Source organism: Chiroxiphia lanceolata, chromosome 1 (genome assembly GCF_009829145.1).
Source record: "Chiroxiphia lanceolata isolate bChiLan1 chromosome 1, bChiLan1.pri, whole genome shotgun sequence".
NCBI lineage: Eukaryota > Metazoa > Chordata > Aves > Passeriformes > Pipridae > Chiroxiphia > Chiroxiphia lanceolata.
Window position 1 is genome coordinate 87,992,159 of NC_045637.1, and position 144,179 is coordinate 88,136,337.

General features: G+C 41.4%; 1 protein-coding gene across 1 annotated transcript; it reads right to left on the minus strand.

Annotated features, from left to right (window-relative positions):
• Window positions 1-3,938: 3,938 nt before the first annotated feature.
• Window positions 3,939-64,801, minus strand: F13A1 (coagulation factor XIII A chain). The gene is made up of 15 exons (XM_032685634.1): window positions 64,755-64,801; window positions 63,662-63,810; window positions 57,780-57,968; window positions 46,320-46,571; window positions 39,726-39,844; window positions 33,999-34,106; window positions 31,329-31,503; window positions 26,335-26,473; window positions 19,880-19,983; window positions 18,988-19,076; window positions 17,990-18,143; window positions 17,129-17,416; window positions 12,970-13,130; window positions 9,843-9,979; window positions 3,939-5,906 (listed from the first exon to the last, which is right to left on the minus strand). The coding sequence occupies exons 2-15, from the start codon at window positions 63,807-63,809 to the stop codon at window positions 5,762-5,764; spliced, it is 2,208 nt and encodes a 735-aa protein (XP_032541525.1). The 5' UTR covers window position 63,810; window positions 64,755-64,801; the 3' UTR covers window positions 3,939-5,761.
• Window positions 64,802-144,179: the final 79,378 nt, after the last annotated feature.

Genomic DNA, 144,179 nt, shown 5'->3' on the forward strand with positions numbered 1-144,179 from the left:
CTCTCAGTCACTGTCTTGCGTTACAGGTACTACTTAAATATACATTTCTCTAACATGCATATCTCGTCCTTACTCATTATCAGCTATTGAAACAGAGCAAGGCCTGAAAAGTTAATGCAGTGTAGCAAAACGAGGCCTGAAGAGTTAACTCTGAATGCATACCCTGAGTGAAGAAATGAAGAACTAAAACTCAAGGACTAACAGAAAATAACACATACATAAATATGACACACTGACATAAAGAGAACATAAAGTAAGGAAATAACAGAACATTAAAAATGCTAACATACACATAAATAGATATATGGAAAGAACACAGGAAGATAAGAGGAAAAAGGAGGGCCAGGGTCCAGAAACTCTTGCCAAATATCAAGAAATCCCTGCCAAATACAGGTTGGAATCAGCCAAATTAGAGGAAGTTCAAAAGTTTACTGAGGGAGAGGAGTAAGAAAGCGACCACCTGAGGCGGAAGTAACCACTGAGATTCTCCCCAAAATGAAGACCGTGCCCCTGACTCCGCCCTAACTCCACCTGTTATGAATATTATAACTACATGTTGCAATACTATGAATATTCATGTAAAATGATGCAATCTCTCACAAGAATTGTATAAATAGTCCAGCTGTTCACTGCCTGCTTTGGAACTCTTTGTCCAGCGCGAGCTGGGAGTTCCCCAACGTTGCTTGAATAAATACCTCGCTGCTTAAACACTAAAACTTTGTCTCTGAGCAGTTCCTCTGCGCCTTTTTTGGGGCACAAATTCGGCATCACTATCGTGCCAACTCCAATGTACAAGACAATCCCTCTACTTCCATCAACACTCACAGTATACTTTTGACTTTCCCCTTTCATAACAGGGCTATTAATTTTGGTTTGAACAAGCTCTGATAGCATTCCCACACCCTCTGATCTGGTCATCTTCGTCTATTGTGCCATCACTCAAGTTCAGAGGGTAGCACCAGCAGCCACAGCCTCCTCCTGGGGAAAAACAAGGGCAAACATGAAAGCAATATGCTGAGGAAAGGGTATAGCAGGAAATCAAGTCCCTAGCAGCAGAAAACTGCAAGGGGCCAGGCGTGTCACCCGTTTGGCAGAGCGTTTATTGATTAGTTTCAGTTCAAACCAATTATCACTGGTAGTACCAGTCACTAGAAAAGCCAATGCTCACTCACATTCTCTTACTTTGGTCCACAAATCAGATGCTGCTGTTGCTTGTGAAAGGTCACAGCTTGATGATAAGCTACCATCACAGACACTGGGACTTGTTAGGCTTTTTAGCTGTAAGAGCAATTATCTAATGACCTGGTATCTACTACCGACTTTGTTTTAATTTTTACATTGCTTTATCCAATTGCACGGTGAAATGTTTGTTGTTGTATGTACTTTTTGTAACTAGTAGATGGTAATAGCAAGTAGTTATTCTGTGTAGAATGAACTATTTACAACTGCAAAATAAAATGCAACATGAAAGTTCACTAGGATGGTGTGATAACAGGGGCCCTGACAGTGTAGGTGTTGGATGCTGCTGGAGGCTGCAGACTACAAATAGCTCACCAGTGGTTAATTACTGGTCGTCAAAGGGTACAGCATTAGCACGTAGGTAGGACAAATCCTAGGTGTAAGAAAGGAGAACAAACAACGTATACCCAACACATGCAAATTGTTGGGTGGAGAACAATTGCTTGGTGGAGAACCTGGGACACTGGTGACTTGCTGTTACACAGGCCCCCACCCAGACTGAAGACATCATATGGGCAGTATAGTGGTGCAGAAAAAGGTAGAGAAAGAGGAGTATGCTAGAAAGTTTATGTGTACCAGTTTTACTTGACATAATTTCAACTGTACGTGTTGGTATCATTGTAATAAAAATATAAGAATATAATTCTATCCTAATTATTTCACCTAATAATAATTCTCTGAGTAGACTATTTTTAGCAAGGGTAAAAATATATTCTTCCTAGGTGTGCCTGTAAGGTGTGCTTTCTTTTGATCATAACAAGATTTCGAATGTCAGAAACTGATGGGTACTGAAGCAACCTGCCTTGCAGCTTGGATGCAACAAGTTGGTAACAAATGAAGTGTGCTTTCAGGAATTCACACAGACTTTTTTTTTATTTGGCTTCTCTGACCTGCTGGACTGTGGGATCTGTGGAGGAAAGGGGGTTGGTTTTGGACTGTATCCTCCCCAGTGCATCTCTGAGATGTGATGGTTGTACTGAGGACACAAGTTCAGCCAACTCAAAAAAGACCCTCAGCTGAAGAGTTTGAAATCAGAAACTTTTTCATGTTTGAAGTTCCTCCAGATCTGAAGTTGCCAATCTGACATTATTATTGATTGATTATGTCCTACGTGTACATAAAGTGCAATCACAGCACTGTATTAGAGAGGGTTCAAGACATACTGAATCTTGAAACCATGACACCGTTAAAAGCTTAACAAAAACCAATATTTATTACCAAGAGGTGGCCAACAAAATGAACAAACCCAAAAGGGAGGAAGGAGGAGATAAATAAGCCCCCAGCACAACCTCCCCAGTTACCCAGCTGTTGCCCATAAAGTTATCTTACTGACCTAGCATGCCTATAATTACTCATAGCAGAAGCTGCATCCTTGGAGAGTCAGTGAGTTCACAAACTGGCAGGCATCTCTGCCAAATGGCAACGTTGTCCTTGAAGTAAAGCTAGCCCCTGCCAAGAAAGCACTATCTGTTTTTATACAATTAACTGAGTGACCACAACCTCCCAGGTGTGGCCAGCACCGCCCAGCCAGAGGTCCTCAGTCCCACCTCCTCGTTACGTAAGTGCATCTCTTCTGCGCACGCATGAGAACTTCGGAAATCCCCTAACGCACGCGCAGTATGTTTTGGGGGTTTTTCTTAATTGAGTCTGGGGGCGCTACTTCATCCTCCTCCTCCTCAAATTCTCCTTCACGTGACCTTGGAGGACAATTAGCCAATCACAGAACAACAATTAAAACAGTTTATACAAGAAGCTCTCTTCAAGGAGAACTTTCCTGTTTATCAGTGCTTGTTTTCCCATAACTTGGCAGGGAAAGAGTAAAACTTTCACAGGTGGCGGGGCCAAACACAGACCAAAAGTATCAGCATAATTAACCTGATACAAGCACTCACTGATTCTTCGGTCACGTTTTGCTCATGATTCATGTGACAGTCCATGCACAGGCTGACGAGAGGCTGAAATCTTAGAGGCTATCCTTATTTTGTCCTTAGGTTTTTGTGAGCTACTCTATACAGAGTGAAAAGGCTGGTGATGGCAAGGTCTGTTGACATCCCTGGTCTCTATTCCCAGCCATCACTTCTTTTTGTTTTAATATACCCCTCTATAAACGATAAATAAAAATACTTCCCGTTTCTTGGCAAATGTCACTTTAAAATTGGGATGTAGGTAAGGTTTCATTAGGGGCAAACTAGCCTCTTAATGGGCTCTGACCTGCTAAAGCAATTTCCAGAGAAATCTAGGGATTCTCTTTGATGGCACTAGTGATGTGCTCTGGAAACTATCACCTTCTCCAATGCATTAGGTAGTCAGTTGTTGAAATGGAAGGAAAACCAAATGAAAATAGTTAAACTGAGCCTGTAATTTTTTTTTACATTTAAATAAATGTGGGGTTTTCTCATTAGCAGCAAAGAAAGCACTTTTATTAGCACGGCTCAGAAGTGAATTTTCTAATTTTTACAATTAAAATGCAGCAGCTGGTATCTATAGTGCTACTAGGTAGAAGAAGTATTTGATCAAAATACAGGACACAAGACACAAGTGCAAACAGACACACTTTATTTTAAATTCTTATTACACTGTATTTATAAAATGCTTGGAATGGAAAGCAGGTTTATATGCAAGAGCAAATGGATAATTTTATTAGAAGATATAGACCCTGGTAAAACTGCTTAATTACTTAATACAGATTGTCACAAGTTTCTAATGCGGTCACATAAGCTGTATAAAATGAGTGTGCCCAGGCCTGACATGAAAGCCCCAAAAAGTCTGATTTTCCTGGATCCAGGGGTACTCCCTGAGTATACGAGGTGTTTTTGCTTTGTTCCACACACTTTAGTAAAATAACAGCCTGCAGTTCTCCCCTCTCCAGGACTTGTTTATTTTTAACAGCTGGTCACAGGTTTTGCAGGAGGCAATGTGGGCAATGTGTGGCAACAAGGGAGCTTTTCACCGAGACCATCAAATGCCATGGCCATACATGGTACAATACCCCCCCCCCCCGACGTTTAAAGAGCAAGAGGTTCCTTTTGACTTCTTTAGAAATTCAGTTAGCTCACCCGTGCTGTTAGTACAGGATATGCTCTTACACACTGTGCCCAGTGGAGAGTAGTTGCACCTTTGTCTCATGGGAAAAAGACCCCAAGAAGTATTTTAGGGAAGATGAGAAATGAACACCCAGCCCCACCCCTGGTGCCCTAGCACAGTGGGGTACATGGCTTAGTATGGAGCAGTACTCTGAATGGAAAACTACTGGAAATGACAGATTCAGAGCAGCTTCTGGGCAAGAAGGTCCTCAAGGGAGGAGTGATGCCTTAGGAGGCCCCACTGCACCTCACAGAGAAACACGCCATGAGAAAGGCAGGAAGCAGATCCAGCTTGTGGAATTTCTGACTCTCAGGATACATCTTTTTTCCTTTTCCAGCTGACCTATGTATTTCTGGGGTTACTCTTGTAACAGGACTTCACTTTGAAGTAGCCATGATTCCTGGGAACTTTCAGGCACTTTTTAATCTAAACTCATCTCCAGATTTTTAGTCTAAACTCACCCCCAGCTCCAGTGCAGGATATTTGTTAGGGTTGTGGGACTGGCAGGAGAAGACTCTCAGGCTCCCCCCTCCACTCCTCTCTTCTTCACCTCATTTACCAGTCTGAACTGCTCTGGGGTGATGAACACCCCCAATACATGCTCATGAGGGGAAATGGGTTTACAGGGTGGGTTCAGGGGAGGAAAAAAGACAAAAGGGTGAAGAAGGGAGAACACATCATACACAAGAGATGTGATACACCAGGAAATGCAAGTTTGGTGTGATGAATTCTGAGCAGGGATTTTCACCAAGCAAAGAAGAGGAACAGCATATCAACAGCACACGGGGTGGGATGAGGGTATGGAATACAGAAGTGAGTATGTGTGGGTGGCTGCACACATGAAAGAGTAGGAGAAAAAGCATAGGGAAGCTGCAAGAGGAAACAAGAGGCTGAGAATATTCTGGAGATAACACATCCTGAGATACTTTCAGCAAAGCCAGTTCTCTATGAACCTGAACATTATTACATTGTAAGATAAAGCAGACCCTTTAGCTAGAAATACCTGTTTCTATTGCAGCCTGAATGATCTACCATAATGTTGTGTAATTCAGTCTAAGAATTTATAATACTGGGTTCTTTTTTTTTTTATTCCCTTTTCAGTGAAATATCAGGCCTTAATTAAAACCTGAATGGAGCTGAATGGAGCTTTTCAAATTCTCTTGAAGCAGTAATGCAAAAGACCATAAATACAGGTGAACTATAGGAATAATATGACCTAGAATTGCCTTTAATTACATGTATCTAATTTTAAATCATTCACTATCCAGGTGCTTTTTCATGCTCTCCCCAGCCTTGCCAATTAGTTTTCTATATAATTTTTTTTCAATGCAAGGATGATCAAAATAACACCAAGCAAATTTACACCTCTACCTCTGCCACGCCCCTACCGTGATATTTTGAAATACAGCTAAATGGGAGAAGAAGGTAGCACCTTGGTTCATGGTTTCTGAATCTGGACATTCAGCTCACCATACACATGCCTCAAAGCATCACAATTCAGGCTTGCAATCAGCTTTCGTAACCCTGGTCGCATTGGGATGCATTTTACTTCCCAGGTCAATGTAGAATTCATTGGAATACTCCTACAGAAAAAAAGAAAAGTTACAATATTGTGATCAGTTGGCCAGTGCTCTCAACGTGCCACACAACAGAGAAACTGAAGGTGGGTAGTATAACACGTCCCAAATTTTTTATGTTTCACTCAATCTCATAAATGTCCACTAAATTACTCCCTCTGTCTTCTCTTCCTCTAATAACTGACTCTGTCAAAGCCTTTTCTAGCCTTTCCTCCAGGCTAATTTTAAATTTCCAAAATTAATTCATTTTCTTCCGCCTCCTGTCACTTCTGTCTCTTCATCATCTTCAGTATGACCTCCTTTACATCCAACATATATTTTTCTACTTTATAATTCCATTATTCCTGTTTCTTATAGCCTATAACCTGTTGCTGATTCCTTAAATGGTTAAACAAATTCTTCTTATGAAGTGTTCAGGGCATTCCCATGCAAGCCTAATACAGCACTGATGAGATGTTGAACCCCTCTGCCAGCTCCTGCTCTGAACCACCCTGCACCAGTTGTAATATCAACAGATCTCCTCACTGGCCACTTCAGATGACTCCTTCAAGTCCATACAAGTAAGTAAAAGTGTTCTTGGGACCCCTGCTGTTAACAGTTACTCTTGCATTTTACATTTTACGTTATGTATGACTCTTGATAACTCATACTATAAAGCAACTGTATTCTGCACTGCTTTTGATTTTCTATTTTTTGCTATGATTAAGATGCATGGAGAGCCTCAGGTACTGGGGTTTTGTATGTTCTCAGTACCTTCACTAAGTTCTGTGCAAGGATTTTGAAGGCTGATATTGATTGATTGTGTTTGGGAGGTGTCAGGATACAACTGCTCCAAAGGAACCAGTGCAGAAGGTAGTGTTGTAGGGAGCTCTTTATTAAAATGAATGTTCTTTTCCTCATCATTAAATAAGAGGATTATAAATTTAGGCAGTGTTCTCATCTCATACAACTATTGTATTATGCAAATAACTGAACAAAGTGAGAGCAAAGTAAGCCTATACTTCAGTCACTGTTTAAAATTCTCATCTGATAGGATTTGGTTCTCAGGTTCCATATCCTATGCCAGGGTCAGGACAGAAATGACTGCCCAGTCTTAGCACAAACTGCCACAAGACAAGAAACCTTAATTAGCTCTAAATGAGCTAGCCTGGAATCCTCCCACCTGAATATTTGTCTCAGTGCAAGTCTGCCCCTGGTAAAACAAGAGGTATTCTAGCTCCTTGGAGGTTAGCTTAGCATGGCACTGCACTGCATTTTACATATATGCTCATAGGTACCTTGGGGCATGTACCCAGTTTTAGGAAAAAAAAGCAAAGGAAGATCATATTTTTGGTAAGAGCATGTGCAGAGTGCTTCCAGAAGGTGTTTATCCTCTCTTTATCTTTGTTATTAATGAGAGGTATTCTGTTCCCCTTGGCTGGCCTGCCTGCATCCACCAGATGCCCAGTAAAACAGTAGCATGAAAATGCAGTGACTTCAATTGCTGCAGAAGGTTAAATATATTTTAATATGCAGATTTTATGGGATTTATCTGCAAGGGATTATCTGTATGGAAAGTGAAGAAGATATTACACAAGTCTGCTGTGCAGACTACACTTCTTGAGCAGTTGCGGGGGGCCAGATTCTCTAGGGATGAAGGGTTTTGGGCTGCATCTTTACAGTGTTTCAGTGAGAGAGGGTGGCACTTCTATCCTTGTTTTATGGTGCTATCCTCTCTGTGTATATATATACTTATATATATATATGTGTGTGTGTGTGCATGTGTGCGGGAAGACAACAGCTGTGCCGGGAAACCAAACCCACCTTTTCCTGTCTCTCTACTGTCCTATTTCTAAAAAAACTTGCTTCTCTCTACAAATGCTAATACTAGCTGAGCTTTGATGTGTAGAAACACCCAATGTGACTTACCTGCTAGTGTGAAAGCATGCTTGGCTATAATCCTTTTAACACCATCCATCATGGCCTGGTTAGTTCTCATTTGTCATGCAAAGACTATGCCCCGTGTAGGGATTGCTGCTGCCGAAGGCTTTTTCATGTCATGCTCCTCATTTGTCTGAGGCTAATAGCTAAATATTAATACCTATATCTATACATAGATTTTATGAATGGTCAAAATTGAAGCCCCCAGGCCACTACATTCCCAGAACAATGTGGTATCTGCTGGATCACACGCAACATGTTTTGTGGAGTCACACAAGTGATACAGAAAAGCTACCTTAAAAATACAGAGGTCAAAAGCCTTATCCCCACAAAGAACTGGAATAAGCTACATTCCATATATGACAGTCCCTGATAAACAGGGAAGTGATGGAAGCATGGGGAAAACCTAGAATGTGTTTAATTCTCCTTGCAAATGGAGTAAAGCCACTCTGATCTGATTTTTCCTGGGAGAGAACTCAGTGATGAATGGTTCTGCATAATATGCTGAGCCATCACCACACCAGAACCATTTATCACTTCGAATGCACGGAGATAAATGTGATTATTATTTAAATAAACTACAACTGCCCCCTGCTCTGTCCTCTGCGTGTATCACCTGCATCCTACATTCATCTGAGAGAAGTTAAATCTTAAAATGACTAAGCTGATCCATTTCCATTTTAAATGATGCCAAGGGCATTACTGAAAAGAGGAAAACATGGTGACAAAGGAAAATGACGTCTGTTCCATGAGTCATTTTTCTTCCTAACTCCTGTGCCTTTGATGCACCTGATAATTTTTGAATCCTTGAAGATGAGAGCAGCCCACATCAGGTTTTGGATTGAGAAGGATGCAGAACAACAGGGGGGGTTGGAATGGCTGGGCAGCAGTGAAGGCTATTGCTTCAACTTGTGTAACTCCTGTGGACCGTGCTGAGTCATGTTCAGCAGAGCCTGTGACATACCACGTGCACAAAGCAAGCACAGTATGATGCCCTTTCACAGTAATTTTTCTATCAGCTCCACTCTGGAGACTGGTTTTGATCTTTTTATTCCTGTCCCATGTGCAGTCAGGCCCAGACCTCCCCTACCAGCTGCAGAGGATGTTGACAATTTATGCAGCTCCTGAACACAGGCAATTTTTCAAACTCATTTTGCACACACCTGGGGACCATCAGCTCAGGTAATGATAGATAACACTGCTTTGGCTGCCCAAGACTAAGCAATGGCCGCAAAATTTTCCAAGGATCTCCATTATATACCCTGGAATTAGCTAATGCTAAGCTTATAGCACTCAATTCAAATGGGGAGAGGACTTAGGAAACAACTTGCTTAGTATACAGGTACCATGGTGTCAGCATGTACCATGAGAAAAATGAATGTGGTTTTCCTTTTCCTCAGGCCTGGGAGCACCCCGTGCTGGGAATGCTCCTCTGTGCCAGGGCAGCCCTGTGCAGTGGTGCTACTCAGGCGGAGCTGTGTGCTCACATACACACCACAGCTATGCCAGCAGGCTTTGCATCCAGCGCACATTTTGTGTCTTGACATAAGCTTGAAAAGATCATCTGAGGTACCTGAACATCTTGTATAATCATGATTAACATGAGCAGAGAAAAGCCCTTTTTGAAAAACAGCACAGGACTTGATTTGCACATACTGAGCGAGTGGCAGTAAACACTTCATGTGTAGGATAGTGGCTGTGATAGCGGCTTGTAGGTGCTATTGTCAAGTGCTAAAAATAATGTAATACAGTGAAAAAGTAAACTTCAGCTGCACTAGCAACTACCCACAATCACTACCTTTCCTCCAACCCTGGTACTGAACAGAAGAAATGCTGTTTTTCTGGACAACCTGATCTCTTTCAACTATTGAGGCCTATAGCTCCCCTGTGCATTGAATTTTAAAGTACAGAGAGAGTGTTTGAATTAAATAACTCAGCACAGCATTAGTTAGACGTCTCATGAACTTCCTCCCGTGAGTAAGCAGGGGATGAATTCCCAGCTAGTTCTGCTTTCTTCCCTACCTGAACTCCTTTTTTATCGTTCTCAGAACACCAGGTCCCTCGAGGCGGAGTGTGACGTTCTCCAAGGTTTGTTTCAGAGGATTGGTGAATTCCACAATCACGGACATTTCTTTACCAGCTACCAGCTCACCTTTGGTCTGCAAGACAAGGAAATGACAACTCTCCACAAACTGATAGTAACAAAATGTCCCATAGTGAAATCTGCAGGGTTAAATACGCAGTACTTGCAAGGCAGAAGAGGAAAGGCAATGGAGCACCCAGCAAAACAGCATGAGGCAAAAAAGACTAGTCAGAAGAAAATTGTTGCATGAGCTCACAGGTACCATTGCACATTTTTCTACCCACTGCAATTTTCCCTAAAGCTCCATGGCAGTCAGGAGGCAGGCCCTCATTTCCATAGAAAATCAGAAGTCTACATGTTGACAGTTCTGGAGCTGAGGTCCAACAGAGGGTGAGTCCAGCTAAGGGGGTCTCTCTCCCAGACTCTGCCCCACTCTTCAGGCTCCCCGTTGAAGTGAAGAGACCTGAAGCACTGAAGTTCATGCTCTGCTCAGGCTCCCCACCAGCACTGAAGAGCACGATCTGCTCAGGACATAAGCTGCAGAGAAGGGTAGGTCTTACTATCCTAAATTAGAAACACCAGGCTACATTGCCTGCACCTCTCAAAAGTGTTGTGCCCATCTTCCCCTTGCTTTGCAACCTCTTCTCATGCTCTGAAGGGTTTCTAACTCTGCACGTGTTCTCTACAGAGACATGAGGGCCATTTTTCCTCCAAATGCCTATGGAAGCAAAAAAGCAACACATTTTGCACTGGAAAATATTAAACTGTGAGACTAATGAACAGTGATCAAATTGACTTCCTTGTATATTACAGTACATAGCTGAAGGGATCTGTCTGTCCCTTTGGATCAGTGCCGGTAGTACAGCTGTCTGGAAAACATCTCCAAATGAATGTGGTTTTAAACAAAGGCTCCATGTGTAGGGATTTGGGGTTTTTTCCCCATGGAAATACAGCACTTCTCACAGAATATGTGTACTTGTTTTGCTCAGGCATGGGTTTTCAGCTGGTGGCTGGCTGATCTGTCAGCCCAGTTCATGGTCCATGAACTGATTTGAAGGGCCTTGAGAAAGGCAACTAAGAAGAACAAGTATCTTGTCAATAAATTTAAATTGCTCTTTTATAGGAGTATGACAGTTGCAAAAAGCTGCAAAGACTGTGGTCTAAGGGATTGCTGTGCACCAAATACTAATACATTGACTGGAGTAAAGGAGGGGATACAGCTAAGCTCTCAACAGCATTTGGGCACCTGAACTTGCAAATGACATCAGTGGCATCAGTCCTAGTCCAATTAGAGATCTTACATCCTCCTTGTTTCAACTGACTATTTAGAGCACTGTTACTTGGAGGGGATTCAAAATCATCTTGAAGTCCCACATATGCAACTGAGACCATGGTATCTATTTGCTGAGCTGATTTTTGTAATCTGCTCTCAAACTATATTAGAATGTGGTATAATTTCTTCAGCTATTAAGTCTGACAATCTCCTTAGACCAACAGAGAAAGCTCAAAGGTGTATTCAAAGATGTGAGGGGAAATACGTTTTTTCATTCTTCCCTCTCACCCTCACATTAAGAAATCTAGTCTGTCAGTCACATTCAGTGAAGAAATCTGACAAGAAAACTTGGGAGATAAACTTTCTCAGATTTCTTTAAAAAGCAATAAAGCTAAGTTTCCTCTATCAATACATAGATATATACACATGCACACACACAATTAAAAAAATGCAGCTATTAAAATTTCAGCATATTTTCACACATCACAAAGAAAGAGTGAAGAGACAAACTCACTTTTACTAGAAAAAATGGTTATTGGACAACAGCCTATCCTATATACTAAACATCCTTCCTTCATATCAGCAGGGAGGATAAACTATTTGGAAGCTGAAATTTGAAATGCTGTATAAGATGTTCTGTTTAAGTATTGAATTGAATATTTAAATTTAAAATATGGCTATTGAAGACAGCTATTTGAAGTAGCTTTTGTCTGTCTTGTTTAACTCCTCTCTAGAATGCTCAGTAGACCAAAAATATTTTGTTTGAAAATAAAATTATCTGATCAGAACACTGTGACATTTCTGAAGACCACGAAATGGAATGGATTTTTTTGCAAACTTCACTGTAATTTTGATCTACATTTTTAAAAGCCTTTTTCTGCAGGAGGCTGCAGTTCCTACATACATTATTGCATGGAAACCTGAACATTGGTTCAAATAAATATGTAGAGGGGAAAAAGTACATAAACTTGGATTTCTCTGAAGGTCACTCATTCGTGCTTCCTGAATAGGTATTTTAATTTCTTTTTAGTATTTGAAAAAAGCAGATCCAGTTTACAACACTCAAAGCAGATGAAGGCTTGGTGCTTTTGAAAATGAGACAATTTGTTTGCATGCTCACTTATACATGGAGAAGTCTAAGTCTCAACCCTGTCTTTGCTGTGCAACATAGGCTCCTTATCCTATCACAATCACTACACTTCTACATTTTCATAGGTACCATGTAGAAATGCTTCAGCTTTCAGGGAACACCACTGACATTCACAGAGTGGCAGCAAAGCACTGAAATCCAAAAAACATTGTCCCTAATCAATGCTGCCCATCCAAGTTTGGAGAAACTTTCCACTTTCCTGCAGAAGCTCTCCAAGCAAAATCACTTTAACTGCAGTGTTCTTCATTCTTCAGCAAGAGGCCTCTGTTCTATGTGCTTTAAATATAATAGACTTTTAAAGACTCGAGTGACTTGAGTGAGTTCTCTCTCTTAGAGTTTCTCCAGCTTTTTCAGATCTTTTCCCCTCCTTCCTCCACTGAGATCATTTCAGCTCTTTACTGCCAGTGCTGCTGTCAGCCTCTGTCTTCAATGTAGGGATACTCAATACAATATATAACATACCTATAAACCCTCATATACTCCAGGCAGACGCTGTTTTATAAGGTCCACGTTAGACTGACAGTCTAATGTGCACACACACACACATACACTCCCCCATCCCAGAAGTCAATGTGACAGCCTTGTAGGGAATAGCCTGTGTGCAACATGGTGGTCATTCACTTCCACCACAACCTTGAGCTACCTTGATCCGCAGGGTGGGAATTTCCAGGATGGTCGCCTTCTGCATGGCCAGAATCTTCCCCGTTTCATTGATCCGTGCAGTCACAAAGAAATGAAAGGAGGCTTGCTCCAGCAGATCACTCATGTACTCACTGGATTTGATCACAACATCGAAAGAGCTAGCTGAGGGGAGAAACAGGAAAGAAAAAAGGCATCTGAAGCAGTCTAATCACTAATTGCTCCTCCCCATCCTGGCCAGTGCTAGTTATATAAATGCCTTGGAAAAAAGGTTTATACAGGGTTTATACACAGCCTCTACCCAGTACCCTCAGTATGGGCCCAGGTCACTGTTGAAAGTTTCTAGGCACTACTACAAAATAAGTGAGAAGGAAGACTGGCAATACATATCTACTGGGCATAAAAGTCCAAACCAGCTTTTAAATGTAACTCCTGTAAATGTTTGCTTTTTCACTTTATTCCTGTGCTTCTTTTGCCTCTATTCCTGGAACAGGGATGCCACCAGAGCAGCAACTGTGGGTTGTGAGCCCATGCAGGCTAGATGAGAGACCACTTGCTCTCCAGGGCATCTCTGGATATCTGCCTTTGTTCTACACTGGACTTGTCTGCAAAATTTAGCAAGAGGATCTTCCTGTCACTAGCGTGCCCTCCAGAGAGCTTTCACGTGTTCCCTGACAAAAATTATTGGAAGGAACAAGTCCCCATAGGCTAGACAGTTGATATGCAGGGAATCATTAATTTTAACTATATTGAACTGCAATTCCCAGGCCAACAATGGTGTGAGAATGTGATGCAGAGAAGCAGATCTGCTAACAAAGTGACCAGGCAGAATATATAGACGTGAGGCTCTTGTCTCCATAAACATTCATTATAACCCTAGTAAACACATTGAGATCTCCCATCTGTTACCTACGATGATTACTGTTGTCTGTTATTTGTATTGTATTTGTGACATACACTGTAAACACTGAGATAATTGAACTCAGTTGGGTAAATGACATTCACCCCTTTTTACTCTTTTGATCTGCTCACATCAAAACCAGTTCCTTGATTTGGTTTCAAAGCTATTCCCTTGATGACCACCTGACCTGGATTTACTAGGCCAGCCTTAAATTTACTTGATGTGCTCCTGCTCCCTCCCTCTCGCTCTGCATCTTGTGCAAAAGAATTTCCCATAATGCCCTTAACTGTAAATTATAAGTCAGGCAAGGTATTTCTCTTCTGAGAAGTAAATAAGTAAACAAGTTAGTTACAATCTAAGAGATATTTACTTTACAGTGGAAGAAAAGACAAACTTTTCTGTTTAAATTTAATCACAACAGGAAAAAAAGAATAGACTTCCATTTCGTTAGCACTGGTTGTGCTGGTAAGTTGCCAGTACCACTTACTGCACCTGGGAAACCCAAGGAAAACACAACATTGAGCCTTACAGCCTTTCAAAAAAAACCAGAGAAAACTAAATATAACTGAGTAAATGCAAGAGCACCTTTGAAGGCAGTGGAAGGTTTAAGCTATTCAAATCCTCAAAGAGATTTTCAACCCACACGATTCTTTTAATCATTATTCTGAAAATCATTTATTCGTTTCCTGTTTGAAAACTTAGTTTCCTTCATACTTTCAGCAGCATGTGCTGGAAGAATGCCTTTGACACATCTTTATTGTATTGTAATATTTTTGTTACATATATATATCTGTATATATAAAGCATACATATATATATACACACACGCTTCTTGCCATGAACAAAGCCTACAAATCCTGATTGAGTGCCTCAGAAGGTATTCTCCCATTACACCCCTGACAGAATGTTCTCATACACTTGGAAATAACCATGCTGCATCCCTTCACACTGCCCATCTGGTCAGCCATTATTCCTGATTGCACATGTACTCCTTTCTGAGGCAAAAGAGAAAGAATTTATGCTTGAGTTTCATGTATCACCTTCAGAGATGGTGTAATTTGTGAGGGGTTTTTGTCCTGTTGCAGGACAAAGTGCCCCACAAGTCAATGACTGTAGCTCAGGTATAAGCTAATTTCCACCTTGAAAGGTGGGAATACCTTTAAAAATGTCTCATTGGCCAGAAGCAGTGATGGGGACATGCTCTTGGTACATATGCATGAAAATCCATGTTCCGTTCTCTCAGGTGCCTCTTTCCAGTCTGCGTTCACTCGCCATAATTCAATTCAGAGTTTCCAGCATGATTTCAAGAAGCTTTTTACAAACCATTTACTTAACTTAGAAAAAATGAATTATGGGGCTAAGAAACATCTATTCATTTAATTTCTTGCAAAGAGGAGATAGGCGAGCCTCAAAGCACTGCAGAAGCTGTAATTTAGATAATAATACCTTACAGAGACTTTTGATGCAAGAGCAGACATAAATAAGTCCTGGAACTAAGTACAAATCACAGCCAGAAAGTGTAGATATTTGCACCTCTCCTACAAGATGACTGAATTTTTCCTCATCAAAGAAGTGGTACAGCATTTATCCAAGACCATTGAAAATTATTTTTTTACTGTACCTGGCCAAGTCTCTCAAAGTCTTGAAGTATTTCAGATCAAATATTTACTAACTGATGTAAGCCACTATAAACCACTATAAGGCACTGTGTTTTGATAGGCTGTGTTGGAACAACCCAGTGATCATTTCCAGAACCCCTACAAATGATCCAGGGAGTTAAGAAGAACCAGTGAGCAGCTGTCAGGGTTTTGTTACAGACCAGAGGTAGGTGTTTTATTAACCTTCACCTGTAGATCCCTATCAAGTGGACTTCTACTTTATGGAGATTAATTGGCTCCAAATAAAACATGCAGTTTTAGATTATGTTCAAAGCGAGGAAGAAAGAGGATATTTTTTTCATGGCATGACAGGAACTGTGGTCCCATGGAGGCTTCTCACTGAGACAAAACTCCGAGGAAAACTGAGGAAAGAGGGCTCACAGTGTCCCTTGGGCTGGGATGAGGTCAACAAGACAGATGAGAAAGGTCAGAGGTCAGCTAGGGTTGCTGTGATCCAGCAGCAGACCCAGATCAGGAGGCCCATCCTTCGGGCTCCCAAAGTCCCGCCACTCCTGTTGTGCTCAGAAAGATTGCTTTTGCCCAGTAGCAGCGTCAAGAAGGAAAAATCATTGCTCCTGACAGTCTCAGCAGCAAACTCAAGTGGAGGATCCTCTGACTCAGCCTCATAAGAGGACATTTTCATCACTTCTGCTGACCTGAAGGCACTGACCAAGGACACTAGCCTGTCAGGAGAACAAGTGATTGGCAGTCACTTTTTACTAGAGAAACCAAGGATCTACAGCCAGCCTGCTTGATAGGACTTCAGAGTACAGCATGTCCCTCAATCCTTGCTGTTTTCTTACTGGAACTGTGACAGCTGACAGGAAATAGGTTAGTTATGTGCAAATTAAAAAAGGAGAATGTCCTGCTCCCCTACTTTGAGGAGTGCAAAATACTGCCTTCAGCTTCCTGAGCTAGCCTGCCAGGAACCACTTTTCTCATGAGAAGGGGGAGGTAGGCTGTCCCTACTGCAGTTCAGAGGGCACCTTTACAGGAAAAGTAAATGCTGTCTCTGTAAAGATAACTCACCTTTGGTGTTCTTCCTCCCCAGCTGACAGATGTCCCTCCTCTATAATGACACATTTTAGTTACATATAAACTTTATAGATCACTGTAAATACAAAATCCTGAACCACCCAGTCCTCCAAAGCCAGATATACACTTGAATGTACTCAGAGCTTGTCAGCTTCTACCAGGTAAGATGAAGTATTCACTTTTTTGTCTCTGTATATGATACCCTGTAGAACCAGACCTTCTCCTTCGCATGCTAAGATGCTGTTAGGAGAATGAAAAACAACAACTTGCAGCTTAATATCTGTGCTCCTTTGCTTTCTTTTGTACTAAATAAGAAAAATAAACAATTCCCAGACATGAGGCTTGGTGTAAGAGAGCATTATGCAGGGAGCAACAACCCAAAGAAAACAGCCTCAGCTCTAAATGACCACAATATATGGGCCATAGCTAGGAGTGGGACCTTCTGATACTAAATACAATATCCTACCTCTAGCTACTAGAATTGCCTCTACCATGGGTAAAAGCATTGGTGACAGTCAATAAGACAGAAAAAAAGCTAGCAGTTTTGAAAACAACTATGCAAGTCTTACATGAAGACGGTTCCAGTTTTGCACTGAAAGAGTGTCTCTTGAATTCACTTTTTGGGACTCCTGTATAAAACACTATGTTGCCTGAAAGGTAGGTAGTAGCAGTGTAGGAGTTGCGACTTCTGTTCCTGAAAGTTATAGTGACTTTAAAGTCATTGCCAAGGACTGCCTTTTGCACTTGGAAGTCCATGTCAATATCGGTTTGCGGCTGATACGTGGTATCTCGGGTAGTTTGCTTTTTAACTCCATACATCACAGCAGTCTCAAGAGCCAGTCTCTCTTCATCTGAGCCTAGAAATAAATGAAAATCAGATTTAGAAAAGAAACAGGAATACTGCATTAGCCCACCTACTGTTCAGAAGGGTGCATTTTCCATAGTTTGTAGTAGCTGAAATGACTGAATGAGGACAGTGAACTTTCCTAGGGTAATGTTATTATTAAGAGAACTTCACAGCTTCCAAGTGAGTTGGTATTTAAGCCCTGTTGGACAAATTGGTGTAGCTGAATTCCTATCAATATGGCCACATTGATTTACTCTTTGCAAATATCTGGCCTGAGTAAGAAGTGTCTAAACAGCTGTACAGAAAAGAAAACCTTGAATTGTTTTGAATGCTTTGAGTTGCTCCATGACTACAGTTTACTCAGTACAAAGCATTTCTGAGTGGCAAAATTTGTGCTCTCTTTGTGCCTTGTGATCAAGGTGTCTACGGTGTTTCTGGGATGGACTTACAAATAAAGAGTTCCAGAGGGCACTTTTGCACCTTCTCATGAAGATCCCTTGGTGCCAGACATTTGCAAATCCATCATGCAAGATCTGACCAAGGTACATGTACCCTGGTATGGTCCCACCCCATTTCAGGTTACCTTCTCGGAACTTGTACTCCTCAGTAATCTCCACCATTCCATCACCTCCAACTTCCTTGGTCACAATCAACTGCCCAATATGGGTTGTGTCAATTTTTTCTATCACTTGGGTTCCGTTTTTCTCCATTCTTGAGAAAATAATGTCACTATTCACCTATGAAATTAAATGAAAAAAGATTGAGATACATGTAAGTAGAGAGAGGTACAGAAGCTAGCCTATCTCACCTCAAAACAATGACACGTTGACTTGACAGTCCATTGGTTACCCACATTGAAGTTTCACATTTAAAAGTAGTCCTATGCTAAGATGCATTTTACTATCCACAGTTTCAGAAGAACAGAGAGTGTAAACTTGAGTAGGTTAGAGAGAGATAAATTTGGGGAACATGATTACACATTTCTTGCACCAAGAAGCTTTAGAAATAAAGAGGGGAATGCTTAACAGATAAAATAACTTTATTCTTTTCTGTCCTAAACTATATACAATTCAATTAGAGAGAAACATGTCCTGTAGCTGCTGTAATTCTAGGCACACCACCTCTGGTGATGCAAGAGGTTAAAACTCCAGACCAGGCCCTCTAGCTCCTTATTGAGATATTTCCCTCTCAGATCTGAGTCAAATCACCCATGTGAACTCTCCATTACCCATAACAGCCAAACGGAATGTGGTGAACAAAGATGAGCAGCTAGAGCTAGTAACCCATTTGCCAGCATAGCTGAATCTTGGAAGGAAAAATGACCATAGCCTGAAGTTCCAATTGTGTCAGAGTAGCTTTTTCTGCTTATTACATTGGTGAGCAGAGATCAGAGAAATCTCTGTCATTCATTAGAGCCATATCACACCTGCTGGCCTGCATGTCAAAATATGAGATTGTTCTGTCATATGAAGCATATGTGAAATAACTTCTCAATCCATAAATGGTGGTGGAGCCCTATCTTCTGTCTCACTTCGGTCTCACTGATATCATTCATTGCAATAAAAATTTTCATGTATATACCTCAGCATAGACAAAAGGAGCATCAAATTGGAAGCAAACATGACCATGTTTAATGGCTTGAACTGAGGCTGGACCACACCTGTACATACCTATGGGGAGAAGAGAGATAATATCAGAGACTAAATTAATTAAAAACATGTCAGAATGCTATATTTTCTCAAAGAAAAGGAATTCTTGGGGTTTAGCTTACTCTTTTAATAGTTTCCAGGAACTATGATCAAGAAACAAGAAGCTTAATTTCTGTTACCAGCCCTCTGGACAGCACAGACTCAAGTCCGGAACAACCTGATGGTTCAGTACCTTTAATGGCACCATAAAGCCCACTGTAAGTCTCAAGTGCTTGAAACACACTTATAGCTGATTTTGGTTAAAGCAGATACTTTTGGGAGGACTCAGTTACACCACACGTTGAGACAGATCTCACTGCAAATTTGTGAAGCATGTATTTTAAGGACTGGAAAATTAAGGACTGGGAAGAAATAGCAGTGGCTTTTCACTTTTTCTCTCCTGACTACTGTCTGTTCAGGAAGTTTAGCTAGAGTTGCGTAAAATGAAGGAGAACTAATTTGATCAGGATCTTGTATAGATGCTCTAAAATTTCTGAAGCCATCTTTGGCAACATGATAATCTCTCTTCTGTACCAAGCAGGACCTTTGTCATGCAGGATTTTATGCCCATGCATCATGATCAGTGTTATAATAAGGACAGATTTCTTTTAGAGCTCAAAACATATCAGGATAAGGCTCTGAGCACAGGTGACTTTGGTTTATCTGGTTCAAGATGTTGTCACTGGCCATATGGTGCCACTGGCTCAGCTTTCATCAGCTCATTGTTTGCCACAAAGAACCCAAACATTAGAAAGTGAGCTAAGGAGGACTTCAAGCAATATTACCATCACTGGTTTCTTGAGGTGTCCCATCAACAACCTGCCATCCTCCAAAACCAACAGGAAGATCAGGTCTGGTCATCCAAGCTTCATTCCAGCAATGATAATTCCTTAGACAAAAGATGGGACCAAAATATTAAATTATTGGAAAGAAGCATACAGACCAAACAAACCTGTGTATTTATGCCCTGCCATTTTTTCAATAACAAAGTTTGCCAATTCAAGGACAAAATAGTTGACTCTTGTAAAAGAACAGGTTTTTAGGTTTAAAAGATTGATACCTATTTGTAAAAATCTGAAATTCACAATCCTTCATTGTAGTTTCTTCACTGCAAGTTGAAGAAGCTTTTTTACATCTTCTGATGTGTTCTGAATGTGAATGTCTCAGAAAATATGCTAGTGTTTGAGACTGTTGGGGTAGATGTAGAGCTACACAAACCAGAATCCCTTTCCAGTCAGACACCTCCACTTCAATCTGCCTGCAAACTTCGAATCTTCAAGCCAATGAAGCACAGTCTGCTTTATAATTATTAAGACCCAAGCTTGGGCATCTCTTACTCCATGACGTGCAGTGTGCAGTTTTCATGGCTCAAAAAAACCATGCTTAGCTTTCCCATGTTGGTTGAGAAAAAGACCATGCATAGCCTTTCTAAGACTATTCTCACTGTGTGTTCCTTATAAGGTTTTCCCAGTGTGTCTTGCCAATGAGGGCATTGTCCTGGAACACACAGTTTTTCATAAAACCCACCTAGAACCACTGTGGGCCAAGTCTTGCCTTTAGGGCCCAGGACAGTATGCTGAAAGGTGAAATTCTGAAAGTAGTTCATCTAGGTGCTCAGGCTTGAAATGCTCCCACCTGGCTGGGTGTTCAGGAAAAGAAAAAAGCACTACAGGACCATCACAGTCTACCCAGGATGTTTCAAAGATGAGTAGAAAAGAAAGACAGATCTTGTAACTTTCTGCAATGATACTGGCACTCAAGGGAGAACACAAGCAAGAAGATCTAGGAAAAGGGTCTTGTAGTAAAGCCAGCAAAGGGTTTGAATTTTACTACTGCAAAAAAATAAAAGAAGGAAGGAATAGAGAAAGGCACAATTTTGCTTGCAAATTATATATATCCTACAGCAGTTCTGAATAAAATTACATCTGTATAGCTGCTGATATAGCCCCTAGTACACGCAATGATATTAGCAACCAAAATGTGGATTGTTAAACTCTGACCATGTCATTAATAATACGTGAAAACCAGCCATGGAGTCAGAAGGATATGAGGCTTGTCTAACAAGGCATTTCAAAGTGGAAATGAAAGCTTGGATCAGGGTAAAACTTGTCAGTTAGGAGAGTTAATGAAGCAGCACTACAGAAAAAGGAATTATTCAAGGAAAATGACACACACACAGAGAATTTTTGATGCTGCTGAGAGCAGGCAGTGCTGAATCATGCTCACAGAGCTTTGCTGAGGGCTACCAGAGGATGGGATGGCACTTCACGGTAGGTGAGTATTTGAATACTGCTATGCCAACACGTGAGAAAGCCAATCCCTGCCGCAAAGCCTTTACTGGTTCACTTTGAATCAGTCAGATGTGTCTTTGGCTTTGTGTTCTGCAAAAGAAGAACCTGAAGAGCAGAAGGGAAGGATGATAAAAGCAAGGGGTTGGGTTGAACAGCATGGAAAATGGCAGATCTACTTCAATTCTGTAATTAGGCAATGCAGCTTTTTCTATATTTTTTTCCGTATTCATCTTAGGGACAGGACCTTTCTTTCTGGTTTCTGTTGGTGTAGTGCTGGACACAACAGGATGGCAATTTCTTTAGGTCTGCTGCCATGCAACAAGCAACAAGCAAGGGTAGTGCCTTCTCAAATCTTTGTTCGTGAAGCCTAGCCATGATGCTGCCATGCAAATAACAAATAAACTTTAGGATATCGAATGTGAATGGACAGAAAGACATTGCTTGTAAAACAGTGAACATTAAGGAAAGTAGGGATGAGGGGAACATTTGCTTCTCCAAAATGTAGCAGAAACTTCTTTAGTAGAAGTGAGCATAGCTGAAGAGGTGGTTCTGCAACCATAATTTGTTAAACTGACCCTGTAATTCTTGTATTCTACAGCAAGCCTGAGACATTAAAAAAAGCAAGAATGGCAATACAGATCAATGTAGTGACCATTAAATATTTACAGAGATAATTACAAATAGACTAAACAAAGCAATGGGGAAATTAATAAAAGATGACCAGGTGGGTTTTATGCCTGGAAGACAGTTCAAGAAGGGCAGTTCGTACTGTTTATGGGACAGGCACATGATGGAAAAAGCTGCTGTCCTTTTACTAGCTAACAGGTTCAGGCATTGAGGTCAAGAGGGGCACTGATAACATTGTTAAGAAATTAGAGCAAAGGTATCTGGAAGTGAATGGGAAAGCAGAGGTCTCAGAAAGGCTTTCTACACAGGCCTGGGCATGGGTGGGGTGACATCAAGCAAGTTTCTGTTGAGGTACTGATGTCGATCTGCTTGGACCTCACAGTAGGAGTGAGTCTTGATTCCCATCCAAAAGAAATATTCTATAAGTGTCTTTATATCATCATTAAGAAAGACAAGGAGAACAAAGTAAGGGGACAGAGACAGTACTGATGGACCCAAATCCGGCCAGCTTTATAAAAATAACTTTTTGCAAAGTCTGTGTAATTTTGTATATGTGTTTTGTTGGTGGTGTTGTTGTTTCCTATCCTGAGGGAGAAAATGATTTTTAATAAAAATAAATAAACATCAAATAACATTCAGAGGGAGCCCCACACTGAGATTGATTGGACTAAAAATTCTGGCTCCAAATATCCCTGAAGTCTGAGAGTATTTAAAACCTGAAGATAGATCAGCTTCAGCAGTACAAGGCTGGAGTACAAGTACAATAGAAATGATATATTAATAGAGAAAAAGAGCTTTGCTTCCAGTTTTCAGGAGATTATAAATAAAATTGAGAAATGCATTTAAAAAAACCCATTATAAATACCTTGAGCTTGTCCTCTTAAAAAAAAGAAATAAAATAGACATTAAAAATAAAATCAAGGTAAAGACACAAGCCAATAAAAGTCGGCACGTGGGCTACCATGGAGTGTTACAGAGTAATGAAAAGAAAGGACACAGAGGAGAAATGAAAAGAGGTATATATATTAAGTTGTGCCCAAAGGGTTATGTGCACCATGTACTAATAAATGCACCAGGTGGATAAAAGGATGAACAAGGTGGTTCAAAAAGTATTCAAGCCAAAGAAAAGCAAATGTGGGATGAGAGGATGAAATGCCAGTGTAAAGGTCCGTATGGATTTCAGTGGAGCTAGGATGATTGTGGATGATCTGACCCTGTCCCAAAAGAATGGAAAAAACCAGGATGGAATTAAGAAGTCTTGGGAAACAACTGGGAAAAAGAGATGTAGGGAAGTAAAAAGAAATGTCAAAAGTGAGTGAGAGGTGTTATATACACCAGGTTAGGAGAAGGAGAGAAGAAGAGATGAGACAGTGAAAAGTCTGAAGCATAGCAATGATTCATTACTGGGTGTGTATGGACTGAGCAGTGAAGCAGCCAGTCACTAAGTCTTGTTTCACATCATTTATAGGCAGAGGAGGTTTCAGCTCTCTGAGCCATAGAAGGACTAGCCCCATGAGACCTACTTAGGTCCTGCTGTCTCATAGACCAGATGTAAAGGATCCTAAGAGGAGGAAACAAGGCAAATAGCAGGACCACAGCTCTGTATTTCAGGAGAATAGGCTAAGACCTGTTTAAGGTCTTGCTTGGAAGAATCCCATGGGAGGTAGTTCTGGGTAGAAGATGGATCCAGGAGAGCTGGTTGTTTTTCAAGGGTCATCTCCTCCAAGCTTAGGAATCATCCATCCTTGTGTGCAGGAAATCAACCAAAAGTGGCACAAGTCCACAAGGTGGTCCCAGTTAAACTCAAACATTTAAAAAAAAGGTGCTAAGAAAGAGGGAGAAGTGACCAGAAGGAATACAGAGTCACTGTTTGAGCATGCAGGGACAGGTTTAGGAAAGCCAAAATACAGATCAAACAGAGTATGTCAAGAAACGTGAACAGCAGTAAGAAAGACAAGTACATCAGCATCAAAAGGAAGACTACAGAAAATGCGGGGCTGCTGCTGAACAGGGCAGGCGACCTGCTGACAAAGCATTAAGAGAAGACCAAAATATTCAATGTCTTCTTTATCTTGGTTTTTACTGCTAAGGTTTGCCTTCAGCAATCACAGCCCCTACAACCAATGTGAAAGTTTGGAGTAATGAAAACTTACCATCTGTAGATGAGTAACAAGTTAGAACTAGTTAAACACACTGGATACACACAAGTCCAATGCATCTGATGGAATGAACCCAAAAATGCTGAGGGAGCTGGCCAATGTTACTGTAAGACAATTCATATCTATCTTTGAAAGATCATTGCAATTGGAGGAGGTTCCTGAGGACTGGAATGAAACGAATATCACTCCATTCTTCAAGAAAAGGAAGAAGTATCCAGGGAGCTACAGACTTGTGAGCCTCACCTTGAGCCCTGGCAAGGTTATAGAGCAAGTTCTGGAAAACATTTCCAAACATATTAAGGACTAGGTAATTGGCAGTAGTCAGCATGGATTTACAGGCAGCCAGGTTTGTCAGCTGTGCCTGACAAAGCTGATAGCTTTCACTGATGAAGTGAATGATTGAAAGGACAAGGGGAGAAGAATGCATGGAGATTGACCCTTTTGACTTTAGCACCATCTTCTAGAACATTCTCATAGACCAACCCTTGAACTATAGACTAGACAAATGGACAGTAAAATACATTGAAAACTGGCTGAACTGCTGGGATCAGAAGGTTGTGATTAGTGGTGTGAACTCCAGCCAGAGCCTAGTCATTAGCTGTGTACTCCAGAGGTCAATACAGGGTCCAGTACTATTTAACAGCTTCATTAATGACTTGGATTACAAGACCCACTGCACCCTCAGCAAGTTTGCTGATATAGAAAACTAGAAGCAGTAGATGATACAACAGAGACTGCACACAAGGAGAAGGTAAAGCAGCTGGGACTGTTCAGCCTGGAGATGAGAGGGCTCAATAGGACCTTATCCATGCGCATAAATGCTGGATTACGGAGTTGAGGGAAAGAAGACAGAGCCAGACTCTTCTCAGCAGCCCAGTGACAGGACAAGAAGCAACAGGCACATATTGAAACACAGAAAATTTTATCTGAAGATCACGAAACACTTTTTTACTGTGAGAATGGTTGAGCCCTGGTATGAGTTTCCCAGAGAAATTGCGGAGTATCCATCCTTGGAGATACTCAAAGCCCAACTAGATATGGCCCTGAGCAACCAGCTCTAGTTAACCCTGCTGTGAGGAGGAGGATTGGATGACTTCCATGGGTTCCTTCCAGTCTCAACTACTCTATGATGCTGTGATACAAGCTTCAGATGTAAATGAACTTAATTGTTTTCCTTAGATTTCCTCTTGATTATGGAAATCACATAAAAGAGGTTACAACAACAGGTTCAGTCATTTCCTCCACCACATAATGGGTTTATTACAGTTTTAATATAAAGACTTCCATAGATTAATGAAGCATGCTGATAAGCAGCTATGCTAATGATTGAAGATATCATTGACATAAATCAAGTATATTAACATTGAATAGGATGAGTATCTCCTGAATATAGGAATATAGAGGTCATATTCACTGCTTCACTCTGAGGAGGAGGGGCTTGAGGGCCAATAACCCACACAGAGCATATAATCGATAAATGCTACACTTCTCCTGTCAGACAACAGACAGTAAGAATTTGAAAAGCCAGTTAGAGGATTGCCTTCTGCAAAAGAATGTGTAAACTCTATTTATGGGTCCTAGGGAGTTTTCTTCTTATAAATCTGGTGATAGAATTTCAGTATCTTGTATGATACCTTAACTTGTTTCACTTTTTCAGCTGAACTGGATTTATTTTGGAAGGTACCTATGCAACAATGATTGCATGTACACAACATAAAACCAGTCTATAAATATGGAAACTGGGAACAGGCAAAACAAGAAGAATATTTTTCCATATAGATTGAGGTACACCTTTGAGCCTGGCTCCAGAAGGATGGAAGTGCCCATCGTACCCCTTTCCATTTTTAGAAATAGCTTGGCCCGAAGGAGCACCAGCCTATTCCAGCTCTCCTCTGGTGTGCTTAAATGTACACTGCATGGTAATAGTACTAGCAGTACTAGCAGTACTAGTAGTACTAGCAGTACTACTAGGATCCCCCAGGGTTTGCTTACTCAACAAGCACTTCATATTAGTCAGCCCACTAACAATCCATTCATTCTGTTTTACATAAGCTAGCAGTGTTCTTCAATGCACAGAGAAATAAATAAAACATAGGCATTGCCATCATGTTTTTTACTACTTATATCATTGACACATTAAAGGCATTTTCCAGGAAGACTCACCAGACAGAGTCTTTTGTAAGTTTGGTGTCCACTTTTCCCTCCTCATCCAGAAAGAAGTCCAGCCGTAAATTGGCATTGTTATCATGGGCAGAAGAGTAGTTGGTGATGAGTCTTGCAGGTATCCCCAAGCATCTCAGGACTGTGGCAAAGACAAAAGTGTGATGAGGAGGACAAATAGGAAGGCTGTGTTCATGGATGACAGGATGAGAGGACAGAAACTATTAACAACTAGAATAAAATGGGAAAACACAGTCAAAACAACCCAAATAATTCCTATCTGTCTTTATATAGCACTTGGTAAATATTTTATTTGGTCCCAAAATGATGAGCATTCAGGGTATGTGGTGGTACAGTGGTTATAACCTAAGCAGCTAATTACCAATAGTTTTAAAGCAGCCTTCCATAGCAACCACACTGCAGCCTTTCAGGACAAAGCTGGTGCAGTGGGTCAACTGCATGACCAAATGTGGTACAAAGAAAAATAAGTTTGAACTTGCAAGAAATGCAAAATATGTCAGGTCTCTTAGTATGAGTAACTCAGGAGAATCATGAGATTATACTAAAAAGAAAATTAACAGAAAGTATCTCCTTTTGATTGATTTGGAGCTTTCCTGTTTCACATCTGCTGACAGGAGGGATCAGGAGAACACAAAGAATAAAGCAGAAAATTACTGCTAGCAATGCTGAAAAGCTGCATTGTTTGCAACTGAAATGATAGAGCTTGAGAGTCTGAATAAAATGCATTACATAATTCATAATTAATATCAAATACTAAGTATAGTATTTGAGAGCTAACAGTCCCTTCCCATAAAGGATCTTAAAAGGAGGACCAAAGAAAAAAGCCCCTGGTCCTAAATCTCAGACCATCACAATGTAACACTGGTGACTCTTCTCACCATTTGACAAGTGGTAGATTTGGGAAATGTGGAAATGCTGCAGCTATGTCTGTAGTCTGCAGTAGTGCATCACTAGGTTTCTGTGTTTGTGTGCACCCTGCCTGATAAATAGGCATGGAGCACAGCCCTGAGAGGGGAGTAGGGTTGCAGGGTGGCACATCATCTCAGCTTCTCCAGATGACATATTTTGTTTCTCAGCCAAAAAAAGTTCCTTTTTTTCCAATTTAGGAGCCAACATGGTTCTGCAGAAAACTGAGGGTGTTTGTTGTTTTTTTTTCCCCTCTTCTTTTTTTTTTTTTAAGGGGAAAGATTTTTATTGAAAATCCCATTTAAAAATAGTTCCAATGCTGCAAAGTTGAACAGCTCTTCCTGCTACTGCTGGGTTTTGTATATTCATTAGTGTCACTACTGTGACTCCCAATAAAGTGTAACACTGCACATTCATTTCAAGTTCCTGGATGACAAATTACCTGGATGCATCCAATACCATATGTACCTATTGATTAAACTTAATTCAAGTGCCCTCCAAGGCTTCCAGTGCATGAGCCATCAGGGCTCATTGAAAATAATCTGTCTGACAATTTCAAGATTAATGACCATTTCTCGACTGTTTTAGCATTTTTAATGGATGAATATCCAGAGCGTACATTATAGTAACCTTGGAAAGCTGGACTGGTCACAGTGATAAAACATTGGCAGCTGAGAGAGACTCAAAATCACCTCAAAACAACCCTGTTAGTTGCATATGACTGTTCAGACCTTTGCTGTCCTCTCTGTAGTGATCAGCAGTTGGATGTATCAGTGGCTATCATCAGATTAGCCACTGGACATTTCCATTTCATAATTCTCAACAAACTTTGTACTTCAGCAATCCTTGCAGCGTACAAAGTGCCAAGTCTCTGACTTGACTAACTTAGTCAGCAAACCAAGTCTAGTTTTACCCCAGATAAATACGCCTCTCCATTTAACACAGCAGGCTCCAGGCCTCTGCTGCATTGCCCCAGTTTCACAGTGGCCTGCAGGCAAAATATTGCATAGTGGTGATTCAGGGCCATTGCAGGGGGAAGGTGGGAGAACTGGTGTATGTGTCTGTCTGTGATCTATAGAAATCCAGATAAGGCAACAGGCAGAGAAGACAAAGTGGGCCATGGAAGCCACTGCGAGGAATTCCTCCATGGGAAACATTTGCATGAGCCTTTTTAAACCCATTATGTTGTGCAGAGGCTGACGAGCATCAAGTACAGACCACGTAGCCTCAGACAGTGAAGGAAGTAGATATCTCTCAGGTTCTTTGGATGTGGGTGATTGCTCGTTATCCCACTGCTCCAGGAATAAAATTAAGCATTTCATGTGTGAAGGACACAGTACCTGCCAGCACCTTCCCAAATCAAAACAGGAGCCTCTTCAAATACATGAAAGAATCTGGACTTGCACAAAACAGCTGACATTGTCCCATGCAACATCCTTGTCTCTGAATTGGAGAAATACGGATTTAATGGATGGACCAATTGGTGGATAAAGAATTGATGGGATGATTGCACTCAAGAAGTCGCTGTCAATGGTTCAATGTCCAAGTGGAGATCGGTAACAAGTGGCATTCCTCAGGTGTTGGTGCCATTTAACGTCTTTGTCAGTGACAGAGACAGTGGGATTGAGTGCACTGTCGGCAAGTTTGCTGATGACCCCAAGTTGTGTAGTGCAGTTGACACACTGGAGGGAAGGGATGGCATCCAGAGGGATCTTGAGAGGCTTTAGAGGTGGGCCTGTGTGAACCTCATGAAGTTCTACAACGCCAAGTGTAAAGTCCTGCACATGGATCAAGGCAATCCCAAGCAAAAATATGGCCTGGGGAGAAGTGACTGAGAGCGGCCCTGAGGAGAAGGACTTGGGGGTGCTGGTTGACAAGAAGCTCAACACAACCAGGCAATGTGTGCCTGCAGTCCAGAAAGCCAACTGCATCCTGGGCTACATCAAAAGCAATGTGGCCAAGAGGTTGAGGGTGGTGATTCTGCCCCTCTACTCTGCTCTCATGAGACCCCCCCTGTAGTGCTGCATCCAGCCCTGAGGTACCCAACATAAGAAGTTCAACGGACCTGTTGAAGCAAGTCCAGAGCAGGACCACGAAGATGATCAGAGGGTTGGAGTACCTATCCTATGAAGACAAAACTGAGAGAGTTGGGCTCTTCTGCCTGGAGAAGAGAAGGTTCTGTGGAGACCTTATAGCACCTTGTAGCACATAAAGGGGGCCTGTAAGAGAGCTGGAGACGAACTTTTTACAAGGTCATGTAGTGATAGGACAAGGGGGAATGGCTTTAAACTGAGAGAGGTGGGGTTTAGATTGGATATTAGAAAGAAACTCTTCACTATGAGAGTGGTGAGGCACTGGAACGGGTTGCCCAGGGAAGTTGTGGATGCTTCATCCCTGGAAGTGTTCAAGTCCAGGCTGGTTGGGGCTTTGAGTAACCTGGTCTAGTGGAAGGTGTTCCTGCTAACAGCAGGAAAGTTGGGACTAGATGATCTTTAAGGTCCCTCCCAACCCGGATCGTTCTATGATTCTGTGCAAAGCAGAGAAATCTGAAACTCCATCCCCCACTGCAGCTGTGAGAAGTGTGTGCCAGCAGAAGGCTAGGTGGTCAGAAGACAGCTTTATTTCTGAGGTCCTTACTCCTTTGAATAGTTTTTGAACCACCTCAGGTAACCAGAATGAGTTATGAAATTTAGTTATCCAGACAGGAGGAAAACTATGTACAAAATGAAAAACATACAGAACAGGCAAAAATAAAGTGAAAACACAGAGATGCCCAAAGCTGCCTGGGGGTGAAGAACCACTCTTTCAACTTATCATTCATTATTCAATTTTCACATTTCCTGTGGAAGATGGGTGATTAATTGCCCTCATTTTTTATAAAAGTATAATGCGAAGAGAAGTATAATGTGATTCCTTGAGAAAGCAACATATGACAGTATTAAGGTACATAAAAAAGGGAAAGGTTTCACAGAGAAATTTTCTGTAATTTCCTTTTCACATCTTAAATCTTGGCTTCAGCTGTGGCTGAAAAGTACTTGATGCAATGTAGGCTCCAAGCCTTCAGAAATGCACATTGTGTCTCCCTGCAACACGCTGATCTGGTCTTCCCCACAGTCTGATGCTTAAATGCATACATTGTAAGTGCTTCTCAGGATGATCATCTCAGCTTAAGACACTTACTTTTAGTCTCTGTTCAGCTTCTTCTATTGCCCAATACCATAGGCATAGGAACGCTTTAACTGGCTTTATATTGATGCTTGACATAAGCATTGCTTCTAATGTCTGGTCCCTATTATCTGTATAAAGCACATTTGCTACATTCTGAGAGTCTTTCCTGACTGCTAATACGCTGCAGTGTGTTCCTGTGTATTAGCAGATGATGTTGTTAGAAAGTGCTAGATAGTAAAAAAATGGGACCAATTCAATGCCGCTTTCCTCACTGGGTTTTATGACCCGCAACACTCTGCAGCAACACTAGAACTCTAGTTTGACCAACTGTGTTTAGACTTAACCTTGTAGTGCTAGACAATTAATAAACTAGGCCAGTATTTTCTTCATTCTTCTGGCTCATAAACTCTGTAGAAAATGTTAACAGTGCTCAGTAGACAGGTGTAGGGACAGTTCATCTCAATTTTTCTAGGAACAATCCTCAGTAGGTGAGATTTGGCTTTTCTGCAGCAGAAACACGATCGCATATCCCATATTGGATAGTAATTTAATGTTTTAGGTCTAGATGACAAGCACCCTGTTCATCTAAGATTTCCTGACAGAAATGTGGACCATGCCAAAAGACTTAACTTTCTCTCTCACAAACTTACCCTTGTGAGTCACTGAATACATTTTACTAAACCCAGAAATAGTTAACAGATTTGTGTGGAAGAGCAGCTGAACCGAAGTACACACCAAAGTTTTATTTGAAGACCATCTATTTTAGCCATGTATTTTTAAGCCTCTGTGCTATTTATTCCTGAACAACACAGAGTCAGGAAACATTTTAGTTCGTTTTACCTAAGAACTCTGTTAAGTAAGAATTGCATGGCAGCATGGAGATTTTTCTCACTGATACCTACATGTGTTGAAGACACCAGCAAAGACCCAGCACTGGCCGTATCGCACAGGTTGCTTAGAACTGTAATACTCCAAGAGAATGTCCACACTTCCTGTCCAGGCCGAAGGTGCAACACCATAATCATATGAATTGTTCCAGGATCCGGCAATCACACCATTATCATCCCTGGAGTTGATCTAAAGTCAAAGAAAACGAGTGTTAGGGATGTCAGAGACTGAATAATAAAAAGCTCCTTAACTCATCAGACAGATAAGATAGGAGAGACTGAACATAGCCAGTTTATGCTAGAAGTAAGATAAAAATATTTCATTATGAAGGTAGGGGATAAATAGAACAATCTTGCTAAGGACCTTGGATTCTCCATCACTGAACAATTTTGAATGAAGGTCAGACACTTAAAAATAACGCTGAAATTAAATCACCACACTGAGTTTTCATGTTGCCTGTTTAGTAAGTTTTATTAACATTAAACATGCTTACTGATATGTATTTTAAATAAACACAATCAGTTATACACTGACAAGCAAGCCTCAGAAATATTAAGCTGTATTCTTTCCTAACATCATTTGGTTTTCTGTCCATATCAGTCCATATTTTAATAAAATCACTCCTGATTTACAGCGGATTGAGAGGAAAACCAGTTCACTGTTATTTTTAGAGCAGAAACTAACTCTTTTGGTCCAGCACATATGAAAACAAGAAGGAATTTGCTGTGTAAGTTTTCCTCTGGTAAGATTATACAAAGCAGAGAGTTTTGCTGACTAATGGCTATACTGATAGGCATTAACGAGCAATACATCTCCTAGCTGCAATTTGAACCAAACCAGTTGAGGCTGTGCAAAAAGCTCATTCGCTCTGTACCTTTTAATTATGCAAATGTGGAACAGCTACACACCAACCAAATAAATCACAATTCTCATTTGAAAGCTTTTGGCTGCATTAACTACTGTTTTATAATTAGAAAATCGACTTCCTGTGAACTCTAGGACTGAATAAAGATAAGTATTCAGAGTCATAACCAAAGGATTAAGAGGTTGTGCCCATCTCACTGGTGTGGGAAACATGCCAAGAAAAGAACTCTTGAAGGACAGGGCAACATGTTGATCTTCTGGCTCTCCTATGGCTGTAAAGGATGGAAGAAGAGAAGGACTCTACCTGCTTTGCAACACAAGGAAGCCTCAGAAGGAATCCAGCATGGGAGAATGTCCTCAGACTAGCTCAGCTCTACCACATTTCAACTTGAGCAAGAATGAGGGTAGGGAACACAGGCTGAACTTTAGCACCTCTTGACCACTTCTTACTCAGGTTCAGATTTCAGATGACCACACCCCCAACCCAGCTATGGCCTAATTCTGCAGTATAGGCCTAAAGTACATAGGTTCCTGGATTTCCAATGGTGAGCTTCTCTACCTCTCTAAAATGATTGAGTGGCTCAAAACTTAACTAATATCCAAGCCCTCTTTGGGTTCTTAAACTTTGTGCTATTCTGTCTTGAGGGCCTCCATGGTCCCTACATGAGGGACCTTTTATATCTACTAGCCCAGAGATGAGGGAACCACATTCAATTCTTGCCTCTATCTGGAGGTCTGAAACCATATTTCTAGTGTCTGGAGTGAAACAACTAACTAAAATGTTAAAAGAGAAAGAGAAGTGGAGGTGTTCTCAATACTTCTTGCTGAAGCTATTGTATGTAACGTGATGCTATGCAAGATTGAGGGGCTGGAGATCCCCCTTCAATGTCATCTAAGACAAAGAGCTCATTTTCTTAAAGCCTGGGCAAATGCTATAACAAACGGGTTAAAGGATCATCCATCTCCAGCAGCCACGTTCTGTGGACAGTCTATTTTAGTGGCTGGCTCGAGAGAACATCTAATTAACTAGCTCAATGACTAGAGTATTATTCTGGGAAGCAGAAAGCATCAGTTCAGACCTCGAATAAGACAAAGGAGAGGACTCAGCCTTTGTCTTCCACATTCTGGATGAGCCTAGCATATTGAATATTAGGGATGGGACTGCTCTTGCACCCACAGCGTGATTTCTGATGACTAGCAACTGGAAAGAAAGGAGGTCTGGAAAGTCTTCTGTCTTCTCCTTGATTATTTTAGGTACTTTTGTTCTGAATGTGGCATGTTTTGTGGACCCCATGTTTGAGGACAGTTCTCACAGTGTTTTCTTCTGGGGCCAAAGTAGCACACATATATGTTTGTTCTCAGTCTGATTAGGTCATTTGGGGCTTAAATCAGACACCCACCATTGCAGACTCCACTGAGGTTAGCACTGGAGTCTACATAAACTCTCTCAGTTCCCCATCCAAAATTCCACCCATCAGGCCACCTTATTGTCCATAGCAGAATTAGCTTTCTCAATTATATCAGCTACTGGAAAATGAGCATAGTGTTACAAGAAATACTTATGTTTGGAGTGCAAGGTCTAAAAGTGCCTTTCCCACACTGAGGCACCATTTTCAGGGAAAGGGCATGAGCCAACATAAGTTGCTTCAGCTTTACTGGAGCAAAATAAGATGCCAGACCCCAGAATGGACAATTGTCAGAATGGACAATTGATCTGTTGTATGTTGGAGTGAGCACATCAGGGCATGAGGGCCAGTTAAATCGGCCCGGCTTTGATTTATGAGTCACTTCTGACATATATTATTGTATCCATTACATACCACAGCGGAGGCAACACGACAGATTTTGATTGGGTTTCCACGCCCAGAGAGCTCCAGTTCTGCCTTATCCATCAGGAACAGGCAAGCATCCAGAATGTTTTCTTCAAACTAGATAAAAGAAAATAAAATGGGAAACAGAGGTAAAATTCTGGAAAGCACAGGCAAAGTTATTTTCTCCTGTTGTTGTAATAGCTAATCAGCTTCAAAATTAGCTGGTCAAGTCAAATTTCTATGTTTCACAATACAAGTTTTCTTCTGGAATAATCACCCATGTGTGGAAAAAAAAAACATGAGAGGCTGTAAGGGAACACAGTGTAATTTTCAATTCAACCTCAGTCCAGTTTCCAGAAGGTTGAAATGACAACACAGCCTTTCTGACAGGGCATAAAATTTTAAGTGCTAACAAGTATATAATAGGAGGATATTATAATAATAACTACAAGAAGCTGGTCTACTTGTGAAGGACTTCATGTCCTTCACAGATTCCAAACCTGTTAATTTCAGGACTTCTCTGACACAGCCAGTGTCATTGCTGAGAAGTTGAACAATAAGTGGTTTGCCAGTGTTAGTTTAAAGACACTTACCTTTTAAAGTTATTTTTTAAGTCTGTTTAAAATTGACAAGACAAAAGCTGATTATATAGATTAATCCTGATCTACAAAACTTAGATGTCAAAAACACCAAGTGACCTAAGTAGTCTTCTTCAAAAATAGAGCGAAAAGGTACGGGTTTTTTCAATCCAGCATGAACAAGCACAAGAACGAATTGAGGGCAGAGGTGCCTAAATAGACCAGAAACCATTTGTCACAGGACTTGCCCTGCAATGTATTTCATTTTCCTTGGGAGAAACTGCATACCAAAGGAAAATACCTCTGTCCCCTGGTAAATGGTAGGAGGCAGGGAAATGCATATTAATAAAACAACTATCTCCTAGATACACAAACTTATATTAACATTCAAGGCTGTGATAGGAACTCCATGAAGCTTGTCCTCTTGTCATGTTAGATTTTACGTTCTATGCTTGCATCCTGAAAGATATCATTCATACTAATATGATTTTTGCTCTCATGATATTACTAGAGCTGATAGATTTTGTAACTGTCTCCTGCCTGGCTTAGGACTCCTTGGCAGATGAGGCTGACCTGAGTTTTGCCTCCCGAAGAAAGTGCACAAGAGCCCAGACCAAGCTGCTAATTTGGCAACCTGGGGAAAGGCAGAAGAGAATGAAGAGCGAGGTCAGAGAGATGAAAAGGAAGCTCCAAGGAATAAAGATTGCTGCTGATACTGCAAGGAAGATGGGAGGGATAGTGGTGACATTCCAGGCAGCAGCTGAACTCTGGCATAAGCCAAGAAAGAGGAAGCACCATTATGTTCCACCACCTTCAGCCATTTCCTGGCCAAAGGAAGTCCTTTTCTTTGCCTCTGCCTTGAGCCTACAGGGGTCTTATTGCTCAAGGTACCACTGCTGTATGGATCATTTTCAGCAAATGTCCCCCAAGGCAGCATATCTCTCTCATCATCACCCACATTAGCATTGAAGCAGGCATTTTTCTCTGAAGCAGGCATTCACTAGTGAGTAATGCCTTATAGTCTAAGCCAAACTGAATTCATGGTGTTTGGGAATAGGGAAAGAGGGATTAGTGTTTCTCAGAGATCTACCCCTAATCATTCCTGGGAAACTCCATAATTGCATGATAGACTTTCCAGTCCACTCCACTGAATGTGATGTAAATAATATTGGTTGAATGACTGTGTTTTGGAGACCCTCCTTCCCAAGGGAAAAACAGATTAGGTAAACTCTGGACCCTCATAACCATTTTTCCTGCTTCAAGCTCACTTTTCTTCAGGTCTGGCCCAATGATTTATCACTTTCGCCAGGATCAAAATCTGCTTTCTGCAATTCAACTCATCTGACTAGAGTTAAATCAATAAGAAGTTTACCCTGCAAATTAAACCTTTCTCATGTACAGTTTATGAGACACTGTCAATCTTGCCAGCATACACAGAAAGAATAAAGAGGAAATAAATTGCTGTCAGGGTTGCTGCCTTCCACCTTAGCATTTACAAAACAACATGAATACTTGTGAAATAACTGGATTAACAGAAGAAAGAGGACAAGCTGCAAAGTCTAGCTGCCTTACACTGTTGCAGTAGCTTAGGATGCAGAGTAGCCTTAACACTAAAGCCAGTTTTTCCCTTTTTGACTATTCAGGGATTTAAAAACATTAAATCAAACTAAATCAGTTTCCTGCTCTCACTCTTGGCATGAAAGTACTATCTAGAGAGGACTGGAATAGAAACATAGCAGTTGTAAGGCTAAACACCTCTGAAATGTCAGAGGAACTAGAGTAGCAGCAGGAAGACAAGACAGGGGAGTGAACCTGGACCAGGCATGGGCACTACTTGCTGCATACAAAATAAATCAATGTCAGGACCAAAGAACTTTAGCAGAGCCACTTGGGAAAAACTGCAGATGGACAATAAGGCATGAGAAATCACACAAGCAAAGGGATTTTGTCTTCACACAGGAGTGCCTTGTGTTACACTTAGTCATGCTGGACTCCTTCATGCTAATCTGTTTCTAATAGATGACCTTCCATTTAAATCAAAGTAAGAGGGGCTGTATCACCTTTTGCACTGGCTGAGTTAGGGCTATGTTTCTCATAGGCAGTTGCAGGCAGATGTGATCTCATTGCCTGTGGTCTGACCTGGACAAATGCATGTGCCATAAAATTACATTGGCACAGTGCGTTTCAAAGCTAAAGCAGATCAATGTGTGAACATGAGAGAAGTCACAATGGAAACAAAACTTTGTGCCCACCTGCTTTATGTTATTCTTCTCACAAAAAAAAAAAAAAATCAACGTTAAATGATCAGTATAGCAATCCAACTTCTGAAGTTTTTCAGTTAGAGAATTCTTATGTGTCTAGATTTCTTCCAAAGCCATATTTTCCCTGAATCCTCTGCGGAATTTTTTTAATGATTGGCTATTTACAGTTTCTTAGAAGGGATCACAATCATGTTACAAGGAACACCTCCATCCTCATTCATTATAGCCATGTTTCAACTGTTGTGTTGTTTTTTCTTCCTCGGTCCATTTTTCTTGCCTTTCCTCCTTTCATGTTGACGCTGCTCATTGCAGAAAGCAGCTGTGAGAATCATCTCCCACTAGTAACCCAGTTTTGAACTGTATGTTCCTTTTTAATTTACAAGTTGAGTTAAAGCTTCCAGCTGTCACTGTTCAAAGCAATTTTTTAGTCTAAGACCATTACCATGCACAAGTCTATCTGTATTTTTATATATGACCATATACTTTTCACCTTAATGTGGCCTTATGCATTTTACTTACATGTAAAGGGCTATATATCACAAATATAAAAAGCATACTTGTATGATATATCCATAATACAGGCCTTGCTGCTAGTACTTTTACTCACTCACAGCAATGCTCTTATTCTTAACATCTAGGATTGCCAAAAATGAGAGAGATATGTGTTTTTAATGGTTGGAAATGGGTAGGGTAAGATCGGGAACATCATGATCTTCATTTCACTGAAAGTAAGGTGACCAGAAGAATATTTCCCAGTTGCTTTGCAGATTGATGTCTATTACACCCATACAAAATGATCTAATTGAAGCTCTTGGCTTGGGCTTGCTGAGATGCATCTGCCACACTCAGCTTTCACAAGGGCAAGCAATAGCAAAAGGTGCACCACAGCACACAGTGGAAATCAGGTCCTCTAATTTCAGCCAACACAGGAATGAAAGTACATGGCAAAGGACTATGGAAGAGTCCTAACCTCCCAGACAGAACTACCTCCTAGCAAAACCAAACAAATAATGCAGTTTCTCAAGACAGGCCACTGTTTGTGTCAGGAAGGTGCCAGATTTGCAGAATATAAGCACTTTGGGCCAAGCCACCATAGGCCATAAACTTAGCATCTTAGGACATAAATCCAGCCTGTGGTTTAAGCAGCACTTTCCTCCTCCAGCCACTCATTCCCCTCTCTCCCTCCCCCTTACATCTGTCAAGGAGTGAATCCCAAATCTAGGAACAAAAAGAGCCCAAGAAATAACCCAGGGAAAAAAAAAATCAAACAGATGCTTATTCAGCTAGATCAGCTATCCAGTCTGAGTCACTGCACTGCTGCACAAGTGCTTGCAGGGGGAAGGAAGGGCCAGGAGGGGGCATTTTTGGTCAACTTAAATGCATGCCCAGCTTTGGCCTCAGGATCTGGTTCTATCAGCTTATGGAACTTCTTCCCACTCCTTATTTAAGGGCTGTTTCTATCTCAGTCAGGAAGACAGACTCTGTAAACAACAGCACTGACAAAACTAAAGATTGGTGCAAAGGCAGGAACTCCCTGGGGCTGTGCTGCCGCGGGAAAAAAGATGAAATTGTACCCTTAAATAGGGAAACAAGAGAGATGTAAGTTCAAAGAGCTCTCCAGGGCAAGCACACTGGCAATCCATCCAGCTCAAGCTTTGAGATTGCATTTAGCTGAGGGAAAGAAAGCAAGGAGTAATGCCCCTTGTGCAAGGCTGTGCTAAGGAGGTGCCACAAAAACTCAATGAATCTATCACAACAGTATTAAGGAATATTAATGTCAATATTTTCTTAATTGTGCCGTTGGGAAAGTCCAGGAAGTGAGATGAGCAGAGTTTACCACGTCCAATATCGGTCCACTGGAGCCCCTCTGAGTGACAGTTAGGGTTATCTTTGCTCTCGTTTTGATCCTGCTTGATAATGCCTTTTTCCCATTCTCACACAAAAACTTAATTCTTTCATCCCGTAGCGATTTTCAGGCTGGTTATTTCTTACAAGAAAGTTGAGGTAAAATAGATAAGTCTGAGAAAAGGAGTAGTTGTTTCTGAAGTAAAAGAGGGATGATTTACATTAGATATATAAGGAAACAATTTCTAATAACGAGGGTGGTAAAATGCTGGAACAAGTTGCCCCAGAGAAGCTGTGGATGACGCATCCCTGGAAGTGTTCCAGGCCAGGTAGGACAGGACACTGAGCACCTGATCTACTGGAAGGTGTCCCTGTCTGTGGCAGGACGGTGGAACTAGATGACCTTTAAAATCCCCTCCAACCCAAACTGTTCTACGATTCTATGCTATTGAAGGCACACCAATACCCCATACCAGCCTAGTAGGGGGTGTTTCCCCCAGACTGCAAGAGGCCATTGCAAATTGATGTTGTCCAGTCCAGGCAGCAAAGGGAGAGGTTCCTAGTTTGTCGTAGGAATCCTGTAACTAGTTGACCTCTGAGAAGATCAGAATTATTTCCACCAAGCTGCTAAAACTAAAACAAAAAGTCAAAAAGCAATACAACCTATTGTTGAAAAATAAAAAGAAAAACGTCAAACCCAAACAACTCTACTTTTCACAAATCTATTTGATCCTGAAGCAGCAATAATGCAGCAGCAGAAATACTGCTGTACTGTGGAAACCTCAGCTAACGACTATAACTTTCAACAGGCAGCCTCTTAGTATCTGAAATAGGCCCCTAAAACAAGGTTTTTAAATATCAGCAATAATAACATTGTTTTTCTGGATTAGGCATATACACACTTCATACAATTTTAAAATTATAACCCTTATCCTTCTGAAGCAGAGACCAATAATGCACTCCAGAGCCCACAGTCTCAACCACTGTCTGGTGTCAATTAAACTCACTTGATATCCTACTGGGAGCAGCCAGAGAAGGTCTAAATAGCTTACCTGACCATAACTCCAGCTTCTTGATTTTACATCTTCAACGTTTCCATGGAAAACAATACCAACATCATTCAGGACATATTCTTCCCTTTCTTTCTCATCATCCAGATACACAGCATCCTCTGCATAAGTTTACCAAAAATAAATGTTAGCACAGGTGCTTAATTTTCACATAGGACAGATAAAACATCTTAGCATATCATATAGTCATCTCTGATAAAAAGTACCCCTGTTCCATCAAACAAAGCGTTACTTGCTTCAAGAGAGTACAAGAATAAGGAGATAGTGACCCTAGTTAGGAATATGATACACAACTTAAAAGCATGCAAGATGGAAAAATGCCGACAACTCCTGCCTGTTTTCTAAGGATCTGTGAAGTATGGTTAAAATGTCACATCTTATCAAGAATGTTATGATTATTGTATGCAACTAATTTAAGAGCTGGAGCACCATGACGCAATTCTGCATCTGTACAAACGGATCAAAGAACAATTTCAAACTTATTAATGTTAATGGAAAACAGCTCAAGTCAAGAGTTCTAAAGAAAAATCTGTAGTGCACAAAAAAAAAAAAACCAAACAAACCAGAATAAGTTTTTTATATCATATTAACAGAAGGGTTTGGTTGCTTTTTCTGTACATTAGTTATTGACTGGAGTATCCCTCCCCCACGTAGCTTGACTGACCAGCTAATATGAGAAGAAATTCAAGTGTCCAAATGAAAACTGGAAGTAATTGGAAGAGATCTTTATCAACACATATACGAAGGGTATATTCTAGATTGGACTTATATCAAAAGTCAAGAGCATATGCATGGATCTTCAACCTGCAAACACGATTCAAACACACAAATGACTCATTATTAACATTCATAGTGAACCCTGAATGATGTGAAACTATTCAGACATTCACAGGTAAGTATCACACAGGTCATGATTCTGTGATGCTAGAATACTTGAAGATTTCTTTCCTGTGCCAATGCTTGTATTTTGAGACTAAGAGATACAGCTTAACATTTAATAGCATGGGAATTAATTAATTTGAGGAAATCAGTAATGTGGTACCAGACAGCAAATTAAAGGGAAGCAACAACTTCTGACAGTTTGATATGAGCAAGTACAAAACTACCACTCACTACTGCTATAGTAGATTTCTTCGGCATCGCACTACAAATTACTAGAGGATCATTTAACTTTTAAAAGCCTATTGATTTGTTGTATTTTGTTGAAATGCAAATCAGACTTGTACTTCCTCGTAAACATCATTCCCAAAAGCGTCTTCATTTACCCACAAAACTGCAATTTGGCTGAAAATAAGCTAAAATCTAAGCCCTCCAAAAAAATTAAAGGCAAAACTCGCATAGGCTTGAGCTAGGTGAAGGGCTTTGCCAATCTACACACCTGACCCTGCTGGAAGTTTTTTTTTCTCTGAAGATATATTTATATTTCTATGTCTATACATACATAAAGAAGTATGCATAGATATGTAACATAAAGATCTCTTCACCGATGAGCAAAGAGCAATAGAGAAGCAGGTATTAAATACAAGAAGCCTTTAGTGCGTTTGAGGAGATCACAGCTTTCTTTATGCTTTTGACAGTTGCTGTACAGGCTCTGACTGACTTCGAGCAAGCAGAGGAATAGCAGGTTTTATGGAGCTTTACCTGAGGCAGGCGGATCTGAGACCCACTCTTATATTTGGCAGGGTGGTGGCATTCACCTGGTTTCTAAAGGCTAGGTCGTTAAGAAGTTTCTTTATGGGTTTGTCACTACCTATGACCTAGTCAACCTGCACCCAGGTACCCAGTGGATGATCAAGGGTATATTATATTCAGAGTCTAGGAGGTGAAAGAGAGTGTTAAAACTTGACAACTGCAGTCATTTATGCAAGCATGGCCTTTTTTGTGGTCCAATAAGTTCTGCATAGGATCCCACTAAAAAATATTGCAGATGTTACAGATCATTTAGGTTCTGTTTCATTAGGGTGGATCTGCCTGATTTGTTCATTGAATGATTATTTGCATTCTCTCACTGAGCTTTGGATTTTATTAAAACTTGTCCACACAAATAGCACAGAGAATGCATTTAAAGAACTAGAGCTAACACCTTCTTCTGTGCAGTTACACATTCAGTGGAGTGTGTGCATATGCCTTCTTGACAGCTGTTGTTTTCTTTAGGGGATTAAAAATATCAACATTGATCTCGTTGGTATCAATTGAGATGCTTATGTTATTTTGAGACTGCATGATCTTTGCTAAATCAGATGAAAATTGATTAACTTCTCTGTCGATTATTTTAAATATTTGTGTTTTTGATAAGGTAAAAAGGTCTTCTGTGTTTCACAGAGATGCCAGCTGCTTTGATTTTTGACAGCTTTCACTACCCCTGAGACTGTTTAGAAGAAAATATGAGGCATTTGTGACTACTTTGATGCTAAGTATGCTCTACATAGTACAACTCCTAATTATTTTGTGCAAGTGGAGGTTCATATCTGACAAACAGAGGAATTCCATGGAAATGTGCTAGGTTTGTTTGTTCTTTATCAGTTTAAGAGGTTTTTTACTCACTTCTTTTATCCTGGGAATTTACTAAGACACTAGCAATGCTACAAAGAAGCAAATTAGCTTCTATGCTTCTCTATTTGAACTTGGATAAGGTGAAAATACACTTCACACGAAGACAGCACTGCAGGCGAGGATTCCTACTGAATGCTGCCTCTCTGTAAAAGATATGAGGAGTGCAGAGCAGTCCTTTCAATTTGGGAAGGTGAATGAACACGAGAGGACTCAACCCAGTATGGGAGGACACCAATCCCAGAACGGCAACCCTCTGGAGTTGGAAAAGCCATTTCTTCATGCAGACAGCGACAGTTGAGCACAGCAGCACCAGCAGACGGGTAGAGGTGGAAGCAGCAGCCTTGCCCTGGGCTCCCAGCCTCCCTTCAACATGCTCCCATAGGAATCCAGCCATGCAAGGCTGGGCCTCACTGGAAACACAAATCTGCCAGGGATCATGCTGGGAAGAGGATAGTGCTGTGGCAAACCCAGAGCTGCAAGAGCTAAACACAGTTATCTACAAAAAACACTCTACCCAGGATCAAGATTATTTTGCTGCCTTAGATAGTGCTTGCCTAGGTTAATGTAGTAAAAGGATGAAGCTCTGTGTGAATTTCGCCCATGTGGAATCTATGACACAAGAGATCAAATTTAAGATTTAGCTATAAATGCAAGAAAATATTATTAGGCCAAATTTGGATGACCAGTAACATGAGAAGAGTCCAAAAGTCAACCACATGTTACTAATCCTTAAACAATATTAGGACATTTAAGCACAAGAAATGTGCAACTGACTCAATAAAGTTGCAATATATTTAATTGCTTAAATACAATACACTTTGCATGAGACTTGGGTGAGGGACCCACAGAGTTTGCAACTTACTCAGCTACACTATACATCTCCACCTGTGAGAGAGCCACAGAAGTCAACATAAGGTCTTTTCCTGATAAGCACTAAATGTTCCCCAGCAGAAAGTTGCTGGGACTCAGTATCTCCTTGGAAAGAGCTTGCAGTATCCAGATCAAAGGAGTTCTTCTCTGCTTTCATGTAGTCTGATATTGCCAAGAGTTTAGTTAAACTCGAAGAAGATATTCTTAACTACTTGCCATTTGTATCTTCTGTTCCTCAGCTGAAGAGGGCTCTGCATGCCCAAAAGCACATTTGTTTTATCCAACTATGTCAGCTGGCTGAAGAAAGAATGCTGCCTTTCCTCTCAGACTTTTTGTCGCTTATTAAGTAATGAAAATTTCACTGAGGTTTGGGGCCAGTGTATTTAATTTTTCAGGATCAAGCCCTGCATCTTTAAGGTATTCTTGGTGATCAACCTTAAATGTAGCTAAGGGGATTAAAATATATAAAAGCATCTCATGATTTTGGAAGCAAAGTACTCTGTAGCTTGACTTGGTATTCAAACTTATTCTGAAACAGCAGAAAAAAACCCAACATCCCTGTCTGGGAAGATATGTCAAAACTGAACTACAGTGAGAAAAGAAGTAATAAGAAAGGGCACAAATGCTTCTGTCTTAAAGAAAAGCTCATAACGACATATTGATGTTTCTCCAAAATGATGAGTTGGAAAGCTGCACTAGGCAGTTGAGCCTGTACTCTGCTCCCTGCTATAACAATCCCCATTCATTTCTGGCATCAGTCTTCTCTCTTTTTAATGAGGCTTTTCCCTCAGACTTTTCTGCTTGGCTATTAACCCAGCAAACTAGTCTAGAAGATTTTCAAACTATTGTTTTCTGTGCACTTTAACTGCCTGAATTTTTTTACCCTTTTGTCATTACACTGAAAAATCTTTTCCAGCCAGAGGATAAAGTGCGGAGAAACAGTCCTTGATTTTTTAACACAAGGCAAGGGGAAAAAGACAGATGCAGGAGCTAATTAGCCCAAACTACCTAGGAGTAAAAGTAGGAACAAGAAATGAGAATAAATCCAAATCGAAATGAAACATGCAGGAAATAAAAACTACAATAGTCAGCAAGGGATAGCAACTGAAGCCATTGAGACACACCTTAAAATGTAAGCTGCAGATGAAAATGTGGTCCCTGACTTGCCTCCCCTGGATCTGGGGTCACACAGCAGTCCTTGCTGCCCAGAGACTCTGTTTTGCTTTCCTAAAGCAGGGTTTTTCCACTGGCCTTGGCAACGCCTGCTGCTGGAGGCAACTGCTGCACATCTTGCTCCCTTTGGGTTTGCTCCCTTGTTTTAACCTTGCTGGCTTTCGACCCCATTCAGCTCAGGTGAAGGAGGGAGGGCATAGGAGAGCGAAGTGCCTGTGTGCCATGCACAGAGGCGGATCACTCAGCACACAGAGCTGGTGGGGAAGGAGATGTGAAGTAGGGATTGATTTTCCCTTTTTTTCTGTCTGACTAACACCTCAAATCAGCCTGTGTGGTCTCAGTCACACCACAGTGGGGTAGCCAACCCCCACACACCACATTTTTTCTCCATATAAGGCTGCATGCAGCCCAAGCTGGTTGTCTGCTAATCATGAGGCAAACTGGGGCAATTCAAGAAGCCTTATCTTTGGCGTTTATCCCTTTCCAAAGAGGTGCTGAACCACTGCAGAATCACCATACAGGCTAACAAACTGACTGTTACAACATCCAGGACTACAACCAAGTGATGTTCTACATTGAGGTGGAAAATTGCACCTCCCTGGCTGAAGCTGTGAGAGGCTGATGATGCCAACACAAACCTTGAGCAGTTTTGTCTCCTCACAGTGGATCGTAATTTGGCAGTGATTCCTCTCTTTCTGTTGCACACTCTCCCTCCTCTCCCAGAACAAACTGTTAGCATGCTGCTCTAAGGTATCTTACCTCTACACTGCTTTCAGGAATATCTTACAGTGTCATGGCACACCGGGCCCTGCCCTTCCCTCCTGTTCCCACTTAACTAACTCCTCTTTATTCAGCATTAACATATATGTTCTTAAATAATGCATAAGCTAATTATTGCTTCTATTCCCTTGGACTAGGGGCAAGTAATGAATGCAGCACAAATCATTCCATGTAATGGACTCTATTTATAATGCTAAACTTACTTGTCACTTGGTAGGATGGCCCTTGTTTGGTATGGGATTATTTGATGCAAATATTCTGGTAAAAAATTGAAAGATGAAGGAAAGGTGGCAGAAGAATATTAAAGTTAGCTGGTGACCTAAATATATTGCAATACATATGACTTGGAGCCTTACAAGTGTCAGAAGCTGAGACACAGTGCTACAGCCTGTAAGAAGGCTGAATCAAACCTCTCTGGTCTTTCTTGCCCTCTCCTTAAAGCCACACATGGAGTTCATTGGGTAAAATACAATCTTGTCAGCATAAGGCCTGATGTTTTCCCCATGATCCCGGAAGATTTCAAAAAATTAATTGTTCTTCAACCCACTGTACTATAAAAAATGGCTCATTTGCAAAATGTTCTGTTCCTCACAGAGGCCATGGTTGCTAATTAGTCACCAATAAAGGGCAAATGTCATGTAGCAGTAGGAAGGTACTATCAGTGATGCCACAACAAGCTGACTCCACCCAGCCTGTGCAGAAGGAGCAGCTCCCATTGAATTCCTGCAATTTGGCTGCAGATGTTCAGTCCTAAGTGTGGCAATCTATGATGTAAGTCAACAAAGTATGGGAGGCTGCCACATCTTGCCCTACACCAAATCCTCAAAAAAGACATGCCCATATTGACTTGTCAGTTTAAAGCACACACAGGCAGACAGGAGGCTCATGCTGTTGCCTATTCAAGTCAGAGTGAAGCCTTGGGGTATGTTTACTATAATAAATGGAGCCCAAACTGGTAAACACAGGCTTGGCCTCATAAAACTGCAGAGTGCAGATACAGCACAGCCTGGAGCCCTGCTCACACAGGGCTATTCTCCAGCCTTAAACTCTTGACTCTTGGCAGAGTTTATGTAAAATTTCCAGACCCAAACTGTCATGTCTCCAAACTCCTTAGTACCAAGCTGTCCTTCCTGGACCACCCCCTCCCAAAACCTGATGAGCTCAGCAGCAGAAAGTGTGAACCCTTGGTAAGGTACTTACGCTGGCACCAGGGATTGAACAGGATGTACGTGTCGGTTGCAGGGTTTCTGCGTGTCCGAAGGATGGCAAAGGGAGTCCAGACAGCAACATACAGGCGGAACTTCCCAATGATGCAGGTGGCAGAGGACATGATGGACAGGCGAATGGAGTTGTTCTCCCTGTGAATAATCTTGGCTCCCCACTCACCCGGTTTCAGCACATTACCTACTATGATTGGGATGTAGGTGCCTTTGTTTTGCTGTGGATAGCGACCTGGAGAGAGAAGTGAAGAGGTTCACCTCGTTTTAACAGTTTTTCTAAACTCCCTAGCAGTCCTTTGTCCCTTTGTCTTTATTTTCAGTGGAGTTGGCAAATTTGTGTGGGCAGAAATCACCTACCTCCCTCATTGCCTAACACAGCACTTGGTCACTTGGCAGTACAGCCACACCTCCCCCCAGGCAGCCTGTGCAGACACACCCACCCATCTCACTCCAGCAAGCTTCAGTCTTGCTGGTTCAAACACTGTCAGACGTGTAGCCCTGGCACCATGAGCCGGGGCTATCCAAGACTTTTCTTGCTCACCATTGTTTATACTAGTGTAGCAAACTGCCCTCCAGCAGCTTGGTGTCAGCTAGACTGTTAGGTTTAGGAGTTTAGGTAAGAGCCCCTTCCCCAGTTCAGATGCACCCACCACCGTTGTTACTAGCATGCAAGTGCCCTCTGGGGCACAGACATCCACTTTGGGGCTCTTCAGCAGAGCAGAACCTTGTTCTTCTCACTGCACTGCTGTGCTGACAAGCAGAGACCAAACACTCTTTCACGAAGTCCACACAAACAGAGGAAACATAAGTGAGTCCACCTGCAGACACCTAGCACTCAGTTCCCCCCAGCAACCCACTCCTCATGGACATAGTGGGAATCAACTCTAGATGACCAGAATATAAATCACTGTATCCGTGCTGAATTGCCAAACTTTCTCTGCTAGAAATGGGTCCCAAAGTATGACAGACTTTCAAAGTAACACACATGATAGTCTACCTCACAGTAAGACAACACACCCCCCAGAGAAGCCTATTTTACTCTGCCAACTACATGCAAACGTACACTGCCAGGATTCAAAGTTGTGTGAGGCTCCACCCTTTGAGGCTGAGGTAGAGCCAAACTGTATCTGGAAGCCAACCAACACCACAGACAGAAGAGACACTTGTGAGAAGGCTGAGTTCCCTATCTCATTCTCAAATCTATTTTTCATTTCATATTTTAGGCTGAAAGTAAGACTCTCTCATTCAAAAAATAGGGTAATGAAAAGCAACGATGGCAGACAGAGGGACAGACTTCTATATTTTTCATTCCTACTATTTAAGAACTTCAAAATTAAACTTACAAGGGCGTTGATTTTCTTGCTTGCTTATTTTTATACTGCTGATGTAGAGATAATCCCAGATCTGAACACTGGTAAAGGACAACTCCAGCTTTGAATCTGAAGCTCGCAAGCTGCCACTAGATTTGTGTTTCTGAGAAATCTGGGGCTACTGTGCTTCATCCAAGAGATTATTCAGAGCACATGTATTTCCATTTTGCACATAAATAGCCCTGCTGGCCAGGGATGCTGTAACACATGGAACTCATTCAGATCAGTGAGGGACGCAATGGAAGGAAAAGACCCACAGGAGAATAAAGGACTAGAACAAGAGAGCAAAATCAATAGAAAATACGAGAAGACAGAGTGTTGGACACTTCAAATATAAGCCATCAAAGGAAAACCAGTCTAGAGAGAAGAGCCTACAGAGGTAACAGAGATGCGAATCCTGTTCCTGCTAACAATTGCAATCTGAGAGCTGAACACATTCTCGTTCTTTGTAGTGCAACTGGGTATGACCCATCGTACCTCTACAGTTAATATTTTGCTTCTAGTTTTGACATAATCTTTTTCTAAAAAAAACAGTCCAGGTAAACAAAGCAGCAGAGTAAACCAAGTAGTAGAGCTGATATCTTTGAAAACTGTTAACAAGTGCTACTTTTAAACATACCTCCCTTACCTCCTTCAGAAGGGTGGTGGGGGGGAAGAGATGATTATTTTAACGTGATTAGGAACTGACATCGTTATCTTCACTGGAAGCCGCATGTCAGTGTAGCAGCCTACTGGGGACAGAAGAAGCCATGCTGTGGTGGTGGCTTTGCACAACCATGTCCATGTACACCACGTACATGGGGAGGCTGCAGAATCACTCCCCATTAAATCTGCCTACAGGAACCAGATAGGATCTCAAAGAGTCCAGGAAACCTTTTCAGGATATCCTTATGGAAACACTGGTACTGGCACCTCATAAGCAGGTTCAGCGAAAGTACTGAGCCTCTGATATTCTCACTTTTTCTGAAACCTCAACATGTGAAATTCCATTTTCTCTTCCAAATAAAGGTCCTTCTTGCAAGCAAAGCCACAAGACACCCTCATATACCTGTTGCTTGACAAGGAAGCACCTGTAGTTGCTGTTGAGGAGTATGCAAGTTCCTTTCAGCCCAGAGCCTCACACAGCTGCTCCCACACGGTAAGAGGTCACTGTATTTTCTTACTCACGCATGTGGAGAAGGTGCTCTGGGGTATTGCCTACATCCCTACAGGCATAGCAGAGATGCTGGGGAAGGGATATCCTAGAAGTCAGGATACTTCACAGATATTGTAAATAGCAAATACAAGAGAACACCGTTTGCTTCTGACAGATGATCAGAATTTGGTGCTTGCTAATGATTGCATAAATCCTGAACTCACAAGGAAGTTTCGAAAGATGGGCAGAGCCTTCCAGAGCACAGTGAGCAATTTCCAATGTTTTGTTTGAAGAGAGGACGGGTTCCCTAATCTTCTGAAATAAAAACCAGAATGCAAATGGAAGAATATGGTTGTAAATGGAAGAATAACAGAATTGTTACTTCTGACACAACCTTACAGAGCTAAATTGTAAACACACATCTAGACATCTGACAGCATCAGCCACACTAGTCTCATATACACACATCTGCTGTCTTGACACTAGAGTGCTGTAAAACTGAGTAACTTTGGCATTACATGGTAAGGTTGCTGGCAAAATAATCCTTATGTCGGTTCAGCACTATATTTATCAACTTTGTAGGCAAGGATTCTCAGGTTGGCCTGGGCATTTGACTGTTATCTACATCTTGAGCACACATTTCTGGCTGCAGTGGAAAAGTAGAGCCAACTTTGGCTCATAGTTGGGATATCTGTAATGCTGGCCCTTTCTCTGAAGGAATAACATGCAGTGGTGATTTCATTCTCTGGTTTACTCTCCACGGAAGATTCGATGTTATCCAAAGACTCATTACCAAAAGCCTGTGAATGCCAGACAGACTACTCTCTGCAGGGTCTCTGGTGCTAACCCAACCCACGGAGAGGTTGGAGGGTGTTTGGGTGCATGTCAGGTCCGGGAGCCTTGTAGACAAGATAAACTGTTTTTATGCTGACAGGAGGGTGCTGACATTCTGCCAGCAGCATCAGCTGGCTCAGGATCTCTCCGGCTCTGGTTTGCTCCAGGAGTTGGCAGCCTGAACTATGTTCCACAGCCAGTTCTTTGTGGTTGTCTCACTCCCCAGTGCTCACGTTTTCTTTGGGTGTAGGAGGCTCTGGCCCTCACATGAGGACATTTCACAGCCAATTGCTCTGTGACAGACAAAGTCGTTGTGTGACATCATGCTGTTGGGATGCCCCTGTCTGCTCGCTCTAACAGCACATGGAAATGGGAAAATCTAGCCTGAGAACTCAAAAAGCCTGGAGATTGCTGTGCTGGTTGAATTTCTTATAGGCTCCTTTTGCAGCTTAGAAGATATCATGCTGATACGGGGGCTGCTGACTGTGCTGTCATCAAAGGAGAGGAGGAGAGAGGACAGGAGAGAACTCACAGTGACCCTCTTTCTTGGGCCTACAACTCTCTGCATTTCAGTGCTAGGTACTGAGCCACAACACTGCCAGAAAATGTTATTTTTACAGAAACCTCCCTTGTATGGAAGGTTTAACAGCACAACCAAATCTATTTCCCCTGATGCACAGTGCACAGGTCTGCAACTCTTTTGATACTTCTTTCTTACCCTTTCTTATCCCACCTTGGTTTCTGTAACTATCCAAGCTGGTCTCCTAAAGCTCCTTCTCACTTCAGTTGCAGCTTAGCTCAACTCTACACTTCCTGGGGTTTCCAGGCACTCAGAAAAAGAGGAGCAAAATAGCTGCTGTCACTATTAAAGGAGCTCATAAAATAAATAAAAAACATGAGTAAAGGTCTACGTGGCAAAAGGGACCATGAATGAAGCCTATGTGGATGTGGGCATGTATGGGATGTCCCCTACCACACACAGACACTTTACAGAAGCAAAGAACAAAATGCAGTGTTTGTTAAATTTGCTGAAGTCTATTTATATAGCAGCAAAATAATATGCTGTCTAAAACACAGAACTGTGGTCACGCACAGGCATTCAAAGTGAGTTATTTTCAACATATGCCTTAACTCCCTAGCACGTCAGCTCTGGGCCCATCAGGCATGGAGGCAAGCTGTGTTAAATTCTGGGTAAAATTGCCACACCAGAGAGGGATTTACATCAACAGAGAGATGGTGAGATAGGTGCAGCAACTTCAGCCATCAAAACACAAGCACTCCTCTCTGATGGGCGTGGGTTACCTCAGAAGAGAGGGAGATGAACAAAGCTATTTCTCAGTAGTCTTTTTAGGAACCCTCCTTAGAAGATTAGCTTTTCGAGGAGTCAAGGAATCTGTCTCCCTTTGGGATAGAGTCAAGGAATCTGTCTCCCTTTGGGACACGTTGCACACAATAATTAACAATTTTCCTGTAGGTTCATTTTTTTGTTTCAATATACTCTTTCATATAAAGGGTAAAAAAATCTATTTCAATGCCAGCCCTGGAATTCATAATAATTATGACAGGTTGACAAATAAGTTTGAGCTGGAAGCCACAAGTACAATAGCTGTGTAGCAGAGTTAATATTTATTGCAGCAAGCAGCCTGGAGATGGGTGTTAGTATATGGGAACCATGACAGGAAACAAAAAGTAAAACAAAGAAAAAAGAAACAGGAGAGGTGCTTTAATAAAATTTCAAACAATCAAAACAAACAAGAAGAAGAAACAATCTTTTTGTAAAAAACAGTAGTGTCTAAGTCACTGTTTCAACATCCCGTCTGGGTTCCTCCCACTCTCAAATTCTATTACCTTCAGAAGTGCTATATAAAACTTGGAAATGTAGGAAACCCAAATATCTTGAAATAAGTTTTGCTCACAGCTCCAGTTAGAAATCCTTAACATCTGGTCACTCTGTCCCAGGAGTGGATATTTCTAGTACTTTACAGTTGTAGAACAGTCATTGGAGTCACGCACCTTAGCTATTAAAACAATTAAAAAATACAGCTAGATTTTATGTGCCACTTGATGCTGCTGCAGCAGTGCAAATGTGAGCATAATAAAGATTGCTTGGCATGAAATACTGCATTCATAGAGCACCGAGGGACTCCCTCCTCTCTGCTCCTCTGAGGCCTGACTGGGAAGTCCAGAGAGGAGGAAAAAAATACCCCAATACCTTTGTTCAGAAGGTGTTTAGGTTTGTTACTTGCTAAGAGCTGGCAAACAAGTCTCTTATCTGCCTAGAGTCAATCTCTAGGAAATGTGTTCCACTGCTAATAAATTATTTTTTTCTCCCACAAAATGGGACTTCAAGTTTAGACCATCAGGTGTTTCTGTATCTCTGCTCAGTTTTTTGTAGTTCTTTGTGAAACAGTGATCTAGTGATTCATTAAACTCTCAGCATTAAGTATCAACACCAACGCAGTTTGACTCCTGCACGAGTTAGTTGCCCTTGTGTGGTGCAAAGAAGGTTCCTAAAAACATCAGGATCCAAAATTTTCCAAAGAGTAACTTTTACCCAGAGGCAGAACTCAGCTTGACATCCCATTCCAGGTGCTGGGGATCATCTCATGTTCCAGCCCCTCCGCTACCACATGCCCTGCCACAGAGCTGCTGAGGAGGACAGGTGGCAGCAGGGGTAGCAATACTTTCCACTAAGGCAGAATTACTGCCTGACAAAATCATTAAAACCTCAATAATCCTGGAATAACTCTTGGCCCAACTCTGCTGTGAAAACAGGGAAAGGCTGTGGACACTGTAGGACAGTATGAAAAGTTCCATTGATACTGGTGTGTATATCTTGAATTTGACCTCTGGTTATTTAATTGAACTCAGCTATCCCTCTGACCATAAGTGGGAATTTGGTGTCACCTAAACAAGCCATGCTCCAGGATCAATTCTAACATCTTTGTGTTCTTAGCTGCTTTTCTGTGTTATAACAATCCTTCTGGAGCAGGCCTGGGAAGACTTTGGAAAAAGGAGCAGTAAGTCTCTGTTCTCATCTCAGGCCAAAAGCCAATGATTTATAGAAGCCTAATGAGAGCATATGGATGGATGTGTGGGTGTCCACACATACACACATGTAGAAAGGTGATAGTAACCTGGGGGACTGGAATTTATGATTGTTCCAGAAGTATGTCAATGAATACAATGTCCATAATAATATTAAGGGCTAGACCAATATATATAGATTTATGAAGCCATTTAAGGAAAATCCAAATAGACAACAATTTATGAGGATGTGGAGAAATATATCATTAGAGTCAGGATGCACTGTATAAACTTATCAGCCCCTTAAAGATTTACAGCCACATACTGGAAACTACTACTAAAAGCAAGATTGAAGGCTGTATAAGCCCATCTAATAATACGTCTGCTTTTCAGAGAAATCCCTGCCAGCGTAGCAGTGCTGGAGGAAACTTTGCAGCACTCATGACAAACTGGCTGCCCCAGGTGAGGGAGTCATGCTCAGCCTGGCTAAGCCTGCAACAGGGAAAGCTAGGAGAAGCACAAAGTATTCCCATCACCACAAAGACAGTAGTCTGGAGAGACCAAGATGGGTAAGGGGGTCCATTGGCTGCTCTGGGCTCACTGGGGTTCCAAGTAAACTGAAATTGTTCCCACTGGGGGGAACTAGATGTAAGCACATCAACTACACTTGTGGCTCTTTCATCTCAACCCCAGACCAATAAAATGAGTATCACTCAAGTGGTGATGCTCACCTTTCCTCTTAAAAAAGCCAGGAAGTGAATGGCAAGGAACTATGTGGTGATGGAGCAGCTCTCAAACCATAGGTACTGCAGCAGGGCTGTGGTTCAGCACAAGAACTGGAATAACATCCAATTACTCTTTATAAGTGGATATTTTTCCATGTGGATTTTTTGGCACATTTATTGTTTTCCATACTTTGGCAGGCAAGTATGGTCCTAATTTAATGAAGGATTATGTGCAAAACTGAATTATAATAATTCACATGTTAGCATTTCAGTCAATTTCACCGATGATGACTCTACAGAAAACAGTCTGTTAAAGCAAGAACAACTTTAGTCATAAAGAACCATCACAGAAGAATATCTGTAAAAGTGACTTTCAAGATATTGGGGTGAATTATTTATATATTTACAAACACATATATATTTGCTTAAACAATCTAACCCATGAATTATAACCTCTGTGTGAATGGTGTTTAAATGGACTGTGGATTAAAAAAGATTGTTATTAAAGGTTGTTCTGTGAGTGTTTCAGACCTAGTTTTACATGGTACAAGAATAATTTGTCCCAGGGACCCTTGATTCAATATCAATTAGAAGATTTTAAGCAGTCTCTACTTGCTTTGCTTGCTTCATTAATCATCTTTTTAATGATGTAAAAGAAGCAAAAATAGGAGCAGAAAAAAGAGAAAGAAAAGTAAATTTTGCGGAGTAACGGAAATAGAATAGTTCTGCGCACACACAGAGAATCAATTCATTACCATTGTCACATTTTTCAGGAGCAAAATTAGTATTTAATGGATAAAAAATCTGTGATGGATTAACGTCAATGTTAGGAAATTTCCCAGGGCTGGGAACTAATAATTTCTGAATAGCTTCATACAACACTGTTGTATAAACATCCCGCACTGTAGGAAAAGCCCTGCAAAAATGGACTTCGAATTTTCCCAACTCCAACTGAATTCCCTGGGAACCAGGGCCAGCCATCCCCACAGAGTATCTTTGTAACTTATGAGAACAGAATCTCGAACCACTCATATTCTGCAGTTCTGGACAGCCTGGTCCACACTGCCTGGGGTAACATCCTCATCCTTGGAGCTACTGAAAACCTGTCCCTAGGGCAAGGCCCAAAGACACTGGATCAAGCTGGACCTGCTTTGAGCAAGGGCTAGAGATGAGACCTCTGGAGGCCCCTCCAATGTAGGTTATTCTATTCTACAGTTCTGCTGCACCATTTGAAATCTACTGCTCAGACACACAGAGAGCTCCTTGGAAAGGTCATTTTACAACAACCTGGCAATATTTCTGTGTGTCCATCACTTTAATCTCTCAAACTCAGCACTTTCTTAGGAGGTATACTTTCAGCACAAAAAGCTTCTCTGAGCTCAAGTTGCCTCTGCTGTACAGCTGTTGTCTGAGCCGCTCCCTAGGAGTAGCTTCTGCCTGACAGTGCCAAAGGGCAGCATTCACCTCCCCTGCCTTTAGTGTTCTTAAAGTCAGAGCCTAGTCTATGGGAGAGAGTCAATAGAGGAAGCAGAAGAGAGTTCATCCCATTTTAAAACAGCGGGGTTAAACTACGCTTGGAGGTGCCTGCCTCTCTCTGCTGCTCACGGACAGCCTGGGCAAGAGCTTTTGGACTGGGCTCTGGTGTTCTGGCAGCTGGCAGTAGGAGAGGTGAACTCTTGCCCTTCAGGAAGACAAACAGAAAAAAATTGGATGAAAATGGCCACGTCTTCCCATGACAAAAGGTTTGAGAGCACAGCACTAAGACCTTCGGCACTCAGTGCTCTTTACTAAGTATGAGAAATATTTTCTTCTCAGCATTAAACATTGGACTTGCCACTAAAAGGAGAAGTAGCAAGAGTCAAGTACCTAATCTCTAAATTTTCCTTCCCCATTGTGGACTGTTTTTGTTTTGCTTTTTGTTGCTAGCCTCTGAGAACAAATATAGTGCGTTTTCACCATATGTTCACAGAGAGAAACTTTTGTGGAGCACTGAGTGTTGACCAATTCCTACAAGAGGAGCCTGAACCTCTCCCAGTTGAATCTTTGTGAGCTAAAGTCCTTGTAGCAAGAGGGCAGTGGTTCTCAGAGAAGTGAACACATAAAAGCAAGGGAGGGCAGTAGCGTTGTACACTATCCTGTATATGCAGCCCTTCCCTGCAGCCAGTTGTCAGCCACCACACATGGACATTGGTCCCATTTCACAGAAAGGAGAATAACAGTGAAGAACGGGGAGAAGAATTCCACCACAGACGCGGGGCTGACCCAAAGGAATCATTCAGAGATGAGTTTGTTGCAGAGTCTCCTCTGGCTCAGGCTGCATTTAACCCCTTCCCTACTCTGTCTGAGGATGAAGGGACTTTTATCCATGCTTAGAGATTCAAGGTACAAACAGTGGATTAATGTATTACGAAAGAGCATCAGAAAAATAAATGAATGTGTTCTCTTAAGTGGACTGTGCAGTGTAAAAAGAAGTGTTAATTTTCTTCTTCCAATATAGAATATCTGATTAAAACAAATGCAAACTGCATGAAATGCAATAAAAAACAAATGTTCCATTTTCCACTTCTTCTTGATACAGCTGTTTGTTTTAAACATATAAAGAGTAAGGGAACAGTCTTGAATTTAATTAAATCCCAAAAGAACTAATGATATTTATGCATATTAAATTTTTAAAGGCACTTGTGGCTCTTCAGCCAATCACTCATTGGACTGTCATAACATGCCTCCCAACCCTAATTTAAATTAGAAAGAAGAGACCCATGAAAAAAAATGTGCAGACAGTAACATTTTCACTGCACATATGTTTAAGAGATAAACGCCTATCTAGCTTTAAAAAGCAACAAATCTAATAAATGCCCACATCATCATAATTCAATGACGGAAAAGAATCAATGTTACAAATTTCAGAGCTGCTTCTCACAAGAAAGTAAATTAAAACATCAATTATAACCTGCTTTAAAGGGTTTTAAGGAAAACATTGATGTCTTAACACAGAAACCACCAGATCACTCTAGATGAAGCTGGGGGTTTCCCAGAGTTGTGTTGTAGGGACCAGCATTTGGTGGGGCCATCTTTGGAGCATAGCAGGAAGCTCCACTCTGTCACTTGTTTTTCCCCTTCTCTAGTAAGGTCAGGCCCTTCTCTAGTCCTCTACCTTCAATGAGTCAACAGATGCATTAGGATATGTGTATCTGATGAAGACCTCACAGTGAGAAGAAAAAGCTTTCTTGCTCCTTCTGCAACAAATGAAGAAAGTTTCTGATATTGTCCTGAGTAAGTCTCTCAGCTCTGGTGAGGCTGCAACTCAAATCCTATGTTCAGTTTTGCGCCCCACATTACACCAAAGACATTGAGTTGCTGGGGTGTGTCCAGAGAAGAGCAATGGAGCTTGTGAAGGGGTTGGAACACAAGTCTGATGAGGAGTGGCTGAGTGAGCTGGTGTTGTTTAGCCTGGAGAAAAGGAGGCTCAGCGGGGAGCTGAGCTTATCACTCTCTACAACTACTCAAAAAGTGGGGGGGTGGTTATTCTCTTCTCACGAGTAACAAGAAATAGGACAAGAGGAAATGGTCTCAAGTTGTACCAGGGGAGGTTTAGATTGGATGTTAGGGAAAAAATCTTCACTGTAAGGGTTGTCAGGCATTGGAATAGGCTGCCCAGGAAAATGGTGGAATCACCACCCCTAGAAGAATTCAAAAGACATGTGGATATGGAACTTGGGGACATACTTTAATGGTGAACTTGGTAGTGCTGGGTTAACAGTTGGACTGAATGATCTTAGAGCTTTTACAACCTTAGTGATTCAATGATTCTATGGTTCTGATTCTGGTCCAAAACTAAAGTCTTTGAACTTTCTCTGTTGTTACCAAGTTGGTTGTAAATGCAGGCTGCAAAGTTGCAAGATTCTTCCACCCTGTATAATTTGCCTTGTTTTGTAATCAATATTTTGCTATCCCTGTTCATACTTTTCTCACCTCAAACATCAGAATCCTCCTCTCTGCATCTCCTAAATACTAATAAAAGATGTTTCCTGTTCCACTTACCTTTCAACGTTGCTACACAGCATTAACCAGATACGACTTTGAAAGATCAATAAAGTACAACTTCTTACTATACAGAAACCTCCAAATACTGCTGCTTCTTCTCTTACATGAAATTCTGCCGATTTTTTCAAGAAAGGATTCAGACCCTGTTTAGAAAAACACTTCCTTGCCTATGGTTAAACCTGTTTTTATGGTTTATCAATCATAACAGGAAAAGACCCAGCCGTTAAGTACTGCTATGTTCCTGTTTATGACAGACTCACCAACCTTCCTTTGCTGATAAGACACAGCCTTTGCCAGGCACTTACCCATTAAATACTCCAGCCAGAATTGGTCTGTCTCTGGCCTATAAGGTCGATTGAAGTCAATCTGGATTTGGAAAGGCTGTCCTCGACGCACTATCAGCTTGGGATTGTAGTACTTGTCAGTGTGGTGCTGCTGCTTGTTGATCTCATGGGGGTCCTTGAACATATAAATATCCACAACACGCAGGTAATCTGCAGAGACATGTAAATGAACAGAGGGGGAAGGAGTCAGTATGTTAGAAAGTCAGTATTGGTATCAACATCACTAGAGGTCACGTTCTCCTCATCTCTGGGGAAGGAACACCACATAACAAGAGCACGCTGGATCTGTTTGGGGCTTACATCCCCCCCAGCTGAGCAGAGACTTATGGACTAACACTTCTCTGTCCACCTGACATTTTCACGGAGGCTACAAGTCTTCTAGTGCACAGTGAAAGCAATCACAGTAAGAACTGGTTGATAGCCATGGAAAGCTGAGTTTCCCCAAGGAGAGTTTGGCTCCATCTGTCCTTTGGAATGGCCTTTCTGCAAGTCTAGGCCTTGCTGTCACAAGTTTACCAGTGCAATCAGTAGGCCTTTGACAGTTGTGGCTTCTTGTTTCCCTTCTTGCAGCCCTCCATTTTTAAAACGCAAATTCACAGGGGTTTTGTGATGCTTAAATACATTAATGTCTGCAAAATGCTACCGGTATTGAGTACTGAGGAGCCTGAGAGGCAGTTAATGATCTTGCATTCAGCTGAGAGCTTGGATTGCCTGTATTAAATAAGATTTGGTGTACTGTATGTGTCTAGACTCAGCTTCTCAGTACACCTCCACTGCTATTGATGTCTTCTTATGAAAACTATATATACCATTATAGTATATAATTACAGCATAGAGTTACAGGCAAGCAGCAGTAGGTATCTGTAACATGCACAGGCAAAGCTTCGCTCCCTTCAAATTAGAGCTATCTAAAGGCTTATAGTCTAACACTGCTAGGAGTAGTTTACTCAGCTAATGACCAGTGTGGGGTGGCATTGGGATAGCCAAAGGCACTTGCAGTCACCATAAGCTACATGACTTTATCATACCATGAATCTTCACAGTGGGAATCCTCTCTAGGATAACATAATAAGAAACCACATGAAAATGAACTGGACATTGTTCTTCTGCCTACATGCTTGGGCACATAATCATGAAACCTCTGCCAGGAGGAGGACCATTACTACTCACCACCAGGAGAGAGACAGAAACATAAAGCTAGATTTGCAGCTCTCAGCTTGTCTTTCCAGGTGCTGACAGTTAGAAATTAGCTAATTTCTGCATTTTATAGTGACAGTGACAGAGCCGAACTCATGCCTGGCAAAAAGAGGTGCAGATTTACAGCAGCTGGTGGAGCTGTGTATACTTTTGATGGTGGCTAATTTGGCCTGCTACTAAGTACACTGTGATCAGGAATTATGTGCTCACTGAATGAGTTGGATATTCAAGTCAATGAGGGCTGAATGTGGCCCCTTTCACAGAAGCTCAGACAACAGCTTTGCATGTTGCCTGTCTTTTAAGGCAGGGAGACACTGCAGAGCAGCCAGCTGAGGACAAATTGCAGCACCTTCCCTGGACACCAGCATTGTCCTTCTCCTACCCCAACCAAGACACCCAGCCTGGGCTTTGGGCAGCAGCTAATGGGAGACAGGAGTAAGGGCAATAGGAATAAGTTCTGCTCCCGCTGGCATTATCACTGTCAGCTCCCTAGCCCTGTCCTTCAGGAAACAGAAGGAGAGGAATATGTCTGAGGACAGAGCAAGATAAGGAGCCTTTCATGGAAAAGCCCTGGATAGCTGAACCCAAAACCATCTACCCTCTGCTAACCCTAATCTGCTGAAAGGCTGGAATACCCTGTTCAATCATGAGTCAGGTCTAAAGTCCCATGGCAATGTCATTATTATTCTCTTTTCAATTCATGAGGCTTCTGGAGTAACTTCTGTAAAACCCCTCTGGCTTTAGCACTGAATGAAGTTACAGAGACACCTGTGTGAAACATTAAATGTATTTTGCTCAGAAATCATTCTCATTGCCCCCCATGAAGTAGGTCATGTCTTCGCCTCCATCCCTGCAAAATTTACCAATGCTCACTTACAAAAATGCTGACAAAGCTCACAATTAAATTACATGAGACAGGAATTTCCCAGGCAGAGATAAGGCAGGGACAGGAGAGAGTTTTTCCTCTTACATCTCCCAGTCCCTTCCAATCTGAAAGCACTGCATGTAAAAGCTGTGTATCCTGGGGTTCTGTGAGGGGTGAAGCTATGAATAAAAATTTGACTCAGCTTCTCCCTCCTTCCAAGGAGGCATAAAAATGGAGTTGAGGGTTTGCTGTGTTTTCATCTTGTTCTGAAACAAAAGGCAACAGTAACCCTGCCCTTCCCTCTTACCTTAGCCCCTTCACTGAACTGTCCCTTCAAGGAACTGCAAAGCTAAGCCATCCTGGGCTGTCAGTTCAGCATTTGCTTTATTTTATCTCAGGACTTTACATGGCTCCTGTCAGAACACAGCCATACACATCTGCAGAAAACACTTTTCATTTTCAGTCTCAGTGTTAAAATATATGTTGAACTTGCCAGCTGAAGATAACCTGTGACTGAGCCTGTGCTAATTACAGTAAGAGATATTACAGAGGAAAAAACATGAGCAGGGTAATGGGATCTGCTAACACCATCCCCAGGGTGCGATCCAAAGGAAGTCGATCCATAGGAAGGCTCCAGGCAGTGCTCATCTGTTTGTGAGGGACAAGTGGCCATTGAGGCCTACTTTGAAGTCAGGTCCGTTTGAGGGTTTGCCTGTAGCCTGATCTACTGTTTAGTGCAAGCGGGTTTGCTGCAGGAGGGGCAGCAATGTGATGATTTCTTAAAGCTTTTGTAATGTTAAGTTTGCATGGAAATAAATGAGCACAAACTTGAGCTGTTTTTCAAATAACAGGAATAGCCTTCAAACGTCAGGTTTCCTTGAAGGACCAGAGGAAGGGCTCTGAATTGCAAAAAAACCCAACCAACCAAACAAACATGAATTTCCAAAGGAGGTGCCTATCATGCTGCTAGCAGGGGAAGCACGACTGCCTGGCGAGTCACCGGACTTTGCAAAGGAGGGTGCGTGGGGAGCTTGCAGACCATGGGGCTGCAGGGCTGTGTACTCCCACCGAGCGCTCTCATAACACACTGCAGTGAGATGAGCTGGCTAGGATGAGCCAGGGGGAGGACACGGCACAAGCGTGTTCAAGGAGCCTGAAGCCTCTTGCTGAAGAAGCACTCGGGGGCTGCACGTCCTCCTAACCGAGCATCTCCTCCTGCAAGCAAGCCGACTCCAACAGGAGGCAGCCCACTGACCAGGCTGGGGAGGCAGCCATACCCGGCAGCCTCCGTGCTCTCTTCGGCTGTGATTCAGCGGAGTAGAAGTGGGTGTCAGCAGAGAGCTAGGCAAGCACAGGGTTTTACCTCATCCTAGAGTAGTAGTTAAAATAGGTCAAATGAATCACACCCTAAAAATGCCTGTTTCTCTCTGTTGGCTGTCAAGGGAAACGAGGGTGACTAGATCAGCTGTAGACTCCTACACTGCACAGATCAAGGGCAGAATTCAGTTAAATTTAGGCATCTAAATGATGTGAGCCTGGTATGTAACCTCTTATTATGGCCAGTTGATGGCTGGTTGCTGCAGCCAGTGTAGCTGTTAAGAGTACAGATGACCCTGGAACTGACATCCATTGACTCTCTGGACTGCCTGTGCCCTCACCTCCGCTTGCTGGATGGCTCTGTGTTGACTACAATCCCTGAAGGTGACACAGGTGAAGACATAGACCTTTAGATGTTTATAGCAGGTGTCCAAAGGCTAGAAAACACCTCAGTTGTAATAAAAGAGAGAAAAGCATTTACATACTTTTTTCAGTGTGTTATGGCAATAAAATCTGGGAATCACTACAGAAAAATTTGACAACCCAGAAGTGTAGAGGTATGCAAGGGAAGGAGAAGGATGTATCACAAGCAGTCCTCTCCAAGGATGTGTCCACAGCTCTAGAGCCCTATTGCACTCTGCCACAGACACTCACTTTATCCCCCTAATACAACACTGATAGTGCTCTGGGCCAAGCTCCTGAATGTAAGGCTGAGTTCCATTGGGCTATAAACCTTTAATGTGGTCTGACAGATGACTTAAGTATCCTACTCCAAACAGTATATCCAGGGACCACACTTATATCAGCTGGTATCACAGGCTTAGGCCATAGCTGACATGCACCAAAACAGGAATGCTACTGTAGTCCTTCCCTTCAGGTCCCCCCATGCATGTTGTTGCTACAAGCATTGGAAAGAACTGCACGGCAAAGCGGATTCAGCTGTACAGTAAGAGTTTGCCTGTTATGCACAGATTTATTTTTCAGCTGAACCAGTTCCATAGCCAGGTTTACCCAATGGCCACACAAACCCTCACTTTGGACAAGGGATGTTTTTCTCAACAGCAGCATCACCTTAAGCACATGTTCCTGCCTCGACTCACTTGACCCAACATTCCTAAGTTTCCTTGCATTTTTGAAAAGCAAGAGGCTGCCACCCACCAGCACCATATTTCATTCAAAGCCTGATGTGAAACACATCAAAAAGCAATAGGAATTTTTCTCCTGGTACTGGTGGGCTTTAGCTACAGGCTGCATTCCTTCTAAGGTATCCCACACTTACACTTTTCCAGCTTCTGTGAGCGTATTTGGTTTGAAATGCCATCTAGCCAGGACCTGTACTGCATGACATTTGATAATTTAAACACACAGACTTGCCCCAGAGCTACGGGGTTGTTTGAATAGGTTCAAGCAAAATTTCTGCAGTCTTAACATGACCACTGGTTGGCTAAGGTATTTTTTAAAAAAAATGCTTTTTAAAGAAATGTGTGTGTATTAAAAGGGGGAGGAGGGGAGGAGGGAGAGGAATGTGTGGTTAAGGCACATGATTAGGATTACAGAAATAATGCTTTCCAACTTGTCACTTAAAATCTCTTTGCCTGCTTCCCAATGTGTAAAATGCAGTAATTATTGCTTGTCCACATTTATTAAGCACTCTTTCAACCCTGGATCAAGAGTCTCCTCTGAGCATTAAGTATTATTACATCTGACTACCCTGATCTGCGAATTCAACAAGTTCTGCCGTTCATTTCAAATAGGCAAACAATTTAACATCATTTCCTTACTGATTCATTCAGGAGTTAATCCTGGTTTCTTTTAAGCCAAATTTTACCTTTTTTTTTTTCTGGTTTACTCCAAAGAGTTGGCGCTGAGAACGTACTTTGGTTTGTCCATCCTCTACTATGATATTGTTTTGTTTCCCCATCCAAACAATTATAAAACATTTCATAGGAGAACAAATAAAAATATGGGTATTCCTTTTAGTTTCTTTTTTGTGAGTGAGCTGAACATCTAGCAAAAGTTTTCCCTGCCAGACAACATTTTGCAGCAGTTTCATGGCCAGATTAGGGCCACATAGATGAGAAGGGCCATTAAGAGGAGACAATCCTTCTGCCTCTTCACCCCAGTGCAGCCACCACCATGCCTGAAGCTGGCAGGTCCTAAAAGTGATTCTGTGATTGTGATCAAACTGGGAAACTCCATTCTTGCCTTTTTTTAACCAGTCCCACAGTTCAAGCAGAAAACTGCTCACTCAGCTTCTCCACTCCTCACATTTCCTACCCATAACCTGTGGTAACATTCTCATGCACATGGGTGTTTTTAGTAAGTTTATTCATGAGCAGCAAGAAAAGCTATCTGAGATAGAAACATGTAAGGAAAAAAGTGGTTTGGATTTAGTTCACAGACCTGAGTTAAAGTGAGTAGGGAATATATAAAAATAGACTTGTGGCTTAATTGTACACTGTACCTTTAGGATTAAATCCTCTAGGTATCAACCCAAAAGGATCCACCTCGGGGACCTCATTTTCTTCATCATTGGAGTTGTTTGGTGGGAGGGTTCTTCTCCCATTCAGAGGAGGTTTCTTCTCCTCTCTGGTGCTCGTTGTTTCAGACATCCTATTTTAAAAATGTTGTAATACCATGAAAGAAAGAAAGAGTGCAAGGAAAAAGCAAATATGAACCGGCATGGTACATGTAAGATGGGAGAAACCAAAAGCAGTTTGGGGTGCTAGTGAGCTACATGTTTTTAGACTCACCTAAGAATAAAACCTGAGTGGCAAGAAACATCGGTCTAATGATGAAGTACAACTCTCTAAGGACTGGAAGGCACTTTGTGTTTGTCAAAACACATGAATAAGAGAAGAAGGGCAGGCGGGAGAAGGAGAGGGAAGTCTAACACAGAATAATTTGCCTAGGAGAAGCAGGACACTAAAAACATTAGGAAGTTTCAGGTAAAAGAACTGGAAAATCATTCAGTCTCCCACCCTCCATAACAGCATTATTGAATCCAAACCAGCAAATTATATTTCCAGAAAGTGCATCAGACACTACCTTTCCCTAATAAAAATGACATTATAAGTTATACTGCAGTCAAGCCAAATACTGCAGCCTACAGCAGTCTGTGGATAATTAGTGGAGAATTGTATTTTTGTCCCTATGCACACCAACACCCAATATCTAAAGGGCTAACTCCTGCACCCAGACAATCCACTTTTGAGAAAAAGAGAGAGGGGTGGGGGGGAAGAGAGGAAGGGTAAAGGGAAAAAAGGGAAAAGAAAAAAGCACTTATCCATTTATTTCTCTCCCACTAACGTCCTTAAGGGAAATCTTAGATGTAGGCTGATCAGAGACTTTTCTTTGAGCTACTCAAAACTGCTTTCACATCTATTTCAGTGTAAGGATATAGCAATGAAAAAGCCATGCCACCCTTCTAAGAAAATATTAATGACTGAGAAGACAACTTCTTCCCAAAGTCCCTGAAAACAGCAATTTAAAACACAGCAATTATTTAATAGCAGTAACCTCTTAAAGGAAGGGGTTTTTTTAGTTAGCAAGAGTACCTTATTTTCAGATAGTCTTTTTTTTCCTTCTCCCTTGCAGAATTTCTGCACTGCAATAGAATCAGGGGAAAAGCTAGGGGCTTTTAAGTAACCTCTGTATATCCTCCTCCTTCCTGTTGCAATAGGACAGTGCTGAAATGATTGCCAAGCCCTCCCCACACCACCTTCAAGGAGCTGCCACCACTGCTGGCATGTCTTTTCTTCCTCTCTCCCTCTCCCTGCCTGTCTTATCCCAGTTCTGCTCAGCAGGAGCATTTCAGGGTGCTTGGGCTAAGAAAAAAGCTTGGGCACTGAAGTTTCAGTATGTGAGACAAAGTAGGACTGCTCATGGCACTAGGGTATATGAAGGGGGAGATTGAAGGGGATTTTCTGAGGGACACAATCCAAGAAGCCATGCTTACCATGTTGCCAGTCTTTAATGGTGTTTCTTCCTCAGGGTGCCTGCAATGCAACTTCAGGTGTTGGATTTCAGAGTACTCTCAGGCAGACACAGTGACAGTTCCCCTTGCAGAGGACTGTGGGAAACATGGACATGGAGAGCTCATTGGTGGCCCAGAGCAGCTTTCTCTAGAAACCCTGTGCAGTCCAGGACAGTGAAAGTATTTTGCACCAAACAGCTATGTTTGGGGCAAATTACCTTCAGCTCTCGCCCATGATAAAATGTGCATCACTTAACAACCAGGGTCTGGGGCATTTCCTGGTGGAAGCATTTTAGCTTCATATCAACTTTCTTCAGTTCCACCAAGCTCTAAGGTAACTGGGGATTCAGTTCCACCAAGCTCTAAGGTAACTGGGGATTCAGTTCCACCAAGCTCTAAGGTAACTGGGGACTGTATGACACCTCCTCTGTGAGACAAAACTCTACAGGCTAGTGGAGCTGCATGGAGAAAAAAAACAATGTTGAGGGAAGAATTCAGGCCTACTGTTGTTTGGCAGCAGAGGTAGAAACCACCTACTAAGGGCATGCATGGGCAGTGAAGAGGCCCTCTTACATACATGGGAACTGCCAAGGTCACTAGTTGCCTTGGTTGCAGAGTAGATGAAGGAACAGGAGACACAGTGAAGAGGACTCTACTCTCTTTCAGGCAGCTATGACTTCCAGCCCCATAGCATCGGTGAAGCCTCAAAACTGTATTGGCTGAACACACCTGAAATCAAGCCAGAGGGTTGAAAAGGAGAGAATCAGGTCATATTCCTGTAATGGGAAGCAGCAAGTATCTGGAAGATAGGACCCCCATCCTACCTCCCTGGGGATTTCCCAGGCACAGCAAGGTAGCTTTACATAAGTCAGGACACCTGCAGAGCATGAAGCAGAGATCCCAGCTGGGGACCTGTGAGCAGCATGGTTGCACCAGCATGGCCTTGTAGCTGGGCTAAGGAGCCTGCTAGGGCTGATTGCCAAGGTGCAGCACCAGGCTGCAGCAGTTTTGGGGGCAGCCTGAGAATCTACACACGAGTGTTGCATTATGTTTTCTCATGGCCGAAGGGTAAGAGGTGACTGCCAAAGACTGTTCAGAGCATAGCACAAACCTGGTGGCTGAGGGACTCCCCTTCCCCTGTCCTGCTCCCCCAGGAGCATAAGCACCCTATGGGCACAGATCTGGTCCCATCACAGGCATCCTGAGCTTCAATTTCCATTGAGTCACTTTTACACAGATGGGCCCTGCGGTAACCATCTGAAGGGCAACTGGCACCCCTGGCACCCGGGAACACAATGAGCTTTCTGTGGAGGAGACTGGTTGCTGATTTTCTTTCATTTTTTTTTCCCCCTTCCATCCACATTTCTATGTGCCTCTCTCTCCCACTTCCAGCCAGCACTTCAGTTCCCAAAATTGCAGCTGCTGCGATGATGTTACAAAAACTGATATAAATATTGCCTCAGTGCCATGCCTGCTGGAGGCCTGCAACACAAATAAGAAACACCGTCTCCCAAGGAAGTCATGTGCTTCCCCAAGTGGCTGTGCTGCTGTCAGAGCCAGGAGGAAAACTTTCCGTCAGAGCAAGGACTGGAGCATGCGGATGCAGCAGAACAGATCCCACTCCAAACACTACGCTGCAGAGCCAGCGGTTGCAGGTGTCTCTCTGCACCCAAGCACATCTCCCTGGGGCTTTCAGCAGAAGCAATGATCATGCAGAAAGTGAGGAGGCCAAAATTTTTGGTGGCAGCAGCAGGAGTGGGGCTTTGCATCCAGGGAGAGTAATGTTCTGCAGGCTGTAATTTATTTATTTTGTGGGGAGTGATGTAAATTTATGCTTATGACAGCTCCAGATGGCAGGTATTTTCTCATTACCTTGGCTTCTTAGCATTTGCTGCCCCTTGCCTATTAGACTGCACTGGCCTTAATTTAACTTCCGTAGTTCCAAACTACTGACGTCAGGGCTGATGCAGGAGAGGGTATGGAAAACACGAAACCCTGATTTTCCTGTAGGGCATTATATTTAATGAATGATGCACTGGGATGACCGGTGAAAGAGCACTCTCTCTTCCTGAAGCCGTTTCTGCACTGCACCCTGTGGGGAACTGTGAGCCGATACCCATTTCTCAGAGGCCGCCTTCAGATGCTCGTGGCCTGTGCCAAAGACCTTTGCAGTCATGGGCACCCTTCCCATAGCAATAGACTTTGGATAATGGACAGCCCTTCCTCCCGATCCGCACAGAAAAGCCCTTAAAGTTACAAAGCTTGCACTCTAAAGGGTTATCTAAAATGCACTTTCCTGTTGTTGCCAGAGCCAGCGTCGCTCTGTTCCAAGTCCTTCCATGCCAGACAAGAGTTTGTGGGGAAAAAAATTCCCACAAAATGCACAAGTCAGTAAAGCTTTACAGCCAGAGGAGAGGGTGTGCCAAGATCTGTCAGAAGCAAACTGATCAACCAGGTGCTCACATAAATGGATTGCTGTGCTGTGTGCCAGAGCCTTAGATGAGAGAGATGTTTTGTCTACTGTAGCTACACCAAGCACTCCTTGGAAACAGATGAGCATTGTAAAGCTCTGCAAGAGGGTGGCTTCATTTCTTCCTCTGTTTTTAAAATATTACCCTCGTGCCATTTGCAGTCTGGATGGGTATTTAGATGCACTGGAACATTACAGTACAGCATGTGCACAGGAGTACCTGGGAGGACATCATCCTTACTCTCCAGAAACCAGACCCTCTCAACTCTGATCTTCTATACATAATAATACAACATTACCTCTCTCTTGTCTTCTCAGAGCTTCACTTGGGAACTTGCACATTTTCTTAGATGATCAAGTCTTGTCTTCCCCCTTCCTCTGCATCAGTTCTTGTTGCCCAAAAATTGATGTTCCTCTTCCTATGATGCCCTGCCTCACCAAGGCTGCAGGTAGAGTAGAGCAGATTCTAGAAGGAAGAAAAAAACAAACTAAAAAAATTGCTATTTTTAAGTAGAAGCACATTTGAGAAATCTTCATTTGGTGATTTTGTTTGCATATTTTGCTTTGGGTTTTTTTTTTTTAAAAAACCAGTTAATATATCTGTCTGTGTGTAACAGCAGCTCTGTTACAGGCTACCACATACAGAGGAATATATTTTGTGTTAATGCTGAAAATTCAGGAGGTCCAGCTCTGAAACACAGTATGTGTACACGTCTGTATGTGTGAAAGAGGGGCCGAGGCAGAGTGAAATAAAATGGCAGCTCTTCCGATGGTAGAACATTTGGAGATGGGGATATAGGGCCAGTGTTCAAAAGATATTATTGCAAATGTTTCTGTTGCAGAAAGAAAAATACCATATATGTATATATTCATACGCACATTCTGCTAGGAAAACACGGCTTAGGAAATTTTACTCTTCTCTGAAAATTGTTGTTCCAAACTGCAAGCTTAAATTGAAACTGTAGATCTTTACAAGCATCTACATCTGTGCTGGCCATCTTAGGCTCCCTTTATCCTCCGCAAAGATCTAGTCTAGGCAGTGATTCATCTCCTCCTACAGCAGACATGTAAATAGGTCAGATGAATCATGGCCTAAAAGTGCCTGCTCCCTGTATTGCCTGCAAAGGGAGCTTGGGGTGATGGGTTCTACCATATGTGTCTACACTATCGATGTCTGCAGTGAGGTGAGATAAACCCTAGGCAAGGTACAGAAACAGAAAAGCATTTTATTTTTGTTTTGAGGCCTGACTTTCAAGTGCTAAATTAGTCTTTACTTTTATGGAAATACTGCTGCAAGTCATTATCGGTGATACACAGTATATAGTTCAATACAGCCTTTTTTCTCTCAGAATATGTGGCTGCCACTGTCAATTATGTAAAATATATTCTTACAATAAGTGTCAGATGACAGTAAAGTACATACAGGCTCGTAAGTTCAGGCTTGGGAAAACATGCATCTTTTTGTACTCGTCTGTGAAGGCGTTCTGTTTCTTCAGACAGAAATATGACTGTACATGTAGTAACTGCAGTAAAATAAGAAAATAATCATTATGACTGCTATGAACATAGGATCCAGGTTCCCACTCCTATTCTTACCCACATCTGAATCCAAAGAATTCTGTTTGTTGGGTACTAGGGGTTGCCCTAGTTTCTTACAGAAAGAGTAAGAGAGAAGTCAAGCAAGGGCAAAGGGGTCTGTCCTAAGAGGTGATATTCACAGGTTCCAGCTAAATTTACTAGTTTATGTTTTGCTGGAGTTGAAACCTTAAAGGATGACAGAACATCTCTCAAAAATTGGACAACTTCTCTGCTGGCCAGCTGACCCAGAAACTGATAGGGACACAAAGGCTATGGACCACAGATATTTGTTTCAACCCCAAAAGAAAAGGAGAGGACATCAAAGCAAAGCCATAACTACCTAGAGACTTACACAGGAAAGGCCATTTTAGATAAAACATTTGTCTGAATAAATTTCACCACATGTACAATATGCTTGGGCCATGGAAATATTCCCTTCTAAAGCAATTGCTTCAGTCTTCTTAAGCCCACATACCCAAAAAAGCTCTTGGCCTGGAGATCAACTCTCCTTGATCCATCAGGCAATGAGGCTGAGAAGAGAGACTAACTTAAAGAGCAGAGGAAACAGAGGATTTGTATGATTCGTTTTCAGAGACTATTCATAGTTATCTAATCCCTTTTGAACAGCCACTGTAACTAGAGACAGGCAGAACAAACAATATATTCAGTCTGGTAAGACTTTGTCTATCATTCTTGATATATGCTCAGAGAGCTGCTTGAATTTTTTCCAATCCGTCAGTTTCCTTATAGTGAAGGCTGATTCCACAATACTGAAACTTCTTCAAGAAAATGACAATTGATTATGGTAAAACAGTCAGTAAGAAGTTACCAAAACATGTTTAGCTTTGATTTTGTCATTTTAGCTTTTAAGTTTAAAGCCAGGATGCAGTCCACAGGTAATGGGATGTCTATGGCAGGACAGGCTTGGGGAGCTCAGGGAAGGGAACCTTAAGGTTTTTGTAAAGACCCAGCTTGAGCTGGAGTAGCTGCAGCTCAGTTCTGCACCCAGCCTGGCTTCTGCAGAGCTGCAGCCCTCAGCTCCAGAGGGGCTCAGTTGTCATGTACAGCATCGGATGCAAATGAGGGTTCAGTGCCCAAATTACCATGGCTCCTGGACAGTGTGGAATCATCTTGGACACATCTGAGCCAGCACCAATAAGCTGAGGAAGACCCAAACCACCTACAAGCACAAGCACGGGGTCTATGCCCTACATTCCTGAAGCACTCACAGCAAAGACTTGGTACAAGACACTTGCAATGTCCCTACCTAAATCTGTTTGGACTGAGCAGGGTTTAGTAGGTCCAGCACTACATTGTGCACAAATGAATATCCTCGTTTTACTGCTAGCCTGAAAAACAGTGTTCATGGAACATTGCACCTCTGCCAAGAAGCTAGACCAGACCACAGCTCTTTTCTGTATCTGGGGAGCAGTAATATACAACACAGGCGATCCCAGCATGCTTAGCAGTTGGTTCTAACTATTTTAGTGACGTATGTGGACATGCAATATTTCAATTTTAATGTCAGAAAGCGTTTCAACATTACTGACACACAATGTTTCAAGTATGCTCAATAACAAGATTTTTGGAATTAAAAAATTCCTAAATTTCATTACAGGGTAAAACTTCCTGTTTCAGTTCAGGACAAAAATACATTTTAAAATGACTGAATGTCTTGTAGAACAGCTTTTCTTCTTAATACAAACACAGATGTAGTGTGTAGGCCCATGCACAACAAGACACTTATGCACATCTTAACTTCAGTCGTTTAATTCCATCTTTAGGCATATGCCTAAACCCTGTAATGGGCTCAACTCAAAAAAATCAAGGCTGTACAATATCTGTTTGTACAGAAACACTTAAACTGACTGTTGATGTTGCATTTCTGCAAGATGAAGTTGCAGTTTAACAAGTCTTTAGTGCAATTGTCTCTTGATTCATTTCAAAGATGAATGCCAAAGTGGGTTGTTGACCCGTTTTTCAGTCCCAATACTGACCTTAGCTCTGTGCAAATGAGCTGAGTCACTGCCTACTTAAGGAAGTGTGCAATGTTTTGAGAAGTAGGTTCAAATGCGGATTGTAAAACATCACGACTGGTTGGTTCGTTAATGGTGGATGTTCTGGAGGGAGAAGGGAAATTGAATGGATGCATCATTATCCAGGATGAAGTTCAATAGCAATTTAAAATTCATTTCATAATCACATATGTATGCCAAATAAACCCATCCAACACAAGCTGTAGACTTTGACTTTCGTGAAGTCTGCAAGTTCTTCATTTGCTATTCCCACTATAACCTTTGTAGTGTGACTCAAAAAGAAAGTAAGAAGAAATTAATGCCTTCTGAATGCTCCATATACCTGTCTCTTTCTACAGTGTTGTGCTGCATCCACAAAATTACTGTCAATGTGCGCAGTGGAATACAAATACTTTTCTCTTTGGGCTTGTGGTGAGCTCATGGTTGGAATAAAGATAAAAGTCACATCAGCCAAAAGACAGTGTGTCAGAAGGGCAACACCAGCATGCACCCACAGCAAGGTCCCTGGCTCCTCAAAAGATATTAAAACCCTATTACACAAAGAATAGGCATGCACAGTATTTCTCTTACATGTCCAGAAGCTGTGTAAATCCTGTCAAAGCTGTACAAAGTCCAAGTAATAACCACAGTCAACTGGGGGGCTCTCCATTTGGGGCCAATACATTCTCTTGCACAATTCCACCTCTGTTTGTGTGCCCCTAACAGTTCAAACCTAGAAAGTTTTGGGCTGTGAGCCTGCAAGAAGCCATGCTAGCAAAAAGCTCTGCAGGCAGATATCGTCTCCTTGACTCCTTGACCTCTCTCTGGTCCATCTTTCTCTCAGCTGTAATCTTCACAAACTTTTGCAGCTTTCATAGGAATGGTATGATCTTTCACTCTTTCCCTTTCAAGCCATTTTCTTCAACAACCTTACACTGCTTTTGATTTCCATTCAAAACATCAGTGGTTGGTTGCTGAGAGCATTTACTGCTTCACTAATAAATTGGAAACTCATCCGGAAAACAGCAGCACACACAAAATAAGAATTGATCCTTGTTTTATATTAACCAATCAGTTTTTCAGAAAGGCCCTTGGAATTCTTAATCTTCAGACTTGACCCAACTGACTTGTTTGCCTGAGATTCCTCCTGATAATTCCTTGGAGATATTCATGAAACAGGAAATTATAAGAAAATAGGTGGTAAAGTTAGCTTGAAGAAGTAGCCAGTGGATTTTCAAGTAAGAGCATAAACCTACTTCAAAGGCATCCACTGGAATACACAGGTGGAAATGGGTTCATTCAAAGTTCTGTCCCCTAAAATGGTCCATATCACCATCTTACAGTCTGATTTCCCACCTCTTCCTTACAAGTCAGACAGCTAATCAATGAACAGAAAACTAGTCAAATAACCAAGTAATGAGAATCAAGTAACCTGAACAAATGGGCCTTTGAATGACCAACAAGTTGAATTCGTTTGCATTATACCACAATAAATTTTAACCAAGAATATGCATACATTAGAAGGAAAGTTGATTTATGGACCTCTGAAGGAAAAAGTTGGGACAAGTACACAAACTGTAATGACCTACTTGCTTAATCTTTCCCATTGGTAGGGCCACTGGCTGACTAATACTTCTGTACCTGCTGACAGTCAGTGTCCAAATGTTGAATCTATAGCTGACTGACACTAGTGTTGCTAACATTTTCTGCTGCATTAAATGGCAAATATAACTTTTTGTCTGTTACTTGAAAAGCCAGTAGCGCCTCTTTAAGAAATGTGTCTCAAAATAAAATATAAGACTTTTGGATATAAAAATTATGAAAACTTTAAGGAGGCCAGTGTTGCAAGTGTTATCTAATGAACATGACTTTAAGGTTGTGTTTATTCTCAGAAAAACTACAGCTTTTCACAAAGGGAATTGAAATATACACGTAGATCTTCAGCAATAGTGCAAATTATGGTCTAAACTCACTGTAGCCATGATATCTTTTAGAATGAACTCCTATCAGAACTCCTCATCTTCACAGCTCTGACGGCTGAAAACATGACACCTTTTCAAAACTTTAACCATACCAAAAAAAGAAGTGGTATCTCACTGTAATAATGCCGTCTTAATTATGTACAATACTTAGCACTGGTTTTACACCAGATGAGTCATAGTAGAAGCCTGTACTTTGCTGTTTGACTAAATCCCACATCACTTCGAACTATGTGAGTCTGCAGTGAGTGCTTATCAGCTTGTGCTCAGCTCTTCTCTCAGACCATGTCTGCTGGATCCTTCAGGGAAGGTTGGTTGGAAGGGCGCTGCAATAGGGTGAGCAGACACTGTGTTTGAAAATAAGGGCTTGGAGTCAGTAAGAGCATGCCAGAGAAATGTCTTGAAAGCTGGTCAGGTGTTAATTCTTTTCCAATCATGTCCCTTTTAATTAATTTGGATTATAGAAATCATAGATCTGGGTTTCATTCCTTTCTTTTTAAAGGCAGTTTATCTCCTGAGTAGAAATGTTTATCTCCTGAGTAAAAGATTTTTTACCATCTTATGCTGTTTGTTGTAACAATTAAGACAATGCCAAACAGGCAACTGAAACATTTGCAGTTATTTACTGAATCCCTCTTCACTTGCCTTACGCTATGTATTCTTTTACTACTAAAAATAATCCCACAGAAGCAGATACCTATCATTTTACAGGAATTTTTTACCACTGAGTTCTCCAATGAGATAGCATGATCTGCTGGGCACCTCTTCATTTTTACAGATTTCTTCTCCTTCCTGTGTTTTGGGGCTTGGTGAACTCAGTGAAATTACCTGGTAAACACAGGATATTTCCCCAGGTTCTTCTACATGCTGATATTTTGGAGAATATTGGCTATTCTCAAGTCAGTTGTTACTTTGACAGTTCAGCTCTCCTCGTCTGAAACACATGAGCAATACCACTTTTAAGCCTTCATGAATGGTGTTGGAAACTTCAAAGAAAAATGAGTCTTAGATTTTTTTAAAGGTATTTATAAAGTTAAAGAGCAGATGGAATTGTACCAGACTATACCACAGTCTTCATTCACAGTCAGCAGGAAAGGTAGGTTCCAGCCTCTTTGAATCTGTCTGGAAGACTATGCAGAAAATTTAATGTTAGACATCATGAAAAATTGGTCCCATCTGCCTCCCCTCCTTCACCCAGTAGATGTAAAGAGTGCCTAAGAACCTGGCTATCACAGAAGCCTCTGTCTATGCAGATGACAAATATTCTGCTCATTAAACATCGCTGTAATTAATGCCCTGCTATGGCACCTTCCAAGAGACTCTTGATTAATTGAAAGAAGTAAAACACTTCATGTTGAAATAACAGCTGGTTATGGTATTCACCAGTATCAGCTGATAGTCTAAAGACATACACTTCACCAGGAAGCTTTCACTCCTACACATTATTTAAATAGAAGTTGTTTTTTGCAGACTTAGTACCTCTAAACTGAAGTCTATTACATTTGGTTTGTAGCATCTTTCTAGTTAACAGTCAGAGTGTTTTCAAAGTGCAATACCTGTCTTATCAAAAGCTTTACCCAGAAGAAACCCTGAGGAGTGATGTGTACTCCGTATTACTGTGTCATGCGAAAAGGATGCACCCAAGTGAAAGGACAAACAAATCATTTTGCTCATGGAAACATTTCATTTCCATTTTAGCCAGGAATGCACTAAATAATGCATCATTCCTCGGCTACTCAAAAGGTCACCTTTTGGTCTATGAGCAGCTGCAGCAGCTGTGTTCCCTCAAGACTCTGCTCAGAGCACGGAACAAAGCGTGAGAGCTGACAACAAGCTTGGGGGATGCAGGTATGGGACAGGCTTCTGGAAGCCCCCCAGCAGCTCCAGTTGAGAACCACTGCCAGATTTTCTCTCTCTCATTTTTTACTTTAGTTCCAAATAACCTTCTTCTTTCCCCTGCCTTCCTAAGTAAATTAGTCATATGTAAAATATGAGAAAATAAACAGCCAACTCAGATTTTGACACCATGCAGAGACAAGTATCCATGGAGATTAGGGTCCTCCTGTTCATCATTGATTTCCCATCACACTTGACAGGAAGGCACAACAAAGGGAATAAACTAGCCTCCCAGAAAGGCACTCTATGAGGCCAAGTTCAGCTTACAGGCTGCTGAGCCTCTTATTCCCAAACTATAATGCAAGCAAGCTAATTCTGTCACAAAAATACATATGCAGTAGAAGCATCTGACCCACAGCTGGTTTAGATATATCACTCATACTTGAGGCTTTCATGCAACAGATCTGGATGAAAGAAATTAGTGACTTCTTACATATTATCTCACTGTCAGGAACACAGATACGAGTTTTGCAGCTAGGAATCACTTTAGCTTTGTAGATTGGAGTGCTGGTTATAATATACAGACCTTAGTTTGGAGAGAGTGATTTTGAAGGGGAAAGAAAATCAGTCTGTTATCATCCAGTTCAGAATCTGTCCTCCTAACAGGTAAGTCAAGGTGGTACAGAGGAGACATCCTGACCAGACCTGACTTTGATGGGTTGGTGGGTGAAGCAGTATGTTGTTCTTGTAGGATTTTCTCAGTGATGTTTTCCACATATCTAATCCTGTTCCATCTTCTGAATGCCTAAATCAAAATTGCCTACAACCAAAATAGCTTTTGTTTCAAATTAAATCAAACAAGCAAGGAGAGAAATAACAACTATGTGAGAGACAAACAAGAGCATAACTCACTGCAAGGGCCATCTTGCATTGTTGCATAGCAATCCCTCCTAGACTACAGCCTGGGGAACACTTTATTTTCAAAGGTCTCACACACAATAACAGAATCATAGTAGACGTGCATCTAACCATATGCATCACTAATCTTTCCTTACCTTGAAAAACAAGAAAATCTTAAGAAGATATGTAAAAACCCACAAAAAATGCACAAACACTGAAATAAGTACTAGAATTCCAGTGTTTATATATTCCTTAGCCCATCCAGATGTGCTTTCATCTCCTCCATTCACTTACACATCAAGATTGCAGCAGACCTTCAGGAAAACCCTCTGAACTCTGGGATTCCTGTCCTTGGTCCTGGGCGATGTAGGACTCATTAACTCCAGCTGCTGCAGTTAGCTATTCCCCACTGCAATGGAGAGTGTCACTGTCAACTATCACAAAATCCCTGCTATGTGGCAAGGTTCTGTGGTTCAGCAGACTACCGGCCTTGGCGTCACAGTGGGCATAACAAGGTAGCAGATATCAAAGGACAGAAAATAAAGCAAGGTGTGTGGGCCCATAGGGCTCTTCAAATGAGTTGGCAACCAAATTTTAAAATTTGCACTTTAAAAAACAAAAAGCAGAATACTTCAGAGCAACCAATTTTGCCATAAACTGCTCTTCACAAGCTGGAGGTAACAGCAGGAGGTTTCAGCCAGAGGGGCTCTGCAGCCCTGATCAAACTGAGACCTCCTGCTCATGTACCTCTCTGCCACTGGCACATGCGGGCCCTGAACGGCATGTACTCCAAGTCAGGAGAGAGCCCCATATGCTCTGACAGCAGCCATCTTAACCATTTTAAAGCCATGTCACCTCAGGTGTGGGTAATTACTGGAATTCAGTCTGCATCAGCATTACAATATATACTGAGCCCAGCATTTGGTAGATACTTCAAATGGGGCCAGGATACACTGGCATCACTTAGGTCATCTGGCCAAACCCAAATATGGACTGGTTTGCATCAAAAAAAGGAAAAGCAAATCTGTTACCAATAGGTTTAAATTTGTTCATCAGGAGAACACGTCTCCTTTGCAAAACATCTGCGAATATGGAAAAGGCTAAAAACACAAGCAGTCGAGCACCATTTATTTAAAATGTGTGATCACAGAAAAACTGAGGATCCTTTCTAGGTCAAAATCCAAGATAGAAAACAATAACAACCCACTGGCCAGCCAACAATCCAAGGTTTATTACTGGACTAACAAACAGCTAAACAAGTGCTTATCCTAATGGCAAGAGAATGGGAACACACAACCTTTGCACTCCATATCTTATCTTCCAGTCCTCGAAAGCCTTGTGCTTTTGAGCTTCCCTAACATGATTTTAGAGTTTTTAATGCATTATGAATTCACCAAAGAGCATGACATCATTACCACTATTCTAAGGTGTGTCCTTGGGCTGCCTCTAAAAAAGTCAGCCTGTCTTTACTTCACATATGAGCAGCCTGGTAAGAGGAGGTTTCCAGTGCAGACTCCTGCACAGGGTGCTTCAAGTCAAGCAGTGACATTATTGCTCTTCTTCCCCACCCTTCCATCCCTGTTCTTCCCTTCTTGCCTAACGAGGTGATTTCCTTTGGCAGAGCAATCTGTTCCAAATACATACAAACAACTACCAAACTGGAGTACGAGTGCATCTGTGTACCTAAATCAAGGTGAGCAAAGCAATCATTTCCCAGCTTCACATTGATGCCAGACAAAGTGAGCACTGAATGTCCTCCATCTCCAGGCTGCCACTGGCATGAGAGCCCAGCTCAGCAGCTGGACTGGAGTGCCCCAGTGCTGCAGTGAGCACTACACTGCATGTGGTATCTGCTGGCCAATGAAGGTACAAGCATGGTAATTTATTTTCTCTGAGCATATTTTCAGAGTTATCCCTTTTGACTTAAGTATTTACTGGGCTGCAACCCAGTTAATACATTTGTGCACACTCGCAGGCACACACACAACACACACAAAGTTGCTTACATATGGCTTTCCTCACAGTTCTGATAATCTGGGTAATTTATTCAGGTTGGCAAAGTTTGAGTGTTTTTCCACTTCCTCTGCAGAAGGGGAGAAATGTGATTGTTGCTGTGGTGATCCTTCCCTTCATATTTTTAGCCATAATCTGGCTTAAAGTCATGACTGAGTCTGGAAAGTGTCATTTTATTAAGGCACAATACCAAAACACAGGTGAATAGCCTTTTATTTTTCACACTGAATATTTTATATATATATATATATATATATATTCCTTGAAATTCGTGTTTACAAACATAAACATGTAGATATTCCTTTAGCATAAACAGGCCTGTTCTGGGTCTTTCTTTTGTAACCCCCATTCTCCTCCATCCAGTTGGACTAAAGCTGCGCAATCAGAACCTCTGCTCACCTGGGTTATGTTTTCAGGAGGGTACATACAGAAATATCAATGCTGACATTACGAGTAGTTGCATGTGTAATCCCCCACAGGCATGGGGCTTAAAAAAGCTACCTCCTTCCCTGTTAGTGAGGTTCTGCTCTGCAGAAAGGAAGCAAGGTGATTTCATTTTTTATCTCCATTCAAGAGGTTGCAGAGCCAGCATTCCTCTCTGTGCCAAGAGGACAGCAAATGTCAGTTCCCCACCTTCATTTATACCTTGATCAATGAAGCTGTTGGCAGAGAAAACTGTTACACATTGTGAGAAAAGAAGCACAAACCTTGTCCTATGGATGAAAATGGCTGATGTTATTCTCATTTGTAGCGTAGACTGTAGACATATCCCTGTAGGGCTCTACCAAAGTAAGAGTGGTAGCACTACCCGTCCCAAACCTACTGCCCTGCCATTGCATGGCAGCAGTGCAGAGCACACAAGGAGGTGAAGTGGGGGTTCAGCCCTCAAGCATTGTCTCCTCGTCTGCTTCCCTTCATTCCAAATAGCAAACCCAAGTGTCTTGGGAATGGCTGTGTTTTTGAAGTTGCAAAACTACTTTCATTCTCTGCTTTCCCATAACCTGTTTCACACTGAGTTATCACGTGGGATTAATCACGGAAATAGATGCCGTGCAGTATAGATGAAAATAAACTCAACTGGGCCAATGGAAAGCTGTCTTCTCATTTAGTTGCAGTTTTCTGAAAATTATCATTTGAGATGAAATTTTGTTTGTCATTTAAAATCCAGGATTAATCATTCGGGAAAGTTGACAATTGTATTTCTCCATTTTCTATCTCCTATGGGTGTTTTCCAGCATTTAAAACAATTTTCAGATTATTATTTTTTGAGGTGGGGAAAAACAATGGGCTGTCGATTTTCCATTCAGGCAAATAAAAAGTGACATTCCAAAAGATTGTACAACTTCCTTCATTGCAACTAAATGTGTTTGGTGTATCTGAATAAACCAGATTCAGATATTTGTTCTTGAAATGCACTAACAAAAGCTACCACAAAACTTTTGTTCTACAATGGGATTACAAATCTAGGTGATATAGAACTATATATTTTCTTCATTTTAATATGAAAAACTTCTAGAGTAATAAGTAGAGAAACTATTTAACAAACAGATGAAATTATACTTATTTTCACATACACACATACATTTATTATGAACTGCGTTAAACATGATGACAAAATACCACAGTGTGAATATGCCTGTATCTTTTGTTTTTCTCTGCTCCTCTAGAAATTTAAAGATTTTTAGGACTTCCTCTGCAAGTTGTACCTTCCAAAAAAGCAATTCAATTCTCTGTGATCTTAACACTCCCTAGATAGATTCTGGTATATTCAGCAGCCTGTTGATGCAGCAAATTACATTAGAGGTGTAAAAAAACAACCTGTGCCGCACTGGTGGAATTAGGAACTGCTTCCTACCACCCCTTCAATACTTTTCCCACCATCAACAGCCTAGTGAGGGCACTTCCCACAGATCCCATCAGACACAGATGACACACATGTGGCTAGATTGTACCCTGCACGATATTTTGTGGACACTCTGGATCCCAAGCAGTGGCCGAGGAGTGATGCTGTGTTTGTGTCCATCTGCGCGATGCCAGCAGACCTCCCACATCTGCAGCCAGCATTATGACTCTCCTTGCCAATTCCCTCACCAGACCACCCAGGGCACAATACAGCTAGGGATATTAATCATGCACTGGTATGGGAAAGGCAGGAGTTGACAGCTGATTTGCTTTCACCTTGGTCTATTTAATGCTCTGTCCCACACTGTGGTCCCACCACTACCTATCTGCAGGCATGTGTATTGTGTACATGTTTATTCTTGCCCACACAATGCCTTAGGAATGAAAGAAATCTGCAGAGAAAGTAAGGGACAGTCCTGGGAGCTGGGCATGCAGGGTCAGCTGAACCTCTTTTTGGGGTCATTTTAAGAGATTTCACTCCACAGACTCACTGTAATTTAAACCCAGTCCCACTGTAAGAGAAACAAAATCAAAGCCAAGCAAACTGGATGGAACCCTGCCTGCCTAGAGCTACTTTGACACCTTTCATTAGCCATAAACGCCAGGTTCTGCTTCCCATGGTCAGCCAAAGGTGCTGGATTTTGGCTCACTTCTCCTTAGTGTGCACCAAGTATGACCTAACTGCAGCTTCACTGCAGGACCAGACTAAACCTCCAAAGTCCCACTCTGCCACACTCATCTTCATTTCCATGCAAAGTCTTTGCATTAAGGCAACCTTCCACCTCATACTCCAGGCAACTAGAAGATTTCCTACCTGCAGGCTTATTTTGAGTATTTATCATAACATAGCTTTATATGTGTTATTCCACACCCGGATTGCTGCCTCTGTTGCAAGGGGTTGAGCTACAACCCCTGCAGAAGCTATGAATGGTGCATTTGCAAGCAGAATGTAGGTTTCTGTGCTATTTCTGAAGCTGTGCAATTCACTTCCTGCCTCACACGTGGACCAGGGTTTTGCTTAGATGCAAAGCTGGGATTGAGCTCTCAGTCACAATATACTTCTCTTTTTCCCATTTTAGAAAAGGGATTCATATCTGTAAAGGATGCCCTCAGCTCAAAACCCTGTAGCCTTATGTACATTGGCTCTGGAGAGAAACACCAAAGAGAGATGAAGGTATGTGACGAAATTAAGCCTGTGCTATAAAACAAGCTTAATTTAGGTGCTAATCCCAGCCTTGCTGAAGTACAAGCAGCAGTCTCCTTTTCTGTACTGGACTTGGAATAAAATCCCCACAGAGCTTGATAAGAAGTTGTGTAGCTAAAAACAAGCGGATTTTTTTAACAGTGTATTTCCTGGCAATTCAATGATTCCTGCTGACAGTTTAGTTTTAAGGACCAAATTCTGAGACAATAACTCATGACCTAATTCTGAAGTCAAGACTGCAATTCACAGATAATTTTCCCCACATATCCCTCAGCAATTCTGGAGAGAAAGGATGCTAAAAGAAGGCTGTAGTAAGCACAAAAGACAAAACCAGTTAACTGGATATTTAAACCAGATAAGCTTTAGTACTGAATACACATTTTCAGCAGGAGTTTTTGCAAACCCATAGAGGGGAACTTAGCAGCTCCAAAGTCAAGGCAGGTAAGAAGTTGGAGAGTCTTAACTAGTTACTGCATTGCCACACACCACCCACTCACCTGACCCCATGTAAAGTGAAGGCAGAAGGTAATTCTCAGTTAAAACCAAACTGAATGCACCCTCCCCTCCTCCTAGCTACCGAAAGTATTAAGATGTTTACGTAATTTTAGTCAAATCCATATTATAAAAGACAGAGAAAGCACTCAATTTTTAAAGAAAGGGGAAAAAAAACACACCAAAAAAGTCAGCAGGACCCAGGTGTTTACTCTCTCACTTATCTCCAGAGCTTAATTTTGAATTAGCTTTGCAGGTTGGCTTCCTAGTCTACACACTGGTATTTCAAAATCATGTATAATTTTTCCAGGTCCTTAGAATATAGGCTAAATTCTAGTAACCACAGCTACTCAATGCTATATCTTGTTAAAGCGTGTTTAATTTTTGAGACCCCAACTTCAAGCCTCCATTTCTGGGTACTTTTCAGAAGTTCTACACACATATGTTAGGGATGTTGATATAGTTGCACTTGCCTTCAGAAGGAAAGATTTCTAAAGGTCCTCTTCAGGGCTAATTTTCCATGACAGAGTCCAATCATAACACAACCTAATTGCACTAATTGAAGAGAAGGTTACCTCAGCACAGTGGCTCTCTGCTGCCTGCTCCAGCTTCTTTTCCATTTCTATTTTAATAAATCCTTTCTCTGTAGTGTAGTTTGGAAAAGTAGAAAGCATATCTTTGAGAAACTATCCCTAGGCCAGACAGACAACTTGCAGATGACAGATAGAGAGCCATCAGCTTTGTCTTTCTATTGTAGCATCAGTTGTATGTGACATGAGAAAATTCAGTACTGAGACAAGAGAGGTAACATAGAGTCTCTCACCAAGGTTTCACAGTCACAGGCTCTAGGCTTCTCCACCAACAAACAGCTTGGCAGTAGAAGTTTGATCCGGGTAGCAGACTGCATTTCTATCAAGTTAGTCACAGTACCTGAGATACAGGTAACATTTGCTCCAGCGCAAAATTTGTCATTGCTATTTCCAACCTTAGACAGACTTCAGACATTTGAACCATACATGGAGACCTGTAAATGATATCTATGACACCAGTGCTCTGCACTGTGTGCCCACTGTATCTGTAAGAGACTCCTGGGGACCTTCTTGTTGGGTTTGCTCTACTGTCAGAGACTGGTCCAAATAAATGTGAACCTTGGCCTTCTGAAATTTCTGACAGACTTTCTGAGGCAGGTCCCATAAAAATTATGAAGCAGTTCACAACCCACATATGCATATTTTTGAAGCATAAAATGTTCCAGAAATTCCTGGTATATTCTCCACAATTTCCACCTTCTGTGTTGTTTTCCTCCTCCTTTTTTTTTTTTTTTTCATGTTTCCATTCACTCATCCACTTCAGTAAAGATCAAAAAGTCAGTATATTGTTCTGTTTGATGGATCAAATCCCTCTAGACTATCTGTATGCCTCTGCAATGGCATGCAGATCTGCAGATGTATTTTTCTGGAAAAAGTTAAAAAGCATTTGAATATTGCTAAGTATATTATAATATTTTGTCTGTTCATTTTTAATTGCCTCTAGAGTGAAGTTTTATGCTTTTTATTTGAACACAAAGATTTCTTTTATGTCTGAGATTTAAATTGGCAAAGCAATTCCGTAAAACGAAAAGGAGAGGGGCTGAACATTTCACCTTCCATCAAAAAACAATGCAGCCAAAGTGAGCTACAGAGGATGTGCGCCCTGATCTGGGACCCCCCATCTTCCCAGCATTTGGTCCTGCGATTTGGTGCGGGCTCAAGACTACCCACCGCCACGTGAGACTCCCACTCAACTGCTCTGGCCCTGGAGAGACTTTGGAGACCAGCACAGAAGCTTTAAACCTCCTACACTGAAACTGAGTGTTTCCCTTTGCTTCTTTGCCAAAAACATCTGACAGGACTTCGGCGGCACTCTTTTACAAACCCTGTTTCCTGAGCAGGGCTGTGCAGTGTGGCAAGCCATGCTAGCAGGCAACTAAAGCCCTTCAAGTGCCAGTGTTTGTCCCCAGAAGGGAGTATAGGCATGAGAGGAGGAGGAGAGCACTTGGCCTGAGTGGAGTTACCAGCGTTTTAGCAAACGCAGAGTGAACTGGAAGGGGACACTTGGTTTGTAGCCTGTTGACCAGTGGTGGGAGAAGGAGCAGAAGATTTAGGAAGGAGTTCCTCAGCTACAGAAGAGGAAGAGCACTGGGTTATCAAAAGCACCTCAGGGAACCATCTGGACCTCTTTCTGAGTTTTGCAGCTGATCTCCAAATATTTAGTGGAATGCTGATCCCTGTTTTTGCTTATCCTTACGGGGGAAACAGTAACACACAAATAGAAGTATGTTTCATAATACTATTTTATTTACAAACACACTAACTGGGAAAGGATGAAAGTTGGTGCTGGTTTTAAGTGATTTTTGGTTTATATTTTAGTTCTCTAAAATTAACTATGGTAAACCTGACTGCATCTGAAGGCCAGATATAACAGATTCAAAACCTGCCTCTGAAACAAAAGTAGTAATCTGATTTCAGTTCTCTCCTTTAAAATCCTCTGACACAATTGCCTTTGAGTCCTTAGATAATATGAAGGGTCTTATCCCCCACCATTGCCTGTATACAATCCAAGGGACAGTATTTAAGACTATGGCATTTCTCCAAATGTATTTGAACAGCAACAAAATCTGGTTGTGTGACTTCAAAAAATCCTAGTGGGAGATCTGTGCTGTAACCTGCTAGGGGGAATAGTAAATCTCTCTGCACTCTTTCAGTACAGCACATCCATTACACAGCCCCAGACAGATACATGTGATAGCACTGTGCTGAAACTATGTACCACAGAGAAGGTGTCAGAGATAGGAAAGAGGTAGTGGAGAATAACAATTTTCATTTTCTGATCCTCTGGCAGACTACTGTCAGGACTGAGCTTTCCTAACCCAAGAGAGGATCTACAACCAATACATGGCTGCCCTCCTACAAACTTGTCCTTTGGAGCAGAGCATGGTGGGAGCCAGCCTATTCTCAACTCTCTTGCCATCCTCCTGCAAGATAGCTTTTTTAAATGGTAAGGTCTTAACGTGCTTTGTGCCCAGTCTCCCTTGTAAAGGCTCAATACTGTTCATGAGCATCATTTCATCAAGCATTTGTTCATCTATGCTGAGAAAACACATGCCACCGCCCCTCAAGGAGTTCAGTTTTGATCTGATGATATATACCAGTGATACTGCACTAATACACAGTCCTCACAGTAAGACCTTTGGTGTTGCTGGAGCATTACCTGGTTTACAATAAGACAACAGTCTCTCAGTTAATTTCTTAGGTACCACATCATTCTTCTATTTGAAAATATTATGTGATTTGTCAGAGTACGGTTCTAATGCAAGCACATGCTCCTATCTATTGGTTTTGTTCCAGTGTGAGGTATTAGGTTTTTCCTAGCATAGCATTGGTCACACTACAAAACAACCTCACATATCCCATCCTAAAGGCTGCAGTATTTTAAGGATGTTTGAAGTGATTGTGTCTGTAATGCCATGCCTCCAAGGATCTGCTAATGGGTAGTAGTCTCTGCATTATTTTCCAAACTGTACACCAGTTAGGAAAAAAAAAGACACTACACACGAAGTGTTGTTGTTGTGAATTGGATTTATAACACTTAAAGAACTGAAAGGACTGGCAATGTGACGTACTTAGATTCAGATGCTAACTTCTCATGAAATGAAGTACTTTCATTGAGTGCTAAAAACTGAACATGGTTATAGAAGAGCTCCTAATTGTATTCCAGACTGACCAAATATAAACCTTTGTCAAACAAGGGGTTACTGGATTTGACAAAGATATAAAGAAAGCCAGAGTTATCCTAGAAGCTGCAACAGGTAATCTAATGGAGAGTTTCAGCCTCACATCTAATGAAGAATCTGGCCTATACTATAACAAGAGAATGCTAGGCTGCTGTGGCCCCACAGCAGTCTGCCATTTAACAAAGCAGTTCTGGGAACCGCAGTCACATTCCCTGCCCTGGGATGCCCAAGTAGCTTGGCTCTCGACTACTTCTAAGTATTCAAAAACATTGGGGGATCTCAATTACAACCCTTACAATGAAAAAAAAGAAAAGAAAGAGAAAGAAAAAGATAAATCAAGTACCTTTTGACTGAGATGAAATTTGTTTTGACAGGGAACAGAGTATAGTATGGTTCAGCTGCAAATAAAACTAACTACTCTTAACAGCATCCTGCAAAGCTGCTAAGGACCTATACATGGACAGCGGATCAATATAAGCTACACTTGCATTTCACAGCTGAAATCAGAGCCACTTCATACTGACAAAATAATAAAACAGCAAAAGAACAATGAGACATTCTGGCATGTGTGTACATTTTCTAAAACCACACATAATGAAGCTTTAGCAATGCAGAACTCAACCTCCCATCTCAAAGTTTTATTGGCCATTTTCTTGCTGGATTTGGAACAGCGGCTCTGAATGCAGTAAAAGGCATTCATTTTTCACAATGTTTCCCCACATAACTGACAAATTTATTATTGTTATAAAAAAGGACACTATTTTGAAATCCTTAGGGTGCTTGACTTGCAATGGTGCCAAACATCTTTCTCTTTTCATTGGCATTCAGGGATCACTATGGCCAAACCAACCTCATCTACTTTTTCCGCTCACATCAATGCAGCTGATGTTGGATTACCAGCCATCTCGGTTCTGGTCCAAGGTAATAGTTTAGGACCAGAGTAATCAGATATACTGAGAGGCTGTTTCCAAATTAGAGTGGAGGCTGCTAGGCATCCCCAGCATAACTTCACACTGCCCTATTTCAATATGGTGTGAACTCTAAAAATCTTGCAGCTACCTCACCTCACCTCACCTCGAGTAAGGTTGGGAGGGACCATAGTGAGTCATCTGGTCCAAAATTCCCCCTGATTGGGAATTACAGACACTTCTCTCAGTTTGTAGAATGGTTCCAAAGGAACATATATTCAGAAATTAAAATGATAAAAAGCCTCTCAAGTGTTACCTAAACCTCTGGAATGCATGCATTCTTCAACAGATTTGCACTTTTTCCACCTCCACGGAAAAAAATGAACAAAATGGTAGCACAACATATTTTAAGTGGTAAGGGTCTGAAGAGGTCACAGGTAAAAAAAAAAAGAAGGAAGAAATTAACAGAGCATTAAGGTAGTTGGATAGCCAAATTTTGCTTCTCCCTGGGAGAACTACTGTCCTCCATTTATGTCATAACCCTTGTGAAGAAAGCAGGAATTCAAAGCCCAGAGACCTCCTGCCTTCTACTGGGGCTGCTCAGCTCTTTGGTGCTCAGCCTAATAACCTGGACACTGCATAATTCTGAAATTATCTGTGGTATCTTGTCTCTCTCATTCATGAAGTCACTTTGGGGGCCTCATATAAGCATAGTTCCCCTCAGCTAGACATGCCTACATTTCCCTACTGAAAGAAGACTTCTTCAGGAGGGCTGAACTCTTCATTCCATGACTTCCTCACTCTGCCATCTCTCATCCCATCCTGGTAAGCACAGGCCTCTGTCTCCTCTTTGCCCGCAACTCTCCTTTTTCTCAGAGACCTATCCCAGAGCTCACTACATCCAGTGGCACCAGGGTGGTGGCCATTTATATAATCCTCTACTAGCCCCTTGAGTAACTCTTGAGTTACTCAAGTAACTCTTGAGTAACCAGTTGTATCCCCGTCCTCTAGGATAGACAGGCTTCAGCAGGCAATGGTGTCACAGCAAGTGCCATTAATCCAGTCACATCCACAGATCACATTTTACATTACAGAGCCTGCAGTAAGGATTTGTCAGCTTTATTTCCACTTAGCTTCTTCTCACCCACCTTCACTGTATCACTCTTTTTTTCTTTGTCATATTCAGACCTAGCTCCAGTGAGCTAGAGCTGTATTCTTCTCCTCTCACCATAGCCAGCTAAGAGTTTGGTACAGCCTAAATCAAATCAGTTGTTTATGCTTTCTCTGCAGTTAATAGAGAGAGACAGCTCAAGAGGGCTCTTTATCCCACTGTATTCAGGTATGCCAGGGAGGAGAGGAATGCATCGCCTTATACAGAGCAGAAGATCAGGCAGCAAACTCAATATTCACATGACTACAGTTCAGCAGTGCCAACCTTAGAGCACAAATAATAAAGATCAGAAAGACAGAGACTAACAGACTGACTGAGAGCTTCACTCCCCTGGAAGCCCAGATGTCCTCTCCATCCCATTATCACTTTCAAGTTGAGGGGTGGGGATGGTGTTTTCTGGTATTGTCAGACTGTGAAGATCTTAAGGGCATATCCAACACGGATCTGTGGGGCTGACATCAGTTCTGTGCAACATCATGCTAAGTGTTAGGTTATCATTTGGGTCAACAGCCACAAATGTTTCTTTCAAACTTCTTTTCAGACTCTGCATCAAGGTTAAGCCTAGTTTGCCAGGATCCACATTAACCTCCATTTAAGGAAGGGAAAACAAAGGAAACTGTTCCTTTGAAACTACTAACGATTGATGCTTTTAATTCTTTTCCTGTTTGCCATTAATTTTTGCCCCCATGAGTCTCAGAGCTTGCTGCTTTATCTTCTAAGCTTTAGAAGCCTTGTTTTTCTCAAGGACACCTTGGATTTCTTTGTTCACTGTGGCCTTCCAATTTTTTTTCAGAATCAGGAACTCATTACAGCACCAGTTGATTCTCTCTCCTTGCCTAGTGAACCTTGAGTGTGGAAAGTAAATTATTTCTGTATGCAGGGAATCCTTGCTTGATGATTTTCCAGCTAATAGAGAATACTTATTATAGGAAAGAAGTCTCTGTGTATTCTTACAAAAACATAACATTAATAAAAAGAGATAAATCTAGACTGATCCTCAATTTCCTCACCTCAATCTTCAAAACAACTAAATAAATATTATATAGAATCTTCATTCAGTGAAAAGATTGTCTCCTTTGTAAATCAACAAAATCCAGTTTCTCCTCAGTAGTGTCATACAAACTTTCCTCCTCACCTGGATTCTTCTCTCTCTGCTTATTATCATTAGGAGTCTTATTCTTACCAGGCATGTAAATGCAAATCTTGAAGACTTTACTGGTGCCCACAACCATGGTCTTATTTCTCCTTTCTGACCTTACTTCTGAGTCCAACCAAAGACACGCACAGGGGCTGCATATCCTTATTGACAGTGAGTCCTACTTCTAAACACAAAATTATACAATCTCTTCTCCTGGTTTCACAAATCTGCCTAAATGGGTATCCCTTCAGTTTAGGATATATCCTGAAAATGGAGTTAAAAGTTATTTCAGGTCTCTTAATTCCCCTTGCCAATTTGTACACGCAACCATTTTCCAAAATACTGCTCAAAATAATAACAACCCCCAAACAAATCAATAAGTGCCTCGCCTGCTAGGCAAACATGAAAAAGAGTCTGACACCACCAAATATGTTGTCAGACTATCTATGCTGCCAGGGAAAGAGTAAGTACTGAAATAATGAACCAATGGCAGGCTGAATTACTATAGGCGCTTGTTATCAAAATCATGTAATCACTCATAAAATGAACAGAAGAAAGGCACCTTGTGCACCTTGCTGATGTACTGTGGAAGGTAACAGCAAAACAAAGGGCAAAGCCTGGCCACACGCATGAGAATGATGAATCCCATTTGATCTGGAAGACCATGATCATTTCCCTGTTTGTGTCTCCTCTCAAGTATTCTTTGAGGTGATGATGAGGTGCAGGAAGGTTATAGCTTTCCTGAGAAGTTGGACTGAAGCCTGAGTTCACATAACTTATGAGAGCTAATACTCATAGTTCAAAAAAAGCACAGCGAACGAAGTCTGGACACCTCATCTTGCCCCCTCCTGGAGCTCTCCTTCCAAGTCACAACATCAATATTAAGTCAAAAGTTGTGAGACAAATTCATATCAGCTTCAAAGACTTGAAGACAGAAAAGTTGTGGAGGAAGTTGCCAACCCTGGAAAAGAGGCAGCCTATCTGAAATTAAATTTAAAAAAGAGAGCATAATGTATTGATCTGATCTTTGCCAGAATAAAATATTAATCATAAGACCCTTCCCTCACACCAACCACAACCATTATAATGATAAAAAGCCCAGGAAGATAATAAAGTTGTCTCACAAAAGAAGAAAGAAAATAACCCAGAGAGATATAGAACACCATTTGTCCCAAATATGTTTTCTTAAAATATTTTACCACAAATAAAAGCCTAAATAGAGCTTTTTTTTTGCTTACTAGAGCTTTACTTCCTTTTCTTCAGCAAATGTTTGTAAGTCAGAGAGGAAACTGTAATAATAACAGTCACTTGCAGATTTTCAGGAACCTTTTAGTTGTATATCGCAGGGCCCTAGCTACTATGTGAAGGTGATGTCCATCAGGTTAGCTGGTATCACCACACAGTAAATCATAGAGAATTTTAGTAAATTAATATGTCCTGCATATCCCCCGACCTCTGTCTAGTCATCTATCTCTCTGTGATTAACGGGATAACACATCCTAATTCTACATGTAACTCCAAATAGCAGCAGGTTATAAATCAACCTGGTAAAGCTGTTTTTCTGCTTGCTCTAAATGAGCCCATGAAATATGACTTTTTCATAGTTTCTTCTCCTATCCTGCAAGCACTGAAATAAGAACTCTTTGACAAAGAATACAGGGGGAATTTCAGTTTTTCCAGGAGGCACAAAGGACTTAGTCAAAGCCCTGGAAAGTCCTGAGGCTTACATTTACTGTTGTGAGGTTATGTAAATTTTTCTGTGATTTTGTGGTCACTTTTTAACTCTAAAAGTTAGAACTTCTAACTAAAGCACTTGCCTTTATGGACAAATAAAAACAGTTCCAAGATGTTTTCCTAATCTGTCTAAAATAGTGCTCAATGACTTCTACTGAGTTATGTTTTTGCAAAATCCACATAGTTTATAAGCCATACAACTGGCAAAGCCACAGCCCAAATAATATGTATAATCCCACACCAACCATGGCACCATGCAGTCCCTAAGTGACTGAGCCTGTTTGCATGAGCATACACCCATAGGACAAAAATAATCCAGTATCAATACTCTTTTCAGACACAGGAGAAACCACTTTTGGAAGGATGGGCAAGGACCATCAATACTGTTCCTAAGGTAAGAAAGATCTTTTAAAAATACTTGGTGAAAATCAAATGTAATTCCAGCTGTTGCCATTTCGGTGTGATGTGGTCCAGTACTCCCAGAAGAGAAAAGTCTGCATGTATTTAATCTGGATCTGATTATCATGCTGCAAGGGGGGGAGTTGGGTCAAATGTGTCTAACAAGCAACACACCTTCTCCGACTATCTCTGCACTGGAAATATAAATTGCTTTATATTTAAAAGAAGTTTAATAAATACGAACCTGCCTTTAACTCTTAAACTAAAAGTTAACTATTTGTCAGACAGATAAAACTTACTCTATAGAACTAAGGAAAGCCTTACAATAAGTGGCCATTTTCCTTACGGCCAAATTATTTAAAAGTTCTCTCTACTACTCCCTGAGTCCTTTGAGATACCATGAAAACCCTAGTATGTTCAGGGCAAGCAGTGATCAGCATCAGAGCTCAGGTTTTCTGTCTGGAAGGAGTCGCATCGCTTTTTTCAGAGAGATGATGTTGCTTCACTAACATGGGACCAGTAACAACAGTATTGAAAGAGTATCTTCATTTGGGTCATCAGTTATTAAGAGATTAATTTTGGCCTCTGAGCTACATGGCTGCTTCTAGAGGAAAATTTTGGCTGATGCTGTGAAGAAATCTGTGACTATCTGACCACAAAAAGTGCTGGGTGCCATCAAATATGACAGAAGGAATCGTGGAGTAGGCTGTTTGTAAGATCAGGCTCTCTGTAGTTGCGCGTGTCTCAAATGAAATTTTCTAGGTGGAAACTCCATTAGAAATCTTCTGCTTTCTGCTTCTTTCTACCACAACGCTTATTGCTCAAGGGATCAACCAATCCAGTCAGCAGATCCACTCCAAACCTGTTTAGCCACAGCAGTAACCATTACAAAGGAGCTGAAATTTTCAGTGGAAATGTCTGTCTAATTTCCAAAATCTGTGGAAGAAGATCCTGACATGTATTTACAATGTTAGATTTCCCTTCAGATGATCTAGTTTCAGCATTGTGAATTTTCTGCTTACATCTTCAGATCCGGAGTTCTCACAGATCACCTTTGTTAAAGCCAGGTAGCTTGCCTGCCAGAACCAGAATTGAGAGCAGGCTTCAGCAATGACACAGCTCAACTGAATCTTGACCTCAGGCAACAAATTTTTCTGGTACAGCTAGACATTTGCAAAATGAGTGATTATACAAGAGTTCTCAGAAGTCAGAGGAAGTTAAAGGAAAAATATAGCAGTATCTTCCAGAAAGACATAAACCCCGTACCCTTTCTGGGATGCCAAACAAGAATTCTGACATCAGATAGTATCTCCTTGTGCAGACAGGCTAAAATCTTGCAATTTCTTCATCACCCATTGAGTGCTTTGTCCTTTAGGATTTGGGGGAAGGAAATTATGGGTAGGTGTGAGTGTGCATGTGTGATGAAAGTGAGGAAAAGACAGAGGGGATCATTTCCAAGAAAGTGAAAGACATAATTTTTCTTAACTCACATAACATTTTCTCTTCCAATAGCTACGTTTCTCTCTGCCTGTTTTTGTTATCAGTATTGAAATCTCACCACTTTGGCATTGACATTCTCTTCAGAATGGAGAGGTGATTGTGAGTGTATTACCTGTGACTTCAGTTCATCCCTTTGAATGCTTGTTATTTCAAGCTCCATTATCCATTTAGTTCTGAATATTTCTGCTCTCTCCATCTCCTCCAAACATGATTTTATAAGTGTCTGCAAAATAAGCATCTTCAGCTGTGTCTGAGACACATTAACAAAGTGATATGTAAAGTACAGGAGGTTTGGTCAGGTTTTCGGGTATCTGAAAGTTGACTAAGAATAATAACAAAATTGGAAGTCACCTTCAAGTCACAAAGCAACCTTTATTCATGATTTTAATGTCTCTATCATGGCACTCCATCACTGACAGGATGAAGAGTCCAACTCTTTTCAGCTGCTGCTTTCCTACCTTTGAAGAGCTGGGTCTCCCTCTCCGTACTTTTTCTATTTCTCCCCAAAGACTTCCTATGTGAACTCTACAATTTGCTATATGAGTATTTCTCTCACCAGTTCCAATGTTTTTTCTGGGGTACTTTCCTGAGTCCTACATCAGCGGTGCCTAGCAAGCCCTAACAACTGCCATTCAGGCGAGGGTACGTTTGAAGAGTGTATCCCTTCAATTATGCTATTTCAGAGCAGGCAGAAACACTGCAGTATCATAGATCCCCCACATGCAACGTGGTAGATTAACTGACCTGAGCTACTCTTTTTCTGGGCTTCTAGTCAAACTCTGGCTCTCCTCATTTCAACACTCTTTTGAGCTGCAACTACCTCAAAGGACATCTCACTGGCAGCAAAGTTGTCTTCAGTTTACACCTGAAGTCTGGTTCTCTATTTTCCATCACAGTCTAAGGGCCTTTGAATCACTCCTTTTCCACCGGAGGGTTGCAGACACGTCTGTGATTTTCCAACCGCAGGATGTTCTGAACAGAGAAATTTCAAAAGACACATAGAAATAAGAAAGTGCTGATTCACAGGTACTCTACAGCAGAAAAAGTGGGAGTATTTCTTTAGCACACTACTGAAATGTCTCTTTTTTACCTCAAGATGAGTATGTAATTTTAAATATCATGTTATGCATCTGTGTGTATGTCATAAATTCCTTTCTGGTCTCCTGGGCTGTGGCTGTCTGATTGCCATTCTGCTACAAGCCACAGATTTTTCTCAGATGTCATTAGTCTGTGGAAGATCCTTCTTCCGTCCCTGTGAGATCAAGTCCCAAACCAGGTTGTTTTGATAGACCCTCATCCTGAAAAGAAGTGCACTGGGGAAGTGGGTACACAGTTTTTATTTTAAAGAGCCTAACTCAGAACATTCCATTACCATACATCTAATGTTATTGATATCTTGCTATGATTTAGAAGTAAATGTATATAGAATGAATAAAAGCACTGTAAAATAAGAAGGGCATTTGGCACTGTCATATAGAGATTTTAATTCCTGTTGCTTGAAAAGCAAGCAATTTTTGGTTTTCTTTTGAAATTCAGAAAAATGTGTTAGAAATAACAGAATTCTCCATGGAATTGATATTTCAGTTCCTAATAAATCTGGGGTTTAAGTTTTGGATTTCTGTTTTGCTGTGTTTCCTAATAAGACCAGGTACTATTTAGATAATATATGGGATAATAAGTAACTTTTTCTGAAACAAACAGTTAATACAACAAGAATAGAGCAATTTATAATGATTGTGAGGCCTTCTGAAGGAAACTGAATTTTATATATTAATCTCTAAGCAAAGATACCAAAAACCCAAAGATAAAATAAACTCAATTTTATCCCTTCAGCTGTTCAATTTTCAAGAAATATGGCCAAATTAACACTACCCAGTTCTTCAGAATTAGTAAAAATAAGTTTTTGCAAAAATATCATTATAAAAATATTTCCTTTCACATTTTCACGAGCAGAACTTGAATTAATAAATGAAATACTCTTTTTTAACAATTTCTGTTTTATTAAGGATCCTTTCAAATGGTTATCATTCCTTCAACTTGAAAAAAAAAGGTTGAAGCTTATTTTTCCATTCTCATTTTCAAATATATATACATATGTATGTATGTATGTATAAAGAGGAGTAAGAAAAAAAAAGGCAAGGGAAAATGGAATTTAAAAGAGTTTTTCAAATTCTTTTTTATTTTAAGAGTAAGGTAATTTTTAACTGATTCCCAATGCAAATACCTGAAGATATAGAATGGAAAACTCTTAAAAATAACCTCTTCTGGTTTTCATTAAAAAAAGCTATAGTCCAACATGAAAGAGCATGAAATGTTTTTACTTCACCCTGTCAAACACTTTTCTAAATTCTTTGTAAGATTCCCTATGTAGGCCATTACTGAAAATGGCTCCTTAATGTAAGGTGGGCTATGCCAAGCAAAAGTTCTACCCAGTGTGAACAAGAATATTAAAGGCTATGGCACACACACTGCTCAGCTTCAACTGCAACAGAAAGGTAAGAGGGTTCTGATATGTGGCACATTAGAGCTGAACGTATGGATTGACATGAAGGAAAGCAGTGACATACCATATGAAGAAAAGCATTTTAGGATAATGCCTGGAATATGTCAAAAATAAAAGAGCATAAGTTAAGAAAACAGAGACACCGGGGAAGCTACCTGGTCAGAAGCCAGGTAGCACACAGTGTGACAGGTCAAGAGGAGAGATGTGAGAAGGTACAAAGAGTTTTTGCTTATCCTGACACCAGAAACACCCAGTACAACAAATAATTTGGCTGAGCAAAACCTTCAAGATAAGGGTTGCATCTGCTCTCGTAAGTACATTGGCTTCTGAAAAAAGACCAAGGCGCCTTTTGATTTGCATGGTGTTGCAGGTAATGGGAAGCCTGTTGTGGCTGCAGCTGTACTTAGAGTTGCACAGTCACCACTCGAAACAGATGTGAAGAGTGTAAACGTGCCTTCCTTCAGGAGAGGCACAATACAACCAGTAATACATTTATTGAGCCAGTAATGGGGTGCTGCCCAAGGAGACTTGGCAAATGATGCTTAAAAATTGACACTTTAGACTGTTTCCACAGAATTCCAGAAAATGTAAGCCACCTTATTTCAACCAGCCACTTATTTTCTTTTAGCTTTTAGAGCCAAACAACTTTTCTACCTGTCTGAAATTTTATGAAAATGACTGTTGATCAAAAGAGGCCTGGGTGGCTTTTTTTTTTAATTCCACCAAACAATCACAGTCATTTTTCTCCAACTATGCAACACTGTAATATTAAGCAATGCAGTCTTGCACATTATGATAGTTGAATTTTTTTACCTCATCTTTGAAGCCTGTTATTTTCTTCACTAAAGGGACAAGAGATACAATTTCTTTCAAGAAAACTCTTTCAATCAACAAAATATCACTTGACTAACCAGACACCTAGTCCTAGAAAGGTGGCCTTAACTAACACCATTTGTATGAATAATGTGGAGTCTCTTACTAACGGATCACAATAATAAATTTATCCTGTGACTATTGCTCTAATGTGTATTTACAAGAGATATGAGAAATAGAGCTCCAATTTGACCTATTACATAAACATATTTTCCTCATGTGGACCTCCAAGTATGATTGTTGTTGTCATTACAGACATCAGTGTTTGAAAGAGATGTCTGAAGAAGCACTTCAGTGGTCAGCATTGGGACTTCAGGCTATTATGTTATTATCAGACTAAGAATTGACTTAGTGGTGCTTTCTAACCTAGCTAAAACTTTCTGGATAAATAATGAATACTTCATACAAGAAGAGGAAATTGAATGGGATATGCTCAGACATTTCAGATTTAAAATTGAAAAACAGTAATAAATGTGTTTTTAAATTTGTCTCCTCAGAGAAAATAACTCTACTTTAAGTCTGCTCCTCTCAAAATGATTTATAACCTTCATCTTCAATGATGCCAAGATCTTTAAAAGATTTGAAAGTTGAATAACAAACCAGTCACCATTGGATCATGGCTATTCCACGGGGCAATGCTGCATGATATTGTTTGAAGATACACTCAGACCTTTCATAGTTTCCATTACTTAGACACACACTGCCATGGTGGAACAACAATTTGAGAAGGACAGCAATGGTCGTTTTGCTTCAGAGGTGAGTAACTGTGAGGATTGCAAAGGTATGCTTTGGAATGAGTACAAGGCATTTGCTTCTAACTTCTTCTGAAATCCATCCTCTCATCTCTCATCCCCTGGAACTATAGCTTGCATTCCAGTTATGGACCCTTTACACAAGCAATTCATATGAGAGATTAGCAAAAGGTTCTTCAGAAGAGAATAACTGTTATTAGAATATACCAAACTGGTCAATGAAAACTATTTCAGAGAACAATGCCAGTTCTGAAAAAATCATCATCAAGATTTCTCACATGAGACTTTGTGATTTCTAGAGCAGAATTTATATGCTGATTTTTAAAGAACTTATCCAAGACACAAGAGAACAGCAGAACAGGAACTTTACCATGGGTCTCCCTCATGAGTACTTTAGCCTAACAAGCCATTCTTTATCTGAAGAGGATAAGGGATGTTGGTTTCTCCTTTGCCACCATAAGAAGTATCACTGTTGCAAGTGAACTGAAAAGTAGCAGTGGAATGAAAAGCGCTTTTTCATCCAGCAATAACATATTTAAATATTTGATCAGTATAATTACATATATGACTCAAAGACTGCCAATACAAAGAGTTTCTTGTAAAAAGTTAAAGACCTTGGAATATCTAGCAGAGGCCTCAGGTTTCAAGAAAGCTTCAGACTGAGGAAATTTATATCACTGACTCCTAGTAATTAGACATCTTGAGAAGGAGACCTTGCTTTATGAGTGGTGTGACCTGAAGAAGATCTGGATACAAAAGAAGAAAATTCTGATATACTGAAGGACAGAAATCCCTCTTGTATGACTTCTGCCATTTAGGCTTCATTTTTGTAAGCTATTCTTAAGTCTTTAAGTTGGTGGCTGAACTTCATTCTGACTTAACGAAAGACCGAGGGAGACAAACTAGTGTGGTCAGAGGTTAGTGGGCCTTGTAACATGAAACTCCTTAATTAGTGAATCATGTCTTTCCATTCTACTCATTTTCATCTTCTGTAACTCTTTTTACTCCATGGTTTACTTGCCTTAAAGATTTGATGCACTTTCCCAGTTCCCCACCAGTTGCATTTTCCTCTTCTCTCTTCTGGAGTGTATTTACCTCAGTTAATATTGCCGAAACAGACACCTAGAGAGAGCACTATGGAGAAGCGAGTCATGAAACTCATTCAAAACAGCAGGTGCTAAGGTCATCCTCCTCCAGCAGAGATGATTAGCCAGAAATTCCCCCAAACAAAGGAATTTCTTGTTCCTATATCAATTTTTTGAAGATATTATTAAAAGAGGTAATTCAGCCCTGAAAGTATTGACTCCGCTAACTAGGAATCTGCACATTATTGCTAGTGCTAGTTATGTGCTCCATTATGACAGTTACAAAATAATTTGCCACTGTATTTCAGCATCGTGCCATTTTGGGAAAGGAGGCTGGATAACCAAAATGGGAATTTGAATAGGACCTGAAGCTTACTGTAACAGCGAGAATTAGAAGATGGTATATATTTCATAAACGAAAATATCTCTCTTCATACATCTGTCATATCAATACACCTCAGAAAAAGCTACAGATTAATGTTAAGACTTAAACCACGTTTGTTTAGAGTTACTGACAGTCCTATCTTAAAATTCACCCCTTTTCTCACAAAAAAAATGTAAAGTGTTTCTGAGATACTGCAATAGTCTAACTGCTGAAAACCCCAGCACTGTAGATTAAAAAGAAAGCTGTGCAGAGACAGCAATGTGTTATACCACCCAAGGAGATCTTGGGTACACATCAAATGAGCCCGACCTTCAGCGTCTGGGTGTGCTGAGATTTTAAAGAGGTTTCCAGTCTAGGAGGAAGAGAAGTCTCCATTTAAGCTAAAGTGCCACATTCTCCATGTGTTAAGCTAGGCAAATTCCTCGATTTCAGGGAGCCTGTCTAAGCAGCAGTTAAGATATTTCAACAGATAAAATCCTGTCTCCATGCTGCATTTAAAACACAACTAGCTGAGAGACTGACCTCCACTCTGCTTGTTGTTCTTGATATCAGTAGCATCCAGCACAGCAAAGAGACTACAAGGTGGAAAACCAAAGTAATGCAGGAAACCAGACACTACTTGTCACAGAGTAGCTGGAACAGCACTGCTGAAAGTAAGCTTTTTCATAGAATCATAGAATACCAACCACAGCATACCTCAAGGATCATCTGGTCCAATTTTTCTCAGGAAAAGCATGCTCTAGGCAAGATGGCCAAGCACTCTGTCCAGCTGAATCTTAAAAGTATCCAACACTAGAGAATACACCACTTCCAAGGGCTGTTTGTTTTCATTGTAAAAAATTTTCCTCTTGAGTTCAGTCAGAATCTTCCTGGGAGTAACTTCTACTCCTTGTCTTTTCCATGTGACTCCTTGTAAATGGGAGTCTCCATCTTCTTTGCAACCACCCTGTAAATATAGAACATGGTCATGAGGTCTCCCTAAGCCTTCTTTTTTCAAGGCTGAAAGTTCTCTCTCAGCCTTTCCTCACATGTCAGTTTGCCTAGGCCTTTGATCATCTTTGTGGCCCTTTTCTGGACCCTTTCCAGCCTGTCCACATCTCTTTTGCAGAGTGGGAACCAAAACTGAACGCAGTATTCCAGATGCAGCCTGACAAGCACTGAACAGAGTGTGATAATGACTTCTCTATCTCTGCTGGTAATGCCCTCATGTTATAGGTCAGAAATCCGAGTGGGAGAATTTTCTCTTCCCCCTGTCCCCACTGTAGGAAAGACGGAGTTTGAATGGAAAGGGGGAAGGGAGTCAATTAGCCTTACGAAAAAACTAGCTGGCCAGGCTGCATTCCTACCTGATAGCCCATCAGAGGCTGGGGGGAGAGGGGAGGAGTTTTGGGAGGGGGTGGCGGGCCCTGCTCGGAGGGGAGGGGGCTGACTGTAGAGTTCGCTCTCTAGAAGGGAGACAGAGTCTGTGTGTGGGCAGTCTGGGAGAGGGGAGCCTTGAGGTCGGTTTTCTTTCGCTGGCCTAGGCTTCCTCGTAGGCTGCCTTTGCCTCCGGCCCGAGTTTTGGTGTGTTTTCATCGGAGAGGTCTTTGTGCTCACTGGGAGAAAAAAAGGAAGAGCCCTGAGACACCGTCATCTGAGGACAACAGTGAGTTACGTGGGGGTGGACTGTTTTCCCTTTCCCCCTTCTTCCACTGGGGAAGGGTCCCCATTTTCTTTTCAGCTTCTCCTGCGATCCAAGATCACCCCCCAGACCCCCTTCCTGCGCGGTGACCTCCAGAGTCCAACAGCGCCCCTGCAGACCAACACAGAGCACTGCAGACTCTGCACCCTCCAGTGACCCTGCCGACCGTGATTAGAACTGTACTAAAGACAGAGAAGTATTCTGACTTTTTCTTTTGTTCGAAGGGAACTTCTGAGTACAGGACTATTGTTTAGTTGTTTTTATGTTCTGTTACTGTTCTTGCCAATATACATATATCTTTTAATAAAGGGTTGTTATTTCTTCCTTTTTCCCACACTTCCTCGATTAAAGCCCCTTAATTTTTGAATTTACAATTGCTGAGAGAGAGGAGTTTGGTCTGTCTCATAACTCATCCTTTTTAGCAAACATTCCAGTCTCTTCTAACTGAGACACCTCGTTAAGGCAGCCCAGCATCTCGCTGGCTTTCTTTACCACAGCAGCACACTGCTCACTCATATTGAGCTGCTTGTCCAGCAGGACCCCCAGGACCCCTTCCACAGAGATGTTCCCCAGACCTTATTAATTTATTAAGCTCAGGTCCAAATCCTGGTGCTCCGAGAAGCTCGACTTTTTGACATACAGCCAGAGCCGTGTCTGGGCTCCTGCTCACTTTCCTCCATGGCCTCCCAGAGAGCCACCACATCCACCCACCGTGCAGCAGTTGGCCACAGTTCCTCTGCATGCACAAATTAATGCACAGGCGGAGAAGGAAGGCATACATGGAAATCCTCAGACCTGGCTTGCTGCCCTGTGGCTTTGCCAGCTGAGACACCACACTGCTGCAAGGCTGGGAAAATCACCCTGCGTGCAATCTTCCAGTCCACAGGGAAACCCAGCCCTATCCTGCTGGGGAGACAAATGGCAAAGCATGGGTCTCAGCCTGCTCATTTTTACACTTGAAGCTGAGATAGCTTTATAGCATTATGTCCCAGTGAAAAAACAGGGACACTACTGACCTCAGATCTGGGAGCCATGAAGATGCTTGATGGAAATCTTCCCTCATCGCAGGACCAAGTGAAAGATAAGAAGCGTAAGCGCTTTCAAGCCTTCACCAACATACAAGTAGAGATGTAGCAAGCCTATTGATCTGTCAAAACTACCAAATTTTCCATTGTAAAACCAAATCAAATACCTTCTGAGGGCAAAATAAAGGCTATCTACTTCAGAAAGATTAGCCAAATGAGACTGATGTTTCAGGGTAGCACAGAGGTATACTCGTGTGGCTTTAAAATAAGCTGTTTATCTAACGTGGCAGAGAGTCAGGATCTTTTTCTCTAGGTACACATATTATCTTCTAAACAACGTTTTCTGAGTTCTCATTCGTGATTAACCAGTGCACCTGATCCAAAACACCAGTCAGAAAATATTTGTGGCCAACACTTATCTGACACTTGAACATCCCCCTTGACAGACATTACAAGTCTGTCCAACATCAGAATTTTTTGTGCCAATCTGTCTTTGATCTCATTTTATCACACAGAGTGTGATTAACCACCAGCCCTTCTCTTACCTGTTCCAGTACACACACAACTGCTGGGTTTCTCTTTACCTCAGAATCAAAGGCTATAGACAGTACCTGATTTATTGTCAGGAAGCTGTAGTTTTTCACAGGCAGTGTTCAGGTGGGAATCAAACCAGTGCTGAGCAACGTCATCATTCAGGCCTCCTCTCTGTCCCCATATGGATGGTGTGTTGCTGGGGTCTTGTAAATACACAAGAAAGAGAGGCGACAGTCCCATTTCCCCACTCCTGTAGCAGCTCCACCAACTCCTCCATTTCTCTGAGGGATTTTCCCCTCCAACCCAGCACTCTGGTTGCCTTTATTTCCATATGCATTGAGGTACCTCCCCACCCACCTCAGAGATGAATGCTGAGCTAGCAAAAGACTGGGTGCTGTTTTCTGGAACCACACGCTGAGCACAGGGCAACACATGAGAACATCATCTCCGGCACCTGCTGTTCCACCAGGTGACTGACATCAGGACACACAATTGTGTCACAGCTTTTGCAAGGATGTGGAGAAAAACTGCCCATGGAGGAAAACCCTGAATCTAGAGCACATAAAAAATTGTACTTTTACCTCCTAATAACAATGCACTAAAATCCTCTGAATTGAGGAACCTTGATAAACAGTAAATTGTTGTATTTTAACAGCCGTAAAAAAGAAAAGCTATTAAAAATCTTAGTCTAAGTAGTTTTGTAGAGATGTAAAATATGGCATACAAAACAAACAATTAAAAATTACATTTGTTGCTTTACATCTTCATTTAACACTTATTTCAAAACTTCTAAAATTTAGACTGTAATATGAATTTAAGCACCACTTAATGACTTGGCTCCAGCTGAATATATCCTCATTAGGCAAATATGTCTTAATTTGTTCTGATTAAGCAACAATCATTGCTCTTTGCCACTGTTGCTTGAAACAGTTCCTAGAAGGGTCCCCAGTAAAGCAGTCATTCCAGCTAAACATACGCCTCTCAGATTGAACCCAGGATGTTCAGGCAGGGTCCTTCTTTATTGTCCACTGTTTCATCTGATACCATGATTATTTATAAAAAATCCCATACTGCCAATGATAAAATCTCATACCCCCAAAAAATGGCCACAGATAAAACAAACAAAACTTCTCAAAACCTTTGACATTGTTCTGAGTGAAGACATTAAATTAGATCTTTTCAAGGCTGAGGAAGAGTTAATCCTCATAAGTTGTGTTAAAACCCTAGGCAAATCCCTATGAGAAATCTGAAAATTTCTTGTTGCTCTCACACAGGATAAGCCACAGACCGTGAGGGACAGCTCACTGTCACAGACAGGCACTCCTGCCAGCCCTTTATCCAGGAGGAGATGTGCCACAGCTTCCACAATGCTGTTATTTGACACAGTGATATTACTCAATGTGCAAGTTACATATGGGTAATACACTATGGGATGAAGGCCTTGTAATAAACTGTCCACAGAAGGAAACACCTCCTGCTGCATTTCCAGAGTACCATGTAATTTACAATGGCTGCTGTGAGTTCTCTGTGAGAATATTAATGTCTCCATTTCTCAGCCAGAAATATTAGAATCATTATTACCAGCTGAGACTGTAGACTACAGGTTGGAAAGAAAGGAGGTTCTCTGAAAAGATCATTATTTCCTGCCTGGAACTAGGAAAATTTAATCCAGAGTCTGCTTTACTAGAATACACTAAAACTAGGAACAGAAACATCTGCTCAAGTAAAGCATAGCTAAACATGAATTGGATCTAGGACTATGCTTTTTTCTTCTATTTAGTAAGGTAACAATTTCGGATTCCCATTTGCTTCTATGAACCTTGGACAGCTTCATCAGCTAATACAAGAGGACTTTGTATTTCTGTTCAGACTTTTCTCTTAGTAAGTGTATTACCTCACAATTCAGACCATGCTTACATGATCAGCTAGTGTGATAATGGCAATCATTTGAGAACATTATCAACAATAATGTTCTGTGCTTCTATGGTGTCACTGTCGTGAAATGTGACAATGAGAAGATGTGCCTCCTGTGCGTCATGCAGCAACTCTATGCTGCTGATTAACTTGGACACAAACTCTTGATAAGTGAAGAAGGATGTTTTACTTCAGATTCTTAATTTCAGCTATGATCAGACAGTCATAAAATGGGAGAGCTAATTAGCCTAGCACAGCAACAGACCTCTGCTCTGAAGAAACTTTGCCATCTTGGTAATTCAACCATCAGAATTTGACAATTCCAACTATTTTAAAAACAAAGGTGTTTTAATGAGGTCTTTGCATTTTATCATGGGTGCCAACATACTCATATGGTGAGCTGGGAACCTAGTATGAAAAGAGAATTTTTAAGGTGATCCAAACAAAAAAAAATCCCAAACAACACCCAGAACCAAAACAAGTAAGTTTCATGAAAATTTTCAACTGATATTTCTATTAAAATACAAATCGACCATATGAACTCAAAATGTGGGGACATCCCAGTCCCAGAGCTAACTGATGTTTTACATTAGTGTGTTAATTTCTGTATTCTGTCACTAATAGACCAAGCTGAGAGAAAAAATGCTGGTCTCTTACATGACAAGGTGCTAACAACTAAGCAGGGAATTCTGACCCCAAAGTAATCAGACACGAAAACAGGTATTTGTAGGAAAAGCTAGAAGTACAGAGCAAGCCTGGAGCCTTGCTTGACCAAGGTGATAGCCTGTGAATTCCGAGGAAAAAAATGGTGGAAGCAGGCAGCTGAGCAAAGCTCATTGAACTGCTGAGGGTGTGCATGACCAAAGACAGCTTGTATGATTCAAAATGTCTTAGTCACACTGTGATGGTTGATACAGTCTTGCATGAAGATACTGGGATTTTCCAGGATTGCAAGAAGCCATAGTTAACAACAAAAGACATATATTCTAGGCACCTAAGATCTTTACTGGAAGAATGGGTCACTTTGAGTGACTGACAGCAGCTTTGCATGAGAGACCCAAGTCATGATGTTAACTCAAAAAAGTAGAGGGGCACACATACACAGACTGTCACAGACTCCAACTTTTCACTGCCCATGCTCCATGTTGGCCGGACTTGGAGCAGTGGGGAATATACATAACTCCCAGAGTTTGGGTAGAGAAGGTGGGGCTGTCAGCCCTAATTTATATAGGTGTGCCCTCAGACACCCTGCTTCATTCAGCATTTTACTCTCTGAATGTCAAAAAAAAATGCATTAGAGAAACATGGAATGCTGTAGTCATCTGTCCTTTAAACTAAATGTATGTTCATAAATCATTCAGCACTCGGAGGTACTTGGGTCCTGATTCGTACGTATGTCAAAACCCATTGCAGCATTCTTGAAAGGGTGAAGGACCTTTTCTGTTGCTGATGACACAAGTGCATAAAAAAGGTCTGTGGACAAATAAGAACTGAGTGTACAGCTTTTTAAGGTCAGTCTTGGTTCCTGACCAGTAGTGAATCACTATTTTTTACTATAGCAGTTGAAATATAAGAATATGGATTTATAATAGGTGATTATGGCTGTTCACAGCCATGCATTCAGAAGCTTGGGCAGAGGGTAAAGCTTCCCCAGGCAGAAGAATGGAGCATGTACTGTTAAGTCCATCACTTCCAGGATGCAGAGATGCACCCAGTCAGAAATGCAAGCAGCAGCACTGGTGCTCTGCAACGGGTTTGCACACCTTCAGGAAACACACACCCATACATAGCCCACAGACTGGCTGAAACTATTCTAGCTCTGTTTGCTGCTGCAAACAGTTTTGGTCCAACCAGGAATCCTTGAAGAAGTCTGAAGTCCTCAAATTCTGGACAGAAAAATGAATAGAGTAGAAATCCCCAGTGAGTTGCAGGGAGCCTATCTTCTTCAATGGTAAAATCAAGGCTTCCACCACTTATAGTGGCTGAGGGCAGAAACACCAATAAATAAGAAATCAGAAAGTCTTAGAGCCTTTTGATGTCAAGTTGGCAGTATTTGGTGTTGCTGTTTTGAGGAGTCCTTTGTTGACCTCATATGGTGTAAGGTAAACAGCAAATATGTTTAAAAGGATTAAAACTCAGAAGAGCTCTACAACTAAGGTTTATCACCCTTAATGTTCATCTTTAAAGCGTCCCTGCAGTGCAGAAGGTGACTTTGTAAACACAGAATTTTTGTGCGACATGCATTTCCCTTTTCACTTTCATGTCAGCTTCGTTGCATTTTACACAGCTGCAATTCTAGGCAACCCTGAGCATAGCCACGCCAACCTGGCTTACAAAATGCAACCTAGAAATATTTTTTTTTCTCAGAAGTATTCTTACCTTCTTTAGAGACTGTTTTGATAGCACAAGACAATTTCTAATTTGATATCTAAATATTCAACTTATTTATGTAAAAAAGAGCAAAGATAGACTGCAAACAGTCAGCCAAGCAGAGTAAAAGGCTAAAAAAAACACATCTGGAATAATTGCTTCAGGAAAAAGACTTTCCTGTTAATGACATTAACCTCAGCAGCCAAAGGGACATTTTGCCTAAGCCTCAGGCTGTGAAATTTCATTTAGTTTTCACTCACCACTCTTATCACCTGTTTTCAAGGTTATGTGTTTGAAACCAGTAACCCAGCTCCCACATTTGGGCTCACAAATAACTGGGATGAATGACAGAAGCACTTAACCCCACCATATTTACAAAAGAGCCCATAGGGTTAGATACGATAAAAGTTGTAATAATAGATCTCAGCTGAAATATTCAAAAGTGAATTGAGGTACTTAATGACCATCTTTATTTTCTGTAAGTGTAGAGCATTTGCCTTAAGTAAAGCAGGCTCTTCTGAGAGCATAAGTTGAGCAACTGATATCACAGATGGTTTTTAACATGTTGGTCCATAGCCTGAAAAATGCAGATTATATTTTTAAAACACGGACGTATCTAATGAACTTGTTTAAATATTAGGCAGAATGGCAAACATGAGTTGGAAGTCACAGAAGAGAATATGATAGGATACAGACATAGAAGCCCATGGTGGGAATATACTATGAGCCAACTCATACACTTTAAGCCAAAATTTAGTATTGCCCAGAACCAGAGTTTTTATTTAACCCATTAAAAAGATGCATCTACATCTAAAGTTGTGAGAAGGGATGAACTTCCACCAGATTTAGGGAGAAACAGAATTTAGTTTTCAGTCCAGGTCTCTCACATAGACACATACAGTAAACACATATACAGTGTTACATGTTCACTTTTGACAATTTAAGCTGTACCTTAAAGTAGTAGGATGCTTTAAAAAATACATTAAGCTTGACAGTTTGAAAAAATAATAATAATAAGGCTGATCTAACATTTCAGAGTATAGGAGATTTTACTTCAATTTTAGAGAGACATCTAACTTCAGCTGTGAGAGGTTAAGAATGGAAAAGCTGGTGGAAAAAAGCAGAGTTCTTTTGAAATATTGCTTGAGTATTAAAATGTTAACAATAGTTGACCCACATGCAAGGCTCAAACCTAGAATTATGAGCTGTGTTGGAATAACAGTATACTTTGCTTTAAACAGGGCTCAGTGTTACCCCTCTCTGTGGGCTGTTAAATTAGTCACACTGTTCCAGTATGGAACTACTTATGACAAAAAAAAAAAAAAAAGTATTCCTGCCAAACTGAGGTTTTGGTCTTGTTGTCACTTGTGAAATCAGAAACTTGCTCTCCCACCCACTGTGAACTATGGCAGCCACATCACTCCTCAAGGTTTTACCCTCAAGGTCACAGTGGTTTTTTGCTCTTCTGGGGGACAATGCCGCCAGGTTTTGCTGCTGCACAGTTAAGGCACATCTCAAGAACATAGAAATGTGCTGTGGCAGCACATCACAAAAGAATTACTCATTCCGCAGGGCAAATACCGACAGGTCTTTATCTCAGGAGTTAGGTCTACTAGGACCAAACACTGGCAAGCAGGTTATTGTTTTATTCCCCCACAAAGCAGAGAACGTCTTTAGTAAATTTGTACCATCCCTCATCTGCTTGTCACAAAAGCTGAGCACAAGCTAGTACCCTTCAAATCTTCTGATGTTCAGACTGGAGATAAGAGATTCAGAAGCATGGCAGACAAAATTCAGATAGACAGAGCCTGAAAATGCATGCACGTAGCCTTTACCTTAGGTGCACTCATTTCCAAAGCAAAATTTTCAATACTGCAGAGACTAAACTCAAAACGTGCTTTGAAAACAATTCTAAATAGCAACATTATATCACTGCAGCTATTCTTGGGCTGTGAGATGTAAAAAAAGATAAGAGGCAGAAATATCGCTATCAAACCTCTTCATTAAAATGTCCTTTTCTTACCTCACCATGTTGTCCCACTTGGAACTCATAAAAACAGTGAGGTTGACAGGATTAGGACACTGCCTTGGAACACGACTACTTTGAGCAAACACCATGCAGTGTTTGTTCCTTTTACCTCACGCACAGTTTCTTGGCATGTGTCTTAAGTACGAGTCTGCTGCTCTTCACATACGTGTAGACACATTGAAATGCAGCAACCCCATTTTCAGATCTCTAATCCATGTCAGACTCTCAAGACAGAGGCTCTATGTTGCTACTGTGGCCTGCTGATTTCACATGCTACTGCACCTGCATGTAGCCCACAGATGCTCTGAAGCCATCAGCTCATGTAAAAGGAGGTGAGTTCCTTCTCAGCTTGATAATTGGCAGTTTGCCTTTAAACTGTTCAGTACCAAAGGAAATCACAGGTATATGCTAAAGGTATCCATCTCGACTCCTCAGAGTGGTATTCAAAACACAAGTGACCAAGCCCACTAGTGGGCTTTTAAGATTTTTCATCAGACTTGGTGCAGGTGGTATGGCTGGTTACTGAAGTTCCATGGGGGACAGCAGCTTGCCACTGTGTGAAAACAAAATTCTTTTTGGTCGTGTAATCACAACCTAACAGAGTCAGAAGAAGTAGCAGTGCTGACTGCTGGGAATGGCCAAAGCTCAGAGAGTTTGCTTATGTTCACACAGGTGATGGCTCTGGGTGTTGTTTGTGGAAGCAGCATACAGAGATAGAGTCAGTATTCCCTAAGCTACTGATCCAGCCCTCACTGCCAGCCTGGGTTGAGTTTGAATGGGCGAGGAAGCCATACCATTCACCAGAGAGTTCTCTGGGTCCAATTGGAAAATTAGGTCTTACCTGCTTATGACTAGTAAGGCAGACATTTTCCCTAGAAACCACCTTCTGGTGGTGGGCAAACACCTTACTGCAGTCATCTGCATGAACTGACTTAAAACAGTGCATGGGTACCTTCTAGTGTCACTATGATGCTTGGTCCCAGAGTTTGCTATTTAACAGGTCTCCAAGACACGACTTCTCTACATGTCTGTAACACATACGCTCCAGTTCCATATTTCTGTTTTCTTTCAGTTGCCATCAAAGAGCCCTTTCTCCACACCTCCAAAGAAATAAAAATAACAAAGCCAACCCCACTTATCTTAAATGGCAACTTCATGCAAGGTTTCAACCCTAGGTTATTTTTTTCTACCAGTTGTTTCTTTGAGAACAGATGGCATTTGCAATGGTTGAGGATATATCCTATTTTTAAGTGTCATATGTTTTTACTCTTCTGCAGTGGACTTAGCAATCAGAGGAAAATGCCACAAGAGCTGGGCTTTTTACATGATATACAAACCATACTGTCTCATGCCACTCAGGAAATTATCTCCTATTGCAAGTGCCCAGCAGCCAGAGAGCCTGTGTCCTCCCTTCTGGTGCAACATTTCCTGACAGCACTTGATAAGGAACAACCTGCATCCGGCGATGCCAACTCAGCAGAACACTCAAACATTGACACAACAAAACTGGCAGTGAGAAAGTTCAAATTAAAGTTACATACCATGCCATGATCTCTAGTACATGGGAACAGAGAACAGTCCCGCCTTTCACCACAAAATTCAATATAATGAGAATGTTCCATATGTTGCCTGATTTTCTTTTTGGTATTTTCTCCTGCACACATCATATTTTGACAAGGTAGCAGCTCCCCCAGAACAGGAGAAGCAATGAAAAATGTAGTCAGGAATTGACATGCTATTTAGGTTTGTTGTTTCTTATACTGCAAATTCATAGGATAAAGTCAGCCTTATTTTGCAAGTAACTGCAAGCTCAGACTGCCTTTATTTTGATCCATCTGCACAAGAACCCACTCCTATAATGGAAAGCCAACTAGAAAAATCTGAGCTTGAGCTTTTAAACCCTGCCAGAGAGATCATACCAAGTTTTGGGCTGTGCTAACATGGCTAAAGGGCTGCTGGGTCAAACGTGGCTTCTACCCAGCAGAGGAGAGAAAGTTCATATAGATTTGCAAAAGCCTACATGGGTGTAACTGAAGTTGGTATTTGAAAGTACCCACATGAACAGGGAAAAATGCTGTTGTGAATGCTTAAAAGGCATTTTAAACATTTAAGCACAGCCACAGTGACTCATTCAAGAAGGAAACTCTGTAAGTCTCTGCCAAAGGCCTCTGGGATGCCTCTGCCACTGGTACCAAAAGCACCTCCACTTTGGTTCATGCTCCTGAATAATTTCCATTTTGTTTCTCCGTCTGGCTGAGAACTGAAGCTCAAAGGCAGCGCTGTCTAAGGCAGCTCTGGCTGCCTCCCTCGCTGCCACCCCCTCGGGATTCAGCAAGCCCTGCAAGGAACTGCGCTGCCATGACTGGTGTCAGCAGCTTGAGGAAGTGATAGTTGATTGCACCGGGATGGACTCCCCTCAAAAAGACTGAAATTCAGGAGAAAAGAAAACTAAATCAATCTGGGATCAAACTTAATGTGTGAATCCAAGCAGGAGGAAACGAGGAAAGGGAACTCTCCACATGTATGCTTCACACCAAATTGGGGGAGTGTGGGCATGAAAAGTCTCTTACTGTTTTCCACTAGTTCCAGCAACTAAGGTATTCATCTAGGACACTGAAGACCAGAGTATTCCTTTCTAATGAAACAGGAGCAGGATTTGATCTTCTTAACAGAATTTCTCACCTGCTAGACTACTCTGAAGTCAAAGGCTAGGAACATTTTGAATCTCCCCTGGCTTCTCTTCTCCAAACTGGAGGTGTCTGTTCCCTGGCTGTTATGATAGCAAGTTATTCTCACTCTCTTTGGCCCCATGAATATGTACTGTTTGCCAAAACCCCAAACTGATCTTCAGCTCTGTTTTGCTATTACACAGAACAATATGAGATTTTTAGATGCCTACAACATTTGGAAAAACAGAATGGAAACATTTCTGAGAATGTTACTGCTTGCTTACTTCTACATAGTTTTAAATGAAAACTTCTTATAACAGAGAAGACTCAGAAGGAAACAAAATAAGATGTATTCCTAGAAAACTAAAGCTGCTTCTCAATAAATACCATAGGCAAAAATAACAAAACCTCTTGGGTACCCTTCCAACCAACTTACACAGTCCACTCACTTAATGCCAAAGTTTAATGTTTCTGCCATTAGGCTGGGTCCTCAGAGTATGTCACTGTAAGTTTGAGTGAGCACATATGAGACTTGCTAGTAGGATAAATGGCCTTCTGGTTTCACATAACACTTATTTTCTTGCTATTTTTCTACAGCATTTAAAACAACCAGTCTTGCCAGATACTAATCTCCATACTAGTGCTGTTTTGTAGCACATTGCTTTGAATTTCTGAAGCTACTTGTCAAGGAAGGTGCTCAAGTTCAGGAATAAAGTCAGTCTTAAGAAAACACATAACCACAGAGAGCAAAAGACTGAACAAAACACCCCATTTTCAGGAAACTTGAAGAAGTTAGTTCCTTCCCTTCAGAGAGACCAAGTGCATGGTCCATAACCCTCAGTTCAAAGAAATACAGTGCTGCAATTTCTAGCGTCCAAAAGTCAGTAGATGCTTGTGCAAACCCTAATTCTTTCCCATGGATTGTATATTCCAGGGTCCAATGTTTAGTTATATAGTGTTTTCCCACAGTTTCCACACTCCTTCAGGATATAGAATAAATTCAGCTTCAGACACAATGGGGGCATGTTAAAGTGGACTTTGGTCTGACAGGGCTCACAATTGCAGAAGTTGGGAGATGTGTGGTGCTTCCCTTTGATGATAAGGTAGCCTCCAAACAAAAGGTATCATGGATTGCTTTCCTGCATACCCACACAGGACCTGGAAGCTTCATAGGATAGAGCAAGAGACTCTCTTCTTGCCCTATATCACTTCTTCTAGGCCATTAGGAGAGTGTGGCAGAAGAAAGGAAAAAACACCTATGTGCCAAGTCCTGCATATGGGAACCTCTGGGACTGTGAAAGGAGTCCATAGGAAAGATATGGAAATGCTTTAGGTTTTGCAGAGAAACTTCTCTTGTTCAGGCCCAGAGGTCCTCACCCTCAAGCTGAGCAGTGGAGAGAGGGGCTGACAGTAAGAAGTGCCCACGTGGTCAATACCAAAGAGGGGCACAGCCAAAACACCTGACTCAGAGGTGAGCTGTGATTCCAACAGTGAGTTTGACAAAGAGATTGAGCAGTTTCCCAAATTTCCTTGAAAGGGTAGGTTTGTAGCACTGGCAATTCTGTGCTACCCTGGAAAACAACATTTTCACCCTTTTCTGGGTACAGCTTTCCTACATCGCCAAGTTGCCCAAAAGTCTTTCTAATCCAGCATCCTCAATGTACTCATGTTCCATTTTCCAGGTACCCATTTTGGGACATTTGGTACATGGATAATGCATAAGAATTCCCACCTCCCACTGATGGTCAATGTGGGCTGTGCTTTAAATACAAGAAGAGAACAAAATTGTAAGTACCTTGGTCCCCAGTATCCCAGATACAGAATCAAAAATTAGTGGGCACATCAGGCAATAACAGGTTTAATACCTGCATCTCAGAGGCTCACATACAGGGTGGGGCTAAGACTATCTCACCTCGCTGGAGTGCTACCTGTGGGTAAAAATCCACTTGTGTTCATGAACAGCTTACAAACTATGATCAGAGCATTTGCAGTCCCTGGGAAGGACTGTATTCAGTGCAGGGTTCAGAGGATGTGTGTGAAATAATGTAAAGGAGAATAAAAGGAAATGAAAAGCACCACCTGTCTTGACCAAGGTGAGAAGTCCAAAGTCAGAAAATACAGAGTGAACACCTACTTGAAAATTGGTTTAATTCAAACCTACACACAGAGCAGAGGAAAAGGATGATGGGACAAATCAGGGGTTTGGATGGCTGAATTTAAATCAGGCACATCGAAATATTTAGCTTTTGGTGCACAGACATACAAACACATACAACTGCCCAAACTGAAAATTTATCCAGACAACTCCTACTGTCATTAGATAAAAATATGTATTTACATGTTAGCAAATTTTCAGCCAGGTCTACTCTAACCTAATCTTTTCTCCCCTGTGGATATAACTCATACATGGTATACTTAAACAGCCCTAGGCAGCAAATTAAAAATACTGTTTTATTTACAATTCTGTAGCAAATGATTCAGTGTAGATATACGTCAACCTTTTCATTAAATATTCATAATTCAGTGGTTTGCTCCTGCTGCCATAAGGCAATGCAGTGGCAGTACCAGTGCTTAGATAACAGCAACAACTGCCTTAGAATTACTGAGAGTAGTACCTTCTCTGCAATAAGGCAATAAATTGCAATTTAATTTGCAGGAATATGTATTTTGAAAATCACTTGATTTTCCTTTTAACCGGCACTTTGACCTAAAGTTCATCATCATGTACTGAAGCCTCTTTGATGCTACAGTCTTCCAGTTCACTCCTAGGATCGGTCAAGTTAAATGGGTAGATTGGCTGAGGTCAGTTTTATGACATTTAACAAGGTGAAATGCTGATTCCTGCATTCAGGTCACAACAATCCCATTCAAGGGCATAGGCTTGGGGAATAGCAGCTGGAAAGCTGCCCAATGGAAAAGTACCTGGGAGTGCTGGTCAACAGCCACCTGAACACAAGCCGGCAGTGTGCCCATGTGGCCAAGAAGGCCAACGGCATTGTGACATGGGATCAGCAGTAGGATGAAGGCAGTGATTGTCCCACTGTACTTGGCACTGCTGAGGCTGCACCTCGAGTCCTGTGTTCAGTTTTGGGCCCCTCACTAGAAGAAATTGGGACACAGACTACACTGAGGTGCTGGAGCATGGCCAGAGAGGGACAATGAAGCTGGTGAAGGGTCGGGAGCACAAGTCTTATGAGAAGCAGCTGAGGGAGCTGAGATTGTTCAGCCTGGAGAGAAGGAGTCTCAGGGGAGACCTCATCGCTCTCTACAACTACCTGAAAGGAGGTTGTAGCCAGGTGGGAGTTGGTCCCTTCTCCCAGGTAACAAGTGACAAGAGGAGATGACCTCAATTCATGCCAGAGGAGGCTTAGATTAGACACTAGGAAAATTTTCTTCACTGGAAAGGTGGTCCGGCATTGGAAGAACCTGGCCAGGGAAGTGGTGGAATCGCCAACCCTGGAAATGTTCAAAAAATGTGTATGTGGCACTTGGGGACATGGTTTAGTGGTGAACATGGCAGTGCTGGGTTAACAGTTGGACTGAATGATCTTAGAGGCCTTTTCCAACCTAATAAATTCTATTTTTCTATGATTCTATGTTTAAACCTGCAGCACTCTAAAGGGTTTTCAGGCCCTCATCAGAGGTTACAGACTTTTTCAAAGGAGGCATCCCCCTTCCTGAGGAGTCAATACTCTCTACCATAAAACAGTTGCATATTTAAAAATAAGTATGAACTCACCTCGCATACCATAATCCCAAATGTTGAAGAGATCAAATATGCTCCTTTCTATGTAAAAACTGAAATGTCTGTAACTAAAAACATATACTGCCTCACTCACCACTGAAGTACCAGTAAATGGATACGCATTTCACAGTCTCAATGGGAGATACTGCTTTTGTGCTGGACATAGAGCTAACCATGTAGCTGGAAAGCCTGGAAACATTTCTGTCCAATTTTAGTTATTCTACATAGATATTTTCCACAGCTGTTTCTTTTTTTTTTTTCCCTGTGGTGCTTGCTCAATCATGCACAAAAATAAGGAGTTTTATTTCAGTTAAAAACTGAACAAGGTCTTACTTCAGGTACTTAAATACAAGCAACTTGAAGCAGTTACATCTGAAATCTCATCACAAACAACAACAGAGCTCCAATGACCTGGATTTTTGCCATACCTGAAGTAATACCACATGCATGGGCTATCACACAGAAGACAGTCAGGGAGCAGTTCACACCAATGTGTTTTTCTTAGGGCTGGGATAGGTTACAAGAAGACATGTTCTGCACCACAGCTCAGTTGACTGATGAGAGCTCACCTGGTCAGCCACAGTAAACCAGGAATTTGCATCTGTACAGAATTATCTGTAAAAACAAATGCATAAGGTCAGTGCTGGCTTGAATGCCAGGACAACAAAGGAGAAACCATTACCTTTTATAGCTACTAGAAGAAAATCACTTCTAACCCTGTATTTGCCCATCTCTGGTACCCTGCCACTTTCTGTCAGTGTTAAATGACTGTTATGACATTAATTAGTGGAATCCAGGTTAAATACGGTCATCATATTCCCCCATACAAATACTTCTATAATAGTGCAAAGAAAAGGGGATGAAGTGCTTAGAAAGATCTCCACCTAAGCAAACATTGTTTGGGATGTTTGTTCCAAGCCAGTTGCACTGCCCTGTGATACTGCTTTCAGAAATAATGATATCCATGCTACAGCCAACTACAAAATGATTTCTGGCTTTCAAACTCTCAAAAGAAATACTTTCCATTCTGTTCCCGAAACCGATCAATACTGCAGTATCCACAACTGTTTCTAATACAACTGCCTGAAGAGTATGTGTAGGCACTGGGCAAGGATTACTGGAAGATGACACCTTTCCAGCTGGAACATAATATTTTTTGCCCAGTTCTGTTTAGTTCCCTGTTTCAATCTTGGAGTACACTGCTGGGACTGCACTTCTGTTTCAGAAAGAGTCCTTACTGAAGAAAGAAGTCATGAAATGAGATGGTGAAAGTTGAACACATCCTTTAGAAAGCCACTCTGCACTGATGTTTATACTATGCAGAGGGTTCTATCTCCAGAGGTTTCCTTAACTCTAGCTCGCTGTGCAGTTGTGGAAGATCATGGAAGACACAACCATTTTTATAAAGGGGAGTCAAGTAGTTAATTATCAAGATTACTCAGCATGGATAGAGAGGGTCTAAGCAGTAAGGAACCAGTCAGCCACAAGCAACACAGACTCTAGAACATCAGGCTCATGTCTCTGGGAGCCTGAATTTTTAATACATGTTTTTTTACATGACATAAATTCTATGTATCATAATAAAATTTACTTTACTTTTACATTGAAATACACTATAAAATGTTCAAACAACATCCTGTGCTGGAAAATATAACCACACTGCATGCACTGCAGAGCTATCAGAGCTCCAAACTCCATCACCACATTCCATCCATGGGAACACCAGGTACCTGATTAAAATTATGGCCTCTAGCTGGACTTCACCACAGACTGGTAGCAGGGACATAGCAGAGACTCTAGCCACGTTCACATAAGCTACAAATCTTACAGGATTGAGAAAGCTTCCTCAGTTGGCATACGTTCACCAGGAAAAAACCCTTAAACCACGATCCCATACAGCTCATCTCAGGCAGCTCCAGCTGTCAGAAGGTAAATCACCAGGCAGGAACAGTGACTGCTGAAAGCAGCTGGCCCCAATCTGCACACACCCTGATCTCTGCCCTGGCAGCAGCAGCAAACCTGATTTCCCCAGGCACTGGCAAAGGCAGAGCAAGCAATGAAGACATGACCATTTTGCTGTGCCCTTGGCAGGCTGCTGCTGCCCAAGGCAACAGCCCACATCACCTATGCTCCCAGCTCGCCCTGTTTTGCAGTCAGTTCTCTGCTATGTCTTCAAATGACTCTATTAGCACCTCAAAATAAGTCATTTGGGCCCCACTGAAGGTTTGGAGAGATTTTAACAGTTGCCTTGACTCACTGATATGCAGACTAAACCATCCAGGAACATTAAAGCCCACACATGCAATTGTGACAACTTTGATATTATTGCTTAGAACAGTGCCCACTTGAGTCACGCTTTAATTCAGTCATTAGTATTTTCATGGAAAAAGGCATATTTCCCTCAACCCCATTTCACACAGTGGAAAGCACACAGGAAGGATTTATCCCACATAAAAATAAATTGCTATTTGCATGTCAGAAAGTGGCTGTGGAAAACAGAAAAACTTAACTATTCAGAGCAGCAAATAAACAAAAAGGAAATGTTTCCAATTTTTAAAAATAAATAGGTTATCTGCAAGCAATGACTCCATTTTCCCCTCTCACAAAACAATTGCCATATCCTCTTCTGTATAAAGTATAAGTATCAAGTCTGACACATTGGTTTGATTTCTGTGAGAATGGGCAAAACAATGAGCTTTTACAGCCAAAGAGCCTTGAATTCAAACAGATACCAATTCAACCTGTAGAGAGATATTCTGTTGTGTCATTGAAAACTTGCCTAAAATATATAATAAAAAAAAAAGATAAAAATAGTCTTTCAGACATTTTTCTTTTTTTAATGAGTGACCTGAAGATGTCATCTCCACTCTTACATATTATCATGCCATTAACACACGAGTTCAGGACAATTATCCTGGTAAATGTGACTAAATGCAATCTAAGACACCACAGTGAGAAAGAAGCCCATAAATCTCACTGTTAAATTATTTACATAGCTCTTGCAGCCAGACATGCCTGTTAGGTGGGGATGAGATTGCTGCCGTGCTGCATCTATGCTCAGTTTGCAAATGTGAGTCAGTGCCTTGGTCTCCCTGTCTTCTCCAGCACTTTCTCCCATATAAGGCAGGATGAATAGCCCATCCTGCACCTACTGATGTTCCAGGGCAGTTATTTCCCCCCTTGCACTGAATATGGTCCAGCCTTGATTTGACCACCATCAGGAAGAGCAAGAGCCTCCCTGCTCCCAAGACAGAATGAGCTCATTGTGGATTTAGCTAATTTTTTTTTATTCTGGCATGAAGGTGGGAAAAAATATTGAGCACAGATAATGAAAATGGCATTTTGTGCAGAGTTAGTTCAGTATTAGTTTGATGGACGGATTAAACAGCAGGTTGTGGATGGTGGGCTTCATCATCTATTTTTCTTAAGATGACAAACAATAGTCATTAACAGATAGTGACAAGTAGTTTCCTACAGTTGTAAACCAAAATATCAATTACAAAGAGTGTTTTCTGTTCTAGACACTAAAAACCATTCAAAACCATTCAATTGGTTGCATGATTTTGGGGAGATGAGAAAACCAGGAAGTGAAAAAAAAATAAAAAAAGAAGAAGAGAAACTACTGTTCTCCCTCCAAACTGGTTGTATGATTTTTGAGTGATGAGAAAGCCAAGAAGTGAAAAAAAATATTAAAAAAAAAAAAAAAAGAGAGAAACTATTGTACTCTTTCCAGACCAACTTGCTGCAAAACAGCCTAGATATTCAGTGTCCCTGCAAAACAAATGGCCCTTTGAAGAGCCTGATCTTCATTTGACCTGGTCATCTTTGTTTGGTAGGTCACTAAAGGCTCAGGTCCCACAAAGGAAAATACAAAGCAGCAACAACACCAAGCTGTAACTTTAATGGGTACTGCCAATAAGGTTCATTCTCATCACTTTCTCTTTCCATTTTAACCCCTCTGCACTGACAGGTCAAGAAAGAGGAGACTTCAAATTGGTTACCCAAAAAATCACTTATGAAAGGCAGGAATTTTTCTACCTTTAGAGAGGCAGAGAATACCCCATCCTCCTAAACCATCCCATTTTTCCTTCACTTGAAATGATCCTGATGAGAAAGCAGAAAACATGTTCACAGATGTTACAAGACTGGTTCTCATTGTCATGTGGAGAAAGGGGAACTGGTTGCCCCACTGGAACATGCAAAACAACAGCAAACTAAAACTTTATCACAAAGCATAACATTGGACATTATGGGGCTATTGATACCATCTGAAGTAAACCATGAAATCTTCCCTTTCAGGAAGCTTACAGGGTCTCAGGAAAAACAGAGCTACTGTATTTAAAGTGGTGAGAGAAACATGCTGTGGAGCTGTGGGCACAGAGTGAACTATTGGGTGTTCGAGTACATCCACATCTTTTTCACAACAGACATGAGGTTTGGAAAACAGCTCTGAAAAGCACAAGGTCATACCCACGCAGGGTCAAGTATTGCTAGCTCCATAACATATTTCCAATGCAAGAACTAGTTCCAAGTTTCCCTTCATAAGCAGATTGGAGCACATTATAGAGATGTAAGACCTCTGTGTTAGGCACTAGCTACTGTCATATAGCAAAACTGGTTTTGTGCATCTATCCTATAACCATCGCCCACAACCCAGAGCTCTATAGCTCAGTAAAGGACTGAGACTTTTTTCAAAGTTTCAGTTTGGATCCAAAGGTCCAGTTTAGGACCAACCTCTAGTCACTCACCTCCTCCTGCACCAACAGAGATGTATCTTTACAATGAGCAAGCAGTACAACTGTATCTAAACATGAAGAGGGTTCAACAAGAAAAAAAGTCATAAGCCATAAGGCTTTTTCTGGACAAGTGTAATGTAGGTATATTCTTTTTAAACATACTACATCCAACTCCAGCAGGACAACAGCTACCAAATGCTTCCACCCACCTAGGTTACTAGGAGAATAAAGTCCTGCCCATGTCACTCACAGCCAAGCACCACATAGCAATTACTGACCACTGTGCCGGCACAAAATATTAAGTGCACACACGGCCACTGCTTTTGTGTGAGTAGTGTACAAGGCAGCTCATCGTTCATGAAAGCTTTCTCTGTCTCCATAATGCAACAGCAGGAGCTGATTTTGACTTCGCATGTGTACACTTGTTGAACTTAAGGAAAATGCGAAAACATGAAATACAGCAAAAGGCGGCCTTCTGTAAGTGGAAAGTTCTCTTCAGAAAACTGACTTATCATGACAACAGAGGTGATTGTTTGCTTATGCTGTTGGGCTCCCATCACATCCTCAAATGCTCCCACCCCATTCCAGCTGTGCAGTCATGTCGTGACAGATAAAATAAGGCCTCTGTCAGGCCATTTCAGATTCAGACTATCCTTATTATTAAGCCCTGCGGATATTGTGTCTGTTAGATAGACCAGTGGTTTCACAGGAACTGCATGGGTTATCTTGCTCTAGTGTAACCACAGTGCCAACCACAAAGAAAATATTTCCGCCCACATAAATATTTAATACAAGCATTTTCTTCATGTAGAAGGAAGGATAGCAGGACCCCTGTGAGATTATCCTGAAGCACATTAACTATGGCAGTAGCAACTCACTTCAGTAGAGGTTGTCCATACATGCTGTCTCTCAGAGGCAAGACTTATCAATACAAGTTTTATAACCTTATACAGGGTAAGTTTACTGAAGTCAGAAAAGAGATATAAGGATTCCTTTTAGCATGACCTATCCACATCTTGGGTCAGATCCCAGTGAAAAAAAAATGTTCTCCCTTTTCAGTCATAAATTATGTGCTTAATTATCCAAATGTCAAGCTGTGCTTGCAAATAATTAGGAAGGTCAGATCTGAGAGAGACAGACCTTTAAAAGCCAGTTGCAGAAGCCTGTCCTTCCCACGGCAGACATGTGAGTGCATTACAGTTAGAACTCACTAACACTTCTTGCAAGTTGCTTCTACAAGGGCCATGAACAAGGAATGAACAAAGGGTCTTTTCTATGCATTTGCAGATAGACACGATTTCAATTCCAGCAGTTTCCTATGTGAATATCTAACATATGGAGAGGGAGGTAATCAACTGTCTCTCATTATGGAGAATTGTTCAGACTCCTCATAATCAACTACCTTTTACATTCAGGACAACCTCAACCCAGAGTAAAACCAACCGAGCGTGGAACAGGGAATGGGTTAAGGTCCTGGGTGTTTTCTTTGAAGTATTAGTCACAGGAGGAAGTCACTAAGTCCATACTGGATTGCAAAGGGCTTCATGCAGGGACCATGTGCCAAAGTATCATTGCTGTGAGCAGAGACACACTGAATTAAATTTTTAATGGGAATAAGTATTAGAGTGAAAGGGAGATTCACCCTGAATTTGGCTCTGTTGGTTTTTGGTTTGTTTGTTTGTTTGTTTTTTGACTACAAATAGGCTGGCTCCAACTTCTCAGACTCAAAAGAACTCTTTAGACTTCAGCATGATTTGGATGAAGGTCAAGGCACTTATAAAAGACATGAACCTACAACAGACAAACACATACTCTTCCTGACTTCTTCTGTTGGCATGATGGACCTAGAAGCAATGCAGATGCATTTGGCCAGATGCACTGGCTTTGGCAGTGGGGACCCAGCCATAGTCACCACCTTGGTATAAGCTTGGGGAATCAGGACTGTTCTGTGCATCCTGCACAGACACCCAGCACTGATGGACCCAGAAGCAACTGGGCAAACCACTGGGATAAAAATTGCATGCACTGTATGTCAGGGCTGCTAAAAAGCCCCAGATCTTCCACAAAGAGATTTCACATTTGTTTTGCCAAGCAAACACCATGACACTCATCAGCTAATAACAGTAAGGCTACAACATGAAGCTTCCCAACCCTGATGTCACCAAAAGATACTAGCTTCTTTGGCTGGATAAAATCAAGCCAACAGGTCCTGCAGCAAACTGCTTCACATCTCCAGAAAACAGAGGTGCAATTGCTCACCTGCTCAAAGCTGTTCTTACTTTCTTTTATCATCACAGGGAGGTAACATTCCTGGTTCTTCTACCAGCATGAATTTCTCCTGCTCCCTACCAAAGTAGGTCACTGTATGATGTTCTCTACATCTCTAATCATCCACTAATTTTCTGTGTAATTCTTCTATTCTCTCCAGGTTGTTTCTTGCTCCCACTGAACTCAAAACCCACCCTATTTGATAGCAAGAGCAGCAGTAAGCCCCAGCTGCCGCAGCCCAAGCACTAGCTGTGCTGTATTCCTGAAGAAGTAGCCGTGGAACATGCCATCACACAGAGGTGCATAGGTTGCCTCTGCAGAGCAGAATTGGCACCCTAAACAGGACTATGTCTGGGGCATTTCTCCTCCAGCATCAGCTCTACTTACTCCTACCCAGAAAGAGCAAGTGAGGTCTCAGTGAACGCAAAACAAAAATTCCGTTTCCCAGGTGCTTTCAGAAGCCCTATGATTGACTGAAGGGATTTCATTGTGCCTGAAAGTAAGAATAACATCCCTTCACCAAGGAAAAGGCACTACCTTTTACCATGTCATGTTCAAATAGTTGCCACCTCTGCTTTCATTAAACCTCCAAGCTTATTAGAGCTTAAATGCTAACCCATGAGAAAAGCCCAGAATGCAGAAACATGGCATGAAGACACTACAGCTTTAATCCTTCATATGATTAGGTTGTTTAAATTTGATGAGATAGAAGGAAAAATAAAGGAGACACATGAAAAGACACCTGGTTATATCACCTCAGCAGTTCCATGAGTGTCTTTTCTTGTACTATTTTCTTCCCTTTCTTTTTTTAACATTTCTAGGGAATCTCAAGTGAGTCAAAGTGTCCTTTACTCTCACGCACAAGAGGAGCTGCAAAACATGTCACAGAAGTTACATCTTTGAAGAGCCAGAAACAAAAAGCATATTCTGCTGCAGCATAAAACATAAATTACACAGCACAAACCCTGAGCTTTCCCCTAGAGCTGGCACCTTGCTTTTCTTGCTACCAGACATGCAAGCACTACTTGGATGTGTTTGGTGTACCCCTGTCATCCATTCTCCAGGAAAAAAAAATTAACTCGGGGCAGAAGAAGTTCATTTAACAAATGAACAACAGAGAGAAGGAACCGGGTGAGAAATGCTAGCGTCAGATATGGGAAAACGAGAAATCAAAAGGGAAGTATTGTGCAAAGTGCTTTGAGTGCCTAGGAGCAGTGAAGGAAAGTTGAGCAAGACTAAAAAGCAGGAAGAAACATGTAGGCTCTATGTGTGCATGTACTGGGAGAGGAAACAGATGATCGCAAAAGACACACAAACAGTTGTCAAAAAGAACAACTTGAACTCCTTAATTTTATTTTCTTTTTATAACTTTTCAATTCCCCTCCCCACCATGTGTTTCTCTATGTGCTTGACTGGAACACTCAGTCCAAAACCTGAGTGCTTGCACCTCACATTTATTTATGTGACCCTTTTGTCATAGATGCTGGGCATACAACTTTCCCTAATATTAGGCAGAAGTTGTTCATTATCTGTAAAACCATTGCTTTTCCAATTAAACTGAATGTAGTTGTTCATCTCTGAAAATTTAACCTAGGGGTTTTCATTCCACCCCCCACCAATAAAATGGATACAGCGAAGAGGTTCTTCAGGGACAAGTACAACAGTGGGGGAAAAAATAGCAGGATTTGTCACATCCTTCCTCTCTTTTTAATTAGGGGAAAATGGAGGAAAGACACTGGAAGCAAAATCAATTTGCTGCTCTTGATTTGGCTTTTTGTTTAGTGACAATCTGACTCCTAAGACCAAATTATCTCTGGGGAAATAATTTCACTTACTTCAAGGCAATTTCTCCAATAGACAAGATGCTTACCTTTCTTTCTGAGGTCTGTGTGTTTCCTCTCTTTGTTCTCTGAAATATCTTTTATTTCAGGGCTTTTCTCCATTGGCCCTTCAAACGAGATCTTCAAAGTGAGGAGCATTTTCTCTATGCAACTAAGCTTCTCTCCATACCTATAACAAGTGTTAAAACAAATTAGAAATTACTTTATCTGCAAAACAACGGGGAAAAGATGTTTTGGATTATGGGGCAGCATTCTGATGAGAAGAAAGAACAAGAGAGGCACACTGATTGATTTGAAGTCTATGTGACAGAAGAAAGATGACCTTTCATTAGACTCATAATTTATTAATTATTTCTCCACCACTCGTCTGTAAGCCAGTCCTATTGTCAGTTATATTGTATACCAGCACAACTCTTCAAGCATTTTTAATCCGAACCACGATAGAAAGATTGTCATTTATTTCTGCTTTTTTTTTTCTTTATCTTTCCAGATCTTTATTTGGAACTTATGTCAAAATAAATTTTGAGGATCCTGATTGTGGGTTTAGTGGAATTTAAGGTGTTTGAAATTTATGTTCTACTTCACAGTTTCAGTCCTGGTATTTCTTTGTAAGATTTCCCACTGGGAACTAACCAGAAAACCATTTCCATTTTATTTTTTTTTTTTTTTTTGAGGATCTTAAAAGTCATGTCAGAAAGATGAAATGACCATCAATAGTTCCCAAGGGGAAGACTGGAAATAGAGGAGATTCATGAGCAGTTCTTAATGCATCAGCTTTTCCCACACATTCAAAACCCACATGAAAATCGGAACCCATGCAGTAAAAGCCCTTATGAGCTTGTGCACCACTTAAAAATTTAAACAGTTCTCTAATGGAAAAAGATAACCTATTAAAGGCAGGAGTGCCCATCTAACAATATAATGTTCATTTTGCTCAGGCTGTTGGGCCTCTCCATTTTGCTATTAAAGTCCTTTCTGCTTTTTTTCTTTTGTGTAGCACCAACTGAGATGGAAGCCTAACAAAGGTGTTTTTTCCCAGGAGGTATCTCTGTTTTCTTGCTCTCCTGTACAGAGGGAACTGGGAGACACCCAGATGTGACCACTAGGTAATGGGGATGAAATCCTGGCAGCATGGCAAGATTAATGGGAGCTGATCCATTGGCATTTTCTTTCACAACTCTTCAGTCCTCTGTAATTTGTATATCCTATTCCAACTTTCCGCTTTCAGTGTGGGCAGCTCACCTCTTCAGTTTTATCTCTGACTAGCATCACCTCAAGGCTATGGAACAACCACCATGAAGGAACTTCACTGGAAGGACAAAATCCACATTCTTCTTTACCCTGAGAATCCTCCGAAGGAATACTTTCATCCACAGCAAAGGGATACACTGCTACTAGAGAGTAGTTGCTGTAAGAGCAGCTCTCATTCTGGTGAAACGTGGCTTGAGAGACAGCAGGAACATTCATCTCAGCTGAACATTCAGGGGAGTATTTCTATGTAAGCACATCCACCTTTCATTCTGGAGGCAGGCTGAGAGTTTACTTATGGTGAGCTAGTACGGCTCAGGTGATGAGTGACTCCGTCTTAGTGGAGAAGCAGCACAGGGCAACTGAGCTCATTCAAAATTTTGCTGCCACAGTTGAAAGAGGGAAGTACTACAGCACCTACATCACTCTTAGACATGCTGTCTTGCTTACCTTCCACCAGTTCTGATGCTTGCTGAGAACTCCTGAAAACTGATACAATCCAGTAATCCAGCAGCAAATTATCTCAGAAAAAGCAATTTAATTTTCTTCCAGGATAGGGGCAAAGTTGGTTCAGTAAAGTTTTACAGGCTGTAGAGTCAGCACATGATTGCACAGCTGAAAGCAAGAGCAAGAGCAGGAAGAACAAGGAGGAAGAGGATCTCTCCCCCTCGACAGATATTAACAGATATTAAGATTCGGACATTACATAAAACTTCATCTTTGGGATCACATGTTGTCTCCCATCACTGTGATGTCATCCAAGCAGAGGGGTGAAGATGAGTAAAATTCTTTGGAGTACTCTGACAGAAAAAGAAAAATGTGTGTGAATAGTGTTGTCCAAACATATATTTTCATGGAAGAAAATTGCAGAGTGAGTATTTTAGTAAAGAGGATATTTTAATCCTTTTTGGTTTGTGTTTTTTTTTTTTTTTTAATCTGCTTAACATTAATCACAAACAAACATTTGGCATAAAGTATTGCCTTGTTAATGATTCAGTACCTTGCTCCTTCCAGTGTTGGGAAGCACTGAAATTAAGCATTTACAGCCTGGGTAACAAGTTGCTAAATACTAACTGGGAAAACTCCTAACCTTTCTAGTGAGGAATAGAAAAGAGAAAGGGAAGGGGAGAGGGAAAAGAAAGAGAAAGGAATACATCATTATACAGCACAAAAATAGATCACAAACTTCCTTCTTTTTTAGTTCTTTGCAGTTTCCTTTTCAAGTAAAAGACGTGACTTCTAAAAAGCTTGCAACAGCACTGCTTTGCACTTTTCATAAAGACTTCTAAAAGTCATTAACTTCCATGTGGCCCACGGCCTTTGCCTTTGGGGAAGACATGAAATGGCTGTTCTCTGCTCTCAGAGCCAACCACCTTTCCCTGTAACCAGGTACAGTTGGGTGTTTACCCAGGAGCAGTGCCCACAGGGTTCCCCTTGTCAGTGCAACTGGTGAGGCATCAGTGACCAACTGCTGCTACCACCACACCAATAAAGTCCTCAAAAGTCATCCCCAACCTGGGAAGCAGGCCTATGAGGGCAGAAATTGCATTACCTAACAGTATACACCTCCCCATACTCAGGAAAAAAATCATCACAGTAGCAGGTCAGAAACAGAGATGGGTAGCCAAAGTTTCTTTCTGCATACCTACTACATGGTTTTATATCATTGTATGATTTCCTCCTCTCAAGGACCAAGGATGAGCTATGCAGCAGCACACAAAGTGCCCAGGGTGGCCTGCAGGTATTTATTATTTACTGCAATCTCAGGACATCCATGCTAAAAGCAGCTCGGGGAAGCAGGCTATGCTTTATCCACCACATGACCCAGTTTCCAGCAGCTCAGTCAAGCACTTCTGTCACCAGCGACAGGGCTGACTAATGTTCAGTGAAGTAGGTGATGAGTTATGTGGAACTAGCTTCCAGAGGAAATTAATTTCCAGAGAGAGGCTCTGGCTACTTGAACTTTGTTTTAAAAAACCTGTGTTTTATTGTAGTCTAAGTTAATGAAGAAAGGTAACTGCCACGCTGCTGCACTGCCTGTGTTATCTCTCAGCCACCTTTCTTCCAGCAGCAGAAGCAGCAGTGGAATGTGAACATCCACTGAAATAAGCTTCCATTTGCAGTCATTTCACTGTTTCTCTTTCTACTGCCACATCTACTGCTCTACTATTACCATGAGAAATAATCAAACCTACTTTTAATACAATGCTGTTCATATGGCACCTCTGCCAAGACCATTCTTGAGCAGAGGAACAGATTGCAAAAAGTACCACATGCTCAGCCTTCTGCCTGGGAACTTAGGTAGGAGATAACATCTATGTAATGCTCAGCACTCCTCACAAGCACCCAATCTCCTAAAAAACTACTTTTTTATGGTTTTATTCTGCCAGACCTACCACAGTGAATGTCCCTCCAAGGGTTTCCATCTCTATGCACCGTAATTAACCTAGTCTTTGCATGATGGAAGATTTTGGAGGCCCTTAACTGAAACCTTAGTTCAGAGAGTAGGATAAAGGCAGTATTAAATGCATCAATCTGAAGAATGTGTTCTCCATACTACATATCCATACTACAAAATTTGCCCTAAAATTTAGGATAAACTACTTTGTGGAACCTGTACATAGCAAGTACTGCATTCACACCCAGGTAGGTTGCTGCTTCTAATAGCACTGAGCTCAAACACCTCAGTTAAAACATCTATTGGCTCTCAACATGTTCAAAAGTATGACTTTCTACATTTCAGACATGTGGGATAATGTGGTAAAAATGCAAAAGAATCTTTTACTTTGGAGTGGCTGCTATTCCACACTGTTAATCTTAGCACAGAAAATCAAGCACACATATCTCTCTGCTCAGGATCCTTTGCATGAACATTGCTGGAAAACACACTTTGGTGGATTTGATCCTTTGCAGTATTTCCTCACCAAATGAATCAGAAAACAGCACGTGGGTTAAAGCAAAGACATCACAAGATGGGATTTTGTTCTGGTATTTCATATTGTTATTTCAAACTAGAAATGATGAAAAACATAAAGAACTTGAACGTGCTTTTGTTTGCAATTCTTTGAGGTCCCATGTGTTTGTAAAGAATCTGGTAAAAGCACGTACAAATTGTAAAAAGAACTTTAAAAAGCAGTGCTCAAAAATAGCAGAAACTGAGACAGGTTTAGGCATATGCCTTAGCCTAGTCACAGGAAAGGAAAAAAGGGATCTCCCATTTACCTTTTAGTTGGTCCAGGAAATATAGATACAAGACTAACAACTTCTCAGTCTTTACCTATCTTTATCCTGCTCCTTCATACAGTATTTTACATGTTTGGCTAGACACCATGAAGATGTCCCATGCACCTTCATTAGATGAAAAGCTTCTCAATAGTGCAGTGGCAGGGTTTCCTACAATAAAACTCAAATGTTCACCTGCTTTCCTTAACATTTCGAGATCTTCTGATAAGTACTAAATTCGACCATGTCTGATTCGTTGGAGTGCATACCCAGCCTTCTCACCAGCACTTGCCATCCATAAGCATTCAAAATTAATGACTCAGTTTCTCATCAGACTGCTTTAGAAGAGGGTTTTTTAACAGTTATGAATTCTAAGGAGATTTATTTGTCTTCAGATTTTTGATGTTGGTGATTTTTGCTTCTAAAACTCTTCTAGGTAGTCACTAACATAGTAATCTTACTTTTTAAAAACAGACACATGAAGCTCATGTGAAATAACATGACTCCAGAAGTTCATGCTATATAATAAAAATAAATGCATGAAGCTTGATAGTTTTTTCTATTTGTTAACTTCACAAACTTTGTATACAGTCTAGAGCAAAGAGTCAGGACTAGAAAAAGGTAGTCCTTGTTTTTTTGGAGGGACAAGAGGCAGAAGCGGGATGAGAGATCCCTGCCCTCAGGAGCAGGGAAAACAGCAAGAGCAGAATCGTGATTCTTCACACAGGCACCCCATGGAGGTGCAGGGGATGAGCTGCACCTTTTGCTACAATGGCATAAAGTGAATAAGCAAACACAAGCTCCCTAAATTTCAATTGCAATGAAACAAGAAGCAATAGCCAGAAACCTCCAAGGGACAAAATTTCAATTATCTTCTTTGAGTGGAAATGCACACTCAGACTTAAATCTAGATGTCCGACAAAACAGACCAGATGTGCAGGTAGTAAAATTGTACTACATCAAAACTAACTTCAGACATGGGAAAACCTCAGGGTATTATTCTTCCAAGAATATATTTACACAAAATCATTTATTTCTGCTCTAAACCATTTTAGCTGCTAACAAGCCAGAGAGTAGGGGACGCCAAAACTTGTTTTATATAACAAAAAGGAATTTTCCTTTTCCATTCCACTTCTAACTAGAAACATTTGACCAGTGTTGCCCAAACTAGGCTGTATTTACTTCCAAGAAGAAGATCATGTTAGATTTTTACTGACAGCATAAATGGTCTCAGAAAAACATGAGACTCACAAAAACAAAGGACAAACCTGAAAAGACAGAGGTCTAGATTAAAAAAACATATGTCACTTCAGCCTTTCAAGTTTTTTCAGTCTTTCTGCAGGTACATCTTCATTTTTCTCAGCATTTCAGTACAATTGCCATGAAGCTGGGATCTGTTCTGTGGGAGAATGATGTCATGGCAAAAATTATTCCTAAGCCTTTTACGTCTGATGTGAGAAAAGATGTTGTTCTCCAGGTCTAATGGGGACCAGGCTGTAGTCCCTACTAGTGCCTTGTTTATGTACAGAACAGTGGTGGCAAGACAGTTCACAAGACAATGCAATTCCAACTGGGCACTGTAACCAGATGGGGTGCTAAAACAAAACAGCAGCCCAAAGTAGAAGAGTGAATGAAAGACCTGCTGTTACCCTGGGTAGATCAGGGGGCCTTCTCTGACAGAAGGAGGTGAAAGCCAACTACGTGCAAGCACGTGCATAGCCATGAAATTAATATATGTCTTCAAACTAAATCCCCTGGCATAATTAAACTCATCGAACTTCCCTTGTGTATCTCTGTGCTCATTTACATAATCTTACCCACATTTCTGTGCTGTGCATCAACTCTGGTCAGCACAGCAGGGACAGGTCACATAGATAAAATCCCTGACATTTTGCAGCTCCTTTTAAAAGTCTACATCCGTGCAGGGATCCTGACAGCTCCTGGACTGACAGCCCTGAAGTAGCACGTTCTGCAGGTTGGAGCAGCTGTGGCACAGTGGACAGCGTTGTGTGTTCCCTCTGCGCCAGCCCGATGCAAACCAACCACAGCAGGAGGGAGTCAGAGGCAGTGTTTTAGTTTCTCTGCTGAAAGATGCCAAGCTTGCAGTCATCAATTTATTTTATTCAGGGTCTCTCCCCCGGGCAGGGGCAGGAGCCACCACCTCATGTCACCAGCTGGTGAGCAGGCTCCGCAAATTTGTACCAACAGTCAAGAAGTGCAAAGGCAGATTCTGCTCTTCACTGCATGGGTAGAGGATAGCTCTGATCTGCAAAGCAGCCTTATCCCGTCCCTCCAATTTAAGCAGTTCAGAGCCTTTTTTCAAGGAGACAAATGTTTCATTTGCATTTCTCTTTCTCACATCGGGTACTAGGAACATATCGCTGATGGCAATCACACAGGCTGTACATCACACAGCACTTCTGAAATCTCCTTTTTGTGTTTCACAATCAAATTAATATGAAAATCCACAGAGGCACAGGTCATCCTCCAAGTCACAGTATTTCTTAAGTGAAGAGAATCATTCAAGACCTAATGTTTTATTATCTGACTGAATGCTGAAGCTTTCTCAGCACAGTAATTGGTAACACTAGAGGTTTTTTTACAAAGTGTTGAAACTTCAGTTTAAGTGAAACCACATGTGCTAGCAAAGATATAAACCATTTTTGAAAACAGAGCATATATCATGGATCCAGACTATACCACCATTGTACCACTGCCCTTCTTTGAAACATGGGTAAAGGTCAGACTTCCAAATTGAGACACATAGCAAAATCTTTATTTACCATGTACCAGTCTCCTGATGCTTGATCTGCCTTCCTCAGCCAGGACCTTATTCTCAAACACCTCCATGTCTGAAAGCCTGCATCTGTCCCCAAACCTCTCTACATCTGAGGGCCTGGAGGACCCCAGCCCTGCCACAGCTTTTACCAGAGGTGGTGCCTGCCCCTCTGAAAGCAGGCAGGAGCCACACTTTGTTCTCTCACACAGAAGGCAAATCCTGGGCAGAAGCGCTGGGCCAGAAGAGCTATACCTCAATGATTTTCAATCCCCAGGAAGCCCAGAAGCAGCTTTTGTCCATCTTTGGGTTTGGACGGCATTAAAAATAGGCACATGCCATCTTTTCTTTATAAATGCACAGGTTTGAGTCTTGTCATCTTTTCATTTGCCTCCAACTTAATAAAATTATCCCATCACTTTGAAAGCTAATGGGAGAAATGGTGAAAGAGTACAAATATCATACAACCCCTATATTACCTATGACTAGCTAGTTGGAAATCAGAGCAAAAGAGATCTTTCTCGGCCAGGGAACCTGCGTCCAAGCAAGCTCCTTCCCAAAGGGCGCGTTTCACGCAAGTTTGAAAGGAAGGGTTGAAAATCAGCATAAGCAAAGTAATCTTTCTTTTTTTTCAGAACAGTCCTTCAGTTGTGGAGGAGTAAGAATACACTTTCAGAATTACTGTTGTGACTTAATCTTCCTAAATACCATTTCACAGGAGGCCAAGCACCCTGCATTTTTAAGGAGATTTCATAGACTGTTGATCTTAATATAATCTCTCACAAACGTTTATGGGGAGAGTTTTATTTAATACAGTCTGTGATCTGTATAAACATCACCATGGTATTAGGCTAACCAAACTCTGAGCTGAACTGGAAGTCGTGTGGGAGCTTTATTTGGGATATTAAAGTAGCACAGTTCAAAGTATGATTTTATTTGCAGTAGACTGCTGGGAATTAGAGATTAGTCATATGGGGATTTTAACAGTTGTGTGGTTATGAGAGGTTGACGCAATGGTTTTCATCTTGTAAAATGTCACTAAACTGTCTTGTTACTTAAATTACAAGATTAAGTATCTAATACTTAAATCTCCAAAGAAGGCTGAATTTTTGGGATGGGGGGGGCAGGAGAAAAGCGCAGAAGGGAAAAGTCAAAAGTATCTGCAAACACAATTCTACATTATTCTCACAAGTAACTAGAAAAATGGCACTAGAGCTTCCGAATCTAATTTTCTCTCCATGACCCTGTGTCAGATTCATTCAGTTTACAAGTTGATTTCACATTATTAATTGTCAGCCTTGAAAACTCCACTTGGGATCCACAAATCAAGTTGCGTCTCTTTATGCCTCCTAAATCACCAGCAATGAAGATTCTGCCCTTTGTAATTTACTTGTCGGTGCTTTGGAGATCCAGACCCAAATCTATCTTACTTACTCCCACAGTGCCTGCACATGCTGGCTTTGGATCTTTTCTATAGAAGCACTGTTGTTTCAACCTGGAGGAGACTAAGACGTTTCCCAGGTTGTATCACTTTTTTTTCTCTACCCCCTGCAAACAGCCTCTATGGGTGTTTGCATGTTGCTGGGATATTCAGAATATCTGTGACAGGTGGGTCTTAAAAATGCTGGAAAAGATAAACTAAGTGAGATGTGATTACTCGCTTTGTCACCCTGATATATATGTTGATTATCTCAGTAGAAGAACAGGCAGAGGAGGAAAACAGAAAATGATGGGGCAAATTCGACCACCATAGCAGAGTTTCAATATACCTTACATTCTCTTGGTATTATTTCATATGCACACAGGAATCCAGGTTTCCATGACATCAAAATTCTTGGTGTTTTACCACCAGTATCAACAACTGCTATTGATTATTAACAGGGAGTTCTTGTCCTATTAGGAGTCCAGCTTTCTTCACATTCTAAGCTTGGTATTGATTTAATTTGCACAGTCATTCAAGTACATGCAGTTTATTTAAGCTTGTACTTTTAGGAAAGTGATAGTGTTTTACATTAGGAAGTGTCATTTGCTAGATTCACATATGGGAATTACATAGTGAGTTGAAAAAAGAAGAAATCAAGGGCTGTGTGTGGGAGTTCATGACTTGTACCTCCCTGCCAGGTATTAAGGCAGAGACAGAAGACCCTCTTCTAGCAAAAATATCACTAATTTTGACTTCTCACACAAAAGCAAGATGAGAGACCAGCCATGATATCTTTGCCAACTCTAGACTCTGCGTATTGAAACCTGTGCTACTGTTGCTTGCAGTCCAGGTTCTGGTAATTGTTCTGCCCCAAAATGGGGAAAGGTGATATGAACCCAGACACTTTGTATTTGCTCCCCCAAATATCAAACCAACTCCAAAATCCATACAGTAATTGTAAGCTTAAAATTAATTTTGTCTCATATCACTTCAGAGGATGGAAAAATGCCAATCATCCATGATTTTCACTCCATTCATTCATTAAATTCCTGAGATGGTGGATCCAGTAGAAAGAAAATCACCATACAGACATTAAACAAATGCCACTGAAAACTACAACCTGTTAAGAAAAACTAGCTACATAAGACTTCAACAAATATTGAATGTAGTTCATTCTCTACTGAACCAAGACTCTCCTTGCAAAAGCATCTTCTCCTCAGCATGCCAGGATGTCTAAATAGTTGCTGAACTGAGGTCTGAGATATGTTCTTATGATCTTGACTGTATCTCATTTTTCTCCTGCCCTTATTTCCAATTTACAGGTGTCTAAAATAGCCACTGTACTTGCTTAAGAAGAGTAATCCTGGTGTAACTTTAATCTCAGGATTTCCCAAGCACCTGACTTAAGGACTACAGAGGAATAGTATCGGGGTAGACATCAATGTCTGACACACCATGGCAATTTCTATTTTCCCACAGACTTTTCAAACAGGTATAATTATGATAGTACTCTTCCTCTGAGAGACTGAGAAGATTGGGCTGAGATGCTGTGAGTTCCTTTTCTAACAATTACAAATTTTTGCTGTCCAATCTTACTTTCTAGTAACTGCAGGATTAAAAATTGAAAAACAGTCTTTTCAAGAAGAATAAAAGTAATTTTTGAGGTGTCATAATCGCATTTTTTTTCTACAATAAAATAGATAATTTTGGCCACTCCTTCACAAATCATCATTGAGCAAATACACCTCAAATAGTAGTGTTTTCTGTCTTTCTCCCTTGCTCTCCAACACTTTGGACTAAGAATTTACACTGTGTAGAATGGTTTTGTTGCAGGTAGAGACATCTTAGTACTTCGAATAATCTAGTGGGTCACCCAGTGATGCCATAACCACTCCGAGAAGCAAAAATTATAAAAATCTCTTATTCTTGCTTTGAGAGGAATAACCTGTCCTTACCTTCCTGACTTCCAACTACTAAACTCCTTAATCATTGCTGAACTACCATTAAGGTAATCCATGTCATCATTTTAATTCCTTTTGAATGTTTGGACTTGTTCACATCCTGTGGTAGTGAGTTCCCCTGCTTATCAATCACTGAGAGGAGAATTCTTCCTTGAAGACCTCTAAACCTCAGTGAATTTCACCAGGTATTTTTATATTATAGCAGCCCATAGCAGTTCCTTACTTTCTCCATGCTGTTCACAGCAGACCTCCATGGCAAACCTCAACTGTCTCCCCACAGTCACTTTTTCCATAAAGTGGAGAATATGACTTACTCTCACACTATATAAGCCACAGCATCTATCATCCTTGCCCATTCCTGAGCATTTTCCAGTCCTACTGCATCCTACTTGTGATTGAAATGAGAGCCAGGTCTAAAAGAATTAACTGAGGTATCTTGGTCTGCTGAGAAAGCACCCCCGACACCTGTTCTGCCTGTGCTGCAAAGTCTCTGTTCTGTTCTACACTGGACCTAAACCTAAGAAGAATGCTAGAAACGGTATACAATTGACCTAGGGGTTATAAATTAGGACAAGATAGACATTTGAATAGAAGAAAAAGGCTTAGAGCCAAGGGTTTTTGCAAGCTTCTGTAGTTAGGACAAGAAAAATAGAAAGGTAAGAAGGTCAAAGTGAGAAAGAAGAGAAGACGGCCCCCAATTCAAGGATGAAGGCCGGATCTACCACCAAAACTCAGTGTCAAGAGAAGAATCTGGAAAGCACTGCCCTAAGCTCTGCCTAGACTCTGCCTACTATGAATATGCATGGTTAGATATTGTAAGCATATGAATATGTATGTAATCATATATGTACACTGTATAAATACTTTGATTTTGTACTGGTACCTTTGAGCAAGTTTTGTGTGGTGCAAACCACACTTGCTCCCACGTTGCAATAAATACCTTGCTTAAAGATGCCAAGTCTCTGAGCAGTTCTATCTGAAGTTTTCGGCATCAGATAGTGTGATCAGAACTGCATAGATTTGTATAGGGATGTAGTAATGTTAGATCTCCATTCCTCTTCTGATCATGTCTAGCCTTCTATCAGGAGGTCATGAGGGAACTGAAATGACACTTTTTGTAATACAGAGGTAGCATCTTCTGTGGCCAAGCTGAAACAGCTTTGGTTACAGGGGATCCAGGCTCAGATGAATGAGAGGATACCACGAATAAAAGCAAAAAAATAAAATTAAATTAAATTAAGAAGTCAGCTTAGAATTTATTTTAAAAGAGGAGACAGTGAGATAACTAAAAGAAAAAGGTATGCAAGCTTTCCTAACACAGTGTTTTGGAGGGGTGAAAAAAATATCACATTTTATTTTCAAACTATGGTTTGAAAAAGCGTCACTGAGGAACCCATACTAGAAATTTAGGATATGTCTATGCACACTGCTAATTTATCCCAGCTGAGCTCTGTGCTAATGCTATATGCTTACAGTACTTGCAGAGAAGAAAACTAGTTTAGGGCTCTCCAAAATCTCTTCACCAAATTGCACTGTGAAATGGAGAAATACTCTTTTTTTTTTTTCTTCAGCACTGCAGGGCACCTTGAAAAGGCAGGTATCACTCTACTATCCTCCTTAAGCCAGTACAATATTGTCTACACTACCCTTGCAGACTTAGAGTATTAAATATATTTTGCAGAAAGACCCAAGCCAAGACAATGTATGAGCTTCATTGTGCATAGATGAATCTGCTTACACATTCACAGAAGTGTTCTCAGGCACTAAGTTAAATCCAGGCATATGGGTTCTTCTGCAGTAGTAGGGCCCAAGATGTGTAACCCCCACACTATGCAATGAAAATCAGCTCTTCAGCAGAGCCTGTGCAACATACTATACTATTGAGGTGGCAGTGACAAACACAAATGGATGTGTACTTTGGTTACAGCACCTACGACACACTTGAATGTACCTTACTCTGCACAGGTTCAGAACATAACAGCTGGACTGTATCTTGCACAGTCAAAAATGCAGCTGGAACAGGGGGACTTACTGCTTTAACTCTGATCAATAGTTAAAACTCTTTCTGCCCGTTGCCCACAACAGCAGAGCAACACTAAGTTGTGCACAGAGGTTGGTACTCGCTAAGGGCCAAGGTCTTTCTCCAGAGAGCCAAGGTCTTTCTCCCATGCTGTCACAGCCTTGTTGCTGGTTTACCTAAAGCCTTTGGCCATACAGAAGACCATAGAGGCAGCCCCATCTGCCTTGTGCACAGGCATCCCGGTGTGCCCCAAGTCCACAGGGAACAAAAACCTCTGCCTACCAAGCCCTCTCAGTCCACAACAACAGTCAGTGCTAAGTGGTGCTTGGAGGGGACAAAACCCAGCATTTCCAAGTAGCTCTCACTGAGACCAGCACCAAAGAATCACACCTCCTGGGCACCAGAGGCTGGTCTGGGAGAAACTCAGTACTCAGTTAGCAGCTGCCTATGACACACAGAACTGACATGATGGCTGGTGTATTTTTGGCCTGATTTCCGTCTGTCAGCTCCCTTTAGTAAATTTTCTCCTTAGCTAATTTTAACCAAATTTGAAAGAAGGGCTGGAGTCTCATAGATAATTATATTTTTATAAGTTTAAGGGATCTGACAGCTGGAGAGAGAATAGAGACCAAAATTAGTGCTTTCCATTAAGGGAAAGCAGGCAAAAGCCAGCCACTATGTATTCCAGCAAGTCTGAGACAGCCAACAAAGCCGTACATGTTTGGCAGCAGACTGGCATTACTGGTGTTTGCTCTTGACAGAGCTAGTAGTTTTGCAGTAGTGTACAGTTTAGGACACAAACTCCTAAGTGTCCAGGTTAATTACTCCTGCTATTCTCATGAAAAATCTATAATTTTCTTGAGGTATTGGTAATAGCAGAGCATCAACTGAAATTATGATGATTGTGAAGGAGTGGCCAAAATTATCTATTTTATTGTAGAAAAAAAATGCGATTATGACACCTCAAAAATTACTTTTATTCTTCTTGAAAAGACTGTTTTTCAATTTTTAATCCTGCAGTTACTAGAAAGTAAGATTGGACAGCAAAATTTGTAATTGTTAGAAAGGAACTCACAGCATCTCAGCCCAATCTTCTGTTATATGCCAATTTAGGGAAAATGTGTTTTGCCTTTAAATTAAAAAGAAAACAATTCTTGAGGAATAAAAATGTCATTGTTCAAGGAAGAGTAATAAAGTATGAATGCTTCTTCTTCAGCTGACTGTCTTTGCAAATGAGCAAGAACTCTGAGGTCAATAAATTGCCATTACCCAGCTTCATAAATCCTCAGTGGTTGGATTTTACCACATAGTTTAAACTTACAAGACCTTAAGAAGAAGCCAAGAAAGATTCATTTGGAGTATTTATAGGCAAAGACAAGGTCTTCAAAACTTTGTCAATTGTTACTTGCAGTGTCAACATGGAAAAAGCTGCTCATGATGGAAACAGCTGGTACTAAAACAAAGCCCTCAGCATGTGCAACCACTAATAAAGGCCAATGGTTTTACCTGCTCATTATCAAGTGCAGCGTTGCTAGCAGATCAGCTGCAAAGGTAATGAATAAAGCAATACAAAACTAAGTTAAAACTAGGGCTAGCACAGATAAAATAGCAAACATCCCTGAAATTTGAAGCACAATGTAGAAATCAAAAAGCGGGAGAGTTGATTAAAACAGGATGCAAAATATGACCACGTATGCACTAATTTGCATGAATCTTACAGAGAGCATGTCTGAGGACTGCTGATGGATCGTCCTATACAGATTCAGCCCCCTACACAGAACAACATGCAGGACCGTAAAGGATTTTTAACAGTACATTCTGAAAGGGGAAAATCAAAAAAAAAAAATAAACAGAATGTCTAGTATACACTACTAAGACTGCAGAAAAGTTCTTTATGCCTTGTGGAAAACAAGTCTGAACTTGTCTGAATTGTCCTGTAACTAGAGTGTGAAGGAAATGTCTACATCTGGGTACAGCATACTGAAAAAAATCTGAAAGTCTAGATCTAATTAACTACCAGTGAAATTTGAGAGTCTAGGTACCCTAACCTCCTTAAATTTGGAGCTTGTGTCACTTACACACTTAAGACCAATTTTACCTCCTTCACCCCTTTTGAGTGAAGTAAAACTCAGCAGGCTGGGCACTGTCTTACAGTTTTCTCTATAATGATCCCAAAATACAAGCAATAGCTTGCCATCCTTCTCTAGAAGAACAAAGAGAGAGGCCTCTGTGGCAATGTACAAATGCAAGAAAGCCACCACGACTGAGCTCTGAGCCAGACCAGAGGGGAACAGGGGCTGTAGGAAAGCTGTTAATTAAGCACTACTTCCACTATTAATAGGCTGATGGAGGGCATCATTATCAAAAGGAAAACACGCTTCAAACAAGCTTTTTCTTGTATTTGCTTGGTTACAGGGAGACATTTGAGTATGTCAGATTAAGATTACTATTGCCACGCTGTCATGGGAAGTCCTTGAAAGCAACCTATGCTCTTAACAATACACAGCATATGATAGCATTCAGAGCACAGCTTTTAGTGTTCCCATGCCTTTGTACAGCACTTGGTGACCTTAAATATTCTGAGCAGGGATACAGGAAGGCTGTATTAGGAAGGAATTATTAAATATTGATTTATTTTTTTTCTGGCATTGGGTATCAAGATAAATGCCAGAAATTCATCTGTCCTGTTCAAACTGACCCAGAAAAGGTGCTTCATCAAGTTCAAGTCCATGGAAAAAGAGACAGGGACAGTGAAGCAAGAAACTTTTCCATCTTACTCATCATAGATCACCCATGAAAACTCATGAAATAATGTTGAGACCACAACATTTGACAAAGGGGACTTATGCAAGTGCTTATGCAGTGTTCAGGAACTTCACTGATCCTACACCCGCCAACTGCGTGTCTTCCCACAGGAAACACATAATCAGGCCATAATGTCTCATCCAGGAGATTAGTTGATAACTGGGTCATACTCAGTAGCCTGTGGCATCTTTCTGCTCAGCTGGCATACGCTGCCATGCACCCAGCTTACAGCAGCTTCAACAAAAAAGATTCAAAATTAACATATCTTTGCATGAGATCTCAAACAGAAATCGTGAATTGTCTTACTTTACTAACAGCTAACGAAGCACTACCCTTCAGCAGTTGTTTAATTCACATCAAATTAACAAAAAAATCCCATGTTTCTTCCAGAGTTCAGCTCTGGATTCTACGGCCAGTGTGACTTTGTCCAGAACTGGATGAGTTCCAGGGCTGAAGGCAAGGAGAGTGCCAGTACTCGTGATCGCATTGAAGTTCAGCTGCAATTCACACTAGGATATAGTCTTTCTGGCACCTCCAGTGCTACAGAATCCAGTTTACAAAGGGAAGGATGGAGGACACTTTAATGATTTATTCAGGCCATAGTCACATTGCTCACGGTTCTCTGCTGACAATGCAACGTACTTCTTTGAACTAGGGCTTCAGCTCACCAACATTTTCCCAGAAAATTTGGAATTGCTGACCTCTTTGGAAGAGTCATAACCCAAAGAGGTTGGACAGCTTTTGTCCTTGGAGGTTTTAATGACCTGACTGAGTAAAATCCTGAGTAACCTCCTCTAACCTCGCTGCCTATCCTATTTGCAGCAAGAGATGGGACTACAGACTTCCCAAGACCAATTCCAGCCTGAATTGTCCTATGATCCTGTGAAAACATGGAAAAATTGTGGATAAACAGGCTTCTGTAATTTTTTTTTCTCCCATAGAGTAAGAGATCATATTTTTTTCAAAACTTGAATTAAAGAAAAAGTCCTATTTACCCTGTGTCTTACTTAGAAATACTGGTATGGACTAAACAGCATTCAGTTGATCCAAAGCATGGATCCTCATTTCAACCTCTTGAGACCCAAGCCAAGTTCTCTGTTTCATTTTAAACATTGACATAGTGGTTATTTGCAGTGTATTTAGGCCTGGCAGCCCAAAACTTTAGGGGGGGAAATGGAGTGAGAATTCATCAATGACTTCTGTTGGTGAAAAGAGAGAAGAACCCTCCCTGACAAATTGAGGAGCACAGGGAAATACCTGGAAAGAACTGGGATGAAGTAAGTCTAATTTTTTGTGCATTTTCATGTGCATTTTGATTTCTTCATTGCAGTAGTTGTTTTCAGCTGGAGTTGAGCCTAATAGCCATTTTCATATACAGGAAAATAAAGGCAAAACCACAGTTCTTTGTGTGTGGAGTGAGGAGTGGCAGCCTGCAAAGTTGTGGCAAACCTGCTCATGGTGTGGAGAGTCTTGAGGGATTTTTGTTTCTGAAAGAGGTGCAGAGATGTTTGCTTGGAAGTCTTTCTGGTGCATTACAGAGGCAGTACAGATGGTATAAGACATTTGTTCAAACTCTTGCACTAAATCATATAAACACAGTATAATTTAATTACAAAAGAACCTCTGGAGGTTCTTTTGGTCCAGCTTCCAGTTGAATACCTCCAAAGATACCACAGTGTTTCTGGAAAAATTCTTTCAGTGTTTGACTACCTTGCCAGTAAAAATTTTCTTCCTTACATCTAGCTGTAATTTCTCATGCTACAGCTTATATCTGTTGCCTCTTGTCCTTCCTCTGCTTCTCCTCGCACATTATATGCCCCAGCCCCCACATATCTTAGCGGACTCACTCCAACTTGCCAACATCCCTCCCGTACTAGGAACTCTGAACTGGGCACAGTACACCAGACATGGCCTAACAAGTACCACACAAAGGAATATAACCACCTCCCTTGACCTGATGGATAACAAACAGCTAACACAGCTCAGTCTTCCGTATTAACAAATGCAGGGCTGCCAGCAATAGAAGTAGCCAAGCTGTTCTGCATGGGCTGCTAACAGAAAGAGACCCACCCCTTTCTCTGTCTCTTTGGAGTCCTTACTGGCACCCCTGCCTGCCCAACCATCACCCTGGAAACATCTGAGAACAGTGGGAGGGCTCAGATCACAGTCCAGGCTTCCTTAAGAGATGGACAAGCAAAGACATCAGCTGGCAGATGGACTGACAGAGCATATAGGAACTATGCCTGGTGAAAAAAAAGTGACTAATGGGTAATACAGAGAGGTGCAGCATCTACTTTTTAAGTAAAAAACTAAAATCTGCTATATTTACTCTTTCGGGCAAAATCTGAGCTTACTTAAATCATGGCTGAAGCACTGTAAAATCATAGTGTGAAACACTGGCAAACGTCAGCTATGCTGCTGAAGAAACCTACCCTGAGCCAAAATTTAGACACTGCCTTAAACAGCAATTTCCACTGTAATTTTCCTCCCATTACCAAGTTGCTCTAGAATGTCAATAATTCTTTTTTCTTTACCTAGAGCATAATCTAAACTCATTAATTTGCTCCCCACTGTGAAAACTAACAAAGTGTTATTAAAAATTCAGGTATAATTCCTGTCACTTGTAGTAATTTATATTTTGCCCTATGACTAGTCCTGCTTATTTCTGGGACAACAGAAGTGGCAAATTTTGGCACATAATATCTGTGTGCAGCAGAAAAAGAGAGTGGAAGAGAAAGAGTGAGAAGTGATTAGAGTACCCCATAGAGTAACCACCCACATATACCTGCACCCCCACAGAAAAGAAGTCTCGCTCTACAAAAAGTTATTAACTGTATTTTAAAGATCTACAGGTTAATCAAGCTGTTTTGGAAAATATGGTTACAGAATCAGTTTCATTCTGTCATTACATTTGATCAAATTATAAATCCAGTTATACCTTTTAAAAATCTACTAAGAAGCCCACTAAAGACTATGAGTCTAGGAGGAGGAGTCTAGGAGGAGTCTAGGACACCTTCACATTGTTTTCCACACTGCCTGCTTTCATTGCATATCATGAATATTGGTATCAACTTCCATACATCTAACTTCCAGACGATATCCTCTTTTTACAAGGTGGCTTGCCCTTCAGGACTTTTGGTGAGCACTTTTTATCATAGAGTACAAGCCTGCAAAAAGGTATAAGTCAAGTTTAAAGAGAATAAAACACAAACAAAGACCTTCCAAATCCTACTCAAAAAAAGTAGCGATAAAGCACAGAAGGGTTAAAAGGAGTCAAAAAGTTTGATTTTCCCAGAAATATTAGTGAAGCTTCTGGTAGAATGGCGATTAAAGTTTCCAGTCATAAAAAGTACATCCCAGCCTAACACTAGTTGTTCATCAAATGTTCCCACTGTCCTCACTGGGTTTTGGCCCTTTTGTAGGGAAGCTGGCCCCAGGAATCAAAGGACAGCTATGACACTGTACCTAGTATAACTACATCTCTCTGGGGGTTCTTGCAGAAACTATGTCGAAACATGCAATAGAAGAAAACATGTCATACTTCTAACACACACAGACAGGCAGACTTGAAGAGTACTGTGGTAGGCTGTCCATGCTCTATAGACTTCCAGTCTCTATAGGCTTCACAAAATCTTAAAAACAAAACAAAAAATACCCTAAAGTAAAAACCCTTTAGATTAATAAAATTAAAGCTTGTTCCAGGTAGTTTGTACTGAGGGCTAGTTCATGTACCAAGAGTACAGACTCCATTGAATAGCAGAGTCTAGATAGTGTCCCCAGCATGAAAACTCTTGCTCAGTCTCAAAGAAGCCATCAGACTGGGGAATGCAATGCTATGTCCACATCTTCCCAGTTTCCAGATCCTACCTCTCTGCTACACAATGTAGGGCAAGAGCTTCACATAAAGCAGAGCATCAAACCACATTTGCAGACCCTTACCTACAGTGCAGCATTGGATGGCCTGTTGCATAGGCACATGCTGTACCAGACAAACTGCAGTATTGACTTATTACCATCAATACTGACATATTAAGATGGACAAGCTGAGACGGAAAAGTGAAAAGATGAGCAGTCTATCTCATTTTTCGTTCTCAGAGGAGTTGTGGAGCAGAAGAAGCTAGCAGTAAATGAAGAGCAGGCACATTTTGCAGCCCATCCCTGTGGTCTGGGCAGCAGAGAGAAGTTTCTGAGCATACAGGGGTGGAGGCAGCTTTCAGGTACACATGGCCTCCTTTTCTTATGCTATGTCTGACACAGTCACAATAATCTTTGTTACTGTCAGACTGCCCAAGTCACTACCAGCACCACCCACTGAGAGGGCTGAAGAAGTTTGGATAGTTACAGGACTTCTTTGGTTGGGTTATTTTCTCACTAATCAAACACAGTGCTCCACAGCACTAGTTATCAGTGTGAGACTTCATTCACCATTAAAGCTGCACAGTCCAGAAAATCCAGAAGTACAATACAAGCTGTTTTACAGTGGTATAAACAACACCGTAATAGGCGACACCTTCCCATCAGCTTTTCCTCACTCAGCAGGTGAGGAGGAAGACACTGCCACCAGCACATCTGCATCATGCAGCTGGGACATTCTGCTGCCACTCCACTGCCAACAGAGCAACGTCCTCCCTCTCAGCTGGCAGCTGCTGGGTAAACTACCTTTATGGACCTCCACTGTCAACCTCAGTACTCTATCCTAGCCTCTGCTTTTTCAGTTGGTTCAGCAATAAAATGCTTAATGATGCTGGTGCCTGAATCATCATTGGACTCTGAGACAAATAGCTTGATTCTCCCTCTGCAGAACTATTGCTCCATGCTCTTTGCAGTCTCAAGCAGGCATTAACGCCGGCATGAGTCCCCTGCACACTGTGCCCTGCTTCCATTAGGATGTTTTACATCAAGATAAATTGGTCTCACCGCCTACTGTGCTGTGAGTACTTATTCTTAAGAGGGAGTCTCTGATTCCAGCAGAGCCTCCCTCCTGAAGGTATGGCACTGCAGGAAGGAAAGCCAGCCTCAGTACTGCACTTAGAATGAGTGAGAAGAGATGGCTGCTCTTCCTATTTCATCAACAGAGCCCCTTCCCAGAGCAGCACTGATTCCAGGGATATTTAAGTAGAATCAAGGTGAAATAAAGAGTATTATTGTATTACTATATGTATTCCTCCCTCTTCCAACATCAGCAGTTAACATGCCTGATGAGAGATGCAGCAAGGAAACAATTTCAGGTTGAGTGCATCACATACTGACTCACTGCCATGAAGCTCTACACTTCGACAGAATTCCTGGCAAACGATGATGAAATATTCATCAGTTCATATTTGTAAAAGGCCCAGCAACACACTGAGTAAATGACCTCCGACGAAGTGCCTCACATTAAAATGGAACAGCAACCAGCTGAAATGAGGGAACTACAAACTACGCATGTGTTTTGTCAGCACAAACAAGCAGCAAACACAAACAGAAAGAAATCTAGTTGGACTCGTCATCCTGACAGTGAGAAACAAATGAGAAGCCAGCCTGTTCACTTCAGTGGCACCCACTGGAGGAGCTGCCTGTGGCAGGAGTGAGTGGGGCAATGTGGGTGAAATATTACTTCCTGCCCTCTGTGACAAGCAGAAGGTGAACCAGGCAGGGCAGGAGGGTGAGCTGCTTTGTTCTCCCCAAATGCTGGCCCTGGTTGTTCATCACCTTTATCCCCTGCACCTACACTGAAACACACCGCTAGTCCTTAACTGTGGGTCTTGGTCCCTAAAATGGAAAACACAAGCCTGGACCCTTCAGAGCAAATGGGGAGCCTGGCCCTCTCAATAGGCATCTGGTGCTAGGAAGGAGTATCCCCACGGTTTGCACTTCTTGCCTTGCCTGCAGGTTTTTATGTGAACCCCTATAGAGAGTGGGTGAGGTTTGCAAGGGGGGCAGGGTGTGGGAATGGGGGTGTCACCAAACACTGCTCTTTGTCTGGGATTGTGTTAGACAGTGCTGATTTAAGGAGCAAAAGGGTGGATTTTCTGTCCTGCTTTCAGCTCTCATCATTATTCAGGATGCGTGATTTCCAGGGAGGTTGCCAGAGCTGCACTGCACCGCTTGTGATGGTTAATCCTTGTACGGGAAAGCTCCACAATGGAAA

Coding starts and splice junctions, on each gene's coding strand:
- F13A1 (XM_032685634.1), bottom strand. CDS start 63,809: ATGTCTGAAACAACGAGCACCAGAGAGGAGAAGAAACCTCCTCTGAAT. Junction 26,474..31,328: donor TGCTGGTGTCTTCAACACAT/GTAGGTATCAGT, acceptor TCTTTGCCACAG/TCCTGAGATGCTTGGGGATA. Junction 18,144..18,987: donor CTCCTTTTGTCTATGCTGAG/GTATATACATGA, acceptor TTAATTTCATAG/GTGAATAGTGACATTATTTT.